This window comes from Diplotaxodon limnothrissa, linkage group LG3 (assembly GCF_057381915.1).
Source record: "Diplotaxodon limnothrissa isolate DT_005_m linkage group LG3, D_limnothrissa_male_GT1.1, whole genome shotgun sequence".
NCBI lineage: Eukaryota > Metazoa > Chordata > Actinopteri > Cichliformes > Cichlidae > Diplotaxodon > Diplotaxodon limnothrissa.
This window is the reverse complement of record NC_140598.1, coordinates 26,005,352-26,146,329: the sequence shown is the minus strand read 5'-3', so window position 1 is coordinate 26,146,329 and position 140,978 is coordinate 26,005,352. Positions and strand designations below refer to the sequence as shown.

The following is a 140,978-nucleotide window of genomic DNA, read 5'->3' as shown; positions in this document are numbered from 1 at the left end:
GCACTAGGTGCGGTGACTCCCAAGCTAGGCGAGTGGCTCCAGCAGATCCCGGGAATAACATCGGAGATCTCTGTCCAGAAGAGCGCAGTCCTGGGAACAGCTAAGATACTGCACAGGACCCTCAAGCTCCCAGGCCTCTGGTAGAGGACCCGAGCTTGAAGGATAAACCGCCCGCAGGGGCATGCTGGCTGTTTTTTATATATATTTTTGTGCACATAAGATTTTCTGGAGGACAGACATTTGTTTAGAACTCTTATAGATGTTGAAGAAGCAATTACTGTAAGCAATTACTTTGGTGTTCCTCCACCGCAGAAGAAATGTCAGAAGGGGTCCGAACCACAAAAGAAGCACGTATTCTCGGAAAAGTGGTTGCAGGAGGTGAGCTGGCTTCAAACAAATGATGAACGCACAGAGATGTGTTGCAGAATGTGCCGTGAAAATCCCACACTAGCGGACAAAAACAGTGCCTTTTATATGGACGCAAACGCGCGTTGCAACTTCTTATCTGGTGCACGTCTTTTATTTTGACAGCGATGCGCACATGCGGACCACTTATGTGCACCCGTGTAAATAATATAATGTTCTGCCGGGTGTGTTGTTGGTTTTCCCTTGATTTCTGAGTCGACAAGCGCCTTTTTTTGCTGGGACCAGTAATTTTAAGAAAGGCCCCCATTAGAACCCATGAGAAATGAAAGAAATGCATTATTGCTCAGTCTGCAATATCTTTCCCAGAACAAACACCAATTGCAAATAACATACTAAAAATAAACCTGAAAAATCTGTTTAGAACAGCCTACTATGTTGCAAAGAGTGAACTACCACTGGCACGATTTAGCAGTCTTTGCAAACTTCAAAAAAGCAAATGGCCTAGATCTTGGTTCCACTTGCCTCTTACCCGTGACTTCAGTGGAAATTTTAAATTCAGGATCTGACACAGACTGATTCATGTTCTACAGTTCTTACAAGTTCATAGAAATTTCTGTTCAAGTAGAACCAAGTATTTGAGTTGATGATTGTAATTTTTAAACAATGTTGTAATTTGTGTTTCAAAGATTTTTTGATTAATGTTTCTGTTACAATATTATACTTTAATGTATAATATTGTAAAGGAAACAAAACAGGAAACAAAACATCAATCAAAAAATTGCTCTCTTTTTTATTTGGGCTACTTAAATTTGTTTTGGGCTACCAAATACCCTTCCCTGCCCGAAGGGTTACCAGGGATTTTGAGATTTTGCGAGCCCTGCACTGAGGAGTGTAGTAATGTTTATTTGCTCTGCTTCTTTTTGTCAGGGATAAAATATGTCTATATACTTTTTGTGTCCCAGCTGAGTAACAGGAGGAGAAGAGTCTGGTGGAGCAGCAGAAGGACAATTTCAGCCAGTTGGACTCAGCTCAGCCACTACAGAGGAAACAATGACTTCAACACAGAAGGTGAGAAAAACATCACAGTTACACTGTTATTGAAACTGTGTGCAACTGGTTGGTCTTTAAAACACAATTAATTATACAGAATCTACATTCACAACCAAAAACCACAGAAGTTAGAAGAAAATACAAAGATCATATTTTATCAGCACATATTGAAACAACAATATCATCAGTTGAACTCAAAATATTTTATGAAGTAAAATATTTTCTCCACTTATATATTTCTTCAATAAGGTAATTTTCATTACACCTCTCATTGTGTCACATCATTGTAATGTGATACTATCACCAGAAGGTGGTGGAAACACACCAACAATGTGTTTGTTGACATGTTTGTTTCCACTGACGGAGGGAGTTTCAGTTTGTTCCACGACTGCATTTCACTCACTGCCTGTGTTTGTATCTCTGTCACTGCAGGACCAACATGGAGCAAGAAGTCAGCGCTCTCAGGAGGCCGACAAACGTCAAAGAAGAAAGGGAGAGAAATCCTACAGCTGTGATGAGTGTGGGAAGGATTTTACCCGGAGTGACAGCCTAAAAACACACCAACTCATCCACAGTGGAGTTAAACCTTACAGCTGTGAGTTGTGTGGAAAGTCTTTTACCCTGGCTCGAATCTTAAAAAAACACCAACTCGTCCACAGTGTAGTTAAACCTTACAGCTGTGACTTGTGTGGAAAGTCTTTTACCGAGGCTGGAAAATTAAAAAAACACCAAGTCCTCCACAGTGGAGTTAAAGCTTACAGCTGTGACTTGTGTGGGAAGGATTTTGCCTGGGCTAGAGGCTTAAAAATACACCAAGTCATCCACAGTGGAGTTAAAGCGTACAGCTGTGACTTGTGTGGGAAGGATTTTGCCCGGGCTGAAAGCTTAAAATCACACAAACTTATCCACAGTGGAGTTAAAGCGTACAACTGTCACTTGTGTGGAAAGTCTTTTACCCACGCTCAACCCTTTAAAACACACCAACACGTCCACAGTGGAGTTAAACCTTACAGCTGCAAATTGTGTGGAAAGTCTTTTACCCACGCTGGAAACTTAAAAACACACCAACTCATCCACAGTGGAGTTAAAGCACACAGCTGTGACTTGTGTGGTAAAGCTTTTGCTCAAAAGCACGACTTACAGAGGCATCTAGTTACCCACTCTGGAATTAAGGCGTATAGCTGCAACTTTTGTGGAAAAAGTTTCAGCGACAAACACTACCGAAATAGACACCTACGGATTCACACTGGAAATGATGTTTCCCGCTGTGATCAGTGTGGGAAACTGTTTATAACAGACGCACAGTTACAACAACACATGTTTAGCCACACTGAGGAGAGACCTTATAAATGTGACCTGTGTGAGAAGACTTTTAAATCTCCACATCACGTGAGAAACCACCGACGGATCCACACCAGAAAGTAACTCTACAAGTGCAGTTACTGTGAGGAAGTATTGATTTTTTTTATCTTGTAATTGTAACCTGAGTGTTTGGAACAAATCTGATCAGTAAACTTATGGAGTTATACTGAATGAATTGTTTGGAAAATTGAAGAGTCATTTTTGTTCAGTAAGCTCAGTCTTATAATGTAAATGGTAAAATGTAATTGGACGTTGGCAGAGATGCTCTTTGTTTCAGGCGACATTCAGGATAAAAATAAATAAAGCAGAGCAACACAGATGGATCCAGTTCTCAACTCTGTCGTCACTGTGGTGGTGGGAAAGAGTTTCTTTGTGACCTTTGTAAAAAAAACTTCCAATCATCAATGGGACCTAAAACCACATCAACGTAGACACACTGGAGACGAAATGAACTACTGCAAAGAATGTGGGAGAGGCTTCCACACACAAGTACATTAAAAATACATGAACTCTTCCACAGTGGGGTCAAAAAGCACTGTGACCAGTGTGGGTCATCCTTCACCACTGAACATGAGCTCAATGAAAAAGCATAAGCGAATCCACACAGGAGAGACACCATACAAGTGCAGACAATGTGACAAAAGCTTCTCACAATCAGGTCATCGTAACAAACATGAACGTACACACATGGAAGTGAACTTCAGCTGTGACCAGTGTGACAAGAGCTTCAGGAATCTCAGTTCATACTCCGAACACAAACGATCCCACGCTGTAAATAAACTGTTTCACTGTTACCAATGTGCAAAAACATTCACTTCATTATCTGCTCTGTGCAAACATCAGCCTGATCATGCAGGACTGAAATCACTGGATCACAATGAATCTGAAGAGAGAGAAAGATCCTCTTCTGGTTTCAGGCTCAGACTTAAAAACCTTGAGATCAGGCTCCACAGAGTTCAGATGGAATCTCCTGTAAAGAGTGTCAGCTGATGTCACACTTGGATCTGATGAGGTAGCTCTGATTTCTGGAGCTGCAGTGAATAATCCTGAATGTTACATTTAGGAAGCTGCATGTATAGATATGCATAACAAGTTTGTTTTTTCCTTTGAGGGATTTTAATTCTCTAAAATGTTATCCCTGTTACATTTTAACCTTTGTTCCCTTAGGACACAGTAGTGTTTAGTAGTTGTACTATTAAAGTTATAGGAATGTCTTTTTTACCAAACAGACTTTTTATCAAAATTGCAGATATGGATATATATTTCAATTTCTTTCATTTGAACTTAGTGTTTCCAAAATTAACTTCTTTTTTTAAATGTATTCATTTAATGTGTTACCTCAGTTAAATTTCAATTCTTCATTCATATTTAAACTTTTGCTTCTTCTTCTTTTGAACCTTTTCTCCCAAAATTGCAAATAATTTCACAGCAGTTGCTCTTAAAACTTCCAAAATGAACTAAATCTGTCCACCAGCTTTGAAATGACACCTGCTGTGACTTTATGTCCAGAAAAAAGAAACTCAAGTTAAACTGGTTTTGGGCTGTACTTCCATGTAATACCAGTTTGTACCAGAAGATGAACCAGTGAGTCAGTGTAACCTTTATTCAATTAGGCAAAGACCACATTCATATTCACAGTGGCAGCAAAGAACTGTTACAAGATCAAAAATTCAAATTCTACTAAACCTCTATTTTTGGCTCCTCCTTTCACTTTAGTGTGTTTACTGTGTTCTTGAAGTCCACATGTTGTTTTTTTAATGAATTCATTTCATTTCCACATGTTCTGCAGCTGTTTTCTTGTTGATTTGAAGTTTGTATTATGAAATCGTGATTTGATTTGATCCTATATTTGATGAACTTTGAAAAATAAAGAAATGGTCTCACAGCAAGTAGTTTGAGCCCTGATTTCAGATTCAAAGTAATTTAACTGTTTTCAGTCGTACATATGGAGGTTTATCACAGGAGGAGACTTGGCTGTTCTCCACTCACAGCACAGGGTTCCTGCAGCTCATTAAAAACTCTGAAATGATCTTCAAGGACAAAGATGTTTGATTTTTCTTAAAAACAAGATTGTAATGAACATCTCACACAAGGCAAATGTTCCTGCATTGCAACAGCGGTTTGCAGATGTGTTCTCCCCCCTGCCCGGCTGCATGACTCTCATGCAGCACCAATTTGAAACGCAGCCTGGCGTGAAAGTGCGTTCATGACCTAACATATTGTCTGAGCACAAGAGACCAATTGTGCAAAAGGAATTGGCTGAAATGGTGAAAATGCTGTTATCATAGGATGAAACGAGGATTTGTTCCTCAGTGTTTGGTGTCCTATGTTTACCTTTTCTCCAGATGATTTGTCGCAGCTGTTGAGAGGGGCCGGTTGTCTTTAAGGTGCTTCCAGGTAATTAAGAAGTGAGTGCAGGGTTTTATACGGTTCTGTGATGATTATCACAAAGTGAACAAGGTTTCATGGATTGATGCTTATCCCATGCCCCAGGTTGACCTGGACTGGTTAAGCACTGCTTATTTTTTATCATGTTGGATTTAACCAATGCCTACGGGCAGATTCCCTTGTCTGCAGAGTCCAAAGACAAAAACGAGCTTCTGCACTCTGTATGGTTTGTACCATTCGTCACTCTTCTGTTTGGCTTCTTTGGAACCGCGGCCATTTTTCAGCACGTGCTGGAGCGATAGCTGCGTCCTCACACTGCATATGTTAATTCCTACCTGGATGATGTTGTCATTCATAGTGATACCTCGGTGGATCATGTGCAGTGGTTGGTCACGGAGTCCGTGAGGCAGGCAGGGCTGATGGCAAACCCAAAGAAGTGTGTGGTTGGATGGAGGGAGGTACAGTATGATAAAACTGGCACAGAGCTTCCCCCATGTATTACCAAAGATTCACATCAAACTTATCCCATTCTTGGTTGGTTTAATGAACATTTTTTATTGTCACAGTTTGATACTGATGATTTCTTGTGAACACTCCTTCAGTTTGAACCCAGTGACAGTATCAAGTTATTATGTTTATGTCTTCTCTCACCCCCATTCTCTGCGGCCCGCTGGAGCGGGGGGGCTAGGAGGAGTTGGCCGTCCGACTGCAGTCTGGAGTGTGGGGCCTCCCTGCTGCTGCGGAGTCGGGGCGGTCTGCCTCTCCCCACCGCAGGGAAAAGGGTAACACCACCTGGGTCTGGGTGCAGTTCCCCCCTCCAGGGGCAAGGGTACCTAGACCCGGTTTGTAGAGTATGCTTGGGGAGTGTGATCGTGTGTACAGCGTCTCTTTATGTCTGTCTCCACGTTGGTTGAGTGTGGAGTAAGTGCATATGAGAGCATGAGGGTGGGAATGGATGTTTGTATCTGTGTGTGCCTGTATGTCTGTGTCTATATGTCAGGTTGGGTGTCAGGCGCCACCTCTCTGGGGACATCTCAGGCCCTCCAAGGTTTGGAGGCCTATCTCCCCCCACCACCACTTCCCCTGCCAGTGGCGGACTCCCTCAGACATCGGTGCGTTGGTGGTTCTTTGTGTCTGGGGGTGGGCGTCCAGGTACACACCGGCTCACTCCTTGGCAGCCGCTTGTCGGGGCCTGGAGCCTGGGGCTCGCTCGGGCCACTTCGGGGTGGGGTGGGGTGCCCCCGGCCTCTCGGCCTGGGGCTCGGTCACTCAGGCACAGCTGGCTGCCGGCGGAGCTCACGGGCGCGTCACTGCAACTCCCCCTGGCTTCTGCTCCGCTGCTGAATGACCCCTCATCTGTGACTCTCCTCAGCTCTTTCCGGGACAGTGGCACAGCTGCCCCTCTGTTGGTCTTCCTTGGTCTCTTGTGTTCTGGGCGCCTCTGGATGTCTGGAGTTTTGATCTCCTCCATACCTGCTTCATGCCCTGGAGGACGGGGCTGTGGCCCCCCCACACCCTCTAGCAGATTATTACATGAAGGAACCTTTTAAAAAAACTAAAAACAAGCGCGTCCATGCTCACAGGTGTACACACGGGTGATCACACCCACAAACTACACCCTTTTTGGCTCCTACCTCAAAGCACACTGTGTTCTGTTGATCTTATGTGCTGCACAATAATGTTTAACATTTAGTATTTACTGTCATATTCCCATATATCATTGTGATGTTGTTTATTCTATTACTCTTGTTCTCTTCTGCTTGTTTTCTTTTTTCTTTCTCAGCAGGTGATCCAGGTGATTGATATATGCATTTTTTTTCTCTGCTCATTCTGTTGGTTTTTGTCTTTTGCCCTTCTCCCCCGTCCCTCTTCTCAGCTGTTTCTCTTTCCCTCTTTCTTTCTCCCCTTCTTTCCCCCAGTCAAGTCTGTCCCATATTCAGTAAGTGAAAATAAAATAAACAATAAAAGGTGAATCAAATGGACCATAATGGCAAGGCTGGGATGGTCAATTTGGTAAAGTAAATCCGTTGGGCATCTTTCTTTACCTTTAGACAATAATTCTGATGGCAAAAGAGCCAAACGGGACAGGCAAAAAAAAAAAAAAGTTATTATGTTTATTTTCATGTTAGTGTTTTCATTTCCAGCCTTAAAGTATCTCCACGTGATGTTCCTCTTTCACGTTTTCTGAAAATAACTGTTCCAATTCAGGATCTGCATCCTTCACGACCCAATTTGAAGGCTGATTACATCACGGCAACATGATGCAGCCTGTCCCAATTCGAAATGCAGCCGAAAATGCGCCCTTCATTTCCCCAGATTTGAAGAATGGGTTGGGTGTATCATTTGTGGCCCAACATATCCCAGAATTCATAGCGCAGTGGCTGTGGCCAATTTTTTCTAATAAAAACGGTGGATGGCAGAACTGTGGTGAAGAAACTTTTCAAAAAAAGCATAAAATATTATCTCACTTATTTATGTGCAAATGTTAAATATGGAAGAACATTACAATATTACTGTTGGCCAGTGATGGCCAAATAAAGCTTTCTATCTGGCGACCAAAAATATGAAGCACAGTTTGAATTTTCAAATGAAAGTGTACTGCTTCATTATGACTGCCCACTCTACAGAGTGACGTTCACAATTTTGTTTGACATTGGCCCACTGTTGTGTTGCTTTGAACAGCTTTGAAAATTGTTATGTTTATTTTTTAAATATTTTTTATCAATACTTTCCTTTTTAAAGATTTACCATGGTGTGGTCTTTCTTTGCTTGTGACTTCTTGATGTTGGTAAATGCAATAGATGAAAAATACATTTAATATACATATAATAATGTACAACACACTGTGACGTGCTGTGAGGTCTGGACAGGTATGTTTAATAATATTATATTAGGTCAATTTTCTTGCACATAATTTTGACCTGGGGTTAGAATTGATCATAAACTGAAAATGGAGAATGCTTATGAACTTGTTAAGTAAAAGCATGGTGCATTTAAGGTAATCCTGTTTCAAATCTATTTTTATTTAAGAAGAGGATTTGTTCCATTCTGTTTCTTTTCTTGGAGATAATTTCTTCTGCCTCAGAAAATCATCTCACATGGAACAGAAGAGGCTGGAGTGCACAGAAACTGCAATGTAAGTTGATACAGACTCTTCCTGGGTACCACAGACTATCAGCTCAAAAATATTAAACAAATTTAATTGCTGCTAATTTTGTAGAATAACATTTTAAGTTCATTTTAAAAATACATATCTTTTGATTAGATTAAATTCAAAGAGTCTAAGTATTTCTAAAGTTAATAAATGATATTCATATTATGAATATTATGATTTGTTTTGTTCAGACATTTTAAGTTTCTTAAGCAAACAACAAGAACAGAAAGCTGGCAAACCCGCCCGATGTACCAAAATCAAAATACTCCCACACAACAAAACCTCCTGTCTTCCTTGCTGGCTCCATGTCTCTTTATAGAATAATCAGTGGTTTGCTGTCTCTCACCATCAAAACACTCCATAAATCCCACATTTGACTTCCTTATAAATCACTGAATCAGTTACTTTCTAAATGAAGCTTCGGACATCACTGATCATGTGACTGTGGCCAAACAAATTAAGCCTCGACACAGTGCTTCTGAAACAGTGTGTTCTTTTTTTTCTGACACACACACCGGAGCCTCAGGTTCAAGTGGGCCATCACTACTGTTAGCCACATGTCGGCAAAGTTAGGTGACATTAGTGATGTTTGTACTTTCAGCTTTAACTTGGTTTTAAAGCCTTGACTTTAAAATATACACCGTTAAAAGTTGACCTTAATCTTACAGAGAATGTGATGATTTTATGGATAATTAAAGTCAGTCATATCACCGCACAAGCAGGGTTCACTGCACTGTTAATGTTAGCTACTGTATGTTATATTGTTGCCTCTGTTCGGTGGTGTTGAGCCAAACAAACTTTAACGTGTGTGTTACATCCCCCAGGAGGATGTCTCTTCTCCCTATTAACCCTTTGTTTTGTCCATGCTCCACCTCCTCTGTTCTGATTGGATGTTGCGCAGAGTCCGGCTAATTGGTAATCAGCAGAGCACTATTTAAGGCCTGTGGAGCTGTGCTTCTCTGCCCTATGGCCGTTTTGGTTGCCATACTTGTGCAGGCTTGCATGCCTTTGTAGTTTGTGTGAGCATTGTTGTTTCATGTTCAGACTGCTTGTAGGGGAGAGCTGCCTTTGCAGAGACAACAACACAGTATAAACAGTGTTCTCACGGGTACTGATAAAAATAAATAAATAAATAAATAATATATATATATATATATATATGTATATATATATATATATATATATATATATATATATATATGTGTGTGTATATATATATATATATATATGTGTATATATATATATATATATATATGTATATATGTGTATATATATATAGGGACGAAAACAGGGCGTTGTTGGAATGCTACTACGCAAGTAACCCCGGCGGAAGGGGCTACATGAATAGGATGAGGGACCTATGGATTCTTCGATACCCAACATCCACAATGACGGCGAAACAACTAGTAACTCAGTGTTCCAACATTCGAAAGAAGGGACTGCTCTCACAGCTAGAGATTGACGAGGTACAACACAAATGCTACGGCAAGGAGGAGTCAGGACGCCAGGTCAGGGGGGAGATATCATCACCCCCACCCGAGATTGGGTACATAGCCCCAAGTGCGATAGGAGAAGGATCGTTGAGTGCGAGAGGAACTGACCTGAAAAATAGGATCATGGCCAAGCTTGAAACCTGGATCCCCCGTAGCCGGTTACCAAGATTACGTGAAGTACCCTCAGAAGGTCTGCTAGATGATGTTAATGCAGCACTACGGGCAATACCTACAACCACGATTACCGACACTAACAAGCTGATCTACAATACGGCAGCAGTGATCAGTGAGATGCTTGGCTACAAGTTGAACAGCCACAAGGGGCAGTACCCTCCATGGAGAAGGAGGCTAGAGGGCAAGATCAAAGTAGCACGGAGGGAGGTTAGCCAACTAACGGAGTTGCAGAAAGGTGCGACAAAGAAGGTGCCTAAGAAATACAGCAAGTTGTCCACACCTGAGGCCTTGGAAACTGCCAAGCAAAGACTCACAGCCTTGGCCAGCCGCTTGAGGAGGTACACCAGAGAGATAGAAGGCAGGAGAATAAACCAGCTGTTCTCCACAGAACCAGCAAAGGTGTACTCTCAGTGGCAAGGGAACAATAAGAGAACAGCACCACCAAGGCTGGAGACGGAGCAATACTGGAAGAGCATATGGGAGAAGGATGCAACCCATAACGGCAATGCTCAGTGGCTAGAGGATCTGAGGGCAGACCACAGCGACCTCCCTGAACAGGGTCCAGTAACCATCACAGTGGCAGATATCCAAGAAAGGGTCTCCAGTATGAAGAGTTGGACAGCACCAGGGCCCGACATGGTTCACGCCTACTGGCTGAAGAAGCTGACTGCACTCCACGAGCGTCTGGCAGCACAAATGAACCAGCTGCTAGTTAACGAAAGACACCCGGAATGGCTAACTGAAGGCCGGACGGTCCTGATCCCCAAGGACCCCAAGAAGGGACCGGTCCCCTCCAACTACCGACCAATAACCTGCCTCAGTACTACATGGAAGCTCCTGTCAGGCATCATATCGGCTAAGATGAACAGGCACATGGGTCAATACATGAGCGGGACACAGAAAGGAATTGGCAAGAATACCAGAGGTGCAAAACACCAGCTACTGGTAGACAGAACAATCAGCCGAGACTGCAAGACCAGACTGACCAACCTGTGCACTGCCTGGATTGATTACAAGAAGGCCTATGACTCAATGCCCCACAGCTGGATACTGGAATGCCTAGAATTGTACAAGATCAATGGGACCCTAAGAGCCTTCATCAGGAACTCAATGGGGATGTGGCGTACAACACTAGAGGCCAACTCCAAGCCCATAGCACAAGTTACCATCAAGTGCGGGATCTACCAAGGAGATGCTCTGTCCCCACTGCTGTTCTGCATAGGCCTGAACCCCCTCAGTGAGATCATTAACAAGACTGGCTACGGATACCGACTACGGAACGGAGCAGTTGTCAGCCACCTCCTGTACATGGATGACATCAAGCTGTATGCCAAGAGTGAACGAGACATCAATTCACTGATCCACACTACCAGGCTATACAGCAATGACATTGGAATGTCGTTCGGACTGGAGAAGTGTAGTCGGATGGTAACAAAGAGAGGGAAGGTAGTCAGAACTGAGGGGATTGAACTACCAGAAGGCAACATTGCAGACATAGAGGACAGTTACAAGTACCTGGGGATCCCGCAGGCAAATGGGAACCATGAAGAGGCCGCTAGAAAGGCTGCAACCACCAAGTACCTGCAGAGGGTCAGGCAAGTCCTGAGGAGTCAGCTGAATGGTAAGAACAAGATCCGGGCCATCAACACATACGCCCTGCCCGTGATCAGGTACCCTGCTGGGGTAATAAGCTGGCCAAAGGAGGAGATAGAAGCCACTGACATAAAGACAAGAAAGCTCCTGACCATGCATGGAGGGTTTCACCCCAAGTCCAGCACCCTGAGGCTGTACGCTAAGCGGAAGGAAGGGGGCCGGGGACTGGTGAGTGTCAGCACCACAGTCCAGGATGAGACAAGGAACATCCAAGAATACATTGGGAAGATGGCCCCAACTGACCGAGTGCTCAGTGAATACCTCAGGCAGCAGAAACCCAAGAAAGAGGAGGGAGACGAGGAACCATCATGGAAGGACAGGCCCCTGCACGGTATGTACCACCGGCAGATAGAGGAGGTGGCTGATATCCAGAAATCCTACCAGTGGCTGGACAAAGCTGGACTGAAAGACAGCACAGAGGCACTAATCATGGCAGCACAAGAACAAGCTCTGAGTACAAGATCCATAGAGGCTGGGGTCTATCACACCAGGCAAGACCCCAGGTGCAGGCTGTGTAAAGATGCCCCAGAGACTATCCAGCACATAACAGCAGGGTGCAAGATGCTAGCAGGCAAGGCATACATGGAACGCCATAACCAAGTGGCCGGCATAGTGTACAGGAACATCTGTGCCGAGTATAACCTAGAAGTCCCGAGGTCAAAATGGGAGATGCCCCCAAGGGTGGTGGAGAATGACCGAGCTAAGATCCTGTGGGACTTCCAGATACAGACGGACAAAATGGTGGTGGCTAACCAACCGGACATAGTGGTGGTAGACAAACAGAAGAAGACGGCCGTAGTGATCGATGTAGCGGTTCCGAATGACAGCAATATCAGGAAGAAGGAACACGAGAAGCTGGAGAAATACCAAGGGCTCAGAGAAGAGCTCGAGAGGATGTGGAGGGTGAAGGTAACGGTGGTCCCCGTGGTAATCGGAGCACTAGGTGCGGTGACTCCCAAGCTAGGCGAGTGGCTCCAGCAGATCCCGGGAACAACATCGGAGATCTCTGTCCAGAAGAGCGCAGTCCTGGGAACAGCTAAGATACTGCGCAGGACCCTCAAGCTCCCAGGCCTCTGGTAGAGGACCCGAGCTTGAAGGATAAACCGCCCGCAGGGGCGTGCTGGGTGTTTATGTATATATATATATATATATATATATATATACGTCAGAGCTGAGCTCGTGAAAAGAGGCGAACAGAGAGCTAGCTCACATGATTAAAAGGTAAGCACGACCTGTTTATTTTCGAACCGTGCATATTGTTTAAAGCCTAAATTATCTGTTCGCTAAGTTGAACGTATCCCAGTGTAAATTCACTCAGTAGAAAAAAAGGCGGCTAGCGTCCGTCTCAGTGCGTTAAAGCAAGAGACTTTTGTAAGAACTCCAAGTTGATGTTTAGCGCCCCGTAAGAAAATCTCAGTGCGTTAAAGCAGGAGATGTTTGTTACGGATTAATAGAATCGGTGTTTCATCCGCGGCGGTGTTTGATCCGTCTTAGTTATTAGAAAAAAGTGGCGGTGATCTGTCCTCGTGCGTTAAAGCAGGAAATTTGTGTTACTATTAGTTAGAAAGCGGGGCCGAAAGGCTTTGTCGCCGGCTAAGGGCCGTGTGCGCTCCGAGTTTGGCAACTCCACCCTTGGTTGGACGCGTCCTTGGGATTTGCCAGGTTGGTAACCTGGGCACTGAGGGCGCCCTAAATAACTAAAGCTAGGTGTTGGATCCTAGTCGTGGTTGATAATGTGCATGAGAGTGGGGGCAAGTTGCTTTGTTAGTGAGAGAACGACTGCTTGGCTCAGCCCACTGACTGCAGTGTGTGTAGATTGCGTGTGTGTGTGAAAGCGCCGTTAGAGTCGGCGTCTCGTCTGAAGTACGGGAGTCAATTGAAGTAACAAAAAGAATTCGTGTCTAAAAGTGTGTGTTTGTGGTGTGCAGAAATCGCGGTAGGAGGCCGTGTCGCGAATTGTTGGAAACTGAAGTCAATTGGGGGGTTTAATTTGGTTTTATATTTTTTAGGGGAAGAGAAACCGCGGTATCGAGTCCGTGGCGCAGTTTGAATAATTTGTGAGGTGCACGAGCGGACGGCATCCGCTTTGTGTGCCGCTTAGGGTGTTGTCCGGAATAAGCAGAGGAAGAAGTGTCTCGCAGAAAGTTTGAATGGGACTGCGAGAAGCATGAAGTGTGTGTGAGCCAGCCTCGAGGGGCGGGGTTCACAGGTGGAACGAACGAAGAGCAAAATGTGCGTGTGTGAGAGAGAAAGAAAAGGTGGGGGCGAGTGACCAGCCCGTGAGTGTGTGTGAATTCCTTGATGACAAAGAGGGAGATAAAGTAGATTAGTTGATTTTCTGTGAAATAATAAGAGTCAAGAAATCGTAGTGATCAAAGAGGAGAAAATGAATTAAAAGTAAATAAAGCAAATTAAAGAGTGGATTAGTGCTAGAGTAATGATAAATAAGTTCAAAATAATTAACAACAACATCAAGAAGATTTTTGTGTTTGCGGTTAAGAATAAATAAAATTTCATTTTTGGGGTTTAAAGTCAGTAGAGTTCAAAACAAAATAAGCAGAGATGTGTTGCTTTAGGAGTGATGAAAACATATGCAGTCACAGTGAATAATGAAAGTCTCTCAGTCTGTCGATTACAGGTGGGGAACGGACCTGGATCAATTCTCCACGGGCAGCAGTCGGAAGAAAATTATAGGTTGAAATCATTAGAAAAAATAGAAACGCCCAGCCAGAATTTTTTGGCTGAATTGTTTTGCAGTTTCCCGTCCTCATCCTGAACAAGCAAGCTCCAAGGAAACGAATCTCTCCCTGAAGACACAGAGTGCAGTTCCAGAAGCACGAGCATGAACATCAACAGTGGACAGAAGTCCAAGAGACAATACCAGAGTTCTGAGCAGAGAGGTCCAGCAGCGCTGTGGGCAAACGGCATCAGAAAGAGAAGAACCACCATCTAGATTGGATGGATGGAGATGCGTTTCCAGCAAGCTGCAACCTCACTGTGTGTGAAGGACTTTTGAGAAGACTGTCTGAGTTTGACATTTGCCATGTTTGGAGTGAGATGGCAATGAAAGAGACAGTGGGACAAAGAGAGACACGGGACAAAGCTGAAGAAAACTGACTGCCATTGGACTGAAAAGTGGGAGAGAAGGAAAGGAGCAGAAGAGGGCTGAGGCGGGTGTTTTAGTGTGGGCAATGAAATTGGGTTAAGGAATCCGGGGAGACAAGCGACTGCCTGGAAGTGGAGGATTGACACAGTGTCCAGACCACCACAAAAGGGGGAGGAAGACAAGCACTGAGGTGTGCAAGTGTACTGTTAGAAAGATGGAAAGGTGACACCACACATGCAGCTAATATGCACCAGAGATAAAAAAAAAAATGATACACAAAGTGTTACACATTAAAAGAGGGCATTTGTGGAAGGGGTTAACAACACACAGTGTGGTTGCCGATGGTAACCTGCAAGCATTTGGGTTTAGCTGTGCCTGACTATGACAGAGTTTTTCATTTAGATGTTTCTGAAACAAAATTTGGAGTGAACGGAGTCTTGTTTCAGAAAAAAGGGGGAAGGTACATGAAAGGATACATAAAAACAAAATGTATTAACCCGACACACACATGTAATGAAGATCAAACACAATTTTAAGTAGGTAATACTGTCACCATCATCCTGTCTGGTTTATTGAGTGGGTTGAGAACTGATACATAGACGACTGAATTAGTATTATTTTGGGGAACATGATAGCAGGGTGAACAGAATCCTGCAGCCAGAGTTTAAATGAGAGAAACTAAATGAGTGAAACTAGCAGATTTTTTTGTTTTGTTTTGTTTTTTGTTTTGTTTTGTTACTGAAGTATGGGTGTTTTCTCACCTATAAGAGAAAGAATATCCTGTGACAAGTCCTAAGACCGGGCTTCTGTATTTTTTCTTTTTATTTTGTTTTTCAGTTTTATTTGTCATTTTTCATTTTATTTTTATTTTTTGAACAGTGCACTGATTTTTGTTTGTGAATTTCTTTTCTTTAAGCAGATCTGCACGTCGGGAATTAAAAGTGCTACACGTCGTAAAGAAAATTGTTATAAGTGAGCTTCTCCACATTAAAATGGGCTCTGGAGAAAGCCACTTATTTGGGACAATTAGAAAATGAGAGTCTCTGCCTAAAAAAGATTCAGCGAGGTAATCCGATCTAAAGTTCTTCTTTTTCTTTTTGAAATGACGTCATTTTGCTGAAAGTGGAAACTAAATGCGACGATAGGTTCCACTATCAGCAAAGAAAGAAAGAATGGATGAATGAATGAATGGAAATAAAAACAAACTGACTGACTGGTAAAAGCTGACAAGACTTAACCACGACTCAAGGTTAAGCTCCACCTAGACAGGACAAAAGGGTGGATGAATTTATGTGTTTCCTTTTACAGGAGCAGAAAGATGACAGCAACATCTGAGGTTGCGTGATGGTTTCACCTTTTAAATGCCATTTTCTGTGTTTGTGAATCTACCAGGGGTGTGTTATTCATGTTGCTCACAGAAGTTACTGTGAGAAAGTGTGTACACACCTGCGCAGCGCTAACATTTGCATTCTTTTCTACAGCATTACAGTTCTTCATGTGATTTGATGATGTGATTTCTAACAGAACAATTGGTGGATGTTTGTTTCTCTACTACAGGTTATGAGTTGGTGATGCTGTTACACTGTGTTTTTGGGAAAATGTGAAGGCTACTTTGATGATGTGAATAACATGTGAGAAATTTCCTGTGTTGAAACTAGTGTCACTTCTTTCCACAGCTATGGATGGCTAACTTTATGGTCTTTTTATGGCACCTCTGGAATGTGGATGGCCGACGCCTGCCCACCACACAATCCATGTGTGCTGCTAATGTTTGTTTTCTTTAAGAGTGCATGTGGAGGATTCAGCAGACGTGGACAAGTGACATGAGAAAAACAAATAAGGGATGCAGTGTTTATGGAATAGTTGAATATGGGCTCATTAGCCTGCCACTATTGAACTCAAAGTGATAAAATGGGTAGTGTGACATTGTTTAAGGAAAGTCGCAGATTAAATTGTGGAATAAATTGGGATGATTCATGATTTGGGACAAATTATGGTAATAATAGTGATTTAATGATTGAAGAAACCTGCACATGATACTTGTCTGTTATGCTGAGTACTTTATCACTCTCATGATCTATAGTTGGTTGCAAATGTGAAGTTTGATTTAACAGATTTGTCTTCCAGGTTACAGGCTCCAGGTGGAGCTGGGAGTTAAACAAGCTTAACATGTGACTGCTGATTAATGTTTTTACACAGGGGTACAGGTTGGAGTATGGCTGCTCCAAGTGGGAAACCCTGGAGATTGCTTTAGAGAGAATGTGCAACATTCTTGTGCATGTCTCATTGGGGAGTTGACACATGGCGAAAGCCGTGTGACGAGAGGAGTGTTAATTTTTCAATTTGTAGATGTCGTGAGGTGCCATGATGAGAAGGAGTGGCTGAGAGGATCGTCCACAAGATGGGAGCTGAGGCCAGGAGAGAGGCTTCAGGAGGATCAGAGATCATCTTCAGCACAGCGGACATCACACAGAGAGCTGTGCTACTGAGCTTCCAGGAGATCAAGAGGAGACTTCCCACAGCAAAATCTTAAATAAAATGAAAGATTCAATGTTGACGCTGAGGAAGACAACTAAGGTGTACGACGTGCTCTGCCTTAAACCTTCAGCAGCGTTGGAACATGAGAACCTGAGGGATGGAGAGAGCGTGCCAAGCTCTAAAAGTGACGGTGCAGAGGAAGTCCAGCGATGGAATTGTGTTTCTGTGTGAGGCACAAATACCAGGAGACTGGGAAATAGTTGACACCACTTTTCCCAAGGATGAAGATCACCTAAAGTGTGTCACTTTGCCATGCAGATTTGATGCTCTGCAGAGAAGCCTTCTGTGAGGGAGAGATGTAAATAGACGAGCCTTTTATTTACATTTAAATCATGTTAACTTCTCTAGGCTGGTTGAGGGGGAATTGGAGAGAAACGGTAGTGTTAGGTGTGACTTTTTGAATCAGTTGTTCTGTTAAAACATTTTTGTGGGTGGATGTTAACCAAACTGTAACCATTACAAATGAACTTTTTGCTTTTTACATAAAAAGGCTGAAAATGATTTTTAAAAAGACAGCTAACACTTACTTTTAGTTATTCTTAAGAAATTCTTAAATCCTCAAACACTCTTCTGATCATCAGGATGGAACAAAAATCCATAAAGATAAAAAGTGAGAGTTTCTCTGTCGGTTAAAAGGGGCCCGATTAAGGTTTGTTCAACACAAGCAATTTCTTTTTTGTAAAAGTAATCTGTGGGTGAACTGACCTTTGTACTAAAAAGCTGAACGAACTGATTCCTGTTCCTCTTCAACACCACTGTGTGTGACATCAAAGCTCACATCCTCATTTTTTGACAAAGATCTACTGTATATGCAAAGCAAGTGTCACAGTTACAGCAATTGGATTTGTTTCCAAGGAAACAGGTAGATATGTAAAGACAAAATCTGTCTGTCTCTCAGTGAACTGCAATATACTTGTTCTAATGAATAAAACCACAGCTGTTCTGGAGAACTTTGTCCACCTTTGATTGTCTTTAAGTTGTGTTGGAGCCACAGAGAGCAAATCTTTGTTCTTCATGGAGAACCAGTGAGGCTGTTTGGACTTTCCTATGAAACATCAGTGCAGGAGTCTCTCAGTACATCTGTCCTTGTGCAGTTTTTGTGTGGGTGACTGGCACTCCTGCACTTGGCATGGGGAGCTCCATCTGGGCCCTCCCTCTTTCCCCTGCTGGGATGGACGAACAGTTGTGATTGAGATGTGTGACTCTAGGTCTTCAGCACTCTCGGGGGTCCATGAACAGCCTCAACCTCATTTCCAAGTTCATTTTCATGACAAATGCTCAACACAGACACTCACATTCTCTCTGTCACTTCTAATATCTTAGCGTTCTTCTCCTGTCTTCTCCCAAAGTGGCTTTCATCCACTTTTTTGCTCTGGAAGTGATAATGAATTAAATAGTAATAAAATAAATAAATAAAACAAAAAGATAAAAAAGAGAGGAGCCTACAGAGAGTCCATAATGCATCTCTTTGTGTTTGGCACAACAAAGCATTCAGACGATGATTCTGCTTCTAAAACTGCCAGACAAAAAAAATATGCTCATCCACAGACTGTATGGGAGCATCACACAGACTCAGATACCTGCTAATTAGTGCTCAGTAACATTTAAATCAAATCCCAGGATTTCTCTCACCAAAACTGGGGAATTTTTTTAAGTGATAGAAAGCAGCTCTGATACCCTTAACAAAACAAAACCGTGACTGACTTCCTCACTGTGACTCAGAGACAGAGATAAATATGACCACATTTTGTGTCTCAGACTTTTGGACCAATCACAAATATGTCTGTCTCGTCTCTTTTCAGTTCCATTTCTTTCAGACAACCAGCTCATTGGTTTGTTATATTATCAGAGGACAATGGTGAGTAAAACTGCATAAGTGTGGTAAAATACATGAAAATTATTTATGATAATAATAATAATAATAATATCAAGCAAATGTATGTAAAGGTTGAACAGTTAGAACCTTTTTCCCACTTGTACCTAATTGAATCCACTCAGTTTTGTCCATTTTCCATTAGAATTCATACCTCCTAATATGTGGGGTTGTTAGAAATGTTGCCCAAAGTCCATTTACGTATGTGACACAAACACAACACAAAAATAGAGGACCCCTGATTGCCTCCGATTGCTTTGAACCCTGTCCAGTATAAAAAAATTACCTGTTATTAGTTACTACCCCCTAATGGAAAACCTTAAAAACAAAGTCAATCTGACCCGAGTAGATACTCGTGAAGCAGGGCTAATAAGAACGAAGGACTAAACTTTGCAGAAGACCTGATTGAATTTCTCTTTGAGCAGATCTAAAACTAATTACAAATGCTAATTCAAACATAATGTCTTTAATTTGGCCTTCAGTGCTACTTTCAGGAACTATCGTTTTTTTTGGCTGATTTTTTACTGGTTTTTGCTTTCTGCTTCTTCAGCCAGGTCTCTGCAGCAGGTCAGAGAGTATTCCTCGTGCTCTTTACCAGAGCAACTTTTATCCAGCCAGCCTGTTAGTGGATCGGGTTAAGCTCACAGATGGTTTGTAAGGAATGAAACCATCATTTAGCATGTGTTTAAAATGCAAACAAATCCTAACCTTACCTCTAGGGTCACCAGGTGGGCACTGAAAGCTCAAGCTATAAATGACTGCTGTCATTTAGAAAGAAGCTGCTATGCTGTAACACCCAGTATTACCAGTAGATGGCAGCAGATTTCAAATGTTATTCCTGGGATCACTGTTAGTAAGAGGAGCTCTGAGCTGAATCACGAGTCACATGTTCATGAGTCTACTTTCTCTCTTCAGCTCTCCGTTTTCATGTTATGATATTTTTTATTCTCCTGTATCACTAAATAAGTAAAATATTTCCTAAGAATAAATACACAGTGTACTGTTTTCCCCTTTTTTGTCAGCCAGTTAATAAAGAACCTGTGATACATTTATTGGTTAGTTGACCTCGAACAAGTCAAATTTTCCATCTGGCACCTTTTTGAAACTGCAGACAAGCAACAGACAAACCAGGTCCCCAAATGTAGTATCCAACAAAGATAAAGAAAATATAGAAAACAGTAAAACTCCAGAGGACGCAGCATTATAATAACAAATGACTTTTTTAATGTAAGACTTTTAAAATGGTGCTTTTACCAAAAGGCAAAAGTAGAAAATCCAAAGGGTTTAATAGAGAAATTAATGAAAGACTGAAGGCTGGTAGAGAAAAGACAACTAATCAACTGAAAGTCGGTGTTAGATTCTATTCAATGGAAACATATTCAATTATATTTTATCTGATTCAGATTTATTTCTAATGTCATGGATTATATGTGGATGTCCTCTGGTCTGAAGTGCTGGGGGGACCAGTTAGAGACCAGCAGCTGGACATCAGTGGTTGGACTGGTGGACTACTTCAGTGAAGAGTAGACGACGTCTGGCTCTGGTTTAAAGTCTGAACACAAACACACACAGTTCAAACAACAGGAAACATGATTACAAGCTTTGTAGTTCAATCAAGACCTTCAATCTCCACCTCTCTGCATCACACACAGTCCCAGTTCAGACTTTACTGGGAACCAGCTCAGGTACAAATCACAGAGCTTCCATACTGCTCACATGTTAACTGCTTCTTCAAATTCAAAATCTCAAATGTGGAGCTCACAAATCTGTAACCGTTAGCTGAAGAAATGCATGAAAAGTCATTTTTTCCTGCTTCCACCTTCTCTCTCTCTTCTTTCTCACAGTCAGAACAATGTGACTTAAATGTGACTTAAAACAGGAACCATTATTTAGTTTTTATTAAAATCGTTAACAAATGGAAACTGTTACACTGGAAATGATACATTTGTCTTGTGGATTATTTACATAACTCATATTTTGGGTTACAAGCATCAACAAGGAGATATTTTAAATAAACATCAATGTAGAGACCAGGCCCTGCTGACAGGTACATGAGTCAGGTGTTACATGTTATTATTATTTGCAATGTTGCATCACAATGCCAGTAAGTTTATTTTAAAAGAGCAGCTGGTTTTCTGACAACAGAGAGATGTTGTAACAAACACACACAGCCTCTGTTGTGATCAGAAGCTTCCACTGTGGTTAAAATGTGTTAAATGTTCACTGTGTTGCAGATGTTGAGAAATTAGAGTAGTGTGACAGACACACACTGTGTTTCCACGGCGTAGTTGTTATGTTGTGAAGGTGTTATGCACCATGTTGGTGTTTGACACATTAGCATGAAGGTACTTCACCACAGCTGTGTCACAGCTGTGGTGAAGTACCTTGTGTTTTTCCCAGCTGTCAGCACTTCTGCTGTGAACCAATGAATGACGGACAGAACGGCGAGGTGTTTGTGTGAACAGGAAGGTAGCGTCCACAAAGCTGCCATCTTCTTTCAGTGCAGAGTGAGACGCCTCACCACAAGCTGGAAAAACAGTGAGAACTCTCACCAGCATCAGACTAACTGCGGTCGTCAGCAGGATGTTGCTGCTGTTTAACATGCAGAACTTTAGAAATGATGCTGTAACCAAAGGACCGTTTGAGAGGCTGAAAACACACATTTGATGATCTTGGGTCTCTTTATGTGTCTCAGGCCCAGATCTCGTTCACACTTGTTTGTGAACGACATCTGGGCCTCATATGTGCCGCTACTGTACTTCCAAATACTCTGTGATCCAGATGTGGCCCAAAAATCATGATATTAAAGGTTAATAATTTCAAGTCTATATGACAGCTAGCAAACTACATGCAACAGCTGCCATCCGGCATCACAGATGCTAACAGAGTAGGAAACAAGCTGAAGTTGTCTAGAATGGTTCATAAAAGGTGAATTTCCATCATTGTTCACGACCACATGTGGTTCTAAGAAAATGCAGATGGGCCTCACTTAAATCGAACAATTCTGAGATATTTTACTCCTGCTACAGCAAGTCAGCGAGCTGCACTGTTGAACTGACTCCTTCATCAGCATCAACACAGACCCGTTAATGATGACGTGTGAGTCTCACCTTAAGGTTTCCTGTCAACATCTTATCTCACCAGAAGAACCAATAACACCAGTAGACTGATCCAACAGATGACAACACAGAGAGAACAGGAGGAGAGAATGATGGAGGAGAGATGGATGTAGGTGTGGTGGTGTGTTTGTCTAAAATAAAGCAAACACACTCATTAAGTTCTCGTCACATTGTGAATGTTGAAACCTCTTGATACATGCTCAATCATTCAGGTAAGTAAATCTCCAAATATTGATTCTGTTCATCGGCACGTAGCATTTTTAGTGGGAGAAACGTCATGAGACCGATTGTCTGTATGATCAACTCAGTCACCTATAACATCTCCAAGTCTCTTCACTTGTATCCTAGTCACAGAAGCGTTGGAGGTAGTCCGTAAGAGATTACAGGATGACCCCAACCTCAGCAACAGGACCACTCTCAGCATCAACCAAGTGTGTTTGCTTCTGGAACTGTGTCTTCATTCCACCTACTTCACATACAAGGGTCAGTTCTACAGGCAGAAACGTGGGTGTGCCATGGGCTCCCCAGTTTCACCCATCGTGGCCAATTTGTACATGGAAGAAGTGGAAAAGAGGGCTTTGCTATCCTACCCTGGAACACCACCAAGCCATTGGTTCAGATATGTGGATGACACCTGGGTGAAAATCAAATCTCAGGATGTACCACAATTCACGGATCACATTAACTCGGTGGACCGACACATCAAATTCACCAGGGAGGATATGAAAAGTGTCAGGTTAGCCTTCTTAGACTGTGAGATTTCCATCAGTAATGGGGGACATCTAAAAGCTGACGTGTACCATAAACCTATGCATACGGATCAGTATCTAATGTTTGACTCATCATCCACTGGAGCACAAACTGGTTGTCATCAGGACGCTACAACACAGAGCGAACACCATCCCCACTGACACAGCGGCCAGGGAGGCAGAAGAACATCACATCAAGAAGGCCCTGAGTAAATGTGGTTATCCCAGCTGGACGTTTGTCAAAGCTGGAAAGGCACCTAAAGAAAGTTCCAGCTGATCCAGGAGAGAAGAACAACCGCTGCCTAAGCGAAAACCTGTAGTGATCCCATATATGTCCGGAGTATCGGAGCAGTTGAGACACATTTTTTCTAAACACCGTGTCTCTGTGGCTTTTAAACCCCAAAACACGCTGCGCCAAAAATTGGTCCACCCCAAGGATCGGGTCCCCCGACACAAACAGAGTAACATAGTGTACGCTGTTAAGTGCAGGATCGCCAGGATTTATACATCGGGGGAAAACAAACAACCTCTGGCGAAGTGGATGGTACAACACAGAAGAACTACCTCGTCAGACCAGGACTCTGCAGTCTATTTACACCTACAGGCCAGTGGACACTCTGTCAAGGATGAGGATGTAACATCCTGGACAGGGAGGAACGCTGGTTTGAGCGCGGAGTCAAGGAGGCCATTTACGTGAAAAGGGAAAGACCATCTCTGAATTGAGGAGGGGGCCTAAGGGGACATCTTTCATCATCTTACAATGCTGTGATTGCAGCCATTCCCCAACTCTCTGTGAATGGTACTCATGGCCATTGATCAGTGGGTTTTGATCAATGGGTTTTGGTCAGTGGTCATGTGAATTTGCATAATTATGATCAAGGAACTGACCTCCCAGCCCATTGTTCCTTCAGTGGGCTGGTTTCATTCATTATGCAAATGTACTGTTTATAAGTTTGGGGAAACCTGCCGTCAGCTGAGACTGAAGAAGTCACTTGGATGAGTGACGAAACGTTTCTCCCACAAAACGCTACGTCCAGATGAACAGAATCAACTTTTGGAGAATGTTGAAAGCTGCAGAAACACAGACAGGTGAGTGTGTCACCTGTGACAGTGATCCAGCTGGATGGAGACTCTCCATGACCGCTGATGTCACACTTGTAGAGGCCTTCATCAGACCTGGAAACATGCTGGATGGTCATGTGACCTGTAGGCTGCTTCCTGATGAGGGAGCCATCTTTATAGAAAGCAGCTGGGAGGTTGGAGGGAGTGGTCTTTGTTTTACAGAGCAGAGTGACGTCATCTCCCTCCATCACAGGGAGGACAGGACTCTGCAGGATCACTGATCCACCTCAACACAGAGACAAACTACAGCATTTCATCCATTTACACACAGCTTCATCAACACTAACTCCACACACTCAGCTTACCAGTGACTGTCAGGTTAACCATGTTACTGATGGGACCCTCTCTGGACTCACACCAGTAAACTCCACTGTCATGAGGCACCATCATAGTCATGTTACAGGAAGAACCAGCTGGTTTCCCCCACCCATCTCTTCCACACTGAGCCCTCTGTCGTTTGCTTGTGTTTCTCCTCAGAGTCCATCCAGCAGAGCTGTCGTCCTCCTCACAGCTCAGAGACACAAAGTCATCTTCAAAGAACTGAGAGCTGCTGGGACTCACAGTCAGACGAGCTGTGAGGGTTAAAATGAAAAACTGATGATCACGTCTTTGAGATCTTTACTGAAAGCTTTAATCCAAATGTGTGAAACCTGTCAAAGTTTATCAGGTTTAAGCTGTGACAGAAGAAGGTTACTGACCTTGGTTTGTTGTGCAGCTCAGCAGTGAGATCAGAACTAAAGAGAAATGACACTCAGGTTGATTTGACATAAACACACAAAGGTGATCACTCAGAACAACTTTGTATTATTTGATGTTTCCCTCTAAGACAGAAACAAACTCTTCATGTTGTGTCGCCTACAGCCCAGTTTGATCTTCCTGTCAGAGGAAACGTGGATCTAAACCAGGTCAGCAAAAAGCTGCTCGTACTAAACCAGAGACTCCAGGATTTCACTTTTCAACTTCTCGATGATCAGAATTATTAAATAAAACTGATCACATCATTTCATGCTTCATGAGCTGCTTCTGGAGTTACTGTAGAACAAGGAAGTACTTCAAGTTACATTATAGTTACACTGAATACATACAAACAACTAGTACTGAACTAAGGTCTGTCCTCTGCTCTGTTCACACAAACACCAACATTTTATTTCAGCTTTTCACTCATAAATTCATCAGTAACTCTGTTTCAGTTTCTATCTCAAAAGCAGCTCTTAATGTTATCACAGTAATTATGTGCCCTGATAACACCCATAGTATATAAAAAATATCCACAGCATTTAAATAACCCAGTAAAGTCATATGTCCACTGTGCAGCTGTGTTGATATAATGAGTGAATGATTTGATTTTTTCACTGCCTGCTGTGTTTCCTCGACTCCTGAGCAAAGATAAAGAGTCAGTTCAGACCTGCAGTTGGTCCTCGTGGTGTTTGAAATTGAATTCAGCCTGATTTGTTTTTCATGTCTTCTCCTCCATCATCAGTTATCAGGAGAGCAGACAGTCAAAGTACAAGAATTCAAACAAACACAGAGATTCTACTTACAGAGCAGACACAGCACAGATGTTTCCTTCATCGTCCTTCTCACTCATTTGAGCTTCTTTTCATTTCTGTCACTGACACCAAGTAAAGCCCGCCCTCTTCCTCTGAGTAGGAGCTGTTCTGTTGGTTCAAACACAGAGGTGAGAAGTATTTCCTTTCCATGTAGTTACGTCCCCTCAGTGAGAGAGGCAGATATGAGCTGAAACACAGGAATCAAACCAGGGACGCTGCTGTTATGGAGCTGAACTGGAACCATTCAGACACTGAGGCCCTCTGAACACACTGAACACATGCAGAGAAGTGTAGAGGGAGTAGAGCAGTGGCGAGAGGACACATCCCTGAGGTGCTCCTGTGTTGATGGTGATGCTGTTGGAGAAGCACCTGCCCACCCTCACCACCTGAGTTCTGCCAGTGAGGAAGTCCAACACCCATGCACACAGACGGCTGTTAAGTCCCAGATCCCTCAGCTTTGTGAACAGTCTGCAGGGCACTATTGTGTTAAACGCTGAACTGTAATCAACAAACAGCATTCGCACATAGTTACCCTGTTTCTTGTCCACATGGCTGAGAGTGGTGTGTAGGACGTGGGCGATGGCATCCTCTGTGGATCTGTTGGATCTGTAGGCGAACTGCAGCGGATCTGTGGTGTCTGGGATGGAGGAGGAGATGATGTTCTTCAGCAGCCTCTCAAACACCTTCATTACTACCGAGGTCAGTGCAACTGGCCGGTAATCGTTCAGGGATGAGGGTTTGCTGTTCTTGGGCACAGGGATGATGGTGGATCTTTTGAAGCATGTGGGGACCACAGACTTCGCCAGGGACTCGTTGAAGATGTAAGTGAACACACCTGCTAGCTGGTCAGCACAGCAGCGCAGCAGACGGCCGGTGATGCCGTCTGGCCCCGCCGCTTTCCTTGTGTGTGTGTGTGTGTGTGTGTGTGTGTGTGTGTGTGTGTGTGTGTGTGTGTGTGTGTGTGTGTGTGTGTGTGTGTGTGTGTGTGTGTGTGTGACCCCATAAACGACTTCCGTAAACCTGCTGGTCTGGAAGTCCAGCAGTTCATCTAAACAAAAGGCACTTAGACTAAAACTGACATAACTACGTTTATCCTACCACAAAACAATAGGAGAAGGTACGACCTGTCGCATGCTCCCAGGATGTGGGTGTGAATGCTGGAGCACTCTGAAATGCACACGAAGTCTTTGCAGACTATTAGGGATCAAACCTCTACCAACATGACATTGATTATACACTCTAAGCATATATGAGTAGATATTTCTAAGCATAAATGACAATCAACAATACAAATCTAACAGGATGTGAGTGAAAATTTTCTACTTAAAAGCTCGTTAAAAAATCACCTTGCTGCATTTACATATAAAGGATCTTCACATACTTTGCCTCCCCATGTAAAATTTCCTAGATCTTCCGCCAGTCAAATGGTATACCTGGGGTATCATACTGTTGCTATTTGTGTAGCTGTTCCCTCGCTGCCTTGGTTTCATAAATGACAGTGTTAATTTTTGTGAAGGAGATAATAATAATAATAATAATGGATTGCATTTATGTGACCCGTGGTAGGTATAGTAGGCCACTCACACTGAACCCCAGCTGGGCAAAACACAGGCAAATCTTCAGTGGTGTCTTCACTCAGGCGGTGCATGCAAAAAGCGGCAAGACCAAAGAAAAAAGGATTTGTATTTCACGCAGCGTCTTCACTGTCTGCAACGATATGTATATATATATATATATAGATATATATATATATATATATATAGATATATATATATATATATATATATATATATATATATATATATATAAAGGTGTTTTCATGTAAAAAACTAAAAGACAATCAATATCTGCTGTGTCTACTGATACAGAAAAATATATATAAAGGTGTTTTCATGTAAAAAACTAAAAGACAATCAATATCTGCTGTGTCTACTGATACAGAAAAATAAAACAAGAAGCAAACACAATCGACAGCCGCAGCAGTCACAGTCCATCGATTTACACCACGTTAAAACAAATTAAAACACACTGATGTGTCGGGTCCTTTGCCCGCAGCCAGAAATCCACTTGGCAAAGCAGCAGCTCGGTACTCTGTAAATGAAAGCAGGAGATGACTTACGCTGGACAGTAAAACACAGGAATATCCCTCCAACTGTATTGTTTTCCTTACCTGTCCACAAGTTCCCGTCACACCCTAATAAATATTGGTCAGTGGCGGTGGAGTCCACTACACATTTCTCACAAGAACGCAATGTTTCCCACCTACAAGGGTGCAAATAACTTTAAATCTCTGCTAAACGGCCAGAACTCATCTCATGACTCATGAGATGCCACTGACAGCCAGTTGGTGGAAAATAGTCTGCTCATGTCACATTTTCAGATTGCTTAGAGCCCCAACAAAGTAGGTACTACAGAAGTACCCGGTGCCAGGAACTACCACCTAATGAAAAACTTAATTGGAACTTCAGTGGAGCAAAGTTTCAGGTCAGACTCAGTGACACTCAGTGACACATCACAGCACTTCCACACTCCACAAACATTAGCTGTGAGACATGGATGAAATAAACAAAACCCAAACCTTTAACCCACAGAGACCATCAGCTTGTGTCTCTCTTGTCTCCCCCTCAACAGGCCGAGCTGTGAGACTTAAACACAGGAACCACCAGCAGAGTCTGCAGCCTCTCTGTCCAGAGCAGCTTTGCAGAATTCATAGTTCACAATAATTTAATCTGATATTGGTGCAGCTCCTCAGTCCATCCTCAGTCTGACAGAAGCAGCTTTAGCTGTGTGGAAACTTCTCATCTGGGTTTTATCTTAAATATTTTGCATTCAGACGAAGAAGAAGATGTCTTGTTCACACATTTTTATACACTAACTGCATGTTACAGCTGTGTTTAAACAGTATTTATAATGATGCATCGGTGGGTGAGTGCAGATATTTTTCCAAAGAGCCAGTGGTTCCACCTCTGGGCGGAGTCACCGCAATCCAGCGTGCAGTCCACACCTGTTGGGAATCAAGCTGTTGGTACTTAAAACCAGCGATGGTCCTTTGCCAGATCTTCCTCTAACCTCTGTTAGTGTGGGCCGCCACAGCGCTCGTGAAACTTTGCTCATCTTGTGCTCTCTCTGTTTACAGTAATCCACCTGGTCACCTCGCTGAAACATGACTCACCTTCAACACTCACCTTCAGTAGGATGCTGGTCTTCTTGGCAGCTTCTTGGTCACTCCTTATGCTCACTTCACTCACCTAACTCGACTACTTGATTCCTCTAGATTTATCTCTGCTCACCTGGTTCACTTACCCTCTCCACGCCATCAATCCACCTGCAATAAGTGAGACATTTCACGACCTCGTTTTCACTCACCTGAACTGCATCCAAACACCTTTTGAACCTCGTCTCCTCTCATTACTGTAACTCTGAGCCTCCTGGTCCAACCCCTCAGTCTAACTACCCCTTTGCCCCAAAGTCACAGTGTTCAAGTGAAAACTGCTTCATAGTATTTCCTGTTTATTTCATAGCTCACGTTTGCATCATAATTCACAGTTCATGGTTTGAGTCTCAAGTTGTATATTTTGTTATCATGTTTATCAGTGCCTCCATCTGTGTCTGTGAGTCCGTTCTCCTGGTTTGGCCTCCCAGCTGTGACGCCATCTTCTTTCAGTGCAGACCGACACACTAACCACAAGGAAGAAAGCCGACACGTTCTCGTCAGTGTCCTCAGATTCAGTCTGACTGCAGCCAACAACAGGAAGCTTCTGCTGTCGTTTCACTGAACTCAGTTTGCAGAAGTTAAAAGAAGTAAAAGGTTTTAAAATGATTCACTGCGTTATTGGACAGTTCGGGAGGCTGAGAACACTTTGTTTTGTTCAGCCTTCTTCTTCTTCATATAACTCATATTAACAACTAACTCATCTTTTTTAGAACTTATGTGTGAGCTGAAGTTGTGCGACATCTGAAGCACACTCGAACACAGACGGATAAAAACCACATGAACATCCTCAGGACCTTTTTATGCAGAAGTGAAGAAGAGCAGCTTTACCTCTTATCTGTGATCGTTTGTTCTTGTCTGTGATGATTTTTCCATAAGTGACGTCTTCAGTTCTCACTGCTGAGTAAACTGCAGCTGGATCAGTGTCTGCACAGTAAAACACACACAGAGGACGTCACTGCAGACAAAACAGCTGATAACAGACATGAAACTGCTGCCACTCACAAATCTTTTTATAAAACAGAGTGTTTTCAGTTACTGCTCAGGTTATTTTAGAAATTTAAAATAGTTTAACATGAAGTCAAATGTGAGATAAACACACCTGATAAAGGACGAACTGAATGATCTGCATTCAGTTCCTCACAAAAGCTGAATGTTGGTTATTTGCACTAACAGGATATTAAAGTCAGCTCACACGTTAGCCAATCAGACTAACAGGCTGTCACTATTAAAATATTAACTTTACCAGAGGTAGGCTCAGAATTTAGATACTGAGACAGAAGGAATGTAAGATGCTGGTGTCATAAATATGAAAGACTAAATGTTAAAAGGAAAACTGTGAATAATACGGCAGGAAATGTGCTTAATTTACACAAATAATAAAATATATTTTCATGTTTAGTAAATATGATAACAGTGTCTGACCTGTGTGAGTTTACAGAAATGCTCTTACAAATAACTCACGTGTTTCTTCCTCTATTTAAAATTCACACCTCTGTGTTGAAGCACACGTAGATGAAGCTTTTTTTCCTCAGAAACAGTCGCAGACTCGTTAGTGTTAACCACAGACGACAAACACACAGAACTTAACATGGTGTGAAAATCTACAGACAGACTGATATATATTTGACTGATACCATCATGCTGTTAAATGTAAAATCATTTACTCATAATCCAAACTGGGTTTATTTTACACATCGTCACAGGCTTCCAGTTTCTTAAATTCAGCTACTTTTGCTTCTATGACATAATTAATCTTAATCTAATTTCATGTTAACCTAATTTAACATTAAATCTTAATTCCGTCCAGCTCTGTGTCTCTGACTCCTCCCACTACAACACTGAACAAACCAAGAGCACCAAATGCTGCAGTTCCTCTAATGTCCACTTGAGATTTGTAAAGTCAGTCACTCTCCATAGACACTCATGTGAACATGTTCAACTTTACAGCAGAAATAAAAATGTATAGAACCTGCTATTAAAAATATATTTGGTCTCTATAGCTAACCCTCTCCTTCATACGAAGTATGCATGAGTTGAATGCCTTCATAACGCAGCTGTTCAAATGTTAATGAGCCTGAAAGTTTGCATTATTAGGGGCGTGGCCTCTTTGAGAGGTCGATGGACACAGGCTGCTGTAACTGCCAACTGTCTGTTAGGCTTCACCTCAGCCAATTGGACCTCTGGACCATGTTTGTGCTTTGGGGGTATTTTTAATGCAAATGTGTAACCAATACTATGTGGCTTATTGCATAAACAAACATTACTAGTTCTGGTAAGTTTAAATCTAGGATCTTGTTTTTATGTTACAAAGCTCTATTTAGCAGCTATCAGTGCCTTTCTGTTGACTCCTTACAGTCTATGCACTCAAAAAAGTCAACTAAGGCAGTTGTTTGATTAATTCAATAGACATTTGTCTATTTAACATGAACATATTGAGTTTAGGTTTTTAAATCATTATCAGTTGTTGGTTTAACATAAAATAACAAAAAGTTTAATGAACTAGATTTGCATTCTTCAGTTCAATTAAATGTAATTATTTTAAATCAACAACTCTAAAACCGATGCCTAGTGCGCATGCTCAAACTTCCCAGAAGTGAAAAGGCACCGATGCCTAGTGCGCATGCTCAAACTTCCCAGAAGTGAAAAGGCGGGAACGCGGAGAAAGTTATGTGTTCAGTGAACTGCCATTTCCCCCTGCGGAATCTTCCACAATACAGGTAAGTAATAAATAACTCAAAATATCTTAGTCAAACGAAGTTGTTCTGTCCGTTAATTGTTTAACAATGTTTTTAATTCCAAATGTGTAAGTTGTCATTAGACAGCGGGAGTGGAGCAAATGCAGTGAAAATCTGGTATTAGACGGTGCCAATCGGTACCGTCTAATACCTGATTTCTAATCCGCTCTGGGTATATTTATACTATTATTAGCATTTCCACTTCATTGTTTTTCTTTTTTTTTTTTTTTTTTTACCTGTTTTTGCAGTTAGTCTTATAGTGTTTTTAGCGGTTATTGATATGTTTAATTCAATATTTAACACGTTTGTAATTCACTTTCAAAGTAAATGAAGTTAGCTAAAGCTAGTATGGTTGTCTCATTGAACTTTTACCTAGCTCTGTTAGCATTCACTTTGGTTTTAAATGACGGTTATTGCAAGACATGGTCTTTGTTCACTTTTTTTATTATTATTTGTATTTTTTCTTTCTTTCTTTCTCCTTTTATTTTAAGCATTCGGCCTCTCACAGTAATGCAAGTTAAACTAGCATGCGCGAGTTGCTAAATATTAGCTGTGTCCAAATTCAGGGGCTGCATCCTTCGAATTGACTTGATCGCTAGTGCATGGGAAAAAGAGCATAAACACGAGGTCAGAGGAAAAGGCAATGGCGGATAGTTATGAAAATTGCCTGTCGGACCTTTACCGCAACTACCAGCATCTTTATTGCATAGTGTGAAACACTGCTATTACATTTGGCAACAGATTGGATATTTATCTGTGAATTTTATATTGCAAGAGGTATTTATATGTATTTGTATTTTTTTTTATACATTTGCAACAAAGTAAAAAAAAATCCACTGGAATTTTTATAAAATAATTGTCTGTTTTCTTTACCATAGTAACACCACAAAGAAAGCTGACCCCTTTTTCTGATTGTTTGTGCCTCCTCTTTAATACATGGTAAGCCTTTTACCATCATATATTTATTATGATAGTTTTATGATTTAATCAAAGTGGAAAAAAAGGTGCCAATAAAACCATCCTTAAAACTGCTTTTCTTTTTTTCTTTCAGTGACTTGTATGTGGCAGTGCAAGCGTTGTTCCATCAGGGAGAGTAGTAGGTACAAATTATTGAAACGCTGTACAGGGCTCGCAAAATCGCTAGCCCGACGTCCCGGGGCTAGCGATTTTTCCAGTCGGGCTACCAAAATCTATCTCTGCCCTGCCCGTCCGGCTTTTGTAGGAAGGAAAAAAATATGTCAATGCTTTTGCATTCTTTCGGAAATGTAGCTGGGTAATTATATCATTGGCATCGGTGAGCCACTGTCAATATGTGACATATTGAAATCGCGTTTGAATTTGCGCTTGTTTTTTGCTTTCACTTTGCAATCGTGCGAACTGTGTATAGAGAGCGACAGGACTGATCTGTGAGTGAGGATAATTTGCGCACCAATTCCTCTGACATCGTCTTATCAATCGTTAGCTTACTATGCAAGCATGACAAGTGAAATCTCCCGCAGCTTAAACATGTGAGAGGTTGATCGCGCAGAGAATCGCTGAGCTTATGTGAGTGCGTGTGTAAAAGCAGGAAGATATATATTTCAGTTCTGCTGAGCCAAATAAGACAGGTCAGGGTGAAGAAGTGACAGCCAAAGAAAAGCTTACCACAAAACGGAGAAGTTATGACAAATCAGACTATAAGGCAAAAAGAAAGTGCAGCTTTATGGTTTCATGGACAAAAGGATTTCTGTGGCTGCAATATGACGAGCTAAATAACCAGGGCTGCACATAAGTGGTCCGCAGGTGCGCATTCGCTGTCAAAATAAAAAAACACGCACAAGAGAAGAAGTTGCAACGCGTGCTTGCGTACATAAGATTTTCAGGAGGAGGACAGACATTTGTTTAGAACTCTTAAAGATGTCAAGAAGCTCCTTTAAGCAATTACTTTGGTGTTCCTCCACCTCCAAAGAAATGTCAGAAGGAGTCCGAACCACAAAAGAAGCGCGTATTCTCAGAAAAGTGGTTGAAGGAGGTGAGCTGGCTTCAAACAAATGATGAACGCACAGATGTGGTGCAGAATGTGCCGTGAAAATCCCACTCTAGCGGACAAAAACAGTGCTTTTTATATGGATGCAAACGCGCGTTGCAACTTCTTATCTGGTGCGCGTCTTTTATTTTGACAGCGAATGCGCACATGCGGACCACTTATGTGCACCCGTGTAAATAACATAATGTTCTGCCGGGTGTGTTGTTGGTTTTCCCTCGATTCCTGAGTCGACAAGCGCCTTTGTTACTGGGACCAGTAATTTTAAGAAAGGCCCCCATTAGAAATGGATTATTGCTCAGTCTGCAATATCTTTCCCAGAACAAACACCAATTGCAAATAATATACTAAAAATAAACCTGAAAAATCTGTTTAGAACAGCATACTATGTTGCAAAGAGTGAACTACCACTGGTGCAATTTAGCAGTCTTTGCAAACTTCAAAAAGCAAATGGCCCAGATCTTGGTTCCACTTGCCTCTTACTTGTGACTTTAGTGGAAATTTCAAATTCAGGATCTGACACAGACTGATTCATGTTCTACACAGACAGCACTGATGTCTGCATGGTCTTCTAAAAGCAGCTTTAGTCAGCTTAGATGTGAAGTGAGTGAAATATACAGTTGAGTTTTTAATCAATGTATTTGTTCTCTATTGCAGATTGACAAGGAGTTTCTGCGAATCACCACAAAGCCTCTGCTATCTACTTTCTTTGCCGAGCTTGACCAATACGCGCCACGCTTAATGGAAATCTTTCTGACCAAAGGAGGGACACGTGGAAAGAAAATAAGAGGTCTCATGCTTGCCATCTCCAAGGTTTGTATTAGGATTGAGTAGACTTTGTCATAGGCAGCAAAAATAACTTTTATTTGGAGATGAAGTTGTCAATTTTGTTTCAGCTTAACAAATGGTACATGCCAGGTTCTAACCTAAAGAATAATTATGCAAGTTAACTGATTACCATAGCTTTAAGAAAAACAGCCTGGTTTTGGCTCATATTATCTCCTCCTCCTCTCCAGCATGACAACATCCATACCAGACGAGCATGCATCTTGAAGTCTTTGTGCATCTACCTAAACGAAGACTATGAGAAGTTAATAAAGGAGTACTTGGTGAGTCACTGTGACAGCATGTTGACCGTAACATTCTCATACAAATTGTGACGTTGCCTCAAATGCAAATCGTTAAAATTAAAATTTTGAGATTAGCAACAAGACACCTGGTATTGGGGAAAGGATGTCTTGAATACCAAACAGTATTAAGCGTTGCAATAAAGAATTTCTGGGATTTGGTATTGGAAGGAAAGAAATTTATGCCTACTTAAACTTGATACACAAACATACAATGCATTTAACATGCATCAAGACAATATTGCTTTTGAATCTGTACTTGGATTAAAACAAGTCCTGTTGTTTTTTCATTGCTATGGTCATCAGTATTTGTAAATAGAAATGTCTATGAACTTTGAGCTGTTTAGTACTAACACTTCTATACCTGCTTTATTTTAGCAGCTGAGTTAGCCTTTTCTCGAGTCCTGTCCCCCTAAGTTACTCTTGCTACGTCCGACAAACAAATGGTTTCCTCTGCGCACCAATGGGTACCCGAATGTGCAAGCAGACATGCTTCATAATGTTCGGTACAGTTACCTGGGAATGGGGCCATACACACTGTTTAATCCATTCACGTTGTTTTTGACTTTGTGAATGGAAAGAACACAACTCCTCCAGACACAATCTCTCGGCGTATCGGTGGGCACACCGCTTCTCCATCTTGCTTGAGGTTAATGTTTGTCAGACACAGTAACGGTTGCTATAATGTGTAATTGGACAATGGCCCTTTCGGGGGAGGGGCCGGTGAGAGGTCAATTATGCCACCTCTTTTGACATGAGAGGTGTATTTTATAATTTATGTATTGGAGTAATTACTAACAACTACTTTAGTGGTGTGTAATTTTCTGTTTATTACTTTAACTACAGTACTTGGATTTTATGAACAGCATAGAAACAGTTGTTTAAACAATCTCTTAAATTTTACTTTGTTGTCTTATATTTTTTCATGTAGGATACGGACAGCGAGGCAAAAAGCTGCATGGAGCAAACTGTGATGGGGGTGTACGTCATCCAGAAGGAGGGTGCTGAACCTGAAGATGACCCAGAGGACGTTGGTGTCCTGATTGAGGGTGTGGAGGCTAACACTGATTTGGGTAACATTGCACAAGCATGTGCTCTGTTGTTTGGACTCGTATACTGTTTGAACCTGAGCTACCCACCAGAACTTAAATGCACCTTTGAAGTCCTCCAGAAGATACTTTTAAATCTTGATGGACAAAAGCTGTCTTCAAAGGCACAGTTTCTGAAAAACAAGCTTATGGGGTGAGGGCACTTGAAAATGACTGATAGGTCTTGAATGGTTCATTGGTGCAATGGTGATTTCCAATATATAATGGTAATATTTGAGTTGTTTATATTTTTTTCTTTCATTTAAAATTTTTTTTTTTAAGTTTTTGGATTCTCTCTGTTGGGCAATTCACCTTTTATACAGCACTGCAGATGATTTTTGTTTGTCCTTATATAGATGGCTCAAAATGGATCAGAAGTACTGACAGAAGTACTATGTTGTGTTTATGTGTCAAGGTCCTGTAAAGTTTAAGACCACTGCCACCTGTTAAGTTCACTGTATTATTGTTTCCATTTTGCTTGCTAGCATGTTTTAAAACACAGCAAAACTATATTGCTAGCTGTGGAGGACTGCAACCAAAATTAAAAAAATAAATACAGAAATGTAAAAATTGGTCAAACTAATAATTATTTCAATGAGATACACCAAACAAATATAGATTTTCATCACCTATGGATTGTTTTGTTGTTGTACTGCCCCCAAATTATTTCTAATTATTTTATTTTTCCAAATTCACACAATAGTAATTCTATTTTGTCACATGTTTTAACTTGCCAAGTGGGAGATGTATTTTTTATCTTTTAGTTTAATTTTTTTAAAATGCAGTCGATATATTGAGCAAATTTTGCATCTGTTTTTAGTTGTGGAAGCTTTGGTTCCAACATATTACCTATGTAAATAAGTATTCTAACGTTTTACCTTTTGAAGTGGCATAATGCTTGCAGGTGTACAAAAATGGTAAGCTTTTATATTGTCCACTAAATCCAGTTAATAAAGATAATGTTATCATAATCTGATTGTGACTTTTTTTGTAAAGTAGTGGGTTTCTAAATGTGTAACAAATGTAAACAAATCTAATTGAAATAATTTGGTTGAAATGAGTGAAATCATTGACTTGATTAACAAAGTAGTTGTTGAAACAACAAGATTTAATTCTGTTTTCCTAAACTTTTTAAATTGTGTAGAATGAATTAAAACAAATTTCACTCTACATACTTAAATAAATCACTTCAAATCAATGTAAGTATAGTATGTTGATCCAACGTAATCTGATTACATTAAACCACCAAATGCTAAATGTGTTGGTTTGACATGATCGAAAAGGGTTTATTGTACTTGGTTAAATTGTGTGCAAAAAGGGTGCCATGATTAAATTGTGTTCATCCAACAACAGATTTTTTTGAGTGTGGAAGCAGCTTGATAACCAAGCTATCTGACACTAGCTAATAAATTAGCACTGCACCCTTTCATCAAAGCTAAATCGCTCTTGGCAATAAAGACAAACATGATGTTGGTAAAAATGTTAAGGCTGGAAAAAGCAGTGGAGATTTAAAACAGAGAGATTCAAATCTCCATGTTTGAATGAAGTGAACATACAGTTCACACCTCACCCTGGGCCCCCCAAATTACTTCTGCTTTGTTTGACTGTCTGCTGTTGGTATGTGATACTTTGATATCAGTGTATGTGAATCATCTTCAGCAGCTTTGTCTGAATATGCTGAAATTCCACAGTGATATAATCATAATTAAATCATAATGAAATCAGATATATCAGGAAGCATCAATGTTTAAAACAAATGAGAACAAACCCTCAGAAGCAAGGCGTTTGCCATGGGAATAAGTGCTAAGAAATCAAAAAAAGAAATACAAATCACATTTTTATTTTCTTACTGCAGATTTGCTGCAAAATGCATTTTTTTTTATTCCAGTTAAAATGTGTTGTATGTAATTTTTTTTGAGTTGTTTAACTCATTTCACTTCTACAAAAGAGGCACATAAAAAACACATAAAAAGCATAATTTTTAAGACATGAAACATTTTTATAGAACCATGAAGCTGTGATTCCTTATTAAAGGACACTTTAAAAAATCCATGATGCAATTTTTGAGTCCTATGGGTCTATGGGTTTTCTCAGTGAGAAAAAAAAGACTTAAGACATCTAAAAATCTGTGGATGTCCTCTGGTCTGAAGTGCTCGGGAGACCAGTTAGAGACCAGCAACTGGACGTCAGTGGTTGGACTGGTGGACTACTTCAGTGAAGAGTAGACGACGCCTGGCTCTGGTTTAAAGTCTGAACACAAACACACACAGTTCAAACAACAGGAAACATAATTACAAGCTTTGTAGTTCAATCAAGACCTCCAGTCTCCACCTCTCTGCATCACACACAGTCCCAGTTCAGACATTACTGGGAACCAGCTCAGATACACATCACAGAGCTTCCATATGAATAACATTGTAGTCTAATTCAGATGTTGGTTGAGGTTGACGTTCTGATATAAGATATTCACAGCAATTGACCTTATTTTTATCAACTCAGAGACCTTGTTGTACGACCTTCTCTACTCCGTTAGTACATTTCCCCCAGAAAAGGCCAAGAAAGTCATTTATGTCATTTATGGAGGCTTTTGGCTCTTGTGCAGGTTGTCTTCAGACTGTTGATGGCCTACCTCACTCGTACTGATTCCTAAACAATGAATGCAATAGTAAAGTTGAAAGTTTGCACTTCAATCACATCTTGATTAATTGATTTTAAACCTGCTGTGTTGGTGCACCGATGCAAAATTACAAAATTATATCCAATAAATTTTGAACATCACTGTAAGTTAGGGTATCTTTAATCTGATATTACATAACAGATGCTGTATTTTACATTTGAGGTGGACATTTTCTGCCAATTTCCAGCTCCATGTTTTTCTTTTCTACTACAGTAGCTTTGTATGATTCACAGTTCAGTATAATCCTTCTTTACATGGGGCCTTTGTGCAGCCTCTGTCTGATGCCAGCTGTGTTCCCTCCTGTCCCTTTAATCAAAACTCTCTTCTGATTGGTTGATTAAACAGCACGTGGGTGGGGCTTGACTGGTTGAGATGGACATATTGATACCCTGCCTCTGTGACATCATTCACACACAACAACAAATAAAAATAGACTGTGGTAGAGTGTTTGGAGCACTCTGCTTTCTGAGCTTTTGGCTCACAGAGATGATGATTATTATTATTATTATTATTAATATCATTATTATTATTATCATTATTATTATTATTATCATTATTATTATTATTATCATTATTATTATCATTATCATTATCATTATCATTATCATTATTATTATTATTAATATCATTATTATTAATATCATTATTATTATTATTATCATTATTATTATTATTATCATTATTATTATCATTATTATTATCATTATCATTATCATTATTATTATTATTATTATTAATATCATTATTATTAATATCATTATTATTATTATTATTATCATTATTATTATTATTATCATTATTATTATTATTATCATTATTATTATCATTATCATTATCATTATTATTATTATTATTATTAATATCATTATTATTAATATCATTATTATTATTATTATCATTATCATTATCATTATCATTATTATTATTATTATTATTACTGTGATGATATTTGTTGTATAAAAATGTATTAAAGCTTAAAACGTAATATCATAGTTATTGTTCAGCATTGTTTCAAGACCAACAGGGGTGAATTTAATGAAGCTCACATCTTGCTGCTCATGTTTCTTTAAATGAACTAGACAACTTAACAGGAAATCATTTGTCACGGAGAGCTCACAAGTCTGAGCTCGAAGACTGAGCAATGATGTGGTTAGCTTAGCTTAGCATGATGTGTGGAAACAGGTTGTGCGGTTGGGTTTTCTCTGTTAGAGAGCAGTTGTACCTTGGACTCCTCTTTCTGATGGTTTTGTCTCCAATACTGACGTCTTCAGCTCTCACTGCTGAGTAAACCACAGTTGTATAAATCTCTGCAAAATAAAACACATTTAAATTACAGCAGGAATGAAATCTGCACATTTTCTTTATTATTTGTCTAAAAAAAATCACACCTTTTTTACAGAGAGCAGCAGGTTTTTGCTTTTTCCTCATTTTAACACCTCTGAATAACAGAAACCGCCGGCTTTTGTGTGAAAAAAGAACCTGGTGTCCACAAAGCTGCCATCTTCTTTCAATACAATCAGACACACTTCATCATGAAGCAAATATGTTGTCCCAACATGAAAACTGTTATTAGACAAAGTAGCACACGCGGCAGTGACAAATCTAACCAGAACAACAAAACTCTCTCTGAGACTGGAAACCACCTAAGATCCCAGATAAAGTGTTTCCAGTTAATCTATGTTACATTTTTTCCTGTGTTGCAAGTGTCACTCTGCATTTAACTTTCAGCAACAGGAAGTTGCTGCTGTGGTTTTACACGCATGAGGTAATAAAAAAATATTTAATGAAGACAAATCATCACATTAAGACCCAGTCTGAGAGAATGAAAGAAAAACACATAAGGATATTTTTTCTCTCCATACCTTTGACATTACAATTTCTTGACAACTTGTGTGTCACCAAAACCAAAATCAAACACATCTGAGCAGTTACAGCTTCGACACCTGTTGTCTGGGCCAGTTAAAATACAGACGAGCCACATTTGAATCAAACTATTCAAATGAGCTTTTTTTAATTTAAAACAACTGGCTGCCATCTCAATGCAGTGCAGGTAATACAAACTGACAACAACCCACCTTCAGGTTTCAGGTCAACATCTCTTCTCACCAGTAGAGCCAGTAACACCAGTAGAACCACAACACAGACTGACCCAACAGAGATTACCACAGGAAGAACAAGATGCGGAGGAGAGGCTGATGTAGGGATAGAGGTGGATGTATATATAGGTGTGGGAGTAGATGGAGATGTGGTTGTAGGTTTCCCTTAAACATACAACATGTAATCATTAGTTTACTGTGAATATTGAAAGCTGCAGAAACACAGACAGGTGAGTGTGTCACCTGTGACAGTGATCCAGCTGGATGGAGACTCTCCATGACCGCTGATGTCACACTTGTAGAGGCCTTCATCAGACCTGGAAACATGCTGGATGGTCATGTGACCTGTAGGCTGCTTCCTGATGAGGGAGCCATCTTTATAGAAAGCAGCTGGGAGGTTGGAGGGAGTGGTCTTTGTTTTACAGAGCAGAGTGACGTCATCTCCCTCCATCACAGGGAGGACAGGACTCTGCAGGATCACTGATCCACCTCAACACAGAGACAAACTACAGCATTTCATCCATTTACACACAGCTTCATCAACACTAACTCCACACACTCAGCTTACCAGTGACTGTCAGGTTAACCATGTTACTGATGGGACCCTCTCTGGACTCACACCAGTAAACTCCACTGTCATGAGGCACCATCAAAGTGATGTTACAGGAAGAACCAGCTGGTTTTCCCCACACATCTCCACACTGAGTCCTCTGTCGTTTGCTTCTGTTTCTCCTCAGAGTCCATCCAGCAGAGCTGTCGTCCTCCTCACAGCTCAGAGACACAAAGTCTCCTTCAAAGAACTGAGAGCTGCTGGGACTCACAGTCAGACGAGCTGTGAGGGTTACAATGAAAAACCGATGATCACGTCTTTGAGATCTTTACTGAAAGTTTTAATCCAAATGTGTAAAACTTGTCAGAGTTTATCAGGTTTAAACTGTGACAGAAGAAGGTTACTGACCTTGGTTTGTTGTGCAGCTCAGCAGTGAGATCAGAACTAAAGAGAAATGACACTCAGGTTGATTTGAGGTGAATGTAAAGAACAACTTCGTAATATTTGATAATAATGAATTCTAAAATAAAACTGATCACATCATTTCATATTTCATGCTCTAATGTAGTTACTGTTACACAAGGAATCACATACAGTTATGTTATAATAATATGTAACTGTATGTATTAGTAAATACAAAAGACTAGCACTAAACTGAGGTCCACGTAAGGTTCAACGGTCTGCTCTGTTCACACAAACACCAACATTTTATTTCAGCTTTTCACTCATAAATTCATCAGTAACTCTGTGAAACTTCAGACCTGCAGTTGGTCCTCGTGGTGTTTGAACTTGAATTCAGCCTGATTTGTTTTTCATGTCTTCTCCTCCATCATCAGTTATCAGGAGAGCAGACAGTCAAAGTACAAGAATTCAAACAAACACAGAGATTCTACTTACAGAGCAGACACAGCACAGATGTTTCCTTCATCGTCCTTCTCACTCATTTGAGCTTTTTTTCATTTCTGTCACTGACACCAAGTAAAGCCCGCCCTCTTCCTCTGAGCACGTATTCTTCCTCTATTTGAGAGTTATTGGTGGATTTCTAACCTCTTAATGATTCATGTGATAAATTTATTCCAGAATATGAACTTAGACACTCTGCAGTTCCTCTTTTGTTGCAAAACTAAAATTAAGTTGTTTTTTTTAAGTGTAACACACAGAAACACATAAAACCTTTTGTGCTTTCAAAAGTTAAGAAACCAGCAACGTTGTTTTGACATAATTTCAGGTTAACTGAGATGATTACATGATATTTGAGTTTCTCTGTGATAATCGATAAAGCACATCCTGACATTATGACTTCATTCACAACAAATCAATTAAAAATATCATTTAAAACGTCGACTGTACTTCAGTCTGCTGTCAGTGTTGCAGCTTAGTTAATGAAACAAACTACAACCATTATAACCATTTAGTGGACGTCCCCCTGAGGCAGCATGGTGATGCTGTTGTCTGAGTGGAAGAAGGTGCTGGGTTTGAATCCAGCCTCCATCTTTCTGTGTGAGCCAATCACATTCTCTCACAGTTTCTCCTCTCAGCACCTTTGCTGTGAGCCAATCGGTGAAAGGATAGAACTGTGACGCCTTTGTGCTAAAAGCAAAGCCGCCATCTTCTCTCAGTGCAGACTGACACACTAACCACAAGCAAGAAAGCCGACATGTTCTCATCAGTGTTGTCAGACTCATACCATAACACCTTTACTGATAAAGCACTTTAACATAAACCAGGGTTCACAAATGTATGTTGTTCATATATAAATAACATAAACAGAAAATAAAATCATATAAAATAGAGTCACCCTCTTAAAAGAGTGCCAAAGGCATCAGCACATAAACGTGCTTTAAGAAGCGTTTTAAATTCAGAAAGCAATGAGGCCAACATGGCTAACATGGAAGGATCATTGCACAACTTCGGAGCAGCTACAGCAAAAACGTGGTCACCTCTAAATTTGTGCTTAGTTTTTGGCACCATAGGCAGAGTTTCAGGCTGAGAGCAGCCAACAACAGGAAGTTTCTGCTGCGGTTTTACTGAATTCTGTTTGCAGAAATTAAAATAAAAGGTTTTAAAATTGTGTTAAAGAACAGTTTGAGAGGCTGAAAACACTGTTTGGTCTGTTCAGCCTTCTTTATACGACGCATTAACAACAAATTCATCCTTTTAGTTGTGCAACCTTTAAGGCACAAATAAAAGAGAAAGAGCTGCTCCAGTGTTACAGATCACATGACCATCCTCGGGATGCTTTAATCCAGAAGTGAAGAAGAGCAGCTTTACCTCTTATCTGTGATCATTTGTTCTTGTCTGTGATGATTTTTCCATAAGTGACGTCTTCAGTTCTCACTGCTGAGTAAACTGCAGCTGGATCAGTGTCTGCACAGTAAAACACACACAGAGGACGTCACTGCAGACAGAACAGCTGATAACAGACCTGAAACTGCTGCCACTCACAAATCTTTATATGAAACACTCCGAGTGTTTTCAGTTACTGCTCAGGTTATTCTAACTTCATGTTAAAATAGTTTAACATGAAGTCAAATGTGAGATAAAGGAGAAACTGAATGGTTAACATTCAGTTCCTCAGAGCAGCTGAATGAAGCTGTGAGGAACTGAATGTTAGTTAATTGCACAGAATATTAAAGAAGTGAGTTATTAAGTATATTTTCATATTTAGTAAATATAGCAGTCTTTGATCTGTCAGAGTTTAAAGAAATGCTCTTGATGATAATAACAGATTGCATGTATATAGCGCTTTCTAGGCACCCAAAGCGCTTTACAATTCGTTCACTCTAACATTCACACACTGGTGAAGGCAAGTTACAGTGGTAGTCACAGCTGGAGCAGACTGACAGAAGCGAGGCTGCCATATCGCACCATCGGCCCCTATGGCCAACACCAGTAGGGTGCTGCAGCCACTGAAGGAGCTGCTCAGGGATGACAGCTTAGCCACCATTCTCCCTCACTCACCACACTGGAAGTCTACCACCAGCTCCTTGGTTTTATTAGTGCTGATCTGGAGGTAGTTCCGCTGGCACCAGTCCACAAAGTCTCTGTACTCCTTGTCGTCCCCATCAGTGACGAGGCCGACTATTGCAGAGTCATCAGAGAACTTCTGCAGGAAGCACTGGGTGGAGTTGTGGGAGAAGTCTGCAGTGTAGATGGTGAAGAAGAACGGAGCCAGAACCGTTCCCTGTGGGGCCCCCGTACTGCAGACGACCCTGTCTGACACACAGCCCTGAGTCCTCACATACTGTGGTCGGTCGGTGAGGTAGTCCAGAATCGAGGTAGTGCGCTGATGGTCCACTCCTGCTTGTCCTTCAGGACTGTGGGAAGAATGGTGTTGAAGGCACTGGAGAAATCAAAGACCATGATTCTCACAGTGCTCCCAGCGGTCTCCAAGTGAGAGAGGGAACCATGTAGGAGGTGAATGACGGCATCATCCAGTCCAGTGCCAAGTGAAGCCGTCTTCCTCTGAGCACCAGCTTTTCTATTGGTTCAAACACAGAGGTGGAGGGCTACGTTTTTTCTTTGTGAAAAGACAACTTAAAAAAAACATTCAAACATGAAGCTTTTTTTTTATAGACAGTGGCAGAGAAAAGGACATTAAAGAAACTGATGGACATTATGAACAATGCCAGGCATCCTCTGCACACGGCCATTAACAACCAGAAGAGTCTGTTCAGTGACAGGTTGCTTCTCCCCAAGACAAGAACTAACAGACTTAAAAACTCCTTTGTCCCACACGCCATCAGACTGTTTAACTCCTCTCTGGAGGGGAGAGGGAGGGGAAACAGGAGGACAAAGGAGGGGGGAGCAACTAAGCTGTAGTGCCTCTTCACCTCACTGTGCAATACTTTTGTTAATAGTCAACAGTGCAATAGACCTCAATACTTGAAATGTGCAATTCACTTGTATTTTTATTTTTATTCCTATTTATTCTATTTATTTATTATTTATTTATTATATCTATTTATTTATTTCTATATCCCCTTTGTATATTTTATTTATATTTGTCTCTGTATTTATATATGTGTGTGTATGTGTGTGTGTGTGTATATATATATATATATATATAATATTCTGTAACTCTGTAACTTCTGTCGGTGCTGTGCTTTTTTTGGAAATCGAATTTCCCAGAGGATTCCCCGAGGGATTAATAAAGTTCTATCTTATCTCTTATCTTATCTTTTATCTAGAAAAGCTAAAAAATGTATCATTGAGTAGTTTTTCAACATAATTTGAGTTTTTGTGGTAAATTTTTATATGTACTTATATGCCACAATTTTACTCTCTTAAGTGCTTTCTGTCTAACATTCAAACTGATGGATGCATCAGACAAAAAGTTTTTATGGTAAATGGCCTGTATTTATATAGCGCTTTACTAGTCCCTAAGGACCCCAAAGCGCTTTACATATCCGGTCATCCACCCATTCACACACACATTCACACACTGGTGATGGCAAGCTACATGTTGTCCAAGGATATTTGGCATGCAGACTGGAGCATCAAGGGATCAGTTCACAAGCTTTATAATTAGTGGGTGATCTGCTCTACCTCCTGAGATGAAGCCACTCCAGGAATGCCAACAATTATCCATCTGTTTAATGGAGACATCAATTGCCCCCTTGTGTCAACATCTTGTAGTTTGGTTAATGAATAAATGTATTTGCTCCCACATGGTTTATTTATGGCCACTAGAGGGAGATGTTGGACTTTAAAGACTAACATGGATATAAACAGATCATCAACATGTCGTTAATATTTTGTCAATAATAAAATGACAGTAATGTGATTACAGTAACAGTAATGTGATTACACTCACCAGTGTTAGTAATGAACAAAATCACATTAAAAAAAAATTAACCACCATCTGGACACTTATTTATTTGATGGACTTTATTGTTACCAAACAGAACTGTTCTGGACTCACACGTCCAAGTTAATAGCACCAACATGTACAGATAAAGAGCAACAAATCAGAAGTTCATCTACTGCACTGATTCTTTTATGTGCAGCAGGTTTTAAGCATGACAGAGATTCTCTGCTTTGTTAAGCCGCACACTAGACAACACTATATACCACTAAACAAAGCTCCAACTGTGGGTCTTAATGTTATGGACATGTGCATATGTTATTTGGAGAATGTATAAATATTGTTGTACTTGATTCTAATCTGCTGTCAAGTCTCATATGCACAAAAAATGCAGTTACCAGAACACAGAACAAACACCAGGTAAAGCTGTTCAATCAATAAAACTAATTTCACCTGAGACAGACTGAAGTGATTTACACATCTCTGTTATCAGGCTGTGGGACATAAAGTTTAATGTTTAAAGGGGTCCAGTGTAAAGATCCACAGCTCTAATGTGCAGCCGTCACCTTAGAAATAAACAGCAGCACCGAGAGTGTGCTAAGTGGTTAAAATATTTCTCATCACCATCTGATAACAACTGTTGTTGTGTGGAGGAAGGGTCACATGACTTGCAAAACACTCCTTTTAATGTGAATGCAGGCAGGAGTGTGAGCAGAAAGCCCAGCTGAACAGACATCGATAACCACATTTCTGAAACCAGTTATCTGCAGCCAGCTAATGATTGACTGTGTGTTGAACTACACCCACAGTGTACACTGCAGGTTTCTCTAAGTTTCATCTCTGTGAGACTTGAATGTGTTTTAATATGAGTTATATAGGAATATATAAAGGAACTCACAAACTGAATATTTTGTGTTCCCAGGCTGAAGTTACTTTTTTTTATCTCTATCAACAGAAAAAAAATGTTTGAAAATACAAATCCTGTAATTTCCAAATGCAGGACATAAATAGGAAAACCTATGCTACAGAAAAGTACAATAAGATGAGCAGCTGGAAGCCAAAAAAAATTCCCATCAACAAATCGCATGAAAACTGTGAAGATGAACAAACACTGTAGTTCACAGAGTCTCTGACAGACAGCACAGAGACACACTGACACAGTCTGAACAGGTTTGATGATAATCAGGAAAATTTAACGTCAAACCAACTCTGGACATGTTTGATGTCTGTCTGCTGGATGATCAGAACATCTGTCTGTATCTGAATGTTCACTGACAACACTGAGAGTCTGAACAGCAGCAGGAGAAAAACTCTGAGACATTTCAAACAGGCTGCAATTCAACAGGAGGCTGGTCTGAATCCTGATTCTGCTTCTTTTTATGTTTTCTGTAGATCAGAAAAACAACAAAATCAGTAACAAGAAGCACAGCAAAAATTGACAGACCAACAATTAGTACTAGAGATCCATTCTCTGTGTGTCCTCCGTGGTGAGCCGTGGTGGGTTTCTGATCTAAAAGACAAAACAACACAGAGCAGAGAGGTTAAAGGTTGGAGACTAGGAGATGGTGAACTACAGAGACCACAGAGCTTTATTTATTTGTAAAACAAACTTCCTGAAATTCTTAGGTTTTAATATCAACACTTTTGACTACTGCAAGTCATTATCATCAGGATTATTAAATCTTATGATTTAATAAAGAAATTTGCAGACTTGCACAGAGATGGTAAAATTATGATGACGGACAATGGAGATGAAGACAACAGACGACGAGGACAGAGAGGAACAGGGGTTTACACCAAGGAGGCAGTCAGAGGGAACTCGGGACAACTGGAGACATTTAAGGATGCAGGGACTGACAGAGACAGGGAAGACGTCTCATTGGGACGAGTAAAGTTTACCTTGACTGGATGGGCAGCTCTCTGGGTGCTCAGCAACCCCAAATCTAATCTAATCTAATCTAAGATGTGATATTGATGAGCCCGTTAACTTTCCAGGCTTCAAACAGGTTAAACTTTATTGATATAGCAGCTCTTCTCCCATCTTACTGGCATAAACATTTAAAGCACTCACAGCTGATCTGTCTACAGCAGGGGTTTTAGTTTCAGTCTTCATTGTGTGTTTAACCTCTTCATATTTTTCTGATATTGTAATTTTATCTTCCTTTGTAACATCTGCCGCCATGGCTGTGGTTGGTCAGATGTTGCCATCAACGGGGAAAATCCAGGATTAACTTAGCGAGTTGCTAATCAGGTTCGTGTGATTGTTTTTCTCCTGACTGATGATGTTAGTGTGAATCCAGATAACAGAAAGATCCTTTAGCCCTACAGAGACAGAAAAACGCCACATTAAACCTCCCCGAGTGGGTTTAGGACCAACAGTGAAACATGACAGACTGCTGTGGTTGACCTCTGACCTCTAACTGATCCTGTTTGATCTGTGAAAGGATGAGCTCAGATGAAATCAGGTGTGTGAGGCAGAGAAATAAGAACAAGGACTTTGGCTACGTCCACACTAATGCATTTTCGTTTGAAAACACCGTTTTCTCTCTGTTTTGGCTCTCGAAAACGCATACATTTGAAAACGGTGCTTTCACATCGCAGTGTGCACAGCTAAAATGGAGACTTTTTGAAAACAATGACACATTTTAGTCATGTGATGCAGTCAAGTGACCTATTAAACTTAGAGAGCAGAGGGCATCATACAGCAGTTGTTTTGTTTGCTCTCAATTTTGACAGCCCTATCAGTTTGTGCATGCTTCAGATAGATTTTCTTCCAATTCTCTAATTCTCACTCGCTTTTGCCACTTTGTACTGTTGTGTTACTCGCAGCAACAACTCCATCTCATTGTTAGTCCATTTAAAAACCTCGGTGCTTTTCCTCAACATTTTCCCGCAACGTTTCAAAGAGCCGAGGCAGCTGAGGCAGGCCTTGCATTTCATACTTGTGCTCAATGTGGATGCACAACTCTGTTAAAATGAAACCGATGGTGGAGACGCCGAGGATTTTCAGACGAAAACGCTGTTTTCAGATCTCTCCGGGGTAGTGTGGACGTAGCCTTAGTTTAGGTGTGGTTTCTATTAAGGAAGGGTCTTAAGTAAGCATGCAAATTGTGACTATTTTTTAACATTTGACACATTTATAATTCTGTGTATTGCTTTTGTCCTTCAGCTCCGGGACTGTTCATTGTTTTGGGATGTTTATCTTCCTGACCGGGTTGGAAGGATGGACAAATTTTATTGCTCTGAGTCATTTTGTAGGCCACACTTAAGTTATAGTATGTTAATTCCCAGATTGAATAGAATTTTTTTATAATTTTGTCACAGATCGTAAAACAACCTGTAGCTGTGATCCATGCAGAGAAGGGCGAGGACCATGGTTGGTTGGTTCAAGGATCTGCTTCCTTTGGTCGGCTGTCAGTCTGAGAACTGCCTTGTTTTAAACGTAGGTCAGGTTTTATAGAGGTCCGACTGTCTGACTTATCTGAACATGTAGAGAGCGTCGCTGCAGCTTCCTGTTTGGCCCCTGATGAAAACACCAGAACAAACGTGCTTATCACAGGAAAAAAAATCTGTACGAGAGCTTTTCCTCTTTGATAAAGTTTTTGTGAGAGCTGGACCGGAGGGGTTTGAGGTTTACAATCAAGAATCAAAAGTATGTTCATTGAAATAAAAGGAGAATAAAAGCAGTGTGACCGTTGTCTGTTAACTCCCAGTTCTCATCAATGGGACCAATGACAGGAAGGTAAAAAGATAAGATTACAGCCAAACATCCAAGTGCTTGATGATAGTTTGGAAAACTTATGAACAATGTGAGTCCTGAGCCTCTCCTCCTGTCTTTATATTTTGTGGAAAATGAGAAATAAAAGCAGTGACGGAAACGTGTCCAAACATTAATGAAAAAGCATAAAAGGCAAAACCAGAGTCAGGTTAAGAGTCCATATTTGGTGTGCCCACCTTTGTTCTACAGCACAACCTGAACTCTCTTAATCAGATCTCTTGTCATTTCTTTAAGTCGTCTTTAGGAATAGTTCTCCAGGTGTTTTGAGTGCTTTTTGCTTTTTGTTCTGTTCTCTGTGAAGATGATCCCACACTGCTTCAATAAAGCTGAGGTCTGCGTTCCGGGGAGGCCAGTCCATGACCGATAGTGTCCAGGTATTTTATTGCATTGTTAGTATGTTTAGGTTCATTGTCATGCTGAAAAATAAAGCTGTTTCTTTGCAGAAGGTATTACATGGTGGCTCAAACAACGCCCGTATGTTTATTCATTTATAATTCTATCAATTTTAACACGGCCTCCAACCCCTCTGGCTAAAATGCAACCATGCAAACCATGACGGAGCCTCTACCATGTTTTACTTGTGTAGTTTGGCGTGCCTCAGCCTTTTCCTTGACAACTTCTTGGCAGACATTTTTCTACTGAGACCATTTCTGATGAGGCTTCAGTATACAGTCAGGTCCTGTGTCAGCTGTTTGCTGGATCTTTGCCTACTTCCTTATAACGTGACTTTCAGACACTCCTCAGCACTGGTTCATTGCTTGTGTTCGGAGCTGTTTTTATGCTTTAATGATTCATGGGACTGGATTCTAGGATTTAAGGACTAGACAGGAAATGAAACAAAAAGCAGCCAATGTAAAAAAAATAAAACAAATCAAATAACACTACTGCTCAGAATAAAGGCAAGAAAGAAATTTACAAGAAAGCCTCCAAAGAGATTTCAGGCTTTGCTGAAGAATAAAATACTGACATTGTAGCTTGTTATAACTGTACAAACTCTCTTTTTGCCGTACAAGCTGTATTCCCACATGTTTCAATGAATCAGTGCACCTTTTTTCCATTTTCCTAATGAAATATAAAAACATGAGGGGAGGTTTGAGACTTTGGGGCATCTCTGTAATTACACAGAATGTTCTCCGGCCCATTTTCTTTTTCTCACTTCCTTTTCCATTCTTTATTAAGCCCTCATCCCAACTTTTGTTTTAGATGTGTGGCTGCCATCAAACTTAAAATTAAGTTTGTGCATTTTATGTTCAATATAGGTATTTGTTGTGCCTGGAAATGAACAAATAAATGAATGAATGAATGAATGAATGAAGTAATACGTTTCCTAAAATGATACTGTTCTCAGTTTGTACGTTTGATATTGTCAAGTCCGGCAGGAGCAGGACAAAAAGCTAAACTAAGTGCAGCAGCTTTATTGCTGTAGCTTGAAAACTCAAGTCAGGCAAGGGGGGAAAAGCCTGAGTGAACGACACAACAAGGAATCGAGGGAAACTGAGGACATAAATGCACACAGGCTCAGGAGAGGATGGCCAACAAGTGGGACTCATTACAGAGTAAAGTGACACAGGAAGCAAAACTGAAGATGATGCCGGATGAGAGATTATCAAAATGAAATGAATGAATGAAACTGGAATTAACAAACACAGAGACGAGGACAAAGACATGTGAACTTGACCCTGGGGCTAAGGATAGACAGACAGAAGACAAGTGGGATGACAATGGGACAAGAAGGGAGAAAACACAGGGAATACAAACATAAACCTAACCTGAGACAGGAAATGCAGAAAGACACTAACATTATGAGGAACCAAAGGACTAGAAGCAAAGATAAACTCAGAAGCACAAAGAAAAAAATATTATACTAAATAATACAAACTGAACATAAATCATCACTTTAATCCAGAAAAAGTCAAAACAAAAAACTAATTACTGGGTCAGACGACCATGACAACAAAGCTTTTATATGTTTTTATTTATATGTTAGTCAGCATGCCAACTAGTTATTCTTCATAACTACTTCCCTGAATCGGCAGTGGGTGATTTATGCACCTGCAGCTTTCCTCGCATGTGGTAGTCATTACACAGATTCTGTATTTTTTTTAACTAAATTAGAAGAAATATTTTTTTCTACCAATTTAAATATATTTGGTATTCATTCAGGTGTTGGGGGTTTTTTTCCGGGAGAAATATCACACTGTGGATGTGGAGGTGAGGATGACTGAGTTGTGTGACGTTTTTCTCTAAGATGCCTTCAGTTACAGGTAATTTTCAGAGTGGATTTCTGGTTAATCCTTCACTCGGTCATGTAAACAGTTTGGTGCTTTCCCCTAACTAAAATGCATTTCCACTTTTAGAATTGGATTTCAGTTAAAAACTGGACCCACACAGGTGGGGAGCTGTAAACAGGAAGCAGCTTTAAATGTAAGTGAGTCTATATTTGTCGGCAGATTCATAAGAAGTCATGAAAATAAGAGTGTGTTGGCTCTCTGCCCAGACTGTAAATGTGTGTGTGTGTGTGTGTGTGTGTGTGTGTGTGTGTGTGTGTGTGTGTGTGTGTGTGTGTGTGTACACGCCTACTTCCAACTAAAACCACACGACACACCCACAAACTCAGTGACTTGGAGAGCGGTACAGTGCAGCTGTGAACACACACTACAGGACAGACGGGTAAACGGATGAGCCTGTGACGAGATGAGCGGTGAGTGAAAATGTTCAGTTAATTAATGGAGAAAATAAAAAGCTGGAAGCAGCGAAGGGTTAAAGAAACTCTTTACCCAACAGGCTCAGATTGTGCTTTCCTTCACAGCCTTACATGGACTGCAGTAGCGTTAGAAACTGACGGCTCTGTGTTCTGTTTACTGACACATCAGCTGCTGTCTTTGAACTTCTGCCTTTAATTTTAACTGGATCAGGTGGAAACCTGTGTCATCTCTGTGTCTTAAGTTTGTACTTTATGTTTTTAAGACATTAAAGAAATGACAGAAAAATGTAAACTGGAGCTCAAAGATGTAAAATAAGAAGAAGAAGAAGAAGGAAAATAACTGTGAAAAAAACTTTTCTATAAGAAGAAACCTTTGAAATGTAGTAAGTCTCTGTGATTTGAAAACCTCCTTTCTCCTTGTCATTACGGTTAAACAGAGCTTAAGCTTTTGAACAATGAGTGATGCTGAGGTAGGTGAACCTGATCTGAAATCCTCAGGTGCAGCTATGTGAAACTTGATGCGACAGAGAATAAACGGGAAATAAAGCAACATCAAACATAGAGTGCTTCCAGATGGGCTCTTTCATAACATTGAAAAAGTGGCATCCTGGATCCATTAGAGGGGCCGTAAAGGTGGGCAAGGTTTAAAAAAGCATTTTATAGTCTAAAAAAAATAACTCAGCCCCTACAGACAAGCAAACAGAAGAGCCAAAGGACTTCAGGGAGATGCTAAATAACCTGAAGGAGACACAAAACGACCACATGAAATACTACAACGAGGTTTTATGTGACTGCAAACTCAAAGTGACGACAGTGAGAAACACAACAGGTTGAAAGCAGCCAGGAGACAATAAAATCATAACATGGCGGGATCACAGAGCTGTGTTCTTAATCACAAATCACTGCTTTTTTACTATTGAATAAGGTTTGCTAAAAAGGGTAAAAATACGCTATAAAAATAAGACACAATAAAACATGTTTGCCTAAAAACGTCTTCATTATTAAACAAGTTGTAATGAAAATATTTACTCCACTGCTCTCCAACCTGGTTGTGAAAACAAGTCTGGGTGTATGGGAACCTGTGGGTGCGGTTGAATATTCAGTCTTGCTTGGGAAGTTTCCCAGCTAAGACAAGTGGCCTGTTATTAGTTGGGTGGCAGCCATAATGAGACCTGTTTGAATTGTCCCAATACCACAGAAAGGTGCTTCAGTGCTTATGTCATCCTTCAGCAGAGGAAACACTGCTTCATCCTTTTTGACGGAACAGGAGGCAACTGCATCCTATGATTCATAGCTGTGCACCATTTTTTTTAATGATTGCATGTATATTAGTAATAAGTTTTGTGCTGTAACCTGTAGATCAGTTTAGAATTTTTGACAACAACTGAAAATCATACTGCATGAAGAATGTAGATCGTATATAAGCTCTCTAAATTATTACGACTTTAATAAAGTGAAAAAAAATTAAAATTGATTCATGTTTACTTCAGGTATGCTGGGATAAGTGATGGATGGTGAGAATTTTTCATCAGCCATAAAAACCTCAAACAAAGAGCAGCAAAAAAATCAATAATTTAACGGTTATTTGTTTCTTTGTTTCTAAAACTCCAGCCTTTATAATGAACTGATCTTTTTCACTGGTTTTACTCATTTATACAACCCAATTAAAACAGCTGGGGTGAGATGAACATTTTGTACTCCATGTGGAAGAGAGCTGGAGATTAATAATAAGTAATATAAAAGTATATAATAATATATAATAATAATAATTAAATACACAGTGAGTGAAAAAGAAACACTGACTGTATCATATCACAGTGTGAGAGCGAAGTGCTCTAATAGGGTGATATGGTACTACAAGGTCATTGAGATAAGATGGGGCCTGATTATTTAAGACCTTGTATGTGAGGAGCAGGATTTTGAATTCAATTCTGGATTTAACAGGAAGCCAATGAAGGGAAGCCAAAACAGGAGAAATCTGCTCTCTCTTTCTAGTCCCTGTCAGCACTCTTGCTGCAGCATTTTGGATCAGCTGAAGGCTTTTCAGCGAGTTTTTAGGACATCCTGATAATAATGAATTACAGTCGTCCAGCCTGGAAGTAATAAATGCATGAACTAGTTTTTAGCGTCACTCTTTTTTTCTTTTTTTTTCTTTTTTTTTTTAAATGACATCAGAAACAGCAGTATGCGACATTACGTGATGGCAGAGCTTCAGTTCATCCTTTGTCATTTTTTTTTTTTTTTTTTTTTTTTTTTTTTTAATAAATAGGACAGGGGGAATGAATGAGAAACCAAAGGGGAGAAGAGACGGTGAGAAGGGGGGGGAAGAGAGAGAAAAAAAAAAAAGAACTCCTGGGTCACCTGTATGGAGAAAAAAAAAAAACAAACAAAAAAAACAAACAGAGGAGACAGCAAACAACAAAGAGCAACATAATAATAGAGAAAACAAAGCACCATCACAATAAACTAGCTAGTCATAGATATCAATATTTACTAAATAATAAACGATATTGTGCAGCACGCAAGATAGACAGCGCACAGTGTGCTTTGAGGTAGCAGCCAAGAAAGCTTTAGTCCGCGTCTGTGAATACCCATGTGTGCATACCTGTGTGGATCAGCATGCTTGCATTCCAAAGGTTTCTCCATGTAATGATCTGCTAGGGAGTGTGGGGGGGCCACAGCCCCGTCCTCCAGGGTGTGAAGCGGGTATGGAGGAGATCAAAACTCCAGACATTCAGAGGCCCCCAGTTTTTAGCGTCACTCTGAGATATTCACAAAAAGTTAAGTCAGTGTCTTATATATAAATTATATAAAAATATACTGTTCAGCTGAGACTGGAGAAATAACTTGGATGAGTGGCAAAGCATTTCTCCCACTGAAAAACCTACATCCAGATGAACAAAATCTCTTTACCTATATGATTGAGCATGCATCAATGCATCTGAGACAGGATGTTTCTAATTTTAGAGACACAAGAAAGCAGTCATCCATTTCTGTTTAAAACCAGTTAAGCCTCAAATGGCTTGCTGAGCTTCCTGCTTGAAAATGACATGCACAAAATGAATAGAGTATTTCTCTGCAACAACAAACTCTGTGTAAACAGTCTTGGCATAAAAATGAAGCTAACACTTGTGAAATTTCATCAGAAGTGTAAATATTAAGATGAGATGAAATTTTACTTTGTTACTGAACTTAGAATACAAAAAAAGTAAGTACATTTTTTCCTTGGCTAAACTTTTTTTTTTTAGCATATAATATTAGCCTACATTATTGGTACATGCTTTAGTTCACATTTTAATACAAGAATTCAATAATCAACATAGAAACATAATCTGTCCAAAGATTTATGCTAGCAGAAAGTTAGCGGCCATCCAGGTCTTTATGTCTTTAAGACATTCCTGCAGTTTAACTAATTGGTGTGTGTTATCTGGCTTCATGGACAGATAGAGCTGGGTGTCATCAGCATAGCAGTGAAAATGTATGCTATGTCTTCTAATGATGCTGCCTAAGGGAAGCATGTATAATGTAAACAGAATTGGTCCTAGCACTGAACCCTGTGGAACTCCATAATTAACCTCAGTGTGTGAAGAGGACTCTCCATTTACATGCACAAACTGGAGTCTATTAGATAGATATGATACAAACCACTGCAGTGCAGTACCTGTAATACCTACTGCATGTTCTAATCGCTCTAATAGGATATTATGGTCGACAGTATCGAAAGCTGCACTGAGGTCTAGCAGGACAAGCACAGAGATGAGTCCACTGTCAGAGGCCATAAGAAGATCATTTGTAACCTTCACTAAAACTGTTTCTGTGCTGTGATGAGCTCTGAAACCTGACTGAAACTCTTCAAATAAACCATTCCTCTGCAGATGATCTGTTAGCTGTTTGACAACTACTCTTATCTTTCTTGGATAGTTTGATCATAGTGTCATAATGACCAGAGAGATCTCTATCATACACAGATGGAGCTACGCCTTTAGCCCTAATGTTTCCTCAGTTGAGATTATCATCAGATACAGAATGACCACACAACAAAATCATTTGAGGGAGCAACTGCAGAGCTTTACAAGTAACAGAGATAATTTTACTGTTGTTTTGTTGTTGTTGTTGTTCTTCTTCTTTTTTTGTTTTTTAGCAGAGTGCAAATGAAAGCAACTGTAAGACCTTCTATCTGTAGCCAGTCACTGTGGGCCAAATGCAGTAAACTATTTTCCAAAGAGTCAAAGTTTGCAGCAGCCAGGCCGAGCAGTGCTCCAGTATTTGTATTCAGTGGATTAAATATATATGGGGAGATCAAAAGTAAACAATGTTCAGAGTTGATGCTGAGAAGAGAAAAGTCAGAGGACAAACTGTTTCATTGTTTAGGTGCTAAATGATGCTGAAGTAATGAAAACTAAACTGTATGTAAATTATAGATATTTCACAGACACAGAGAACAGAGTGAGTGGGAAACACCAACGCTTACTTTAGCGGAGGTTTTTTTTATTCAAACCAATGCTATGTGCATGCTTTGGAAAGGATTGCTGGCTTTTAACCTTTATTATAAATGTGTCAGTTTATATTTAATGGTTTTTTGCAAAGCTCATATAAAAACGATGTACTTGTCTTTTGATGAAAGGTCATAAGTACGTTAGCTGCCAGCTCTGTTAGCATGTTCACTTAGAATGTTACATCCATAAAGTCTGCAGATAATATGGATGTGAGGTTGAAATTTTAATGATAAATTCCATCTAAATACAACAGGCGAGGGAATACTTCTCTGTTGACTTTCATTGAAGTTATAAAATAAGATCACAGCTTTTAAATCCTGAGGTCTCTACATTGGCCTTAATTTCTTCTCATTCATTCTCGCATTTAACATCAAAACACTTGATTGGAATTATTAATCTTTTTAAAGACTTTATATTGACTCTCATCCATTTTCAGCCCCAAAACACAAAACCACTCATTTTCATTCAACATAACCTCTTAGCACCAAAATTATCAATGAAATCTCTATTTGTATGAGATCTCTGCATGAGTTTTAAGGTATAACATCTGAAGCTTTCTGAAACTATGCGTGTTTAGCATGTGGCTAAAGGGCAATTGTTGGGTTTCAGTTTTATTTGAGATGAATAAAATCTTTAGTTTTTTACTGATAGAATAATTACTTAGAAAGCTGTAGACATATCAGTAAAAAAGAATTTGTGGGGGCAGCTGGAGACACGATAACTGGCGCCTGATAACGGTCATAGCCACCTCTTAGCTCAGTACCTGCAAAACAAGCAGCTTGTCCCCTCCAGTTTTAACTGATTAGATAGATGCACATTCTCTACCTGCTACTTTCATTTTTAAAAAAGCATAACTCAAACTGTTGTTGTTCATCTTTTTATATATATTGTCAAAGCTGCTGGCTTTTACTCTAAAAGCATACTAAAGTTCACCAAGACACAGGTCTGTCTTAGCCAAGTAGAGCTTTTCTGTTTTGTCCAAACCTCAAAAGGGATTAACTGTTTTTTTTAGTGGACATTGTAGGCTTTCTCGCACAGTTAACCCTGCTTGTGTAAGTCAGCTATTCTCCACCTCAACACATGTTAGCCTACAACATTCTTCTTTTCCATTGGTATTTTCTTGAATGTAGTCACTGATCGTTAAAGTGCTGCTTGTTTCTGTTTTTGTGGACACACCTTAAAAGGCTGGTATAAATGCAGTGCAAAATGCAAAGGTTATATTGCAGTAGGGAAATGCTCTGGGAAACCTTCATCTTTTTTACTTTTCATGAGAGAGGTTTTATTATAAACTCCAGAACATGTTTCAGCTCTATAAGGCTACAAAGTCACACATTCACCCCATCATAAGCAGATCTCTGCCAAACTTTGAGTTAAATTTAAAAGGATGAAATATAATCGTTTATGCCGCCTCCTCACAAACAGTGGATTTCATAAGCTATTTAAGTCCATGATTATCATTTTGCATTCAACAATTTACATTTCATGAGATAAGCATCCAGCTGGACAGCCTGAATTCAAATATAGAGTGCAGGAACAAACAGCGCTTTTCTCACCTGCTGGACCTATTAATAAAAACAGCTTTATTTAAAACAGGCTGGCTGTTTTGGTTTTGTATACCTCATATAGATGCACAAGAGTGAACAGTTTCCTGGTTGTGCCTTTTTTGTTTAGGCTCATTCAGACATCTCAGCTCTTATCACAAAATTATCTTCAGTTGATTGGCATCTGCAGTCTGACCCAAACTTCACCCATGTGCTTTAGCCCTGAGATAACAGCTGCACGAGGAGGAAATAAAGCAGTATTTTCCTTTTAGCTGAATTTTAATAGAAGCAAACATTAGACTAAAAAGTCCCTCTTCTGTGACCTGAAACTTAAAGGTAAAAGAAATGCATAATGTCCCCATCACCAAAGTGTTACTAACTAATTGTTTCTATTAACCAAAGCTTTTGCTCTGAGGGCTGCTGACTAAAAGCGAACCAAATATTGTTTTCGTTCATTTACAGAGCCACTAAATATTTATCCTGCATAAAAGGAGACTGTACATAAGCCCCCTCCTTCTGAATTTTTGGAGTCTCATTATTAGCATTTTGCCACAACAATATTAGTGTTGTGAAGCTGGATTTGAACCTATTTCGATAAGATATTACATACCAGCTAAAACAAACTAGCTTAGTTAGCTAAAAATGGGTATTCCAGTATTTAGCCACATCCTGTCCATTACCATCAAGCTTGACAACAATACTAATTTAAATAGCGTTTCCAAGGAAAAAAAAACTTTATTCAGTTCTACAATCTTTTAAAGACACTTAGCTGGGCCTCAGTCATGCTGAGCTTTGCCCTGTTATTTTAATACACTAATGGTATGTATAACACTTCTGATATATTTTGCATTAAATGGTGCGTTAAAAATTTAATTCTATTGAGATTACAGATGATTGTAATCTCAACATTCACATTTCTGACACAAAAAATCATCTTCTACTAAAAATATTTGTGTGTTTCACCAGCACGACAGATGAGCATGACTGTTGCCACGAACAACAACACTGCAAAGTCCCACTTGGAATGCTTCCACGAAGATGATGCCTTCAAGTACAGCGCGTACAGATACACATATCTGCTCGTGTTCCCTGTGGCGTTTATCTGCAACACCGGGGCGCTGGCGGTGTTCTTCAGGCAGAGCAGCCGCAGGTCAGGACACGCAAACACAGAAACATGTGCCTCTCTTTTCTTGGTTCTATGCATTGACTTATATTCAATTTACTTTATTCATATATGTTTTAATGTATTTCATATATATATATATATATATATATATATATATATATATTACATAATTGTTACTATGCAAACCCACAAACACACATCAAGTTTCTCCTGTTCTCATTGTTTACCATTACAATAGGCAATTAGCAAACAAAAAGCATGTCTCTATCTCCTGAGCACTCTGAGATTATTGTAATTTGTTCTCATTATATAAAACTACTATGAACATCCCTGTGGTGAGGTGTGCGCACACCCAAATACAAATCCCAGAGGCCAACTTAAACATAAAAAAATCCCTTTACTGAGGTGTTACAGGCCATCTGGAAGGCAGTAAATAATCATACATCTAGGGGGGGCTCATACTAGGGAGCGCAACAAGTATGCAAAAAAAATAGATGCAAATTGAGGCTCTAATAGACACACAAGTTAAACAGGGAAAGAACAGCTAGGTGGGGAGGTGGATAGGACCATCGTCTCACAGCAGAAGACCAGGATTTGAATCTAGTGTGGGGCCTTCCTGGCATGTTTTCTATCTGGTTATGTTCCCCAGTCCAATTGCATGCATGGGGTTAGTTTAACTGGTTATTGTCTCGGTGTCTTAGCCCTGCAGTAGATTGACAACCAGTCCAGGCTGTAACAGGTCTGATGCACTATGACAGCAGGGATAGGCTCCAGCCCAACCACAACCCTTAGTCTGACAAGTGGAAGAAAATGGATGAATGAGTAATCAGGGACAGTGAAAATACCAAGTTGACAGCTCAAACTAAGAAATTAACAAAAGAAGTAAAAGTAATAAGCACCAAAAGACAAACGGCTCTAAGAAAATAAACAAAAATCAACATAAAGAGGATCATTTCAAAGATGAAGACATCCAATGAGATCCGAGAAAACATTAAGGAGGTTAGGCTAACTGGTAGTCTCAGCACTAAAGAAAACCACACTGTAGCAGAACCAGTTCTTGCTAGAAAAGTAGCAATGACTAATAGTCTGGACCGTAAACAGAAACTGGAAATGATAAGTGCAACCATAATACGTTTACATTAAATATAAACTTAGAAGTTCCCACAGAAAACTGAAAATAACCCCACAGATCCCCACAGGCTGCGACACTATGACTTACAGCCATCGTCAGAGCGTTGTGTCAAAGGGGGTAAACAAGAATCAAAGGTTCTTCTCCACTGACATCCATCCAACTCCAGTCTTCATATTCAAAACACACAAACATGTGTCTGTAACTGAGATCTAAGCATCGGCTGTAATCCGCTGAGGCCATTGTTGCTGTTTATCATTAAAAGAAGTAAATATTTCTGTTATCTGCACTTTTGCTCTGAGTTCAACTTTTTTTCACCCAGCAACATCAGAAAACTCAAGCATGCTTATCTTTGAGGACTTCAGTGACTTTCATCAACTGCTAAAATTTTAAAACATGAGAATTTTACTGTTTAGTATTAAAATATTTTGTATTTATTCAGAGCAGAGTATAGAGGTCTGATACTGGCATTGGGAGACGGTTGCAGTTCCAGCCAATCCCAGAGGAGCACTTTGGTGTCGTACAGTGAACCATTGTCTAAAAACCCCAAGAATCTGAACCAGAAAGACGTCCTTTTTTATCTAATGATTCATTTCAGGAGCTTGAAGTTCTTTTTCCTCGATGTTGGCGGAGGACTTTCTGTTTACTCCTGCTGCTGTTTAACTGATGGGCTTTCATTTTTTTTATGGATGTGGAAGAATGTCGTTGAACTTTCACGGCTGATGGTATGTGGGTGGTTCTTTGTCTCGTACTGCTCAGCAGTGCGTTGAAGAAAAACACGTTTTTTTGTCAACAGGTTTATTCCTATTTCACAGTACTGAAATATTTCACACAGCAGCTTTTGCTTTTTAAACAAAGATACACCAGTAATAAAGTAAGCTTAAACCTGTAGTTCCTGTTTCATTACATCAGAATTCCAAGTGCAGAAAACAAACTGGTGGCTTTAATAACAACGACATACTGGAACTGGCATTTTTCCATTATTTTATGGGCAAACGTGATGAGTTTGTTTTTCCAGCTCACATCAGGTTTACTGTAAGGTAACCAACCTGCTGCTCTTCTTCTAACAACTCACTGCATGTGCTTTTTCACATCCCTCAATTTCTCATGCAGATCCTCTCTCGACAAAGGGTCCAAGCAAGACAGATATTTACATATTTTCATATTATATTGTTACAGCTCTGCTCACAAGCTGCAGCAAGTAAAGGGACCTTCTTTATTTGAAAATAATTAATCATTCAGATTTAAAACAAAACAGCAGATGGCAGAGAGCAAGAAGTGTTGCCTTCATCCACACTTGATATATTATGTAGACAGTTAACAATTAAACCCAGGCAACACCCGGAGAAACTTGCACTGCCACTGCATGACCAACTTCTAGAGCAGAGCTGTGCATGCTAGTGTAACAGAGAAACACCAATAAGTTCCTATAAATACTTCATCATAAAATAAAATAATGAATGAAATGAACAAACGAAGCCCATATGTTGCAACGCTGCAATACTTCATCGGTAACATCATGTTGGACCTTGATAGACTTTTATTGAATCCTTGTGTGGTGTTCAGGTCTGTTGGACCTGTTTTCATAGTTTATCAAAAGAAAAGTATCCAATTATTTATTATTTGAAACTCTGATTTCTTTCTTTTGAATTATTTCTTACATAAATAACACATTCATGTTATACTTCAGGTGCTTGGGTCTTTGTGTATATGTGTGCTGTGTCTTTCTACTCCAGCCTTTCCTACACACAGTTGCAGTACCGTTACATTTCCTTGCATTAAATTTATTGCTCCCACATCCATACACATTTCTTCTGGTACACAACGGACAAGAATTCCTTGTGTGGATGTGCAGGGGCGTAATTTCCAGGGTGGTATATATATAACCCCCCCCCCCCCCCCCCCCCAATAAAATTATGAACTATCTTGCATAAATAGGCTCTTGATTGTCTTTACTGATTTCAGGTATTACCAGCAAAATAGCATGTTTTACCCAGATTTATTTATTTATTTATACAGTGATCTTGACACCCCCCCCCAATTTTCAGCACAAAGTTACGCCGGTGTAGTTGTGTATCGCTCAAGATGGGGTAAAGATTCCCCGCTCAAGAGGGAAGATGATGAAGAGCTTCAGAGCATGAGACCTTTTGACTTCACCAGAAAAGATCTAAATCTCTAAAAAGTTAAAGAGTTATTAATATCTAACAGTCTGTGATTGGGCTTCCCTGACCCGTGTCAGCGTGCATGCTGTACTGAAGGCCGACCTCATACGACTGCGTGAAATGTCTGTTTACTTTTTGTTCATTTCGTGCTCGTGGGGTTAATTTGCTTATCAAATTGCATACAAATTAGGGGCAATATTATGGCTACCAGCTTGTTTATGCACCATGCAAACTTGATCTCATGATAAGATCCAAACTTGGGATAACCGTCACGCTCTGTAATTATGTGCAGGTGCGTTCACAATAAGAGTTCTATGTAGTTAACAGTGACCTCCATGCAGCCTTGCTGTGCCTGTGACTGACACCTGACATATGTGAGTGATGAAGCCCACATAAAGGCTCAGATCTCACCAACAAGGTCATTATGCAATGTGTGAAACTTTACAGAGTCACAATAAACACAAAGATATCAGTAAAATACATGTGTCTGCTGGTGAGATCAGCCTGGAGTCTCAGTGGATTATGATGTTTGTGAGCAATGCTGTGATCTGTAAGGAGTAGGGAACAGGTGGAGGAGAGCCTGGAGAGGTGGAGGCATGCTTCAGAGAGAAAATGACTGAAGGTCAGACAGAATACATGTGAGTGAATGAGACAGGTGGAAATGTGAAGATGCAAGGAGTAAAGATACCAAATCAACCAAAGCAACAGCAAGAGTGCAGTCAGGGTGGAGGGGGTGGAGATGAGTGTCAGGGGTGACATGTGACAGAAGGACAGCAGCAAGAGTGAAAGGGAAGGTTTATGAGATGGTAATGACCTACTGTCAGGGTTGGTTTGGAGACAGTGGCACTGACAGAAAGAAAGGAGGTAGCAAAGCGGAAGATGTTCACCTCTTCATTGGAAGAGAGCAGGATGGACAAGTTAGAAATAATGCATCAGACGAACAGCTGATTTACTCATTTCCCCTTAGAGAGCCCCTCTCCTGTTCTCTGTTAATCTACTGGCCTACAAAGCTGTGAGGTAACACACGCCTAGTTGCCTAAAACTGAACCTCTTATTAAAATCCACATTCGGTTGCTCTTCAGCTGTAAGTTCTTCAATAATTAAGTGAAAATGTCAAAAAACAAAACAAAAAATGACTTTTTTTGTCCCTTTAAGAGACTATAAATCATCCATCTTTTTCCTTGTCCCCTCAGGAGGTCGGCCTCCTGTGTGATCATGATGAACCTCGCCATATCAGACGGCAGCTTCTCCCTGACCCTCCCGCTGCGATTGGCTTATTACTTTAATGAAGGGAAGTGGTTCTTCCCAGACTGGATGTGCCGACTGTGCGTCTTTGGCTTCTACGTCAACCTGTACACCAGGTAATTCACATTCACTGATCATCACATCCCTTTAGGGAGCATAATTAAGTTTATTTGTAGTCCCCCAAAATATGTGTGAAATCATTATGTTCAGAATATGAGTATATATAAAAGTAATAAAGTAAAATAAAAGTAAAAAACAATCAGTTAGTGACATCAAACAAACAAACAAAAGCAAGTATTGGAATTAAGCATTTGCATTATGGGGACGTTACGTCCTCAAACAGGATGAGTCCATGTGTAAGACCTCACATCACCAGCTATACCAGTAGACAAGCACACATACACACACTTAAAACAAACGACAGACATTTACTAAAATAACCCTCTTCCGCCCATCAGCATCCTCTTCCTCACTCTGCTGAGCGTGCTGCGCTGGTTGGCTGTTGCTCAGCCGCTCCGTCACCGCTCTTTAGCTACGCCTGCTCGAACCTTATGGATCTGCCTGGGAGTTTGGGTGTTTGTGGGCGGATCCTCTGTGCCCTTCCTGTCCAATGGGGTTGTACATAGGTGAGACATCCCGCAGCATGTTTTGTTTTCTTCTTTGTTTGTTTTCTTTTTTACGAGACAGAATCTAATAGTTTAACAAATACTTTATTTCATGATAATATCTATTAATTGTTTTTTTCATAAATTTTTTTAAATTGGATTTAAAAAAAAATGTTTAGTGAAGGTTCATTTCAAATGTTTGGATTTGATATTATGACTTTTTTTTTTTTAATTTTACATATGTAGATCCTTTTCAGGTTTTAAATTAAGGGCTCAGGGCTGAAAAATGTTTATTGTGATAAAGCCAGTTGAAGGTGTTTTTCCTTTTTTGCATGTCGTTGTTCATTGGATTCACTGGACGTTTTAGAGAGATATAAAAAGTTGCGTCCATGTGGTTTTATCCTTGATTTGGCTTTAATGCTTTCGCACAAACTCAGGAGGAACCTTGTTGGAGTGTAATCAGATTAGCTGCTGACTGATCCCGTGCTTCCTGCTTTGTCTCATTTTTTTCAATGACAAAATTAACTCACTCTTGAACAAGTTGTACAAGGTCTGAAAACCTTTCCCTGACAAATGAAACCCCCCCAGGTGTTTTCATGTGTTACAGTTCTCTCTCACATGTGAAATGAATAAGAGAGCAGATTTAAGCACATCCCAAGGCCTTAAAACCATTAAACTGGTTTCCGTGTGGTTTATTAGTAGACATTGTGTCTTGTGTTTGGATTTCCAGTTAAATTAACAGTGATTTCACGCCTGTGATCAGTTTGTGTATACTTATCATGATAAATTTCGCCTGATATTGTCACGGTTACTGGAAGAACTTAAACAAACAAGGAGGCAATGTTTAGCATTAACAACAGTACAGCAAACCTTCCTCACATATTTTCCAACTGAAAAAAACAACATTGTCATTAGTTACTATCTCTCCTCTGCACAGCCTTTTCATAGACTCTGGAAAAGACAGACTAAGCTTTCCTATCTGACAAGGGCTGAATATACAGAAGTGTTTTAAAATGCCTGCATTGTGCTGTCTGATAGCATCAGAGACTCAGAGCAAAAGAGCCTCACTCCATCTTCTTTTTATAATATGAATGCAAATAAATACAGATTCTTTTTGGATCATTAATCACATAAAACTGCTTTAGTAGAGCCCTAAATTATAAGTGTATAACTGGAAATGAACAAAATCGGCCCACTTTCCCTGACAGTGGTCTTTGTAAAATTGGTCCGAGGAGCAGGAAATGTATGTCTTCCTGTGTACAGGAAAACTAACAACTCTGTCCTGATGTTGAGGGGAGATGATAAAAGCATCAGGGAAATGTCTCCTCTGGGAGGTGATGATAGAACCGAGTCTTGCATGTTTTGGCCTACTGAGCAGAATTAAAGTTGTTTTTTGGCTCCATTTGTTATGGAGTTCTTGTCCACCTGAAGATGCAAGATTCCCAAATAAAACAACAGTCTCTTTAGACAAATGCCCCCCAAAAACTGACTGAAGATCTTTTTTATCTTTACAGTATTGTAGTATGTCATAAATTTCTAATCTGTAAAGTAAATTTGCCTTTGAAAAATAACTGAAAAAAGTATGAAGAAAAATTATTTAATCAGCATATTTACCAACTGTTGGTTCTCATCACTTGTCAGGCAGTCAGACCATTTCCCCAATACTGGAAACCTTAAGTCTTAGCACTATTTAAACGAGTGAAAATGTAAAAAAAAATACTTCTTTTTTTACCATCAGTGACGGCTGATGGCAAAAATTCTTTCTGGGGTGGGGGCACCATTGGGTCTGTCGACTTTTCATTCTTGTCTTTGACTGAGTGCCTTAAATATGTTGCAGTAAATAAACAATCAAATTTTACTTTTACCGTTTCAGCGCTTGAAGTTGCCATCCTCAGTCAAAAACTAGCTAATGAGTTAGTCCTTGTTCTTCTCCAGGACAAGAGTCCCTGTGCTGTGGCGATGTGTGAATGTGTGAATGATGCTAAATTGTCCAATCAAATTCTTAAACAAGGCAGATTTTTAAGGCAAGTGATCAAGGACACATAAACCAACTCCAGACTTCCATTTTGCGGCTTCCATGGAAGGAAGTCGATATATATGAACTTAATGCATAATCTACTGAAGTTTGACCACTACACACACAGTCAGCTTCAAATAGACACCTGAGCTATGGCTTTTTTTTCAGCCACTGCACACATGGTGTCAAATCAAATCAAATCAAATCAAATCACTTTTATTGTCACATCACATGTGCAGGTACATTGGTACAGCACATGTGAGTGAAATTCTTGTGTGCGAGCTTCACAAGCAACAGAGTTGTGCAAAATACAAGAATGGCTACATCTGGAACTAATAAATATATGTACAATATATAATAGTATATGCTAGTATATGTCACAGCTCTAAAAAGCTAGCTTAAGTGTCTAAGCAGTTTAACATTAAACAGCATCACAACACCAATATGCTTATTATTATTTTTAATGAGCAGAGTTGTAATACTTTATTTATTCATTGTCAAGCTTCCCTGCAGGACTCTTAACTTAACAGTTGAATGTTTCTAGTTCAATGGATGGTGGCTTATGTTGGAAATCTTTGTGCCAGTTTATAATTTTCTAACCATTTGTGAGGTGGTTCTGTTGGATTTCAACACATTAGCTTTATCTGGTAATTCTGAAATATATAAAAAAATATTGATATGCACTAACGCCTATAACACTGCACTGCCGTAGAGTGATTGAATAAATAAAGTTCAAAAAGGTGGCGGCTGGGCTGTGGGGTTTTTATTTATGCCTTTCCTCCTGTCCTCTTGATTGTATTTGGAAACAGTCGGACATGCTGCAACATGCTCAAAGAAAACATGTTCAATACTCATGCCAATGTTAAAAGTCTGTGAAGGTTCTCAGTCATCCAGGTCATCGTAGTCAAAGGAGCTTGCAAAGAAATGTTAAAACAACAAAAACAAATATAGGTTATGGTGCTTCTAAAAGGTGCTTCCTTAAACCATAACATATGTCAAGCTAATCCAAAGTTAATAATCTACAAATTTAATAAAATGTCACAGAAACACAGCTGAATCTATTTAATTAATTTAATCAAACAGTTATGTAGGTATGATGGATAAAACATCATTTCTTTGCTTGTCTCGCTCTCTCTCAGGAACAATGCAACTCGCTGCTTTGAGCCAGAAACCCCAAAGTCCTGGTCGATTATCCTGGTGTTAAACTACGTGGCGGTGACTTTTGGTTTCCTCATACCTTTCCTCACCATCATCATCTGCTACAGCAAAATCATTCGACAGCTAACGGCCGACTCGAGCCCTAGCGGCACCAACCTGGCCAGCAAGAATCGCACTCGCAACCGGAGGCGCTCGGTGCATTTGGTCAGCATGGTGACAGCGACCTTCCTGCTCTGCTTTCTGCCCTATCACCTGGTCCGCTCGCTCCACCTGCACGCTGTGTGCAACCGCTGGAACTGCAACATCTTGCTGGCCCTGCAGCGAGGGGTGGTGGTGACCCTGTGTCTGGCAGCGTCGAACAGCATGGTCAACCCGCTGCTGTATTACTACTCTACAAGGACGTTCAGGGAAAACATGAGGGAAGCCCACTCCTCACTGCGGTCCAGCAGAGGAGGGTCCATCAAAGCATCAAGCATGAAACGGAGGAACACCAGCTGAGGAGGCTGTCAAAGTGAGGCTGCTAACAATGTTCCTCATAAAAGCTTTGAGTTAGACTTTGTTTTATCTACTCCAGTGGAAATATAGATGACATTCCACTAAAGCTCTTCTTTCCTAATATGGAGTGAAAAGCCGGTGGAACTACATGACTGAACTTTTCACTAGGACTAAGAGTCCCTAAAGGGACAAACAGACCAAAAAGCTACCAGGAAGGACCTGAAGGACTGTGAGGAGTTGAGAATGGTTCATGAGTTTTAATGGACTCCTAAACCCTTCTCAAATGACTTTAATGGGTGGTTCTGAAGCGTTCTGGGGTCTTTGAGTTCAAGGGTTACCCAAGAGTCTGAGAGGTTGTGAAGTTTCAGGAGTTGTTGAGAAATTCATATCAGATTGATAAGAATAATTCTGTTCAAATGTTGCTTTTGCCAAACTGTAAAGTACTTCTAGACGCAAATCTTGCCACTCTTCACATTCCTCTGAGCACTTATTTCACCAGTTATTTTGAAGCAAATTCCGTTTTAATTTTAGTAAAGGTGGGTCCATAAAAACTGCATGTAAAACTCACCTGTCAGATCAGGTAAAATTCAGCTTCTTTCTTTTGATTTTCCTGTCATGTGTTTGGTATAAAAACCAGAACATGGAAAAGTTGCAGAGTAAAAGCAGCCCCATTTCTTGCAGAGTAACAGCGCCCTCTTCAGGCTTTAGTGAAGTGTTTGGAGAAGTTACTGAGTCCTTTTCTTAATTATATGCAGCAGGAGACTGCAGACCATAATAAGCAACTCTGAGCAATTTTGACTTAGGGAGAGGCAATTAATTCGATTTTGATTTAAATTACGAGTTTGGGTTCATTTGATCATTTTCATTGGAACATTATTAGAATAAGATAACTGGCATGAATGCATTTATTTTTTCTTTGCGATATAAATCAAGTGGACCATTTTGCTTTCCAGTGGTGCATTTTTGTTCCCTGCTAAGCTCAGTCGCTTTTTAGTTCAGCTCTACAAATATCTCGTCTAGGGGTCTTGAACCCACAACTATTTTGGCAACGAGTAAACTCGATCAATTACAAAATTATCTTATACATTTTTCATGGAGAAAAATAGATAAGTTTATGAAGTCCATCACAGGCAACCAAAAGTCTGAAAATCTTTTTAATTACAGCAGCAGGTGAAATGTCAAGTTAAACACCACAAATGTAGCTTAAAAACAGGATATTATCATAGCAAGACTTGTTTGTGGCTATTTTGTGGGATTCCTTTGGTCTAGAATTGCTTAAAATATATTTTTTGATAATGAAGGTGAACCAGTGGAAAGACATATATATATATATATATGGAGAGAGAGGGTTAAAAATGCACTTTTCATAAGTTTAATGAAAATCTATGGAAGGTTTCAAACTGTGAAACAGCTTATACTGAAACACTGTTGTTGATTACTTCTTCCACCTCTGACTTCATCTTTTTGAGGACTTTGGATGACATGATATGTACTAACACTGCGCTTTGTTCCCGAGTGTGAGATATTTGTGTCCGTGTGTCATTATTGTTGAAACATATGATGCTGTTTCCAGTGAAGAGTTGTTGTTTACATGTTTATTTATTTGCAAATAAAAACTTCAGGGACATTTCACATGAAATGGAAACATCTCCGTTCCCTCCTTTCCCCCAAATTCATCTTCCTGTTTATTTTCCACAGAACAGAATTTTTTTTCTTTGGATTTACTACATTATATATTTATTTATTATTGAAGGTCAAATATGATTGTCTCATCCCTGTAGGGGTCGCAGTGGGACCCTGTGTGCACTGAGCAGCAGTGAATGATGATGTGTTTATTTGATGAAAATACACTGGCCCTGAAGTTAAACAATAACGATAACGCACAATAAAATGTGTGCTCGCTTTCAGTTTTAAGGTTTTAGATATCAGAACATAATGCAAAGTCTGTTCATCACCTCAGATTAATAAAAACATCCATATTCCCCCATGTCCTTGTTTATTTAACACGAATTAAGCCAAAGCAGTGAAAACCTAAGCTTATGTAGGAATTGAGAAAAAAAAGAGCTGCTAATCAAATGCAGTTAATTAACTGATGATCAGTAAGATGATGATCAGATAACCACCTGCATACAACCAGAGTCACAATATTTATTGTCATTGTACAAAAGCTAAAACCTAATTGTATCAAGTCCCACTGAGTGCAAAGAGAGCTGGGTGGGATGCGTCCTTTGGGAGACTGTGGGCTTTACTGTGGCAACTGTGATGATCTTCTGTGCATTCAAAAGAGCATTTGTAGAAGAACAAGCAGCACCTCAGCTAGGGTGTTGTTTTACCTTCTTGACTAGTGATGTGATTTTAGTTTTCCAGAATAGATCATCATCCAGGTGCAGGCCCAGAAATCTGAAGTCAGAGACCCTCTCCACAAAACTGCTATTCATGTATATAGGCTGAGCGTCACATCTGTTTCTCCTGAAGTATTTCCATAGTTTTTTGTGGCATTGAGGACCAAGTTGGTATTACTAAAGAGTGTACAGTAAGGATTCAGCATCTGTGGGGAGCCAATGTGTAAGCTGAGTGTTGGGATGAGGTAGGGCCCTACTCTGACACTCTGGGTGGTCGCTGAGGACCTCGTCAATTCAGAAGCAGATGTGTAGCCAAGGTTCATCATTTTTGTAGGCAGTTTGTTATGGCTGCGTTAAACATCTGGCTAGAGTCAGTGTAAAGAAACTCAGTATAATTGTATTCCAGATGGGTAAAAGCAGTTTTGGGTTGATGAACCTTTCAGTGTGTTAACACAACGCCAAAAGGAAAGATATAATCTCGAGAGAAGCAGCTATTGTTGCCCGTCAGTCTCAGAATAGTTATAAGGCCATTTCCAAATAATCTACGGTCCATCATCTTGCAGTGAGATAGATTATTCTCATGTGGAAAACATCCAGAAAAGTTATCAGGACTCCCAGGAGTGGACATTCCAGGATTTAATCCCATGGTCATAGCGTGCAATGCTCAGAGAACATGCAAAAGCCCAAGAGCTACAACTCAGACTCTGCTGACCTTGATTAGCATGATAGAGGTTAAAGTTCATGACAACACAATTAGAACAACGCTGAATACGTTTGGGTTGTTTGGAAGGGTTGCTAGGAGATTGGCTCTCCAAGAAAATTGGTTCTGTTCATATGGACGTAGCGTTTCGTGGGAGAAACTTTTCGTCGCTCATCCAAGTGACTTCTTCAGTCTCAGCTGACTGCAGGTTTCCCCAACCTCATAAACAGTCATGTGCATGGCTGTGCCGTGGTGGCAGTTTGATGATTTAGCTTGTTCAGCAGTCACAAGACCTGGACACCTTCAAGCCATTCAGTGGACCATGAACTCCTCTGTATGCAAAGGAGTTCATGGTCTAGAGTCAAACATGAAGCCATTTGTACAACACCTATTGGCTCATGCTACAGGACAATGATCCCAAATGCAGCAGCAAATCTACAATTTGATGGCAGAAAAAGAAAAGGATCAAGGTGCTGCAACGAGCCAAATTCCAGACCTCAGTCTGATTGAAGTCCTGTGCCAGGACCTTCAGAGCTGTGCATAAACAGATGACTGCAAACTGCAATAAACTGAAGCAAAGTTGTAAAAGTGAGAGGGCAAAGATTCCTGCATCATGATGTAGTGACTGCTAAATTCATCCTGGACAAACTTTATGTTGCTGCTGCTAAAGGTGGTTCTACAAGCTAATGAATCATGAGCTATTCTCAGATTTTCCACACACACTTCTTCATTTTGTCTTAATTTTAGAACCTTTTAAAGAGCAGAATGTTTTTCTAATATGTCCTAAAACACCGAAACCTTTTCCACTGCTGTATTGTTGACTGGATGATTGAAACAGCTCAGTTAGTTTGAAGCATTACTTCAATTAATATTACTTTCAGAGATCATAGGGAAATGAAAACTGTGTGTAAACAATCAGCTGTCAGGGCTGGTGAAGTTCAGTGCTTACTGCCGTGTGGCTACGACATGGAGCAGATGAGACGCTGCAGGGTGAAAGCTGCTCTTTTTCCTGCAGAGTAAGAGCGCCCTCTTCAGGCACTACACTCAAAAACAAACAGTCTGATTTCCTTTGCTGCCTGTTAATCTGGTTTTATTTGAGGCTTTTAGCTTTATGAAAAAATGCCAACATCAAGAAAATATTAAAAACACCTCTGTCAGTACTTTATTATTATTATGAATATTATCATTGTTGTTGTTGCTTTTGAACTGTTTGATCCTATACTTGTATGGATATGTTGTGTCTTAAAAGCAGAACCAGGGGCAAGACCTACAAATTAGCTTTGGCTAGAAATCCTGTATGCACTGCATCAGCTGTATACGTGTTTAAATGCTGCAATGTTAATATGTGCCATCAAATAAACACAAATACAAAGCTATATGAGTCTCTGTGGTGGCTCTGAGGTTGGAAAACAGCAACAAAAATGAGGGGAAAAACAGTAAAACCTTTTAAAACATAGTTTAAAGTTTGTGTAATGATAATATTTCACTTTGTGAAAATGTTAGGGGCCAGGTTTTGTTTTTGTTTTGGGCAAATGCATGATTTTTTCACATAAAGAATAGTTGAAGCAGGACTCTAAGGAGCAATTCTGAAATACCTGTACTGAGGAAGTGGCCATGAAATGGATTTGGATTTAAGCCATTTGAGTCTCCCTGTGATCATTAAAACAAGATAATTAGGATTTTTAATAAAAAGTATTTTTGCTCTGGTTCCTTTTGTCTTGTGTTAAATGAAGAGCACTTATTTACTTTCCAAAGATGCATTTTCGTGCCATCCTAAAAATTCACTCACTGTTTAGTTCAGCTGCAGCCACAAACATCTAGAACATCTCAAACCTCCAGGTCCATGTGTTTTTTATATCGATAAGAACAAAATTTAATATGTCATATCTGAGGCCATTTTTAAATAATGTAATTATATAATGTAATTATATAATTTAACGAATAATTTAATTCAAATAATTGTAACCCCTCATTATAAAACATGAAATCCAGAGAGTAGGAGTTCTATAAAGTTTCATGTTTTGATTTTGACTGCCTATCAGTAGTGATGCAGACACTGTGCTGTAATGTTCAGTGGTGTCCAGCAGAGGGCGCAGCAGCTGTGGGGATTTTCCCTTTAACTCGGCAAAGTGTTGACCTTTGACCTCTGAGCTCCACCTCAAATTTATGACATCACAGGACAATCCCAGGCCTTCCTGAAGGAGGCAAAATGTGGACCAATCCACTTTCAACTATGCTATGAGTCACAAGGAGGTCAAAGGTCAGGCACAATCAGCAGCATGTTGACAGAAACTCTGTAATGTATATGTGTGTGTGTGTGTGTGTGTGTGTGTGTGTGTGTGTGTGTGTGTGTGTGTTTCCTGACTTCCAGGTGTTTCCTGACTCCACCTTCTCTTGTTTTATAGACACACACACACACACACTCAAGCTCGTACTTTGTGAGGACCCTCCCTGAGATAATAGAGTCACATGTCCTTGAAAACCAGAACTGACCCCTCCAGCAGTCCTTTAAAGGTCCCAAAGGAGGACTGCCCACAGTCCTCACAAAGACAGAGAAACAATAGACACACAAAGTAGGTTTTTTTTTTTTTTTTTTTTTCAGAGGACGTCACACAACTTCCAACCTTTCCCGGGACTCCCACCCTAAAGTCCTCACCCAGAAACGGAATAACCTGTCTTATGGGGATGTGCTTTTTGTCCGTTAAATGAAGTCAAGTCGCCACAGCATGACTGTGTAAACAGCATAAAACACACACAGGCACACTTGTGATGTTTTACCTTAAACACGCATACAGAAAGACACAAGATAAGAACGTGTTTACTCATCAAACAGAGAAGTTAATTTACTTTAATCACACTGTGGTGCTGTTCAGTTTTAAGCATTACACAGAGATGTATTTCTTATATTTCGCTCTGCCCATTAACACAAATACAGTCGTGTATTTTTCAGATTTTTCCAGTTGTTAAGAATAGCTAAATTAACTATCAGTAGCTCCTGTGTGCAGTAAACCCATGAATGTGCACACAGCTCCCACTACTATACTCTGAACCTGAAAACTGACAGATTCTTAATGAAGTTCTGCAACATCTGCTGAATCTAATGTAATTTATGAATTTTTATTATAGTGGACATCAAAAGCGATGGTTTCTGTAAAAAATGAAGATCACATCGATCTTATCTTTGCCGGAGGCATGATGCTGCACGTTTCCCACAAAACACTAATATTTGACATGACTCTGTTCAAGTATGGCTGGAATTTACTATCTTGATTAAAATGATAAGACAGCAGTTTTCCTACAGTCTCTGGAGCGTTGCTCAGAAGTCCATCTTAGATTGAATCACTCAGTTTGGATTGCATCAGTTACAACAGCTGATCAACCCTCAGGGTGACTGTGGTCTGGGAAACAGACGGACTGCTCCTTTAACTCCTCCACCATCAGGGACGACATGGCGCCAGAGATCGTCTCGGAGTGAGATGATTCACTCCACCAGGCCTTCAGTTAGCGATCCTGTAGACTCAGAGTTCATTAGCGGCTCATGCCTGTACGTTCCCCACTGATCCCAGAGCAAGTGACCACTGTCACGGCAGCACTGGACGATTTTCAGTTTTTAATTAAATTATGTATGTATTCTGAATTATGTGCGTTATTTATTAAACATAAAGGTTTTTAGTTGAGCACAAAGAGAAGCATGTTTAAAATGTAATGCACTTATTTATAGAGAAGCTCAGATCAGCTTCATTTCAACGTGGAAACACTGGCATGACGTGTTCAACCATAATGTAGCTCCTTGTTCCGGTTGTCATGTTGCTTATGAGCATCTTTAATGATGAACGCTTTTACTAGTTTTTTCATCAGTGGTGGTAAAAGTAACACTTTGTTACGTTTTTGTTACAAAGTCCCGCGCGGACAACTACAATGTAACTAAAAGTATCATAAGTCACGTGTGCGAGCAGAGTGAGACCTCTGTCCGTCTGTCTGTCTGTGAGCGTCCCAGCTCCGTCACGGGGACGCGCCCGCACACACACGCACTCACCCGCCGCGCGGCCAGGCCACCGGCCAGCCTCTCCGCCTCTCTCCCCTTCTCTTCTCTCTCCTTTTCCTCCATTTTTCCGTTCAAACTCTCCGCTCACTCCCGGCTCGCCGCTCGAGGCCCGCTCCACGCGGACAGGAGCGCGAGGAGGCGGACTGACCACCGGATTAGCAACTTTTTCCAGCGACGGGCTGTCCCGGAGCTGCCGTGATTCACCGCCCCAGCAGCCAGCGGCGGGCCTCAACTTTCCCCAGCCTGGGCTCACCGGACGGTGACGTCAGCCCGGAGAAAAGTTGAGCTCGAGGCGCCGGTGCTGCCGTTATTCCCGGGAGCAGCTCCGGTTAGTGTACGCTGGAACTTTTCTGTGAGGCAGCAGCGCCCCCACCCAAATCCCTCCACCCCCACCCTCTCTGCCCGGCTGTCCCGGTACCGACAGGCCCGCACCGGGACCGGAACCAAGAGAGGCTGCTGCCCCGCGTGCCTTTGTTTGTTTATTTGTTTGATTTGACTGAAGGTGGACATGGAGAGAGAGTGAGCGGGGCATCGTGTGGCTTCCACGAGACTCACGGTTTCCTCCGGTCCTGTACAGGTGAGTCATCTCCGGTAACGGGATCCAATCAGAGCGGAGCACACATAGTTATTAATGCTGTTATTATGACTGAGGTACTTTTACTGCACTTTTCCACCTTTATGTGTTATTAATCCATTTAAGTGTTAATTCTTCTTTTCATGTATTCATATTTTCAGTCATTTGTCGTTTTTATTCATTTGGAAAACAGATTCGGTTAGTTTAGAAGTTCAACTTTACAGTAAATAAAAGTTTAGAAACTTAAGAACAGTAAATACAAATAAACAACCTGTGGATTTAGTTCATTTCAACTCATTTTTATTCATAATTTAAAGTGTGAGGGGTTTCTTGCCCCGCATGTTAAATGTCTTAGTTGTTCTAAATGTATTTTTCATTATTTTGAGCACAAATGTCACCATTTGTTTCAAGCACAATCCTGTAAAGAATGCAAATCTCTGCGGATTTATGCATCTGAAAAGGAAGACCTGCTGATTTATTTCCTCTTGTTTTATTATAAAGTGAATAATGGGGCTGGAGTTAAGACTAAATGAGATGCATCACCTTGAAAGCGGCACCGTGTCTCAGAGTTAAAGCTGCCCGCTGATAATGAAAATGATAATCGTTTGCAGCAGTGCTCTGTGAAGGTCAGGCTGTGATAATCAGTGTCATGTTTTTTGGTATTCTTGGTTTTCTCAGGTAATCTGCAGTTTTATTGCTAAATGGTAGTTGGAGCTCAATCTGTGCTAGAGAACATTTTCATTATTGATTAATCTGCAGATTATTTTCTCGGTTAGCTGTCTTGTCTGAATCAGATAAAGATTATCAGAAGACAAAGTCTGTGATGTCAGCAGGGATTGATGCAAAATATTAAACATTACATCATCAAATTATAACAAAAACTAAACTAAATCTACTTTAAACACATTTTCATTCATCAGAACGGAAGCCTGTATATAAAAGATGGACACAGCTACTGCGACATCGCCCACTGGTTTCTGGATCCAGAAGTGATGTCTGTCACTAGAACATATGCACCAACTTTTTCTAAACATTGGCAAAGCGGGTTTCTTCCTGTTCCTGCATTTCACAATAAAAGCCCTCAGATGCATTCCAGCACTTTTACACTCACCTAATTGGTCGCTTTGTGCACAGTGATGTAACAACAGCTTTATACCAGCTGTTGTTGAATAAGTGCTGCATAATCTGTAATTTGTATTTGTGTTAGAACTAGGGCTGTGCGATATGACCAAAATCTCATATCCCGATATAAGAATTCTATCGTCCGATAACGATATAAATCATAAAAATGTAACATTTTCTGTAAATTCTGTGAATCTCGGGCAGCTCGACTTGCGTGAAGTGTTTCCAGCTGGGCGTCGCGTACCTGGAGTCGAGTTTTTAACAGATGCATGAAACTACACATTTTTAGACATAAGTTGTAACGGCCGCCGTTTTTTTGTGAGTATTTATTACACGGCGTGCTGCGGGGAAAAGCCTGTTCTAAGGTTTGAGTCTAAGATTTATTTTTTAGCACCTGGTGGCTCTTTTTTGCTTCTCATCCGTAAATAGTCTGCATCTTTCACGTGATGCAGTTTATTTTGAAAAGACTCAACAGGATCTTGAGCTTTATTGTGAAAGGTTTATGTGGAAAATAAACAAGCGGACACGCGATGGTTTTACCGTCGTTGCTAACGTACAACGCATAAAAACAGGCGCTTGTCCGTCCATAGTGTGGTTATATAAAATATAAGAGAAAGAGAGAACTTTAAGAAATGAATATAGCCACTACAGTGACCATCAGAAATATCAAAATAATGAAAAAATATTGCCGTGAACAGTTTATTTTGCGACACCACGAAACAAACGATAGCGTAAAATGAAACGATAGATGTTTTTATATCGTCATCCGATATATATCGTTATATCGAACAGCCCTAGTTAGAACATATTAAAATAATAATAATTTACACATTTAGACCAAGCTGAATAAAAAACAGATCTTTACACTGGTCATTGTGCATTATGTGAGTTTACATTAAGGTAATTTACATTAGCACAATGCTTCTGTGCATGCATGTGCATCAACACAAACATACAGATGATAGCTTATTTCATCCGTTCGCTTCTCAGAAACAAGGAAAGCTTGATAACTCCGAACTGAGATCCTGAACTGGTCGTTTGCTACAAGTCACTAAAGATACAGCTCATGTGACTCACTCTGTTCAGGTATTTACTTTGTATACACGGATTAAAATTGTCTAATGTTCATCATACAGTGTAAAGCAGTTTCTCTGGGAATACATCTTTGTTTTAACGTGTTTTATTAACACAAAATAACAATGTTAACATTTGTCAGGCCTTTGTTTACTGTATCTACATCAGCCTGAGGGGGAAAAACGTTGCCCTCATCTGCTTTTGTCAGTCCTTCATTTTCATTTGTGATTAGTCAGTTACTGAGTCAGTTTCCAAACAGCCGCTAATATAATGTTTCTGCATTGAGAAATCACAGCTGAGGCTCGTGTTTCCAGTTTCTCCGTGCCGCTCAGTCCTGCGCCGAGATGATCCAGGTGATCAGTCGGGGCTGTCTGCGTGCTTTCAAGTGCATTTCTCAGCTTTTATTTTGAAACTTGTGTTTACTAAACTGCCAACAAACCGGCTCTTTCAAAGAACTGCCTTTTATCTCAGCCTCAGGTTGTTTACTCACCGTTACATCAATGTCATAGCTGTTCATGTGACCATAAGTATGTGGACGAATGGACTTACTTCATCCCAGAAGCGGGAGCGTTAATCTGCTCATTGTTTACAGATGTAGTCGGCTTAAATCCTGCTATTACCTGCTGAACTTTGCCCTCAGCATGAGCACAGGTGTGTCCACATACTTCTGGCCCCGCAGAGTTCAGCATATTGAGACTCTCCTCTGCCGCTGCTCATGTCGGCCTTGCTAAAGTTAGCCCAGGAGGCTAAAGCATTTCTCAGCTGGCATCTGAGCTATCTGTGTGTGTGTGTGTGTGTGTGTGTGTGTGTGTGTGTGTGTGTGTGTGTGTGTGTGTGTGTGTGTGTGTGTGTGTGTGTGTGTGTGTGTGTGTGTGTGTATTTTTAGCTGCATGCTGTTTGAATTCTGCTCTGACGTTATTGGGTAACGCCACAAAACCTTAAACAAACCGTCTCCTCGTCATGTCAGAGTGTGGATATCTATCTTTGTTTGTGGTTTAGATGAGGGAAATGAGGACTATTTCGCTGGTCCTCACTGTCTGAGAGAGGAAGTATACACATGTCAGAGGCTGGGTGGTGCTTCTCAACCATAGACTGTAGATAAAAGATGGATGTAGTTGTATGTATTCAACCTAATAGGTCAAATGTAGATTTTTGAGGACTTCATCTGAGCTTTTTATCCTTTGCTGTCTTGGTGTTTGATGACTGAGGGGAGGACCTGATGGAGAAACTGGTGACTTGTCAGATCCTCCACCCTAAATCTTCACTCCTTTCCTTCACACCTCTGTCATCCTGTTTGGCTCAAACCAACGACTAAGACCATAAACTCATCAGAAATGTTCATGGAGCTCAGAGTTCCCTCACTTTATATATTTAAAGGTAATTTAATTAAAAATAATCTGTCTTTCCAAAAAAAAAAAAGTTTTTCCAAAGTCTGTGGGTAGTAGAGGTGGGAATCACCATACATCCCACGATACGATATTCCTACAATACTTAACGCATGATACGATATTATTGCAATTTTTAAAAATATTTTGCGATATTCAGATTCTGTACATAAAGGTAAACTTTATCAATATTCATTTATCTAATATCAAACACTCCGTCTTTCTCTCATTTCAGTTTTATTGTTGACAAACTGAACGGTTTGTATTACAGTCTAGTCCAACTTAACTGAATGCAACCATCTGGTACAATTATAGCTATTTATGAAAACTATGCAGCCCCTTCAGCAACTGAAGAATTTGAAAGTAAATTAAAACAAAATAGAATTTTACATTAAATAAAAAAGTTTTAAACTTAATTAAAATAAAACATGTCTTAAATTAAAATAAGTAAACCGTCATGTTTATTGATGCCAAAAAAAAGTTAAACACATTTGGACAGTAAAGGAATGTCAGGGTTCTTGCTCAGAAAAAGGATCAACGTGCTCTGAAGTCAGAGCACAAAAACCTTTTTTTGTAACAAAATATCGATTTCTGCTGTCCCTGTATAGATACATTATTAGCAAGCGAAATATCACGATACTACGCAGTATCGATTTTTTCCCCCACCCCTAGTGGGTAGTTGTGTAAAATAATCGTGACCGAAAATGTTGTTTATGATTTTGGCCTCCACAGACTGTATATAAAAGATGGATGCATTGTTTTGATCAGGCGACTATTTTCAAAATAAATAGGTTATTTTCAAAATAAAAGCTCCAGGACATTGCAATTGAACAGAAGTGGTTCTTTACAACTCTTTAAACTCCAATCATCAAACACTACTGGGATGCTATAATGCTGTGAAATTTCAAAATAAAAGCCCTCTGGTAGTTTAACGAGTTAATGGGTATGTTTTAAGAGACAAATCTTAAAAACTCAAAAGCATGTTGTTTAGGTCTTTTCATCATTTCATGTTTTTTGATTAACTTCTCAACCACCGTCTCCATTCAGGTTTTGTAACCAAACTATTCACCTCCAGCTTTTCAGCTGAAAGCTGCAGACCGAGTCTGCCATAACAACAGTCTCACTGCAATTTCTCCACAATTTATAAAGTAAAGTTTGGGTTTTTTTCCCCAGACCAAGAACAGCACATTTCAGTATTTCCTAACAAAGAAAGAAGAAAGCAAAATTAAACTAGCTTTTGAAAAAAGTTTTTGTGACCCCAAGCGTTCCCTCGCTGAGTTGTCTTACTGTTAACCGTTCCCTGGAAACAGCAGGATGCTTACAGGGAACATTTGATAATTCTTCTTTGTCGGTTTGCGGTCAGAAAGTTGAAATGGTTCCTGAAAGCTTCAGATCACAGTCAGAGTCAAGCTCATTAGTCACCACATATACGATACACATAGAAACTGGGAGGAGTGACTGGGAAACCGGAGACTGCAGGTGGATGCTGGGGCGGAGGAGGGGTTAAAAAAAGCAGTAGGATCTGCCTAACCTGCAGATCCTGCAGGTTACACCAACACTGGGAGGGTGTTTGGTGGAGAGGCAGGAGCTGTCTGTGCAAACAGCTGTTTGTAATGTAGTGAAAGAAATGAGCTGCAGCACTGACGATGAGCACATGCAGAGTTTATTTAATGCAGTCTTCTAGGAAACGTGCTGGATTGCCAAATAGAGTCGTTCCATGCATGTATGAGTGTTGTGTTGCAAGAGTTGAAACATCACTGGTGTTTTCAGAACTCTGGTCCTCAATATGAGGCCTGCAGACCAATGGTGGCCCCGCCAAACATCCACATTATGTAAAGCAGCACAACATGAGACTGAAGGAGTCTCTCTCTTCAGGTAAAGTTCTTCTGTTTGAGCCGTCACCAGTCTAAACCTTCCTAGCATAAACAAATTCATGTGGCGTTAAGAAATACCGCCTCACTCATGGTGACACCATCAATCAGTACAAAGCTGACAGCCACCAGCCTGAGCCAGCATTATTGTCTGAGCAGACATTAATCATACGCACATGGCATCCTAAAACTGGCACTCATTCAACATTTTTGCAGCAGAGCGTCACTGCTGCTGGTTTCTGATGGAAACAAATATGGCTGCAGCGGATTGTGGAGGTGATTGGAGATCAAGCATGAGCCTGACTGCAAAGCGGTAAAGTTCAGCCTCCTCCTGCCCACCTGTGTTTACAGGTTTCCTGCTTCTTCTCTTAAATCTCTAAACTTGTTAACCAGCAGCTGTTCCCAGGTAATCCGATTACTGATAAGGACCACAGAGAAGAGAAAAGCTCTTTTATGAAGACTGAACACTGAAACACCATTTAGATGTTTCCTTATTCATATGGAGAAGAGAAAGTTTGAGGAAAAGAAAGAAAACTAATGATTGCCGAAGCTTAATTTGTGTTGATGACTTTTAGTCTGATCGGATAGAAAAAAATGATGCTTCAGTTATGATGTTTGGACTTGTTTTTCCTCTGAACAGACATCAAACTGCAACCTGACAAACAGGACAGGATGTTTGCTGCAATTAGTTAATGACTTTATTTGGTTTGTCCCATTTCCTGTTTTGTCTTCTTCTGTCTGAGGCTGTTGAAAGCTGGAGTCTTAAACTACAAATGTTGTTGTGTACATATCAGGCTGGGCTGCTCCGCTGCTCCATTTTAAACTTAAAGTGAAACTCATGTTGCTCTGTGGAAGAAACTTTGAAACCAAACTGTTCCCAGATGGCTGAACTGGTTTCAGCTTCATCTTTCTGTCAATCCGGCTCAAACTGACCTGCCACAACCTGTCGGGGAGTGAGTCTGGGGCTTTTAGAGAGAGGGCTGGTTTTATAACATAAGACCAAAGGAGAAAAGTTTGCAAAAAAGGAATGCAAGCATTAAAAGCTTTCTTTGGATCGTCTTGTTTTTATAGTCATTAGAAGCCAGTGGTTCTATATTTAGATTCGTTGCACAGCTGTAATGTCAGAGTAAAAGGACCTGTTGTTTTGATTCAACTCCTCAAACATCAGGACTCAGTGCTGTTCTCTCTCATCTGCAGGATTTATGCCTATGTTGGACCAACAAATAAAGCCATGTAAATAGAAGCCCTTTAGCTTAGTGCAGCTTTTTGAAAGTGTTTGAGGCCTGATGGAAGATGGAAGTCATTGACTAGTACTGACTGTAAACTGATGTATTCATGACCAACTAAAATCATAGACAGTTATGAAAGATGCCAAAGCTACCATGTTGGATTGTTGGAGTCGGAGCTGATTGTATTTGGTTGAGAAGGTGGTCATCAGCCATCTTTGTTATCAGTCAGGATCACAGCTGCTACTTAGTGTTAACTAGCATCCATCCATCCATCCATCCATCCATCCATCCATCCATCCAGTTCAGGGGTCAGGGGAGCATTGTAGCCTCTCCCAGCAGTCATAAGGGAGAGGCAGGCTGTGTTGAGGCAATTTCACCTAACAATACCGGAGCTCAGAGTCTTGGACAGCTTGTGCAAAGGTCATTGTTTATTCTGTAAAGTTGGAAATCACAACGTGGAAGCCTATGGGGACTGAATCACTTTTTGGAGACTGCCTCAAGTGGCCACTAAAGAAACTGCAACTTTGTTTTCCTGCTCTTGGGGAGTTTGATGAGTCTGACTGTGTGTAAGTGTGAGGCTTTCATTATCCACGCTGAGTCTGCACTGTTAATATCTCCCACTGCACTGAAAGCAGCACGGGGTTCCAGGTCATGTGACCAGGATGCAAAGCCAGCTCTGATCAAACAGTGTAAAAAGTTTTGTGCAAACTGGGCGTCGAGTGCAGCCGATGGCTATCTTTAGCTTTCTGTGTGTATATGTTACCATAGGACGTGTGTGTGTGCGGTATGAAGACCATTCATTATCACATTCCTCCACAGAGGCCGGCACATGGGAGCGGAGCTGTGGGAGTCTGAACACATGACTGTCAGATGGTGATGATGTCTTTACAGCAGATCAATAATCAACCCGTGAGATGTTTTTCTCTGCAGGATGATCCCACAGAAAACTGAACGGTGTCCTTTAATCTGTGAAGTTTTTTATGGAAACAGTGTTTATGAATAAACTTCAGTAGAGTGAAGAAATCCACACGTTTCCAATTTACTCAGGGTTTAATGTCTGAAGTTAATCGAGCATAGATGAAAACAGCCACTCGTTGCATGTGCAGAAGTCACCTGAGAATCTGTCAGTTTTTAAGTTTTCTTCAGTATCACATTAATAAAGTGAACGGTGTCCTTACATTTATGACTTCACTGCATAGAGGTGCTGTTCAGGCCTCATTCGGCTTTGTTTAAAGTGGTTTTTTGGATCATTTCTGTCCTGCTTTACATGAAGACGTGTTTAGTTACTGGCTAAAGTTTGCATTTGTCCTTCACTCAGTGATCTGAGGAGACTGTGCACGGTGGAAGGAGTTTGTTTCCTGTATGCTGAGCTGTCATGTTGTTGTTTCAGGGTGTCACAGCGATATTGCAGCTGTGACAAACACAGAGATGCGTTTGTGCAGGTCCTCGTTTAAAGGACTACAGAGTCTGAATCAGGATGTTGGAGGGGTCAAAGTGTATTGACAGCAAGGTTTACCTGAGATGTGACGTCGGGGGAGAGCTGGCCTCCTGCTGCTGTTACCACTGTGACTCCCAGCATCCATCACTCTTGGTTGGCCTGAGCTCCACTCCTGCGAGTCCATACCTATCAAGTTTTTGATAAATGTTTAAGAAAACCCCTGCAGTCATTCTTTAGATGTTTTTTGAGGGAACTGATGACAGCAGGGACCTGAAATTTTGCATGTTTCCCACTAAAAACTGATTTTTTTCTTCTGGAAGATTTCTTGAACCCCTGTGAAGGTTATGTTGGAGGCTTCTGATCCAAATATTATTCTGGAGTTCAGATTGAGATCAGATTTGACTTTTTAAACTAAAAAGTTGTATGTCTTGAACTTGTTCACCAAAGGCTCACTTTTACTCACCTTCAAGTCCCACTCACACTGACCTCATAGTAACCACCTGTTGCTAGGGGAAAATGTGCATGCCCCAGCTGTGTGTGTGTGTTGCTGACTGTCTCCAGGCTTGTGTGACTTTGGCCTTACTCGACCTACAGCACACAGCGAGTTTACTGACTGTGTTTACAGACGACTGCTCCTTTTATTGATTTCTCTTGCTGAGCGTCCTTTCCCTTACGTTCTTGCTGTTGTTCAGAAAGCCGAGTCTCTCTAAGGTTACCTGGGAGCGCGCAGGTAGCGTGAGCAGGTAAACACAAGCGAGCGCGGGACTTTTCCATTTTCCCGTCAGTCACTTGAACTCTTGTTATTGGTGAAGTTTCCCAGGTCGTGTTTATATCTGCAGATGCAGTTTCGTGTTTCAGGCTGAGATGGTTATCGTCACATGACGCCATCAGAGAGGCATCCGATCGCCTCACGGTCGTCCTCCTTTCTTTACCACCTTTGTGTGAAAACTTGTCTTTGAGTCTGAGCTGCTGCTTCAGTGCAGAGAGAGACAGATGTTGAGCCTGAGACGGATTCTCTGCAACACTGCGGCTGCCTCTGTTTCCAGACTCCTGCTCATGTGGTGTGACTCTGTGTGTGTTGTGTAATTTCTGTCTGAGTTCGCTCTGTCTCTGTCTGAGAGGTAGCTGATTGGCTGGCAGACGATCCAGCTGGTTTAGCTGTGAGATTAAAGGCGAGAGCTGCAACAACGAGCACGGCTGGATGTTTTTTCCCGTGAAGCTGGAAACCTCTTTGTTTCCCTGCATGTTTAAACAGCTGGTTAGTCTGTCCAACAGCAGCTCGACCAACCGGGCCTGTTCCACCGCAACACTCTGAATCACTCCCTGTGTGTGTGTGTGTGTGTGTGTGTGTGTGTGTGTGTGTGTGTGTGTGTGTGTGTGTGTGTGTGTGCTGGGATGCCTGTGGCGTGAAGTCAGCGTTTCTGCCGGGCTCTATGGTATGAAGGCTGCTTGCTCACCTAGAGACACACACACACACAATCCAGTATCTGTGTCCACCATCTTGTCTGTTAGCAGAGTAAACACACACACACACTGTAGTTGCTGGTCTGTGTGCATGCTGCATTCACTGTCCCCTTACAGCAAAGGACATTTACAATCATTTGGAGTTCAGTTTAAGTCATTAAAGTTTAAAATAACTCACATCTGTTCACATCTGTCTGTGATCAGCTGTTGGTAAAGGAGAAACCACGAGAGATCAACAATAATCTTTAAATGAGTTAATTAATTATAATAATTAATTAATGGTGTTGACAGGCACAAAATATGTACATTAAAAATGTCAAACAAATATTATCACTGGAAATTTTAAATAATGAAGAATGAAATAAAGTATTAGGAAAGTAATACCAGATATTACTGTTTAAAAATTGTAATTGAAACTGGAACTCGTTTATTTAAAAGGGCAAAAAAATGTATGTGAAAAACCAAAAATTATTACAAATATTGAAAAATATCTTGAAAATGAATAATTTAATGTCACAAGAAATGTCAGAGCAGTCTATGAAATGTTAAGAAAATGTAAATAACGTGTCTTACACAGGAAATAAAGGATGTTTTAACAAAGTAACAAAGTAAAAGGAAATTTTCTATAAATAAAAGATAATATAAAAAATGTAGTTTTTTAATTGTGAAAATTGGAAATCCCTTAGAATTTCTTATATTATTTTTTAAATTAAAATGAAAATTTTTATTGTAATATTGATAATAATAATAATAATATTACAATTTCAATACATTTAAAAATAGAAAATAAAAAAGCTTTATATAAAAGGTCATAAAACATTAAAAACGTTTGCAAAAACAGAAAAATCGTAAAGTATAACATAAAATCATTTAAATGTAGGGTTGCATGTAGGGTTAAAAAGTATTTAAAGAATTAATACAAAGTCAGAAGCAGAGGTGCTGCAGATGCTGCAGATGTTGATGTAGCTGTGTGGAAATGTGCAGCGAGACTGACGGTGCTGATCAGAGCGATGATGTCACAGTGTGTGTGAAGAGCTGACCACGATTTGAGGACCATTGCCTGCGTTTGTAAATGGCGTCTGGATTTGTGATGCTTGAGGAAACTCGTGATGTTTCATATTAATAATGATCACATTACTCAAACAGAAAAACCTGTAAAACCTGATCACAGAGTTAAATAAAACTGGCTTCAGACTGAGCCTGAATAAAAACAGTCCAGCCTGAAAGGAGCTTGTTTGAGGTTTATTAGTTGTTTTCCTGCCGCGTGTGTTTAAATAAATGACACAACTGTAGCTTTCATAATGTTGAGCTGCTCTGTGTTTAGTGTTAAACATTCCTACGTGTTTGCAGGTTCCACCATTTGAAATAACAGTTTCTTAAATATGTTTTTAGATATTTTTTTTAATCATTTTCATCGCTTCATATTTCCTCTCTTATTCAGGACTGATTACATCATTTCTGAGCATTTAACCAGTGCAGGTAGCAGATAAATATCAGCCACAGACGTCAGTGGATGTTATCGCTGGCATTTCTAATAACTGACGAGCATTAAAGTTTGTGAAATATGAAAGGGGACAAATGTGTGGGGGTTTCCATGGTTTAAAATTCGTGTCAGCAGAAAGAATAACAAACGCGGTCGTAGTGACGACTGATTTGTTGTTTGCTATATTTCACACAAGGAGAGAGAAGAAAAAGTGAAACGATGTTTTTGTTGCTCTTTAATGCCGTCCTGTTGTCCCTGTGAAGAACTTGCTGCCAGCTTTGCTTCAGTATCTCCGGGTTTGATCTGAGAAGCGTCACCTCTGTGCTATGAGATTAAAGGCTGAGATGGAAATGAAATCAAAACCGCAGCAGATCAAATTTACAGCAGGAATGTCAAACAAACTTGAAGTAAAACCGTCCGTTGGTCCTCGGAGTCGCGCTCTGGTTTCATCAGTCTCACTTCACTGAGACGACACACAAAGATGATTCGCTGCTGCTTTGGTTTAAACATGTGTGATGCTTCAGTGCAGTCAGCAAAGGCAGAAGTTGGGCGCCGCTTCATTTGTTTCTCTTTGCATGAGCATCCCCATACTGACATCTCACTCAACCACAGAGGAAACAAACCAACCTGATCTGAGACAGGACGTCACAGAGACCCAACAATCGATCCCCCGATTCCTGCGCTACACACTCCAACAAAGTCTTATCGTCATTAATGTCGCTCTTATAGTTTTTTATTTAATGTTGAGGAGTTTACGCGTAAGCAGGGGGAAAGGTGTGTATATCAGGGACTAGTTTTAGTGGCGGATTAATCCGTGTTTGTTTCTAAACCTGCAAACGAAGCTGTAGTGTTATGTTTCACTATTTTCCTGAATCAAAAAGGGAACAAGATACAGACAGAGTTAGGTTTACTCGATAGTGAGGCCAGGATTGTACTCAGTTAAATGTACTTCCGAGGGTGGTTTCGTTTTTTTATTTGAATAAATTGTTCAGTAAAATCAGGAATTCATTCACACACAAGCGTCTCCAAAGATGGAATAAATGCACTGATGTTTATATAGCGTGCCTTTCAACTTCATTTAAGCACTCGAGGCTCGTACTTACTACAAGATTCAGTCACTTATTCATACAGACATACAAACATTTTTCTGTTTTATTCTAACATTCACACACTCGGGTGGATGACTCTGAGACAGCTCTGGGTTCAGAAAATTGACCATGGAGGATTTGACATGTAGGTTGGAGGAGCTGCTCCACCACCTGAGCCACACCTGTTTGGCTGATGTCCATTGATGTTCACTAGTTCACTCATTTGCTATTGTGAACGGTGCTGTTGGAGCTACCACACAGTTAGTCCTTATATATTTTGTAGGTGGGTGGTGAAGGGGCCTAAAATGCTCTGGTTGAAGCTGGAGTCTGATTGGAGGACAGGGTGGAGGTAGAGCAGATCGTCCACTAGTTGAAAGGTTGGTGGTTCGATCCCTGGCTACTCCAGCGTGTGTGCCAAAGTGTCCTTGGGCAAAAAACCGAAGCATTAGTTGCTCTGTGTGTTTATCGAAGTGTTAATGTGAGGTTAAAAGTGCTTAGAGAAAAGCACCTGTGTGGAAGACACTGGTACTCAGGCACTGGATTAGAAAGCACTGTGAAACACATACTCAGAGAAACTGAACATTTTTCAGCAGACACTCTCCTTAAGCCTCAGAACGAACTAAAATGCGCTTGCTGTGGATTCATGTGAACTCTGAGCTGAACCAAAGGTTGTTTTTTCAGAGGAGATGTCCACGCTGTAGCATCACGGTGCAGTCGTGTCGCGTTTCCGTGGTTAATCAGTGAGACGACTCCTCTACCAGAGGATCACACACTTTTCATCCACGTCAGATAGTTTTCTCTATAAAACAGTGAAGCGATGGAAACATTAAGTGCTCAGGACTTCCCCGAGTCGCCGCTCAGTGAGCTTATGTTGGAATGTCAGTCATGTGATTATTACAGACCGCCGAGGACGAAATTATAGAGCAGCCGCACACACGTGCTAACACATCAACACCAGCAGACCAATCGCAAACAGGCTGATGATCATCCCACTCTGATAGATGATTGACTGTCAGATCAATAACCTGCTCACTGTTTAACAGACCTCACGCACACACACGCACATGCACGCGCACACGCACGCACACACACGCACGCGCACACACACGCACGCACACACACACACACGCACGCACACACACACGCACGCACACACACACACGCACACACACACACACACGCACACACACACACACACGCACACACACACACACGCACACACACACGCACACACGCACACACACACACACACACACACACACACACACACACTGACTGTAACAGTATCTGATGAGGTTCCTTCCCACGAGAACCCGACTGGAGTGTAAAAATGCCCGAGGCGAGGGAGATCGGCATACACTGGCACACAAAGAGACATAAAGGTTTGGGAAAAAGAGGAACAATAAAAAGGAAAAAAGTAGGAAAACGGGTGAAAAAGAGCCTCGTGGAGACGAGGAAGAACAGGAATGTCAAGAGAGGGGAAAGAATGAAGGGAGGAGCTTAGGAGACGCTAATGAAAGGGGGAGAGAGGAGGAAACATTGTTTGAATGCTTCGGATGAGTTAGAGGTAAGAAAGACGAATAAAAGCACGAGAGAAGCTGGGAAACAAAAGCATAACGAGAAAGGGAAGAGGAGAAAAGCAGAAAGATGAATAGAGGAAGTAAGAGTGCATTAACAAGAAAAGGAGGAAGAAAAGGAAAGATGGAGATGAATGGGAGAAGATAAGAAAGGCAGAAACCGTAAAACAGAAAAGAGAAGAAAGAAAAGAAAAGGCAGTTTAGAGAGTCGAGGAAAACTTAAGGACGAGGGGAAAAATAAGCGGTGAGGACTATATGAAAACTGTATGGAAGAGGACAGAGAAGAGAAGGAAAGGAAAAAAGGATGACGGGGGAATGGAAAACTGAGGACTGGAAAAAGAAGAGGAGGGAAAGAAAAGAGCGGGAATGAGGAAAAACCCGGCTCGTAAAATGAAGGGAGGAGTGCTGGGAAAGAGGAGGAAAAGTGGTCTGAGCAGCCTGGAGGTCCATGGAAAAAATAGATATTAAAACCACAATAAAAACAGTAGAAACACGACTAAAGGATCAGCAGAAAGACACTAAAATTGACAAAAGTAGTGAAGAAACCCTCTGTGCTGTGTGATTTGGATTTTGTTCTGTATGTTTATGACGATTTTTTTAAACCGTGCTTTCTCATTGGCTGTCCTCAGGTGGTGGGCGGAGCTGAAAAATGGCGGGTGCATCAGTGAAGGTGGCGGTGCGAGTCCGCCCGTTCAACTCCAGAGAGATAGGACGCAACGCAAAGTGTGTGATCCAGATGCAGGGAAACACCACCTGTAAGAATGACACACACACGTTCTGTCCTTTATGATTTGTGGGGCCCCTCGCTGAGACACTAACCTGAAGACGTCCTCACAGGATCTGAAACATACAGACGTCCTCAAAAAGATAAAGAAAGAAGAACAAATAAATTAGAAACCATAGAAATATATCACAAAGGTTTTTAGATAACGAGAGGCCTGTCACTGTTCTCATAATAAGACACAGCATGATGAGGACACACCACTGGCTAAGAGAACAGAGTTTTTATGATCACCATCTCATTATGATGTAATGAGGATTTTTATTGTGACCTTGAATCATAAGCTGTGTATAACATGGATATAGCCTCTACACATATTAAAGCCTCAGGTGTAGCATTGTGGCAGCACCCATGTTGGTGTTTTGGAGGTTAATCTTCTGTCACGAGCGTTAATGAAGTTAAAACTGACCTTCAATTTAAATGCTGTGAACCTGCTCGTCGCAGATTAGCCATGACATCACTGTGACATCACTTTAATGTGACTAAAGAATAAAAAAGTCCCTGAACTGGAATAGAAATAACAGCATTTAGCTTGAAGCTAACAGTCACTATTGATTTTAATAAATAATGCTGATGCTCTCCTTACCTAACCCTTCTGTGGGTTAGGGGCTTTTATGGCCTCAACGTTCCCATGGGAACGTCATGTGAAGTCTGATCCGATTGCTGCATAAACTGACAGACACACACAGGCTGTTTATTAATAGACTTTGCTGCAGCAGGGCTGTTATTAGCAGCTGTGTGTCCATCTGACAAATACTTATATGCAGAGCCCGTCATATATTCTGTGAATGCTGGGAGTGGTCACATGCGGTTATCCCCACTTCAGTAGTGACACTTTGTTGCCTCCACATTTGAAAGTGAGGAGAAAAGAAATAAAACTGGAGTGTGTCCACAGACTTCTCGTCATGCAGTGAAGGTTGTTTCTTTTATGATTCTTTCCAGGCATCTCCAATCCCAAACAGCCCAAAGATGGAGCCAAGAACTTCACCTTTGACTACTCTTACTGGTCACACACAACGGTGATAACACACTCTCTCTGTCTCACACACACACATACACACACACACACACACACACACACACACACACACACACACACACACACACAGAAAACATCAATAGTATAACCCAAAATCAGTGATAACAGTGTGTTTGTGTCCCTGCAGCCCGATGACCCCGGCTTCACCTCTCAGACACAGGTGTATAAGGACATTGGAGAGGAGATGCTGCTGCATGCCTTCGAAGGTAAGCCTGAACGCCCTCTCAGAGGTCAAAGAAGAGCCCAACCTCTATTTGCTATAATGGAAATATTTTTTTTATTAAATTCTAAATTATTTTGGCGGTTTCAGTCCTCCACAGTCCAGCTCCAACTATGTAGCTAATGAGACTAATGGTGACCAGTAACAACGCTGATACTTGTTACTCTACTGATACTGATGTGTAAAATGATACTGTTGTTGCTGATGATGATGCTGATCATGACAGCACGATTATATTCTACATAGGCTGGCTGATGGTCTTAATGTCTAATACAGGAATGAGTTATTTATAATTTTACAATAACTTGTAATGTTGTGGTTGTTGTTTTCCAGGATACAATGTGTGTATATTTGCTTATGGACAGACGGGTGCAGGGAAGAGCTACACTATGATGGGCAAACAGGAGCCTGGTCAGGAAGGGATCATACCACAGGTCATATCACATCATTGCTGCATTAAAATGCTGCTGTCGCTTTAATGTTTGCTGATTCAAAGGGATAACTGATGAAGAATTATATTAACGTGTGTCTGTCTGTGTGTTCAGCTGTGTGAGGACTTGTTTCAGAGAACAGGAGAAAACACAGATCCTGACCTGACCTACTCCGTCGAGGTAAGCCCTCATCTAACCTAGATCAGTTTTAGTTAAATCGATTTCCCTGATTAAACATCATCTTCTCCATCACAGGTGTCCTACATGGAGATCTACTGCGAGCGGGTTCGGGACCTGTTGAACCCAAAGTCCCAGGGCACCCTTCGGGTCCGGGAGCATCCCATCCTGGGGCCCTACGTGGAGGATCTGTCCAAACTGGCTGTGACTGGATTCACGGACATCCGGGACCTGATGGACGCCGGCAACAAAGCTCGGTCAGTTTTCTTCCAGATAATTTCAGAGGTCGAAGTTTTAAAGAAAGTGCAAAAGGCTGCAGATGTCTGTAAAGTTTGAAAAACATAAACGGTTTCCTACTGGTAACCAATCCACCACATAATACAGCAGCTCTGTAGACTTGTTGTCTATCTTTTGAGCCAAGATCAGATTGATACCCAGTCAGTCCATCACTGGTGATATGTTATTTGCCCATTAGCCGATGTTTCTTATTCTAGTTAGGCCTGGTTAAAACATGCAGATTTGTTATAAATATAATTTTTTTATTATTATTATAAAGAATGAATTGCAGTAACATCAAAATAATCAAGTTCATTTCTGATTGCAGGACGGTTGCAGCTACAAACATGAATGAGACGTCATCCAGGTCCCACGCCGTCTTCACCATCGTCTTCACCCAAAAACGACGAGATCAGATGACCAGCCTGGACACTGAGAAAGTGTGTCTGCTTCTCTATTTTGTCCCCGCGGGGCATTTTCTTCCAAATGTCAGGTCTTTATTTTGATTCTTGAACTTTTCTCTTCAGGTCAGTAAGATCAGTCTGGTCGACCTGGCTGGAAGTGAACGAGCAGACTCCTCTGGGGCAAAGGGCACGCGGCTCAAGGTTGGAGATAATGTGGAGCAATCACATTATGTATCTACTCATGTGCTGCTCATTTTCATGCATCCAGTGCCAGATTCATCATGTATTCACTGTATGTTTGCATGCAGGAAGGAGCAAACATCAACAAATCTCTGACCACATTAGGAAAAGTGATTTCAGCTTTGGCTGAAATGGTAATTCAACACTGTCCATATTTACAAGTCAAATAATATCAGATGTGTGCAATGTGGGAGATGATTGCTGACTGCTTCTTGTCTCTGATCTGCAGCAGAGCAGTAAAAAGAGGAAAAGTGATTTTATTCCCTACAGAGACTCTGTTCTCACCTGGCTACTGAAGGAAAACCTGGGTAAGTAGAGCATTGGTAGGTCCAGTGTTAAAGGAGAACAGTAGAAAGAGTCATTTAAGGCTAACAGCCATTAGTAATATTGTCAATACTAGGACCAACGGCATGTTTCTTTGACCAAACTATTAATAAGACTTGTTGTATCAGGACTTATAGTACATCTTAACCTGTCAGGGCTAATAGTACACTTAACCACACAGACATGTATGGAGTTGCCGAGTTAATATCAGACTTAGTTTAAGTACCTTAAAGGTTTGATGTGTGCTTCTTTCAGGAGGAAACTCTCGCACAGCAATGATTGCTGCGCTAAGTCCTGCTGACATCAACTACGAAGAAACACTGAGCACTCTGAGGTCAGTTACTGGGTGTCATCTGTCTATGAGGCTTTTTATGGATCAGTTAATGTGTTTTTAGGCAGCAGATGATTTAGTCAGATCAATATAATCTTAATTCTCTCTGGTTCGGTTCCAGGTATGCTGACCGTGCCAAACAGATTCGCTGTAACGCTGTGATCAATGAAGATCCAAACGCCAAACTGATCCGAGAGCTGAAGGCTGAAGTGGAGCGACTGAGAAATCTGCTGTTTTCTCAGGGCCTGCAGGAGCTGCTGGACAATGCTGGTATGCACACATTTTATACAGAATAATGAACCTTATCTGCTGTTCAGTCTGACGCCCGGGTCCAAATCCTACTTCTTCCAGGTCTTACAGTAAAAGTTTAACATCAAAGTAAGCATGAGAAAAAGAATGAATGAGGCGATTTTCTGACTGAAATATTTGTAAAACTGAATCTTTTCAGCTCTGCTGTTACTTTGGATGTAAAGAAACATTTATTTTGGTGAAGTTGGGCTAGTTGGCTAATGATGGTGGGAAGCTACACAGCTATGGTGATTCTAACACTTCATTCACACAGGCCTGAAAACCTGTGAAAACCTGAGAAATGTCACAAAGAAGGTCCCGACACCCAAACTTTGCTTGCGATTGCTTTGGGTGCTGACAGATTACCTTTGTCGCCAATAGCTTTTATGGAAGATGCAGATTGGTCAGCATTTATTCACAGTTTACTCTCTCTGCTGTTGTGGAACTTGAACTACATTATAACAGCCTCACTACTGAAACCAGCACATTTCAAAAGATGCAGATTTTTCAAGGCAAACGATCTCTGCTCATGGTTTGTGCCACACATTTCACTGCATCTTCCAAACAAACTGCTGGAGACCAAGGCAATCTCTTAAAGAGCAAAGCAGTTGCAGGGCTTTGGTGCAGCACTGTAAATTTCTCTGTAACAAGTTTTTGTGCCAACAGCAATCATTTGGGGAATACAAGTTTTTCAGTTGCAACAGGTGGTTGTCAACGGGTCTCCAGCCCCGTGTGACTAGAGCCTAATACAAATGCATTAGCAGAGGGAAGGAGCAGGGCTATAGCTCATAATCTTTAACTTCAACCAAGAGAAAATGTGATGTTATCTGTTATCTGTCCACAACATGAGGTTAATCATTATCTTGCTGCTGCATGATTTTGATCTCTCCATGTCAAAAAGTGCATGTGCTTTTCTATTGTGAACACTATGCATTGCTAAACACAGAAACGCTGTGCATGTGATACTCAGACTGCACTTCATATAAACATGGAATGTAGTCTGTTTACAGCCTAATAAACTGTACACATCACATGCTGTTGTTCTTTCATTTGGACCTGGTATGAACGGCATGTCTATGTGCAGCAGGCTGTAGAGACGGTTATTTACAGACAACAGCAACTGTGTGTGTGTGTGTGTGTGTGTGTGTGAGTGTGTGTGTGTGTGTGTGTGTGAGTGTGTGTGTGTGTGTGTGTCTGTGTGTGTGTCTGTGTGTGTGTGTCTGTGTGTCTGTGTGTCTGTGTGTGTGTGTGTGTGTGTGTGTCTGTGTGTGTGTGTGTGTGTCTGTGAGTGTGTGTGTGTGTCTGTGTGTGTGTGTGTGTGTGTGTGTGTGTGTGTGTCTGTGAGTGTGTGTGTGTGTGTGTGTGTGTGTGTGTGTGTGTGTGTGTGTGTCTGTGTGTGTGAGTGTGTGTGTGTGTCAGTGAGGATATTTACAAGCTGTCGTTACATAAGCAGGATTGCTGAGATGCCAGCATGTTAGAAATTAAACCTCCTCCTTTTCACTTTTTTCTTCCCTGCTCTCTTTCTGCATTTCAGTCAACAACAACAACAACATCAACAACGGCCCCGGTGGTGTCGCAGGTGCGTCCCCCTCCCCTCTTCAGCTGGCTCTCACATCCAATGGGATCACGCCTGAGAATGGCCCCGCCCCTCCAGGTCACCCTATGTGTTTATGTGGATTATTGGGAATCTAATAAGACCGTGCATTTGTGTTTAATCACTTAAATAAAAAAAATACAAAAGTGGTCCATTATGTTTTTGTAATAAATGTTTTATTTCCTGTGCAGGCGCTGAGCCGGTATCTGAAGGGGACACACCCGCTGACCCTGATCAGCTGATCGAGGATGGAGAGGAAAGGGAGGAGGGAGAGTCCACAGAGAACATCAGCAAAGAGGAAGCAGCTGAGAGACTGATGGTAGGGCGAGACGTTTTATCACCTCGCACGTTTCCGGGTCATAATTCCATCATATCTAAATTTGTGAAACATGTGGCTTCCACTGTCAGAAAGATATATTATTTTTTGTATAGTTTTCTGGAAATCCAATGAAAAAACTGACTTACAACTTCAGAACGTGTCTGGGAAGCCTCAACTTTTTAGATTTTCTCAGTTTAAAAGAAATCCACGAACAGTTTTCTGTACATCTATGATTAAACTGCAAACAGGAGCTGCTATTTCACCTTTTTTGAGTGAGAATGAAGACGTTTTATAGTCATGCGTTTATAGTACAATACGTTTGTGTGTTTTTGCTTTAAGGAAACAGAGAAAATCATCGCTGAGCTGAACGAGACATGGGAGGAGAAACTGAGAAAAACAGAATCTATTCGTCTGGAGAGGTTCGTTTTATTTGACTCTGAGCTTTTTACATGTCTTCAGTTAATTTAGTCAATGTGTTTTGTTGTCACTTGTAAAAGTGCTAACGCTACCGTGAGCATCAGCGTTCGTACTGGTGCCGTGGGCTCTTTTTCTCCTGCGCTTATCAGACAAAACCTCAGGGCAGGTGTAGGAGTAGAAAAAGTCTCATCTCAGCTGCTGCATCTTCGTCTGCATTAGCAGGAAGTCTTGGAGCGTCTGCACTGACATGGAGTCAAAAACTCTTGTCTGTAACCCGGCAACAGCAACCACGCAAGGTTTAAAAGTCTAGAAACCCACCGAAGCGCGGTTTATGTCAGTCGAGTGATGCGACTTTTGGTATTTCACACGGTTCATAAAGGCAACAACAGGCTTAACGACCCTTTATTCACCATGGCACACGAGGCTCATGGGAACTGTAGTGTTTAGAGTGTTTAGGTGGAAAAGCTGAGTGTGTTTGTTCAGTAACTCACAGGGGAAAACATTTGGAAACATGAACAAAGAGAAGAAACATGGATGGTGACTGATGTCTCTGTTTCTCATTCACTCCCTCAGAGAGTCCCTGCTGGTGGAGATGGGCGTGTCCATAAAGGAAGATGGAGGAACACTGGGCGTCTTCTCTCCTAAAGGAGTGAGTGTATATTTAACCTTTCTCTCTGGTTTAGTAATACTTTAAGTTTAGGATTGTGTGATCACCTGCTGACGCACAATAATGCAGCTGTAGTTCCTGCTGGTACTTCAAACTGTGTATTTATTGTTTGAATTCACCTTTATGTCAGGTTAAATCTACCCTTTGAGTTAGTTGGAGATTTGTTTTGTTAGAACAGCTGATAAATGGGTTTTACTTCATGCCTGGGAGTGTTCGTCAAAGTCAGAGCCGAGTGTCTGCTGCTCATAAGCACCTGTGTCGAGTCACACTCAGCTTTGGAAGTGATGATGTCACTGTTTGCTTTTAAGTCTCTCTGGTCTTTGAGGTAAAATCGGTCTGCTGAGCAGATGTTTGAAATCCAGATTAAAACTCAGAGATGATCGATCACGCAGCAGCTTTTCTTTCCGTACCACGACCTCACCAACACTTTTAAATCTTTGCCTCATAAAGACGACATCTGACAGCCTCCACTCTGCCCTTAATGACCAGTTTTGACAGCTCAGCTCAGTAAAAACAACCTCGACTCAATGTCAGCATTCACTTTAATTGTGTTGTCTTCATTCATGCTTCACTTTGGTAAATTACGCTGTTTATAAAAGTGTTTATAAAAGGATCTGACTGAACACAGTCGTGGCTCCAGTCCTGTGTTCAGTGCTAGTTAAAAGTCAACAGCATCTAATCGTGTTTAGTGTTTTCACTAATAATAATAGTTTTCACTTTCACTGTGGGGATCTGCCCCACTTTTAAAGGGAAAAAAAAGATGTCCCCATCAAGTAAAACTCAATTTTGTGTGTATGTGTTACAGACGCCTCACCTGGTCAACCTGAATGAAGACCCTCTGATGTCTGAGTGCCTCCTGTATTACATCAAGGAGGGCGTGACCAGGTCAGCTGTGATTTCATCAGTTAATCGATCGCTTTGCTGGTCTTTGCTCAGAAAATCTGATAAATTGAGTCTAAAGTTAGAAATAGTTTTAGTCGTCCTGTGAAGAGACCAGAGGTCAGAGACGCCTCAGCTCACCTCCGTGTGAAAGCAACAAATTACATACAGACACAAGTCTATCACTAGTTTAGCTGCTTTACTTCAGTAGTAGTAGTAGAAGTAACGACACTGTTTACATGTAGTGCATGCAGAAATCTGCTCGTGCAGAGGTTACCACATCAATAATGATCCACAGAGTCCTTGTTGAGAACAATGACAATGAGTCTCGTTACCGTATTTTCACGACCATAAGACGCACTGTGCTAAAAGGCGCAGTCTCAGTTATGTGTGCCATTACTGTATTTAACACACACATAAGGCGCACTGGATCATAGGGCGCATACAAGTACCGTATGCGTATTTAAAAATAAAGCGGGAGCAAACCTGAGTTCGGTACCTTACTCACATTTTTATTACCAGTAATCGTCATCATCAACAACACACAAGCATACAAGTGTGCGTATTTAAAAATAAAGCAGGAGCAAAACAAAGTTTGGTACTCACATTTTTATCATCAATCAAACCCATCGAAGTCCTCATCCTCTGTGTCTGAATTGAACAGCTGCGCTAAATCTTCATCAAACATGCCAGGTTCACTTTCTTCACTGTCAGAGTCACTTTCCGTGCCGTGCGGCTCCTCGGAAATGATGCCGGCTTTTGCGAAAGCTCGAACAACAGTGCCAGCAGACATGTTAGCCCAAGCATCTACAATCCATTGGCAAATTGTGGCGTAACTCGCCCGGCGCTGGTTTCCACTCTTGGTTAAACTGTGGTCTCCATCGGTCATCCATCGCTGGATGTGTTTGTCGCCGATAAGTTTGCTGCAGTAGGAGCGGAAGATGGCCAGCTTTTCCTTATAATCCGCTGGAAGTTGCTGCGCTACCGTAGTCCTGGTCCGGATGGAAAAATGGCACCGTTTCATAAAAAGTGAAAGTGAAACTGCTTTTAGCCGAATGGTGACCGTCGAAACGCTTCTCCCGCTCGTTCTTTGCTCGATGATCGCCTTATGTCCGCGGAAACTCAGCTGCGTCTTCTTGACCTGCCGGAGCTTGTTTTCCAGCTTCCTCCACTTGCGAACCATCGATTCGTTAATCTTAAATTCTCTCGCCGCTGCTCGATTTCCATGTTCCTCCGCGTAGCTGATGGCCTTCAGTTTAAACTGTGCTTCGTAAGCGTGTCTCTTTGCCATTTTCAGGGTTGTTAAAACAACGATGTCCTGCATAACGCACATACCTGTTCTTTTATACAGGTATGTGCAATAAAGTCAACGCACACACTTCACCCTTTAGCGTTCTCATGGTGTTCTCTACTACGTCCTCCTTACAACACACAGGGCGCACTGCGCTATAGGGCACGCCGTACTTTTTGAAGAAAATCTAAGACTTTTAAGTGCGCCTTATGGTTGTGAAAATACGGTACATATCATCTTATCAGACACGAGACTCGCAGTTATCTAACAACAACACGCAACAGCTTTATGATTTTGGACATCAGAAGCTCCTCCGTTAGTTTTATTGCAGGAGAAGTTGCACCTTCATCTTTAATCCTGGTGGAGTTGTATAACTAACTTGGCAGGTGTTTACATTAAAGTTTTTTCCTCTGTGTGTGTGTGTGTGTGTGTGTGTGTGTGTGTGTGTGTGTGTGTGTGTGTGTGTGTGTGTGTGTGTGTGTGCCAGGGTCGGGCAGCAGGACGTGGACATTAAACTGTCGGGTCAGTTCATAAAGGAGATTCACTGCGTTTTTGTCAGTGAGACCAACGAGCAGGGAGAAGGTGAGATTTTTACTCCTTGTATAAACCTGGTCACATGTCTGACACTCTGTTCCCTGATTGGCTGACTCTGCTCTGCTACACTGGTGTTCTGTGTTCAAACAGCTTCATTGTGCAGAGTTTAAGTAGCCTCGGTCCTGTGCTTTGAGCGCCCTCTGCTGGTATAAACTGATCAGCTCCTGAAGTTCACTGCGTGATAACCTGGCCTGAACCACGAGCCGTTCAGTACTTTACAGACACCAGAGAAACATATTCTACTCTTTACCTGGAACTGTTTAACATCTGAAGTTATAAAAGAATAAAAGTACAAACTACAGTTGTAATTATTATTTATTAAAATCCGCTTCATTATTACCACCTGTTGCGTCATAGTTGGCCTATTCTACAGTCTGCTGTCATGGATCTCCTGTACAGTGCTGGAAGTTTTTCTTATTATCAAACGTGGTGTGAGGTTGTAATAATGATGTAGTGAACATATCTGTCAGCAGCCTGCCCTGCTCACTGTGCACAGTTTTTGTTTCTATTATAGGATCTGTATGATGTCATAAAGAGGTCATATCAGTAATATAGCCAGCTGTGAGCACACCTGCAGTCTGTCCTTCAAAGAAAGGAGCTCCAGCAGCTTGTTTCAGACAGAGGGGCTGCTCCCAGGGTGACATAGATAAAGATGATTTTGAACGGTTAGTCATGCCGTGCTGCTGTGGCAGTGTGAGCATAACAGAAATAAAAACATGGATTTGAAAATGCATTTTTAATCAGGTTTGGTTTCCATCACTCCTCAAAATAAGCTCTCTGACATGTTTGAGCAGCAGCTGGGTTTAAAGTCAGACCTGCAGACGGCTGAGTTGATCATTAACATGACTAATGACTCGACTAAGTCACCATGGCAGACAAATGTGCTCTTGAGTTCTGTCACATTACACCTCCTGATTTCACTGGCTTATGTTCATCTTCAAAGACTGAGAGCACACTCAAACCTGTCTGTGAAAGTTTCTTCACAGTTTAAGACAAGAAGGAATAAAAAGGTCCTGCAGTACTTTTCTTTAACACATGATGGCGCCACATGCGCGACGTGTATGATGTGTGGATTTAGAAACCTTGCAGCCAGGACATGTTGATTAGAAAAGTTTGAGTGTGTGTTTCTATATATATTAGCTTCAATTGCGTACTGACACTAAAATATATTATACAAATGTGGTATCACATGGGGCTAATTTGCATAAATGTACAGTAGATTATGAGGGGGAAGGTTCCTGTCTCACCTTAGAAGTCTGGTCTGTGTGTCGGCATTAGATCTTTGTTCTAGGAGTGTGTGTGGAGTCTGAAGCTGTGAAACCTGCAGCTCTGTTTCTGTTTTCATTGAAAGCTTGAAAAACAGCCGTGTGTGTGCTCAGTGAGTGACTCTCTTTCTTCTTCTCTTTCTGTGAAAGCTGCCAGGAAATCTGTCAGGTATTAGTCCCTGTTACTTGTTGTCATGGTGACATCATCCTCATGTTCACGCCCATGTTTCCTGTGCCCACCCTCCAACCTCCCCCCAACCCCAACCTCCCTACACCTGCCCTGCTCACCCTCTGTGTGTGTGTGTGTGTGTGTGTCTGCTGCTGTTACCCTGAGCGCTGTAGCACAATCCCTGGTTTCGGTGCATGTCTCTATGTGAGACCTCGAGGCCTCTGCAGTTGTGGCCACACCACTTTCAGATCCAGGTCTCTGTCTCTGGATTTTGGATCAACCTTTCTGCTAATGTTACAGGAGGAAGCCCAGATATTAAAGTCTTTGATGAAGCCCCCATAAAACATCCATCACTGCTGCTGATTCCTGCCTTCAGACTGTTTCATGCTCATGAGTCATATCCTCGTGTTTCACAGTTCTGTCTTTCAGTTCTCCTGATGAGTTTTTCTTCCTTTGCTTGGACTCTCTGTGTCTCCCTCTGCAGTGGTGGTCACTCTGGAGCCGTTAGTCGGAGCAGAGACCTACGTTAATGGGAAGCAGATCACAGACGCCGTCATATTAAAACAAGGTACAGAAACACACCCGGCAGCTTTAAACAAACAGGAAGCACCTGCCGTTACACGGCTGCTGCAGCTGTTACATCAGGTTTCCCTTTAGTTTACAGCTTATTATGCATCACGTGAAAAACAAAGAAGGTTTGATCGATGGAGTAAATACACCACCCAAAACCTGCAGCCGGCCTCAGACTCTGCTTCCTGTCTGTTTCCGTCTCTAGGTAACCGCATCGTCATGGGGAAGAACCACGTGTTTCGATTCAACCACCCGGAACAGGCGAGGCTGGAGAGGGAGCGCAGCGCCACGATGGAGCAGCAGGAGGAGCCGGAGGACTGGAACTATGCCCAGAAAGAGCTGCTGGAGAAACAAGGCATCGACATCAAGCTGGAGATGGAGAAGAGGTAGACGTACCTTTACTACACCCTGAAGTTTGGGTTTCAGATAGCATCTCTAGACACACTGTAAACCACGTCAGATATCAGAGCTGTTGCCTGATTACTGATCATCTCATTGGTTGTTTGGTGTGTGTGTGTGTGTGTGTGTGTGTGTGTGTGTGTGTGTGTGTGTGTGTGTGTGTGTGCTGCAGACTGCAGGACGTGGAGACTCAGTACCGTAAAGAGAAGGAGGAGGCTGACTTGCTGCTGGAGCAACACCGACTGGTGAGTTTCTCCTCCACGTGAGCTCGTGTGGTGACCGCTTCTGGTGTTTAACCTTCTCTGTGTGTGCAGTACGCAGACAGCGACAGCGGGGACGACTCGGACAAACGATCCTGTGAGGAAAGCTGGAGGCTCATCTCCTCCCTGAGAGAGAAGCTGCCAGCTAATAAGGTACCAGCTCCTCGAGCTGCTCCTTCATAGCTCCTCATGTAGCTGTGACTTCACATAAAGACCTTAGTGGCTGTTCCCCGGCTCACCTGTGTGTCTGTGTCCAGGTGCAGTCCATAGTAAAGCGCTGCGGTCTGCCCAGCAGCGGTAAGAGGAGGGAGCCTCTGCGAGTCTATCAGATCCCTCAGAGGAGGAGGATCAGCAAAGACCCCAAACGGGTGACCATGGAGGACCTCCGCATGCAGGCCGTCAAAGAGATCTGCTACGAGGTCTCACAAACACACACACGTGATATCAGTGTTTTCTGTCTGGTTTCAGAGGGACAGATAAACATTTTTGAACGTTTTCTAATAGATGCTCCCATATCTGTGCATTCAGGGGCAAAGAATTAAACCTTTACCTTGAAAAATACACTGGACGTGTCCTTTAAACCATTAAACCCTCCTGGAGACGGCTCCAGGTGGGCACTTTAGACTGCTCTGTAGTGTTGGACGTTTTGGTTTAATCCAAGATGCAGTTTACCAAAGATTAAGGACTTACTTAGACAGACTCCCAATTAGTTAGACTCCATCGCTCCAGTCAAACACAACATATGAGTGGTAAATCATGAGAATCATATATGATGCATTTCCCATTAAAGCCAGCATAAGTAGATTGTTACAGACTTTGCTGCGTTACCATAAACTCTGTATAACAGATAATCGTAGCTAATGCCACATTTCCTTTTCCTTTCCACATTTTGAAGCCTCGGCTGTAGCATTTTGCCTGCCACTGTGTTGAGTTCTCAATCCATAGACTGTACGGAGCGTCACACTGACACTGGTATCAGCTAATTAGTGTAAAAAATAAGTCCACTAGAGCTCAGAGTTCTTGGATGGTCTGTAGTACAACTAGTACATACCCATGATACAGTGTGGATTGGTCTGTTCAGCCTGTGTGTGATAAATTATGTGACTGTCTGAAGATATCAAACCAAAACATAGAGAGGCAAATTACAAACCTAAGTGGGTCCAGATTTGCCCATTTTTGTGGGTTCTGTGCAACGCTCAGGCCCTGCTTTACTGTGTAAATACCATTGAAGTCCATTGCTAGGTGGCTGTCAGGCAACCTGACACGTCATAATATATTGTGCACTGTACATTTAATGAGGTGTTTCCGGAGCCTTGATACTAAAAAAGGGTTATTGTAGCCCATTGATATGTGGTTCCAAGGCCATGTGATGATGTCATTGTATCTGATGTAGATAATAACCTGCAGGAACAAGAATCTGTGGACAAATTTGGTGGATTAACAGTAAATCCAGCAAATCCAGGGGCAGGGATTGCTCAGTAGGTCGAGTGGTGGCCCCATGATCGGAGGTCGGGGGTTTGAATCCACTAAACGGGGTACTCTTAGGTATCCCTGAGCAAGGTACCGTCCCTGTCCACTGCTTCACTGAATGAATGGGTTAAATGCAGAGAGGAATTTCCCTATAGAGATCAATAAACTATATATTATTATTACTATTAAATTAACCAGCACAAACAGTCCAGAGGACATTAGAGGAGGAGCATTTTGATGTTTTCTTTTTTCTTCTTCTTTAAACTGTTCCTCTGTGTGTGGCGCCCCCTCAGGTGGCTCTGGGAGACTTCCGTCACTCCCGTCAGGAGATCGAGGCGCTCTCCATCGTCAAAATGAAGGAGCTGTGCCGCATGTACGCCAAGAAGGACACCAACGAGAGGGAGAGCTGGAGGGCCGTGGCCCAGGACGTCTGCGACACTGTGGGCATCGGAGAGGAGAGGAGCCCTGCCGCTGAAGAGGGAGGAGGTGGAGGTGGAGGAGGAGGAAGTGGTGGTAGTGGAGGAGGAGAGACAATGGAAGGTGGAGAGAAGAGAGGCGTGTACGATTTGAAGGCTCACATCGATAAGCTGACAGATATTTTGGAGGTGAGTTATGCTAAGCTTGTTTTGTTCACAACCTGAGGATGGTGCTAGTGGAGCAGAGCTAAACGTGCGCGACTTCTGCAGGAGGTGAAGCTGCAGAACAACATGAAGGACGAGGAGATCAAAGCTCTGAGAGATAGAATGATCAAGATGGAGAGCATCATACCTGTTCAGGTAAGTTCGCACCTCCCGTCAAACCATTGTTGCCTCCTCCAGTGTTAATTTTTGTTTGACTTGTTTCCAGGACGACGACATGAATGGTGAGGGAGGAGAATCCCCTCAGAGAGAGAGAGACGGGGACGTGGACGAAGACGACGACTGCCCCAACCACCCAGAGGTCAGAGTTCAGCGTCTGATGGATGAGGACCCGGCATTCAGGAGAGGGCGGCTCCGCTGGATGAAAAAGGAGCAGCAGCGGCTCCTGAACCTGCAGCAGCAGAACATCACCAAGAAGCTGCGAGGACAGAACCAAAGCCAAGGTGAGCACGGGGGTGTGGCTGTACCGTTATGGCGAAAGTTCCATTAGAAGTCCCCACTATTGATCGTCATCGATAAACCTATCAAATGATCTGGAATTAGTTGAGTCGGTTGCTTGTACTGTGTCCATCTTTTATTTACAGTCTGTGCCCTGACCCCAGCCCTTGCTCCTCCAACTCTTCCAGGTCAGAACACCCCCACTGTCCCGATCCACCTCCCGGGAACCGGTCGCTTCATCCCTCCCCAGGAGTGCAAGCTCAAGTTCCCCTTTAAGAGTAACCCTGCCCACCGGCTGTCCTGGGGACCCGCTAGCGCTGCCCTGCAAGCTCTGGGTCTGGGCGAGGGAGGAGGAGCAGGAACTGATGCTGGTGAGCAGAAGGAGAACAGGGGAGGAGAAGCTACAGGTTCTCCCTCACCTCCGCCTCCCCCACAAGGTCAACTCCCTGGTCTCTTGCCCCTCCCCTTCCCAGCTCAGCCTCCTCGCATGCGCACCCCCAGCCCTCATCGTGCCTGGCAGCAGCGTAACCAGGGCAACCAGGGTGGCTACCACTACAACAACCAGGGCAACAACCAAAACCAGCAACGTCGTTACCGCCGAAACTCCCTGGACAGCTCGCCACAGGGCAACGGGAGCTACGACAATGACCAGCACTTCAGCGGCGGTGGCAACGGTGGTCACCAGGGGCGACCAAGACAGAGGAGGGGGTTTTCCCCTGGGCCAGGGGGGGAGAGAGGAGGAGGAGGCAGAGGAGGAGGAGGAGGAAGCAGAGACGGGGACAGAGACGGAGGCTTCCCTTATAATCAACGCCAGCACCATCAGTACCACCACCACCATCCCTACTACAACCCCCACAATGCACCATTCCAACCTGGACCTCACCCTCACCCCCATTACCACAGCCTGCCGCGGTCAGGGGCCCCGGCCCTTCCTGCTGACATGCTACTGGGCATTGTGCCGCCGCCAGGGGTGTGGGCTTTCAACACTCCGCCCAGGATGAGGCGGCAGTTCAGCGCACCGGACCTCAAAAACAACAACAACAATAACAACAAGGAGACACCGATCTGACCTCTGACCTCCTGAACATGGAGGCTCCTGATTGACTGCGGGACATGGGGGTGATCCTGATGCTGTAGAGAATCGGCTGAGAGTGTGGTTGTGTGTGCACGTGTGTGCATTTGAGCACTTTTACACACCCTGTATCCTCTGTCCTGCTGTGCGTGTGTTTGTGAAGCTTTTAGCTTAGCACAGGTGAGCTGTTAGCAATGCTGACGTGCAAAAATTGAATTTCAATTTGTTTTATTCGATTTTATGGAGTTTGTCGTTCTGTCAGACTTTGATCACGTAATGATTTAGCTTTTTTTTTCTTTTTTAAATTTCACCGATGGCTGATGTTCGGGCGTTGATCACTGTGTTAACGAGGTGCCTTAAAGCCGACATGTCTGCTGGTGAAGCTAATTTTGTTTTAAAGATAAAGGACGTCAGTTAGCAGGGTGGTGTTTTTGTGTTTGATGAGGGGTTTTTTTAGCTTTTAGTGCTAGCAGGTGAAGAATAGGTGAAATTGTGAGCTTCGCCTAGCCTACGCTGCATTCAAGTTCCATGGGAATTACAGATTGTACAGCTTGTTAAACTCACTTCAACCCTCAAACTGATGATTAGGAATTTAATCAGAAACAGTAAACTTGTATTTACATCTTCTCCCATGTGATTTGAATGCAGCATCGCTGAGTGCTACAAACCAAAGAAAGCGGCTGTGCGGCACTTGCTAGTCAGGGTAAAAGCGTCAGTGCAGGAATAATAAGTGCCAATGGGGCATTTGCAAAAACAGCAAAACAAAAATGGAGAAGTTGAGGGTGAGAACGGCGAGTGTAAATGGGCCCCTGAGGAAGAAGAGGTGCAGAGAGGAGTAGTAGTAGGTGCTGCGCTTGTCTTACCTGTCAGATGTTTGTTTTTAAGAGCTGTGTGTGTATATTTGAAATGTTAAATCTGATTTTTAAACACGTGAAATGTCCTGACGGTAGGTTCACCGTCTCTGGCAATCGTGGGAAATGCAAGTGATGCGTAACACATGATGATGTCCCAAGGTGGGAGTTGATGTTGGAGCTCAGAGACATAATCATGAAGGGATGGATTTGTTTATGTAGGGCTAGATAAGCAAGGAATTCTGGGAGATGTATTGAGAAGGAGAAGGTTTTGAGGGAGAGAAGAAGCTGATATACAGTAAGCATTTTGTTTTTGAAGAAGTAACAGACACTACAGCATGTCAGGTGTGATACAAGATTCCTGCTGTAAGGATGTGACACTTTTTACATTATATCCAATTCAAGAAGGATGGGAAAATTCACTGCTGCCTTCCTGGCACGTAGGGATCCTGGAAATTGTGGCCTCCACCTGTTTCAGGTTGCTTTTAATTTCTTCTCTTTTTCAAACATGACATTTACACACACATATTTTTGCTGGTGTTGTGTTCACTTCACATCTTTAAGATAGGAAACAAATTTCCAGCTTCCTGCGTCACAGCGAACGCAGCGTTTTATGTGCGTTTTATTCGCACTGAATTAATGAAGACAAGTTTACTGCCAAGAGGGGCTGGGAGAGTTGGCGATACTGCGCACACTCCACCCACTCAAAGCAGAGGATTCTGGGAGTTAACAAGTGGAGCAACTATGAGCTCTGTGGCTTTTAAGGCTTTTTTCATAAAAAGGTTAGAACCAACCAATGGCAGCGCTCCTTCCTGCTGCAAGAGGGAGTCAGTGCCATGACGATGACGATAATTATGATGAAAATGAAAGTGATTGCAGTTGGCCTGAGAAGCATGATGTCAGCAGAATCTCTGGAATTGACCAATCACAGGACAATCTCTAAACCTGCTTCCACTGCCGGGCCTGATGGGAAAATTAGTTTTTTAATTATTATTTTTATTTTTTAGATTTTTTTCCAGCTTGGGCCTCCGATTGGCTGTTTGTTTTTCATTTGTGTATCACATCATGTACTGCGTATTTTAACCAACCTCCATGTTTGACCTTTGGTTTATGATGTCATCAGTCATCATCACTTATTAATATAATTATCCTAAAGTTATACGTGTCATTAATATTTGGTTATTGTGGATGCTGCTAAAGGGAGTTTCTTTGCCCTCACGCAAACCGTTGAGTTAGTGTATGTGTTTGTGTATGTTGAGTGTGTGTGTGTTGGGCATCTGTTTGTGTGTTTGTGGGTTAACTTAGAATCAAACAGTAAAGTTTGTTTTACTTCATAAAGCTGATTTTAGTCATTATTCTTTTTCTTTGGTTAGTTTTGTTGTTTTTTGAGGTGGAATGGGGGAGGGACTTGGAGGGGGTGGGGTGTTGCCATAGCAGCCATGACTCGGCAGAATTCCAGAACATTCTAGAACTCCCCTCACTGACAGGCTGTGCCCATTCCCTGCACCTCTGCTCTAATCATGACCTCAGAATCTGTGACATTACGGCGTGTTATCGCTTCAGAACTCGAAACACGGATATGGATATGATGACATCATGGTGTAGCCCTCTTCCTGTTGGCCCAGACCCCCTCAGTTGCTTTTTTGTTATTGTTGTTGTTTTCTCTCTGTATGTGTTGGGTTGTCTTTTGTTGTTGTTTTGGTTGTATCAGGAACCAATCTCAGGCTCTACCTGCAGACAACATGATGGCAATAAACTGTCTCCAAGATTCAAAATAAGACTCACTTCTTGTGTTTTTATTGGGTCTTCATCCATGAAGGATGGCTATGGAAGCTGAGAGGTGTCAGTGCATTCAAACACCCCCCTGCCCAAAACAAAACAAAACATTAATGTGGGTGTAGTTTCCAGGGGCCCGTTCTTCGTACCTCGCTAAGTAAGTTAGCTGGATTAGATTGTTGACGATTTCGCGTGATCCTGGATCGTTCGGTTCCCCGAAGCTCATCCGGGACTTGCTGTCATAGCAACAGAGCCGTAAGCGTAAACCTGCTCGGGAGCAGGCTTACTTTATGTAAACAGGATTAGATCGCGGCCACGCAGGTATGTCCGCTTCATTTATACGGAAGCAACAGCGATATTCCACCACTGTTTCACCATAAATAAATAACATCAATGTAACTAAAGATAATGCAGCACCTGATCCTTTTATTGATGTCACACAGATACATACAGGTCATTTCCTAAAAAAGGGAAATGTACTATTAACATTCTATTACATGTATGTGATTATTACAGATGTAATTCATATTTCAGAGTAGTAATTGTAAATCACTTCATGTAATCAAGATGAGAGACCATGGCTATAAAAGCGAAGGTGGATTTGGGAAGCCTGTCGCAGCCATGTCCTGTCCGTATACGCGACCAACCCATTGCGGAAGGTGCAAGATTGATAAGGAGAGTCCTCAGAATTCAGCGTATATTGCGGGATAGACAGGATCCTTTAGCTCAGCGCGACAGTGTGCTCATTGAGAGATATCGATTTTCCCGTGAGGGTATTATTTACTTAACCAACTTGTTGACGAGGGGGTGCAGGACCACCACCTGTCTTTTTTTTGCTGTTGTTAAATGATTTCCATGACAAAAATGAGCCTGCTGTTTACTGGTCCAGATCCACTGCCTGTTTGAGAAAATAACTTTTCCTATTAGTTTGTTGTAGTAAGTGAAAATTGTTAAGTAATAACCCAGAAGTTTAATTTATGGATGGCAACAATGTGTTTTTCCAGGGTGCAAACAAGTTTCCCCATTTAAGAGTTGCTTTAAATGAGTCCTAGAATAGAAATGATAACTCAGATAGAATAGAAACGACAAAGCGGAAAGTATTTTTCGTTGCAAAGATCACAAGCAAAAAGAGCTGTACATTTATGCATTTTTTGTGTGCGTAATGTGACGTAGAATTCATCTGTATGTTAATTATTTTCCCTTTAAGGCAATGTCACAGTGGCAGTGGACTAAACACAGTCGCTCTTAGGGGATTCCCAAGAGGGGTTTCAGACCAGATGGCATATAGAAATTTTCCATTGAATTCTGGATTTACATCAGGGTCTCTTCCCAGGTAGCACTTAATGCATTTATATGAATTTAAAAAAAATGCAACCTAATATAAAAACATGATAACGGAACAGCAGCTGCCAGTCAGAAGCAGGAACCTTTACCTGGAAACAAAACACTAGTTTAGATCAATGCATCTTTGTATTCTCTTGTAAAACAAGCTTTTTCAGGTGTATCTTCCAATCTGCAGTAGTGTTTATCATGTTGGCTGATGGCTGCTTTGTTAGAAGTCAAATCCATGTGCTTTAAATTTGAGTCCCAAACTCACAAATTCTATTTTTTTTTTCAGTGTAACACTGTTTTTCATTTTAACTAAATTGAAGTCAATTCTATCAACCACTCCAGCTTTTCCTGTAGCTCCAGAAACTACCTGAGAATCTCTGTTCTCTGTTGTGAAACCAAAGGTTCCTCGGTTTACCCTGGGGTCTCTTCCTTTCCTGTCTGGAAAATCACCAATTGGAGGTGCCCAGGAGGCAACCGAACCACTTGGCCAAATCACCTCAACCTCACCTGCACCTCCGTGCAGTATCCTGGCTGTTTTCTTTCAATGGACCAGGGAGGTGGACCCCATCCAGAAACGTTGGCGTTATGGATGCAGATCCAGCTTAGAAAGTTACAGGGTCAAGCTTGATGAAGAGGCCAGGTGAACAATGTTCATGTTCTTTAGCTCCCTGCAAAACTATGTTACATTTGGGCCTGATACAGCTACTGAAGTGAGTGTATGAATGTGTTTGTGAATGGGTGAATAAGGCCTGTATTAGTCAATTTGCCTTTTAGTAGACACAGGCCTCATAGCCATAAATGCTGACAGCATTTTTACCTATTTAATACTGCAGAATGGCCTCTTCAGTTTTCTACAGCTTCAACTATTCATAGATTCACATAAATGAAGCGTAGTGTTAAGCATACTGGTAAGGTTGGGTTGCCTCTATTTTAAAAACTCAATTTTCTTTGTTGCCAGGTTGACATGTCTTTGTTAAAGTATGTTAACAGCGGTCACAAAGTATCCTTCTATCCATTGAGCCATCATCTTTTCCTTGTCCAGTGTTGGGTATTCACAATGTCCTGACAACCTAAAATGGCACAATTTGACACTCAGGAGGAGCAGCTCTACTCCGAGGCTACATCAGTACTGCCTTTGGGATAGATGTGGAGAAGACTTTCTCCTTTGCTTACATGGAGGAGACGTTGTTCATTGCAGCCATACACTGTGTTTATTCACTGTGTTTATTCACTTTAGCAGATCCAACTTTATTTCAGCGAAGTTTCAAATGTAACACGCCTTATTTTTTCACGCCGCATCAGTTGGATTTAACTGAAACAGAGACCGCTTGACTCAACAGATTTCCTGCAGTAACCCACACATCAGTGCTGGCAGCTCTGCTGTCAGAATGCTTCAGAACATCCTTATCGACTCTGGTTCACAACAGCAGGAAGTTTGAACATGCAAGTAAACATTATGTGAAACACTCAAAGAGGAAGCTGTCGAGAAGACATGAAAAAATCGAAACACACATGCCGTGAGGCTGGAGAGTCAAACATACACAATCTGTCAACTGAACAGTTATCACACTTCCTGCTTCAGTAGCTGTCAGTCAAAACACACACACACGTACACAGGAAGTGCTCACTTCCTGTTCTACCAGGCATCTCCTCCTTCACTTTCTCCATCTCTTCTCTAAGACTGAGACATACCGACAGTCTCTGAGAGTCTCAGTGAAGATGCGGCACCTCGTCCTCCTTCTCATCCTCCTGTCCTGTGTTCCCATGGGAGTAGCAGTGGCCGGTTGCCGCAGTGACCGGGACAAGGACCACCGGCCCAGGGAGAACTGCACAGCAGCCGGCTTCAGCGACATCGCAGTGGGGCTTGAACCCACGACAATGGTAATGCCACAAACCACAGGAAGTCAAGTGTGAAGGAAATAACTCCGTTTAATTAAAAAAAAAAAACTGTGAGTGTGAAATTATATTTATAGTTTAATTCTGTAATTAGATTAAACCATTTTAAGACATCAAATTTAATTTAAACAAATTAGAATGATGATGAATGAGTTAAAAACATGTGACTAATAAATAAACATGTTTATTATGACAAACATAAATCCTTCGAGGAGCTTTTTTATTTTTATTATTATTTTTTATTGTAATTGGCTTGAAGTTTATCTTTAAAACAGAAATTTCAGAATGAGCAGAGTTTAATTAATTTCTGCAGAGAAATGTCTTTCTTACAACTGCTTAAACTAGTAATATACTAATGATGACGAATTAACATTTAGTGAATAGAAAAGATACACCTGTAAATATTAATATTAATTTGATAAAGTAGAAAAACTGACAAAGGACATGAATGAAAATTTAGGAAGTTGAACAGACTTTAAAAACCAGCAGCATTCTGAGAATTTACAGTAATAAGCAGCACAGTAAGCAACCTTATAACACATTTTAGGTTCCGTTATCCATATCCATGAACCTGGCATCCATTTTTTGTAATTTGTTACACCAGTACATTATAAGTAGGTATTTTATTCGGTGAGCATATTTTACTTTCCCAATAAATACACAGGATTTACTAAAATGTAAAACTTGACTTAGTTTCTCGTAATTACAATATTTATGAAGAAATTCTTGTCTTGCTCTTTACTTTTTAATATCTTTGTTTTGACAAACTGACCATTTTGGATCTTTGTCAAGAACTAAATGATTATCTGGGATTTGCAGACTTTCCGCTGTGACAACTGCAGCTAAGACTGACAGCCAATATCAAAAACGTTTAGCTAATCTCTCCATGCAGCTAGACAATTACCATACACTTACACAGCTAAACACTCTTTATTTTAACACATGCAGTGAGGAAAATGAGAAAATTTTGTTTAAAGTGTTGAAAAAAAAGTTTAAATCCCATAATGGATCAAGTGTTTGACTGACAGGAGGAGACCAAAGCAGAGACACAAATTTCCTGTTTAAGAGATGACACTTTACAGGAAACCACCACAGCTCTAAAGGCTTCCACATTTTCTGTCTATCTTTAGATCCTGTTGTTTCCCAGTAACCTGTTCTCCAGTCTGTCCTGGTCCTCCTTCCAGGTCTTCCCAGAGATCTATGAGATCGACCTCACAGGAAACAAGGTTTCTGTCTGCCTGTACAGTGGCCACAAAGTCAACAGTGGTTGTAAATGAATCTTAGAAAACATGAAGTTAGTCAGCTTCTAATACAAAGGGATGTTTTGTTGTCCAGGTTCCAGAGGTAATCCCGACTGCTAGTCCCATTCTCCCCACACTTAGTGTCCTCAGGCTGGGATCAAACCGTCTGACCTCCCTCCCTGACGGCTCCTTCTCTGCCTGCCCAGGTCTGACTGAACTCTACCTGGAAAACAACGCTATCAACTCTCTGAGTGATCACACCTTTTCTGGACTCACTAAGCTGGAGGTCAGTATGTGCAAAATCATAAAGGAGGTTTAGAAAATACAGACAGTCAGTGTCATGTCATCAACACTTGAGAATTGAAGGTAGTGAGAAACATAGCTGATAAGATTCAAGAAGTAAGAGTGTAGCAAAGTGGTCCTTGGCTCCCTTTCATTATGGCCAAAACTTGATTGGACTTGAAGTCATTCATTTCCACTCACCAGCTAATGTGTTAAATACACACATTCAACTGCTTGTTAATACAATTATAGAATCAGCCAATCACATGGCAGAAACTTGATCCATTTAGATCTGTATGGTCAGAATCGGCAAAATCAGCAGGATAACATGCCATGTCTCAAGTCTCAGATCATCTCAAGCTGGTTCCTTGAACATGTGAATGAGTTCACTCTACTCATATGGTCCCCACTGTCATCATATGTAATGCCAGTAGAGACTCTTTGGGATGTATTGGAACTGGAGAGTCACCTCATGGATAAACAGCTGAGAAATCTGCAGCAACTGTGTGATGCTCTCTTTTTAATTGGACCAAAATCTCTGAGGAATGTTTCCAGAACCTTGTTGAATCCATGCCATGAAGAATTAAAGCAACTCTGAAGGCAAAACGTGATATAAGAGGGGTACAAAGTATAAAATTGATTTCTGGTGTGAGTGTCCACGTGTGGATTATTTTCTTTTAAATAAACTTTTTGTGTATTTAGACTCAAACCAGTAGAAAGAGCATTCATGTAAATTAATATACAGAAGAAAATTGAGCAAGTTGATTTTTTTGTGGTTCAGGTGCATCAATCAGCTGATTTTTTGATTTTTTTTTTTTGTATTTCAGTAGCTTCAATGTCACATTTTTTTTTTCTTTATTTCCCTCTAGATCCTGGACCTGTCATCTAATCACATCAAGGTGCTTCCTCAAAGTATGCTTCACCCCCTCCCAGCCATAGAAACTCTCTACCTGGAGAAAAACAAGGTGGGAAATACACACCAAGGAGTATGTGAATACAAGTTTAAACCTTCTCTCAGCTGCAGCCACTCATGGCACAGCAGTTATTTGTCTCTAAAATTGTTAAAGTTTCTGTTCCATTACAGATCAGCATGATGCCCGATGAATGGTTCAGCCAAAAGGAGGAGGTACCTTATCTCTACCTCTCAGCCAATCCCTGGTCATGCACCTGCTCCCTTGGTTATTTGCGCAGGTACCTTGATGACTATGAACACAACGTCTATGTGCGGGATGGTCCTGATATCAAGATTGATGTAGAAAGCGTGGTATGTACTACAAACAGAAAAATTAAACAAATACAGACACATCTAAAAGAACACAAAGACTGTGGGCATTTTTGGTTCTGCACAGTTGCTATTAACTTTTTAAAATCCAACAAGTCACTGGTAAACCACTTAGGGTTTAGGTTATAGAAGCTACTAAACATAGTTTCTGAAACTTACCTTTCAAATCAAGCTGCTCACATTTTGGCCTTACAGTTTTTTCTGTTTGGACATTTCTATATAAAGATGTGTTTGAGTGTGGTGGGGTCATCGGTAATGGTGGAGATTATATATATTAAAACTATACCTGAAGTATTTTTAAATGGTCGCTGTCTTTTTAGGTGTGTGACTCTCCCCAGCGGCACAAAGGTACACCTGTAACAAGTCTGGAAGAATCCGATCTGTGTTCAGCATCTGGTCCACGAGGAGATTTCTACCAGCCAACTACTCAGTACTCTTTTTATCCATCAACTTCTCCTCCAGACACAGCTCCTTCTACTTCTTCTCCTCTCGATTCCACAACATTTGTAGATTTATACACAATGCACACAACAATCAGAAGGTCCTGGCATGAAGCTATCACCAGCCTTATTGAATGGTCAGAGTATTCACACAAAGAGACAACAACAGAAACAACAGTTGGGTTTCATGACTTGACCACTCATTCTACTACTTCTACTGCCAGACATTTGACTAAAACTCAAACAACACCTGTTGAAACAACCACAACTATTGCTGTAACTACAACACTGCCAACAACAACAATGAACATAGTCACAACCACCACCATTGAGGCTACCACAGCCTCTGAGGCACTCACCACCACCACTAAATCCAGCCCCGATGAAAAACAGGAACGTGAAAAATCTATTTCTTCCAGGCCTGCAGGGGTGTTCTGCATTTGGCTGTTTGCGGGCTGCCTGGTGCTCTGTGTGGCATCAGCTGCATGTATATTGGCAACTTTAGCTAGTATGGCCATCTGGTACAGGAGAGTGTATAAGCCTCTATGTTTGCGGTTAGCGAGGAGAAGAGGAGGAAGTGAAGGACTGATGCTTTTAACATACAACAGGGTGGAAGGGAAGGGAGTGGGAGGTGAAGGAGTAATGGCGCTTTATCGCTCTGTTCTTTTGGTCCACAGAGAGGCAGGAGAAGGTATGCAAAGTGAAGATGTAGGTGAAGGAGGGGAAGGAGACAGGAAACAAGGACAGCTTGTCATTCTAAAACCTGCAGGTGGAGAAGCAACAAGGGAGGAAGAAGGAGAAAGAAATGGGAAGGAGGAGCGAGCAGTATATAAGAAGACTTTGTACCGTCTGTTAAGCAAAGAGGAGGAGATAGAGGGATGGAGGGATGTGGTGGAGGAGTGCAGAGTGTCTGAAGAAGATGGAGGTCAAAAAGGATATCGGGGGATAGAAAGAGAGAGGAGCAGAGGTGGAGAAGGAGTGTCCAAAAAGTGCTACAGTGTGATTCTGAGGGAGGAGAGACAGGATGTGGGGGGCGGTAAAGAAGAGCTGGACTGGGTGGTGGGAGGGTGGGAAGTGAAACGAGGAGGGGCGGAGACAGAAGAAGAGCCAAGGAGCAGCTGGGGGGAGTGGCTGGCACACTATTTACCCAGCATGCCGTGGGGAGTTACCACACCTCCTGAGGCCGAGGCAGCCCTCTGATGTCATCAGTGGAAAAGAACCTCTAGTGCTTTGAAAAACTTGTATGCTAAATCAACTGATACTTGAAATATTCAAGTTTTTATTTACTTTAAGTCCCCTTCTCCACTCCTGTAGCTCAGTCCAATTCTTACGTTCATTTTTCAGGTCTTCAGTGTGCATTTTTATGCTGATGACATCATCTTTTTTTGCCATCTGACTAAAAATACTAAAAGAAGGCTGGAGCCTATCCCAGATGTCATGGCAGCACGGTGGCACGGTGGTTAGCACTGTTGCCGCACAGCAAGAAGGTCCTGAGTTCAATTCCACCATCAGGCCGGGGTCTTTCTGTGTAGAGTTTGCATGTTCTCCCCGTGTCTGCGTGGGTTCCCTCCGGGTACTCCGGCTTCCTCCCACCATCCAAAGACATGCAGCTTGTGGGGATAGGTTAGATTGGATAATCCAAATTTCCACGAGGTGTGAATGGTTGTCTGTCCCTGTGTATCGGCCCTCTGGGCCTTCTTATTTGGCTAGCATGCAAAAAGACCTACAGATCTTTAACATTAACCTCACCTTGCTTAAAAAGAACAGCTTGATTCATCTTTAAACCATTATTATACAATTCACTGTACTGTTGCCAAAATGAGAAATTAATTAGAGATGTCAAACATACAATGAAAAGGGTCAAATGAGGTTCAAAAGTGAAAGCTCAGTAGATGAAAAGCACTTTGACGTTATTTGAATGTCATTTTAATGAATATGTATTTGTACAACTGCAACTTGAGCCATAACATACATACAGTACAGTAATATACTGTTGAACAAATCACCATACCATTTATCTTCGTGGTAAAATTGTTAGACTCTATAACCTCCAGGCCAATAAAGATAAGCTCACCATGTGCCACAAGATGGAATAAAAGTCCTTTAACGTGTGAACATTGCATCGCCGTCTGACCACAGGAACTATCAAATATTGATGTAATCTACTGAAAAGAATGAAAATAATTCATAAATAAAAATACATAAAAATGTTTATTAATGTTATGCAATTATTATGTATACACGACTCCAGAATTGTTTATTTGTCTTAAAGTCATGTAATAAAGACATCATGTTATGGTTTAAAAGTGATCTTTATTTAGTCTGAGATCTTATGGCTGTATGAGAGCTACAGCAAACGTAGCTTTGAAACTGGGTCAACTACTCAGCGGTATCGGTGATTTCCAGTTTGTTGTTGCTGCTGTTTAAAAGCATTACAAAATGTAATTGCACAAGACCACCAGATTCAGCCCTATAATTTTTGTAAAGGGATAATATTGTCATTAATGTCATCCAGAATGTATCAGCAGTCCTGTTTGGTCTTTTATGAAGCCTTATTTGTTTAGGTTATCAAGATCTTTATCATCTTTAGTGAAGTCAGAGCTGAAACATATGAAATCAGACATTAGTGGAGAATATATATAAAGCGCCTTGAGGCGACTGCTGTTGTGCTGTTGGCGTTGCAGATTTTATATAAATAAAATTGAAAAAACAAAAAGAAAGAAGAATAGTTTCTCTCCACAGTGAACATTCAGAGTATGTTGGATGTGTGGAAAGCTTCCTCACATTGGTCTCAGCTGTAGGGTTTGAACACAGAGTTCATTAGTTCTCTTTGCATTCAGAACATGTGATCACACTGCTGGTGTTTCTGGGGTTTCTCTGCAGTGTAATGTTTTCAGTAGCCGCCTGTGACTTTTTCATGGTGCAGATGTAAGTAAAGCAGTACCGTTTTTGAGCAACGTTTTATAGTTTGTCTGCTACCTAATGCACAGTTACCATCCCAGAGAGAGACAGAGGAAAAACTCATCAATGTGGGAGATCTAGAAAGATGTAAGAAGGACAGGACAAGAGTGGAAGACGAGAGTTTATTTTTAGAATGAACTACTCAGTGACATCTGATGAAGTGGATTCTTTTTTTTTAGTTTTTGTGCAGTATCTTGTAAAATAAATTCTTCCAAGTTTTGGCGATCATGGAACAAAGTAAAATAAGAAACTAGTCGGATTTCTTCACTTGCAGAAAAGATCTGCAAGTAAAGAAAAGATTGTTGTTTCGGGTTCCAGTTTCAAGTGAGGATGCCTGAGCTTTGACAAAATAGCAATATCTGATACCTCGATTTATAAAGACATATTTTACATTTGTATTGTTCTTTTTTTAAAGTTTAATCTTATAAATTAATTACTTAAATAATATAAAAATATGAGATTAATAATGAACAGATAGCAGTTATGTTTTGTAACAGTAAATTAATATTTACTAAAATCTAAGTCAGAGTCAGTTTTTTAGCACTGGTTATGGCCAGGAGGAGTGAAGGCAGCTTATTGATGGGGCCGCCCAAACTTTAGGATTACCCCTGGTGACAGATTGCCCACAGAGGGGGTGAGAGAGTGGGGGGGAAGAGCAAACGAAAGCCTAATCTGTTCCACCAACTCATGTCTAACGCAAAGATCTCGACACTAAAGTGTGGGTGAGTAAGAGCAGACGACAGGAAAGACTCTACAGCCACATCTTTAAGCTCACACTCTCACTGAGAGAAACTTTTTTTTGATATTTGCCTATTACCTGATGATCAGTCAGACACGTTAGAGTCTTAGTTAGTTAGTTTCCGTCTCTGTTTGAGTGTGCAGCGATGGAGGAAGTCCGGAGAAATTTTTTTTTTTCAACGGCTGATTTTAAGAAGAAAAAGCCTGAATTATCTCAGTAAAACCCGTGTCCGGTAATATGTAATAAACATGCAATCACACAATGTTTTTATCTCATTTTCTTCACATTAGCATGTACCCATGTGCCAACTACTTTAAGGCTAACGAGAGATGAGGTCACGTGACTGGATTTTGATAATAAGATTAGAACAGAGTATTTTATTTAAACAATATGTTATCAGGATCATAGTATCACACCAGAAAACACCGTAAAAGAAAACAAACATGATTTATGCTTGGCATAAGTTACTGACCTCTACACTGCTTTATTTGGATTTTTATTTGAAAATCTGCAAAATAAGAAGTGCGAAAAGCTTTAAAATTAATGTTTTGGAGTACACCCACCCAATGTTTAGAAAGCAGCAGAACATAGAAGTACTTTGATCGAAGTACAAGTACATTAAAGGTGTACTTTAGTAGTAGAGTAAATAAGCTACATTCTACCTCTAACAGTCAGAAAACCTACCTTTGCTGACTTTTTTCATACATACTCAGGGTGATCTGTGAGGAAGTCAGATGGTGTTCAGTTCATGAAAATAAGTCAGGAAGTCAGAGGCCCCGATTATGAAGCCTGATAATGGGTTTAATATTTACTGCCCAGAGAATCCCTACAAACTTCAACAAGACTTCAGAACTAGATATTTCAAGGATCTTTAAAAATCTGATCTGGTAGTTTTCATTTTTGTTAGTTTTCATGTGTAAACAGGCTGTTTCAAAATTTAGGCAAAACTAAAAATGGCAGCAAAAATGATAAAAACCTTCACAGTCAGCATCCTGATCCACGGGCAGCTTTTTAAGAAGCCGCCGAAGACCAGCAGACTGCATCAGCATTGAAACTCAGGGAGCCAAATAAGAGAGAGCAGCAGATCCTCTGCTTTTACACGAGCCCCAAAGTCCCAGAAATGTCGCTGCTCGCTGTCACACGCATTCCTGACTGTCTGCAAAGCTTCTTATTTCAGCTTGTCGAATGGGCTGAAACTGCTGTGACAAAAATAAGGAGCAGCCAAAAGATCAGCCGACCCCCCCCCCCCTTCTCTGAATGAATCAGAGGTTTGAGCATGTTACACAGGCAGTGAGTCATTTTCTCATATTCACTGAGTCTCAGAGCCTCCTGTTGATCAGCTTTGGCTGCAGAGATGAAGCTTAAAGAGAAGTGATGTGCTGCAAACAGGAAACTGAACAGGAAATGGAAAAAAAAAAACTCAGATGGTTTCCTGAGTCTGACATTTATAAAGATGCTCTGTTGTACTGCTGCACTTTGAGACGATTTCTTATTAAATAACAAGAAGAAATCGAGAAAATTGTTGTGTGAGAGCAACAAAAGGTTAAAATCAAATCTCAGAAAGGTAAGAAATTACACTAAAAAGGAGCTCAGTTAAAGGAAAAATAGAGAAATATGAAAATGAAGAAAAAGCCAACGATTGTGTGGTTTCGGTCCATAAGAGGAGAACACGAGACTGAGAATAGCACACAAATAATTCAGTTGTTTTGCTTCTAAATAAAGAGATTTAAAGGTAAATGTGGTGGTGATATCTTTAATTTCTCATTTTTTTGTAATCAAAGTTCACACTTATTCTCAGCAGTGATATTAAATACACTATAGGCCCAGTTTGGTTCCAACCCCCCATAATTTTTTTCTTAAATCGCCCGTTTTCGATTGCAGAAGGATTTCTACAAGTTTGCCTGTTACAGACTTTTCATTCTTACCAAACGAGGAACGAAGACTCATGAATCGAGATCCGGTCGACTGAATCCCTCGTCTGAAAACTGGCTGACTTCTTCCTAAAGGTGGAACAGAAGCAGCCTCAAACTCTGAGATGGCTTTTTCCTCGTCTCTCAGCAGCCTCAGAGACTCCAGGCAAGCGTCTGAGTCGATCTTCGTGGTACTGAAAACTCAAACACCTCGCTGTTTGAGGTTTGGTTCAGGTCGCTGCAACTTCCTGTTGTCAGACTCGGTCTTAACGTACAGGAAGCCGAATGAGAAAAAAACACGTGAACAGCAGGCTCAGCTTGTCGTTCTCAGTGGGCTGTTCATCGGAAAGGAATGAGCATAGTGTTCACACGCTGGTGGGTGTTTCTTCAAAGTCTTCAGGCGTGGAGGTTTTCACAGCTTCTTTTGAATTTCCAACGAATGCTTCGACCAGAACTTTGGGACGTACAAATATGCATCACCATCACACCACAAACCTTCATTTGTGTTATTTTTTAGTTTAAAGATGAGCAGGAAGGAAAAGCCGCAGGTTGATCTCCCTCACTTTGTCTCTCAGAGCCACAAATACCTCCTTCCTGCTTTCTCTTTTTCTGTCTCATAAAGAAAGTGGATTTTTCATCAGTTTCATGCAGCAGATTTCCGGTCGCATCACCCGACAAACCCACTGGCACTCTCTCAGTTTCACCCAGAGAGTCACACAGACACACTTTATTCACATACTCTAATTTAGCTGTAAATACACGTCTCACACATGGTTCATGCGTCATCAGCCAGACATTAAAGTGAAAACGAGGCTGGTTTAAAACTTGGGGCTGCGCGTTTTACACGTGGACCACTCACATCTCCTTTTTCTTATCATCGCTGTCTTGCGTTCATGCATGTAGATACCAATAAAGTTGTAAAACGTATTCTCAGAATCCAGCCCACTGAGAAAAAACAAAGTTACGTATTTAACTTCTGATTATGATGTTGAACCTGTTTTTTTCATGTCAGTGCCAGAACCAGACAGTTTAACCCAGTGCACACTAATCTGTCAGTTTGTATGTGGTGAAGTTGGAGATAATAATGAAGTGAAGGACTCGAAGGAGCTCGGTGCTTGGAAAATCAGCCTGCTTTCACACTCCTCTGGTTCATTATGTGATGGTGGATGTTGGTTATGTGGGTCTGTGACAAGAAAAGCTTAGATACTTCACAGGAGAACCATGAAAAACATTGTTTCAGTTCAGAGGCTGTGATTTTAAAGGAAGGAGTAAGAAGAAAGATGTTTGTCACATCAGGTGCTCATTTGTCCTCCTGCTGCAGAGATGATCCAGTGTAACTCTGGACACAGCGTTTTTAGCTGGAGAAACGTTTCGTCATCATCAAAGTGACTTCTTCTGCCTTAAAGAAGTAAAACTCCAAAATAAAACAGGAAACATACCAAAGACAAATTTTTACAACAAAAATAATCAATTCAAAATACCATGTCAGGGCTTACCAGAGCACCTATGATGCACGATGTAGAGGTGTAGCATTTGTGACATCTGTCTGTGTTGTGAATTTAATTCAAAGTGTCCCTAAATATAAAACGTGCCATGAGCACTTTTACATCTGAAAACTTGAAATAAAGCTCTAGTTGTGTTTTAACACAACTAATTATGATGAAGCTGTGTCAAAAGTCATATTTAATTGATATCAAAACATTATTAGTAATCTGGCAATCCAGTCATGGGCAGGAGGATGGAGGAGACGAGGAGAAGAGCTCAGTAGGGAAATCAATGATATGCACAACAGGAAATAAGAAAGGGGGAAAGAAGAAACAAGCAGAGAGGGAGGAGTCATCACACTGAGGAAGCATCACTGATGATCTGCTTGTATCCATGTTAGTGTTTAAAGTCCAACATCTCCCTCTAGTGGCCATATGTAAACCATGTGTGAGGATGGTGTTAATGTAAAATGTGAATCATACTGTTCCAGTCAGTCATCAGCAGAGATGGGCAGTAATGCGTTATAAGTAATGTGTAACTGTAATCGGATTACTTTTTTCAAGTAACGAGTTAAGTAAGGGATTAGTATTGCAAAAAAGTAATTAGATTACTGTTACTTTCAGAATCAGAATCAAAATCAGAAAGGGTTTTATTGCCAAATGTTGAGCAGGTTTACAACATTAGGAAATTGCTGCGGTGCTTCAGTGCAAACATAGTGTCATAAATTACGCTTAAATAGACATGAAAATAAAAATGAGAATAAGAATTAAAAGTGCTAAGTAGATAGATATATACATGATATATACATGAGTGCAGGTGGTGAGTGCAGGTGGTGATCAGTGCCAAACATGGAATGATGCAGTGAACACAGCGTAGGGTCATGTGTTAGTGGTGGGAACAGTCATACGGTTAATGTTCATGTGTCCGACAGCAGAGGGAAGAAACTGTTCTTATGGCGAGAGGTTCTGGTGCGAATGGACCGGAGCCTCCTGCCTGAGGGGAGCAGGTCAAACAGACTGTGTCCAGGGTGAGAAGGGTCAGCTGAGATCCGAGCTGCACGCCGCAGTGTCCTGGAGGTGTACAGGTCCTGCAAAGATGGGAGTCTGCAGCCAATCACCTTCTCAGCAGAGCGCACAACACGCTGCAGTCTCTGTTTGTCCCTGATAGTGGCTCCAGCGTACCACACGGTGATGGAGGAGGTGAGGATGGACTCGATGATTGCAGTGTAGAACTGCATCATCGTCCGTGTTGGCAGGTTGAGTTTCTTCAGCTGCCTCAGGAAGTACATCCTCTGCTGGGCTTTCTTAATGACGGAGGTGATGGTGGGCTCCCACTTCAGGTCCTGGGTGATGGTGGTACCCAGGAAGCGGAATGAGTCCACAGAGGTGATGGGGGTGTCAGTCAGGATGATGGGGGGGAGTGGGGCTGTGTGCTTCCTGAAGTCCACAATAATCTCCACTGTCTTCTGGGCATTCAGCACCAGGTTGTTGTGGCTGCACCAGGACACCAGACGTTCAACCTCCCTCCTGTAGGCAGACTCATCCCCGTCCGAGATGAGTCCAATAACGGTGGTGTCATCTGCAAACTTGATTAGCTTGACAGACTGGTGGGTGGAGGTGCAGCAGTTAGTATACAGGGAGAAGAGCAGAGGAGAAAGAACACAGCCCTGAGGGGAGCCGGTGCTGATGGTCCGGGAGTCCGAGACATTCTTTCCCAGCCTCACATGCTGCTTCCTGTCCGTCAGGAAGTCAGTGATCCACCGGCAGATGGGATCAGGCACATTCATCTGGGAAAGCTTGCCTCGGAGATGGTCTGGAAGGATGGTGTTGAAGGCAGAGCTGAAGTCCACAAACAGGATCCTGGCGTAGGTTCCTGGGGAGTCCAGATGCTGCAGGATGAAGTGTAGGGCCATGTTGATGGCGTCATCTACAGACCAGTTGGCTCTGTATGCAAACTACAGGGGGTCCAGGAGGGGGGCCGTGAGGGTCTTGAGATAGGAGAGAACCAGGCGGTCAAATGACTTCATGACCACAGATGTCAGAGCCACGGGTCTGTAGTCATTTAGTCCAGTGATCCTAGGTTTCTTGGGGACAGGGATTATGGTAGAGGACTTGAAGCAGGCAGGCACATGACATGCCTGCAGTGAGGAGTTGAAAATGCCAGAAAACACTGGGGCCAGCTCGTTTGCACAGTGTCTGAGGGTGGCAGGAGACACACCGTCTGGGCCGGGAGCTTTTCGAGCATTCAGACTCTTAAACTGCTTCCTCACATCTGCTTCATGAATATGAAGAGTTGTGGTGGGAGGGGGTGGTGTGAAATCCTCTTTTGTGTGGGGTGAGGAGGGGGGTGTTGTAGGTGAAGTGTTTGAAGGTGGTGATGGCTCTATGGAGGGGGGAGAGGTGGGGGAATGAGTGTCCAAAGTGCCTCTATTGTTGGGGCCGTTGGAGGTGTGAAGGCTGCCTGATGGCTCGTCAAAACGGCAGTAAAAGTCGTTGAGGGTGTTGGCCAAGAGCAAGTCATCAGTGGAGTGGGGGGTTTTAGGCTTGTAGTTTGTGATATTCCTAAAACCTTTCCACACAGAGGCCGAGTCATTCTCTGAGATCTGCTGCTGCATCTTCTCAGAGTGCTGATGTTTAGCAACGTCCACTTCTTTAGTGAACCTGTACTTGGCCTCTCTGTAGCAGTCTCTGTCTCCGCTTCTGAACGCCTTTCTCTTTTCCAGCCACAGCTTTTTGAGTTTAGGAGTAAACCAGGGTTTGTCATTGTTATAACTCACCCTGGTGCGTGATGGCACAATGCTGTCCTCACAGAAGTGGATATAGGAGGTGACAGTGTCCGTAAACTCGTCCAAGCTGTTAGAAGCAGCCTTCATTGTGTCCCAGTCTGTAGACTCCAAACACGTGCGAAGCTCCTCCACAGCCTCGTTGCTCCACAGTTTTTTGGTCCTCACGACAGGTTTGGAGAGCTTCAGCCTCTGTCTGTACGCGGGGATTAGGTGGATCATGACGTGGTCAGAAAGTCCGAGTGAAGCGCGGGGTACCACGCGATAGGCCCTGCTGATCGTGCTGTAACAGTGGTCTAATGTCCTCTCCTCTCTGGTCGGGCATTTAATATACTGCTTGTATTTGGGAAGCTCATGGCTCAGATTGGCTTTGTTAAAGTCCCCAAGAGCAATGATGAGAGAGTCCGGGAATGTCCGCTCCGTGTGCAGTATCTGCTCCGCGAGGGCGCACTGAGCTGCCTGCGCATCCGCATCTGGCGGGATGTAAACAGCGGCCAGGATGAATGAAGCAAACTCCCGCGGAGAATAAAACGGTTTGCAGTGAATAAAAAGGTATTCCAGAGAGGGAGAGCAGTGCTGAGCAATCACTGTTACATCTGTGCACCAGCCACTATTAATGTAGAAGCAGACACCTCCAGCTTTGGTCTTACCAGAGAGAGAGCGGCCTGCCGGTCCGCACGCAGCAGATGAAAACCATCCAGCTTTAGTGCGCTGTCCGGGATGTCCTCACAGAGCCACGTCTCCGTAAAACATAACATACAGGAGGAGGCAAAGTCTCTGTTCATGCTTCTCATCAGGGCCAGTTCGTCTGTCTTATTCCTGAGTGATCGTACATTGGAAAGGAAGATCCCAGGAAGAGCATTTCCCATAAGCATGCTGCCTTACTGTGTTACTAAACCGTGATTTTGTTTGTGAGAGTGTCTCGTGACAATGACGTATGAGCATGCGACGTTCGTGGCAGCAGCAGACGTATGCAGATCAACAACGGATAATATGGAGTGCAGGATAATATGGAGTGCAGGAGAAAGTAGGACCATGCAGCGTTTAAAGCGTGGAAGTGCTTACAGTGGGGCAAAAAAGTATTTAGTCAGCCACCGATTGTGCAAGTTCCCCCACCTAAAATGATGACAGAGGTCAGTAATTTGCACCAGAGGTACACTTCAACTGTGAGAGACAGAATGTGAAAAAAATATCCATGAATCCACATGGTAGGATTTGTAAAGAATTTATTCATAAATCAGGGTGGCAAATAAGTATTTGGTCACCTCAAACAAGGAAAATCTCTGGCTCTCACAGACCTGTAACGTCTTCTGTAAGACACTTTTCTGTCCCCCACTCGTTACCTGTATGAATGGCACCTGTTTGAACTCATCATCTGTAACATGCAAACTCCACACAGAAAGACCCCGGCCTGATGGTGGAATTGAACTCAGGACCTTCTTGCTGTGCGGCAACAGTGCTAACCACCGTGCCACCGTGCTGCCTATGAAAGGGTTTAAAACCAAATTTGAAAACGTGTAAAACATTTTGCTTTTTCAGGAAGGTCATTCATTGACTGTCAACTCTCTTTTCAAGAATTTTGGAAAGAAAAGGTAGTTAGAAGAAAGGCCTGTAATTTGCAAGAATCGTAAGATCAAGAACAGGTTTTTTTTAAACAGGTGTTTGACTACAGTATGTAAAAATTTTGGGGCTACATCTGAATATGTGCTCAGCTCGACGGCACTCGTGTCTTACAGCTCGGGTCGTGTCGTTCAGCCAGGGCTCAGATTTAGTTTTAGAATGGCTGGATTTTAATTAAGCCATGTGCAAAGCAGTCCAAAGCAGTCTGGCAGGTGGAATAAAATCATGAGCTCAGTTCTGGCTGCATTAAAAATCTGGGATTTTGCAGTTCTGGTTAAAACTGATGAAAACTGCTCAGCAAGGGAGGAGTTAAAAACTCGTCAGCGCCGAGCAGCAGCGTGAGGTTTAACTGAGGTACAGGCAAGAGGAACTTCAAACATCACAGGACTGTGGTCAGAAAACACAGCATCACAAATCTCTACATTAAAAACAAAACAAAAAAACCCAAAACAAAACATGAGATAAAACAAGATCAAGTGTGTGTCCACATTCATGTGTGGGACAGGTCACACATTGCACCACATTAAAAGAATCAGTAAGGCCTTAAAAGCCCTTTGCAATGGGCATATCAGGACAACACACATGAATATCAAAGCCCCCAACAATAGAAACACAATCATATTTTGGCATGTATTCAGCCAAGATGTCAGCAAAGTCCTTCACAAAGTACTTATTGTATTATATATTTAATTTTATATGTTATAGAAGTTACAGATTTGTAAAGTGAGGCAAATTATTGTGATGTCACAATTACAGGATGATCTACTAACAGTGTGCTTTAATCTCTCTATGAAGAAGCCACTTCAGTTCAGTAAAAATCAGCTGGAGAGCATCTGTGAACAGCTGACTCTTTGCTGTGCTATAAATAAGTAAAAATAAGTGGGGCTCACCTCAAAACACAGCTTGAGGACTGACTGGAGAGTTTTAGGACAGTCTCTTCAGTAAACCTAGCAGCTCTTTAACATCAAAAGACGTGTTTGACCTGCTGCAGATGTTAGTAAATCTGACCCTAACTGTTTGTTCTTCTTTAAAATTCAAACTCAATAATGAAGCAATATTTTTAACAGGCTGTTCCTGTTTATATAACCTCCATAAAACAACAGGGTTAGAACACATTGTGATGAAGTAAGATGTTTTGTAGTCCATCTTCTGCACAATGTAGTTTCAACAGGCGGACATCCGGTGTCACGTAAGGCTGTTCCAATTCTCAGCACCGCTCCTCTCTTTCCCTGACATCTCAGCAGTTGTCCTCCCCACGATGACGTTTTCATCGAGGCCAAGGAAAAGAGTTTAGGAAAAGGAGATTGGCGCTACTTTTGAAATAACACTCCACTGGGTTACGTTGTGCAGCTGAGTCACGTGACCGCACAGCAACAAATCACAGCGGAGCCGGGTAAAGGGGGAGGAGCAAAGTGTGTGTGTAGGAGAGGAGTCGAGCAGACAGAGCTGCTTTTTCATGAAACGGGAGTAAAGTAGTAAACTTACAGGAACAACGTGGGTCTCTGCTCCCTGATCTGTTTCCTGTGTTTGGAAAGAGTTCCAGCTTCATCACGGAGTTTCTCTCGGTTTGTGGGCTCGTCTAAAGGTAAGCATCGAGCTAACTTTAATGTGGGTTCAGTTTATGCTGAGTTTAGCTCTGTTGAGAATAATAGATTGCTTGGTAGACATTGGAGTTAGACAGACTGTAGAGTTTGTGATTGCTTGCAACATCATAATATGGCGGTTGCTGGGGGGAAAGAATACATAAAGAAAAATAGTCTTGGAATATGAACAAAAGGATGGGGTGCAGGGCAGGAGAACAACCAACCCCCACCCCAGGACATGAAGCCACAGGTACAAGCGTGGGGGAGCGCAACTCCAGGGTGAGAGTAGTGGAAGCTTGCTGAGAAGGAGGCTTTGGAGCGTGATGTCACAAGGGTGGGCGTGGAAAGGATTTTGGCCTGACGCGCTATTTTCTGGCAAAGCTCAAGTATGGGCTCAAAATGTGATCATAAATATTTTGTACTTGTAAATCAGGATTTGTATGTGTATGTGTTTACGACTGTGCGTAAATCCCCCCTAATATTGGTATGATCTGAGCTCAGGCACTAAGCAGGACGGGGCAGCTACTGCCTGCGAGTTAGTGAATGGTAAATGGCCTGTATTTAGAGAAACTGTTTTTATTCATCTGTTTATTTTTTTATGAGCTTTGTTTGAATTTTTGAGTATCTGCAAGTGGGACCGCAAAAACATGATTGTTGGCCTGTATTTATATAGCGCTTTACTAGTCCCTAAGGACCCCAAAGCGCTTTACATATCCAGTCATTCACACACTGGTGATGGCAGCTACATTGTAGCCACAGCCACCCTGGGGCGCACTGACAGAGGCGAGGCTGCCGACACTGGCCCTCTGACCACCACCAGTAGGCAACGGGTGAAGTGTCTTGCCCAAGGACACAATGACCGAGACTGTCCAAGCCGGGGCTCGAACCGGCAACCTTCCGATTACAAGGCGAACTCCCAACTCTTGAGCCACAATCGCCCCGCAGTGACGATGTGATGGGATTTCCGGCTCTTTCAGCTCGGCTCACTAAAAAGAGCCGGCTCTTTCGGCTCCGAACCGGCTCTTCAGGTTGTTTTGTTGCTTTAATTAATTTATTATTAACAATAATATAAAATTATGCACAAAAGGAATTACTAATGTAAAAAAAGAAGTGGTTTTATTTATATATGTTTATATATAAATATATGCGGTGGCCCCTAGAGACAAAACATGTACAAACTCCAAAACACATTTCTAGCGTTAACTGAACTTTCAAAACAGCTACCTAGATCACTTAAATTACACAATTGAAAGCATGTGTGTATTGTTTGTGTATTTATACACAAGCACTCATATATATTCAAATAATTTAAAAAAAAGTTCATTTACCTGTTACTACCACACACCAAATCCGGTCGTTGGTACTTGCTGGCTTGTGTAGCCACTAGGTAACAAAAGCTCAACACTGCGCCCGAGCATCCTGGAGCACTTCTGTTGTGTTTTGTACGTGTTTTGGAGTTTTTACGTGCTTTGTCTCTTGGGGCCACTGTAAATATACTTTTATTTATTCACTCCACACAAAATGTAATAAATAAATAATTTAATACAAAAACCAACTATTTCCATTTCAACTTTTAACTACGTAAATTTTCAGCTTTTTTCCTTTTAAACAAATTTAAAGTGAAAGAACACAAAACACTGCAAACCACAACACAATTAAATATAAATTAAAATATGAAAACAAAAAGAACATGCATATTCTCTGCCATTTGGGCCTGCATGAATAAACTTTCTGAATCCTTTATCATCCGCAACTGAATATAGTTTTGGATGATTACTATACCTTTCTAATGTGACGTTGATGTCCCTGGCTGTTTCCCTCCGGCTCTGTTCCTGTGGTACTGCCAGTGTAACTACTGCCCCTCCCCCCTCTTTCCAGCGCAAAGCACAAGGCTCGCGTGCGGAGTGACGCTGAAAAAAAGTGAGAGAGAGAGAGAAAAAAACCGGCTCCCAATAAGGAGCCGGCTCGCGTCGTTCACTCCAAAGAGCCGGCTCTAAGAGCCATTTCGTTCGCGACCGACACATCACTACTGCAAGTGCGCTGTTGGAGAAACTGAGCTAGGCAGACAGAGGAGAACTGAAGATTGACCAGGTACCAAAGTAAATCATTCATACTGTACAAAAAATGTAAATATGACGGTGTATCACGAAAGATTGATATCAAACTGATCACTTGACCAGTATTACGTTACTTGCTCTTCAAGTTAATCAACAAATGGCGAAATGAAAAGCCGAACAACAACAATGCTGTTTCTTTAGAGAGTCTTAGCTTATGTGTGTTTATTTCATATTTTCAGTCGTTTCCCTCCACGGCTAAATAAATCTGTTTCAGTAATGCACTGATATACAAGAATGGACATAAGGAGCTTCTTTCAAAGAAAAAACTCAGGTAGATATTATTTTATATATTATGCTTTGTATGTTGTTCAGTATATCTATGCAAAACAAGAGGACTTTCAATACACAGCAGTATATTCACAGTTGAAACCAGATATTTACATACAATTTATGGAAAACACAAGAACATTTTTTTTTACTGTACAACATCAATTTAGAGTAAACTTGTTTTGTTTTAGATAAATAAATATTGAAATATCTTTTGAATTAGTTAAATGTAGAATAAAGAGAGACAGAGCTGTCTATTTTAATCACTTTCATCAAATTTAGGAGTACATATACACTAAGTTTATTGTTAATTAATAAAAAAACTCCAGACGATTCCATTCTGCGCTGAAGAAGCTTCTGATAGGCTAGTAGAGTCCATGTGAGTAAATTGGTGGGACAGCTGTGGATGCATATAAGACAAAACACAGAGCCTGTTTCTTTGAAATGGAAAATTTCAACCAAAACACCAGGAAAAGGATTGTGGAGCTCCATAAGTGTGGCTCAATTTTGAATACAATTTGGTGCCATTTAAAATGAAGAAATACAGATAGTTTCTCTCTTTACTCTTAAAGTTAACAAATATGTTTTTTATATTTATCAATCTAAAAAAATAAACATTTACCGTATTTCCCGGACTATAAAAGCGCACCTGAATATTAGCCGCACAAGCTAAAATCAGGAGAAAATCCTGTTTTGTACATACATTAGCCGCACCTGACTAAAAGCCGCAGGTGTTTCAATGTTGACTTATCATATGTAAGAGAATATGCACAAAGCAAATTGTCAGGAAAGAGATGGCTGTTTGGAGAAACACCCCTTTTATTAATATTTTGAAAAACAAGTTATGGGTACATATTTGCATAACTTTTTAGGTATATGTACCAGAGGCGGAGCCAGACATTTGAAACACCCGGGGCTTAGCCCTAAAGGGTAGTATGCATGTGGGATTGTTTTTTTTTTTTTGTTTTTGTTTTTGAGGGGGGGGGGGGGGGGTGTAGAAATGACTGAAAGATTAATAGGCTCTGTTTTGACTTTTGTTCAAAAAAGAATGACTTCATATAGGGAAAAATATATATCACATGTGCAGGACACCTTAAACTAGTTTTTTTAATTAAGCAGCAAGGCAGAACAAGGTCAGGCCTGTATCAAGACACGAGGACTAAACCCCAATTCAACCAGACCCAGAACTGATCCGGAATTAAAACAGGACTACAACAGTTCAAAATCAGGACTACTGAGGACTTAACCAAGACAGAACCAGAATCAGAACTAGATGATAGTAGCACTAAAAATCATCATAGACCTGCACTACACTTATTTTTTAATTCTACCAAAGTACAATATTTAGATTGAGAAAAGTTTATATAATTATTTAGCCTTGTTGTGCAAACAAGCCTGCAGAACTTAATAAATATAGAATTTGAAAAATAACAAACCTAAAAAGAAACACTAGGTATGAGATACATGAGTACCTATGATACGGTGATACTTTTAGTAAGCAACCATTTGAGTAACATGTGTGTCTCACCTGCTCTTGTTCCATCTCTGTTCTGTCCTCATTCTCCATCTCCCTCTCTGTTCCTCTCTCTCCCTCTTTGTGCTGAGAATCATCAAATATACAGTTGAAACCACATATTTATGTACTCTTCAGATCAAAACACAAACACTTTTTTAATTGTAAGATCAAATCAGACTAAATGTTTTTTTTTTTAGATTGATAAATATAAAAAACATATTTGTTAACTTTAAGAATAAAGAGAGAAACTATCTGTATTTCTTAATTGCAAATGGCACCAAATTGTATTCAAAACTGAGCCACACTTATGGAGCTCCACAGTTCTTTTCCTGGTGTTTTGGTTGACATCTCTTGATTTTCCCATGTCAAAGAAACAGGCTCTGTGTTTTGCCTTATATGCATCCACAGCTGTGCCACCAATTTACTCACATGGACTCTACTAACCTATCAAAAGCTTCTTCAGCTCAGAATGGAATCGTCTGGAGTTTTCTTATTAATTAACAATAAACTTAGTGTACATGTACTCCTAAATATGATGAAAGTGATAAAAAACAGACAGCTCTGTCTCTCTTTATTCTGACATTTAACTAATTCAAAATATATTTCAATATTTATCTAAAACAAAAGTTTACTCTAAATTGAGGTTGTACAGTAAAAATGTTTTATGTTTTCTCCCTAAAGTGTAAATATCTGGTTACAAATGTGAATATCCTGCTGTGTACTGAAATCCCTCTTGTTTTGCATAGAAATATACTGAACAACATACAAAGCATAATATACAAAATAACATTTACCTGAGTTTTTTCTTTGAAAGAACCCTCTAATGTCCATTCTTATATTTCAGTGCATTACTGAAACCGATTTAGTCGGGGAGGGTAAGAACTGAAAATATGAAATAAACACACGTAAGATAAGACTCTCTAAAAAAAAATAGCATTTGTTCGGCTTTTCATTTCGCCATTTGTTGATTCACTTGAAGAGCAAGTAACGTAATATTGGTCAAGTGATCAGTTTGATATCAATCTTTCGTGATGCACCGTCATATTTACATTATTTGTACGGTATGAATGATTTGCTTTGGTACCTGGTCAAACTTAAGCTCTCCTTAGTATGGCTGGCTCCGTTTCTCCAACAGCGCACTCACTGCTGGCAGCAGCTGCCCCGCCCCCTCGCTCAGTCGCTTAGTGCCTGAGCTCGGATCATACCAATATCAGGGGGGATTCACGCACAGTCGTAAATTCCCACAGTGTGCACTATGTGCTTCGAATATTGTGTGTACTTTTTGTTTTATACAGTTGTCAGCCAGACATCTAACTATGAAAAAATTACACTCCAAAAGACCCCGGGCTTCTGACAAAACAACCCGGGCTTAAGCCCAGTAAGCCACCCCCACGCTCCGCCCCTGATATGTACAAGTAGCGGTAATTACAAGTACGAAACATGTACTGTGCTTCATGAATGAGTAACAAATGTAGTACATAACAATAACCTACAGCACACCAGAAAAATAGATTCAGACTACCTTTTAGGCTCAGGTGCAGTGACACGGCTTTAACAAGAAGAAAAGTCAGTCATTCACCACCATCTTCCTGCGCACTAAAACCACCAAAGTCCTCTCCTCCAGTGTCAGATACGAACAGGCTCAGGATGGCTACGTCATCCACTCTCAGCTTCTTTCCTTCGTTGTCACTTACAAAACCAAAGAAATCCTCGTTGTCAGTGTCGGAGTCGAACACCCTCAGAAAGGCCGTGGTGTCCTCCTCTCCATCATGCAGCAGTCCAGCCCTTCGACATCCGTTGGTGATCATGGATGTTTTCACACTTTTCCACGCTGTCAGATTCCACCGGTGGAATTGAGCATAACTTGCTTTTCGCAAGTTTATTGCCGCACACCATACACGACTCCCGCAGAACACGTAGCGTTAATTTGAAGTTTGTTTTTCGTGCTACTTGTACGGCACTATGTTGCCTGGCGGATGGACACGTGACCAACATACCACTCTTGAACCCCGATACTGTGTGTCTGATCACATGCCCTTCCGCCAGGCAACGTAGTGCCGTACAACAGCGGAACAAACAAAACAAATTGTCTTATGATATGATAAAAATCATGGACAATCCATAGAAAAGCCGCACCTGACTAAAAGCCGCAGGGTTCAAAGCTTGTGCAAAAAGTAGCGGCTTATAGCCCGACAATTACGGTAGTCTGATTTGATGTTACAATTAAAAAAGTGTATTTGTTTTGATCTGAAGAGTATGTAAATATCTGGTTTCAACTGTATATTTGATGATTGTCAGCACAAAGAGGGAGAGAGAGGGAGAGAGAGGAGAATGAGGACAGAACAGTAAGGGAACAAGAGCAGGTGAGAAACACATGTTAGTCAAATGGTTGTTTACCAAAATCTGTATCATAGGTACTTGTGTATCTCGTACCTAGTGTTTCTTTTCAGGTTTGTTACTTTTCAAGTTATATATTTATTAAGTTATGCAGGCTTATGAAGGTTAAATAATTATATGAACTTTTCTGAATGTAAATAGTGTACTTTTGGTAGAATTTAAAAAATAAGTGTAGTGCGGGTCTATGATGATTTTTAGTGCTACTATCATCTAGTTCTGATTCTGGTTCTGTCTTGGTTAAGTCCTAAGTGGTCCTGATTTTGAACTGTTGTAGTCCTGTTTTAATTCCGGATCAGTTCTGGGTCTGGTTGAATTGGGGTTTAGCCCTCGTGTCTTGATGCAGCCCCAACTTTGTTCTGCCTTGCCGCTTAATTAAAATACTAGTTTAAGGTGTCCTGCATATGTGATATATATTTTTTCCTATATGAAGTCTGTCTTTTTTGAACAAAATCTCACACAGTGGCTCAGTTATGCTCCAATTAATCTTTCAGTAATGTCTACCCCCCCCCCCAAAAAAAAACAAAAGAAAAAAAAAAGAATCCCACATCCATACTACCCTTTAGGGCTAAGCCCCGGGTGTTTCAGATGTCTGCTTCCGTCTCTGGTGTGGACTATGAAATACGGCAGTGGAGTAAAGACCCAGAGTACTTACCGCCACTGTCCTACCTCGATATCTTCACGTATCTTGTTAACCCTGACCCTAACCCTCACGTTCAGATTTCGGAGTGCCCTATGTTTAACGTTGGTAACCAGTTTGGATTTGTTTGATTCATTTCATAGGCAGGCTTCCCTACAGTTGTGCGAAAGAGTTAGCAATTCGTTACATAGCACGTATGTCTGTCTCCACAGTCACTCAATTCTATGTTTGTTTGCAATTTCTATAACCTCCAAGAACCCCAACGATAATATTATTAAGCTATAAAGAGTGATATGAACGTACAGAACTTGCCGGAGTAAAAATGTCTGGAGCACACCAACAGATATCTGGAGATGGAAGCAAACTGGATATCAAGCCGTCTCATGGCTGCTATCCAGTAGAGCAGGGCGATATGGCCAAAAATATTTATCACGATATATATTTGAAAATTTGCGATAACGATATAACTGACGATATAATTGATGCGAGACAAAATACAACTCCACAACATTACTAGCGCAAAAAGACAACCTTCCATTTAGTTTCACTTAAACAAGAAGCTGGTTTTTATGTACATTAAAGCTTTATAAAAATGTAACAGTGCAAATGCAAATTCTTTGCTGAAAGTTTAAACAAAAGTCATTTCCACTAGAAATGGGCTGACATATCCTGAGCATAACCATGTATAATATCCACTGAAGTTAAAAAGAGGTGCTTTGCAACATTAAACTGCAGTGTGCAGTACGCATTTTTCGGACCATAAGGTGCACGGGATTATAACGCACATTAAGCGAAACAAAGCAGTCAGATAAATCAAACTTTTTTAAACTCATTCTTCTTGCTTCCTTCTGTACCATTGATTCATTAATGTTGAATTCTCTGGCAGCTGCTCTATTCCCATGTTGTTGCAATATATTAACCCTTTAGAGCTGATCGGAGCGGGCACGCTCTGTTTTGCGTAACTATTTTTAAATCCCGGTAGCACTGCAACCACGTAAGCTAGCGCAAAAATTTTTTTTGCATATGAAACCGGAGGAGTTGTACTTACATCTTATGCCATCAGCTTGTCCTAGGTCACGGTTTCCTTCCACATAAAGCTTTGCAAAAACTGCATAAAAAGCGCTTGCAGGAGCAAAAACATAATATTCCAGAAACACGCTTTGCCGATCCGATCAGCTGTTCATAACACTTCCTACGTTGGAATAGACGTCAGCGCGAACTTTTGCATTTCCGCCATTACCTGCCCGAAACCGGAAGTGACGTCATTTTCGCGGAAATGTAGTCTTTTTTACCATCAGGGCCTCAGGGCATATACTGGTCTTTTTAAAAGTTATCTTTGACTTTATGACTTTCTGTGTTGTTTCTGGGATGCTTAGGACTCATATTGCACTGCTGGAAATAGTTTATTTTGATGCATATGCTGCTTTTTTGCAAATTTGCAGTATAATATTTATTTTCGTTTTTCCTGCAGTGTATAAAAATTGGTGTATTTCAAAAATAAAACTATGAAGACACTCAAAATAAATTTCCTGTGGTGGGAAACTATTTTGTGCAACTTTTTTGTATTTACAGTTTTGAGGGATAAGCCTCTTCAATTTCTCTAACTACAAATATATGTTAAAAAATCAAAAATGATTTTCAATTTTTTTGTAGTTTATTGCACTTTTTTGCAATTTATGTAATTACTATGCACTTAATGAATACATATTATTAAAATCTGGGCTATAATGGTTGTATTGATGTATAGCAACTTGAAATGCTCCCAAAAATGACTCCACAGCATGTAAAAATATAATATAAGCTCTGGCGGACTTGGTTCTATGGTAGGTCTTAAAGGGTTAATGACTAACCTTGTATTGTGGATGGATTATCTCAGTTGTTCTCCTGACTGAAGTTCGGTCCGTTTACAGCATCCTGCCATGCGATTGCATTTGTCTCTAACTATCAGGAACCTTAGTGTTCGTCCTCCAGCTTCACTGTTTATGATATGCTAACATAGCTGTGTCGCTAGCGATCACGTAGCACATCATTATATACCAGCTAGTCTAACTTCAGTAACCCTACAAACGTCACTGCTGTTTAGTTTCCTGTCTTCATTTATGTTGGAAGTGATAGCAGAGCTGTACGTTTGATTTTTTCAGAAATCTCTCAGTCAGAACATGCTATATCATGTTTAGGTAACTAGCGAAACTAGCGAGCTAACTTCCGCTAGCTTCCTGCTAACTTCTAACACCGTTAAATGTAATAAATTTTGTTTTCATGGATGCCTGGAAGTTAAACTTCATAGTTTCACCTGGTTAAGCAGCAATGCTGATCGTATTATTAAAGATGAAAGAATTGAGACAGTTTTTAACTCTCAGTGATGCTGCAGTGTTCGTTTGACCTGAAAATACGGAGTTTAGGACCCAGATTACTCCCAGATTTAAGAGCATCTTAGTCCGACAAATACGACAATAACGACGGCCGTTTGCATGTTCTGCAAAAAAATGTGCTTTGTTGTGTATCTGACGGACAAACACAAAACCAGTTCCACATCACTGAAGTTGCACCATTTTTACAAACCAATACTGGTTCATCTGTTTCATTCAACATCGGCCATGTGCGTATGAAAACAAAGGCACTGCGCATGCGCGTTTTACTCATATTCTATCGCGATATTTCATTTTCCTACCGTTGCCTAACATTATACCGGTATTACTGTGAACGGTATAATATGGCCCAGCCCTAATATCCAGGCTAGACGCCTTCGTTTTGTAAGGTCCGCCATATAAGCTCCCTCATGATGCTTCCAGGTTGGGAAAGAATAAAAAAGACAAACCCTTTTAAGCTTATTCCACAGTCGGCAACACAGCAAATACGAACCATGGCTGTTGTGTGTGCCTTCGCTCCTTTTTCGCTTGCACTTTGTTTGGACCCGGAAAATGGCCCATCAGGCCAAAATCCTTTCCACGCCCACCCCCGTGACATCACGCTCCAAAGTCCAATGGCGGTGACAACTCTTCCACAGTAGCAGGTAGGATTTTTCTTTTTTTGTTGACGGCTAGTTTTACCTTTCCATACGGATGGTCTGTTTATGTTTTGATCAAGAGCCTTTTTTGGGCAGCTGAAGAGGAGAAGTCCATCTTATGGCCAACCTCTGACTGTATCTTGGTCATATTACCCAACAAAACCCAGTATCCAAGTTCATCTGTAACAGTCCTTTTATATACTACAGGAAAAATGAAAATAAATAGTTTATTTTGATGCATTATAATATTTCCAATGGTGTAATTTCAGTTCTAAGGATCCCAGAAACAATACGGAAAAGCATGAAGTCAATCATCATCATCATCATCATCATCATCATCATCATCATCATCATCATCATCATTTATTTATATAGCACTTTAAAAACACACCTGGTTGACCAAAGTGTTGTACAATAGTAATATGCACATGACTTTTATGAACATCAACATAGGCTTATAAGGCCCACAAAAATGACGTCACTTCCGGTTTCGGGCAGGTAATGGCGGACATGCAATAATTTGCACTGATGTATATGCCAACGTAAGAAGTGTTATGAACATCGGCAAAGCGTGTTTCTGGAATATTATGTTTTTGTTGCTGCAAGTTTGGAATATTATGTTTTTGTTGCTGCAAGTGCTTCTTATGCAAATTTTTCTAAAGCTATACAGGGAGTGCAGAATTATTAGGCAAATGAGTATTTTGTCCACATCATGCTCTTCATGCATGTTGTCTTACTCCAAGCTGTACAGGCTCGAAAGCCTACTACCAATTAAGCATATTAGGTGATGTGCATCTCTGTAATGAGACGGGGTGTGGTCTAATGACATCAACAGTCATTTTAAGATTAGCTAGTAAATAACAATTAGCTAATGTTGTTCATGAGACTAAAGTAATCTCATGTTGGTGATGTAAATATTATACTGCCAATATTACAGTTATTATTATATTAATCATTATTAGTTATTACAGCATTGAACTTGAACTCTGTGTCAAATACTGAGCTTCAGTAAAGATTCAAGTTGCATTTATTTATGTCCTATCACCTTAAATCTTCACTCAAAGACAAGTATCTTTGACAGTGTATATATAGATGTATCTGAATCGGAATAGTGTTTATTGGCCAAGTATATGTGCAGACACATACAGGGAATTTGGTTCCAGTAGATGGTGGCTCTCAAGCACAGCAATGTAAATCACACACACACACACACACACACACACGTGTCTATATATACACATACATACACAAAGCTGTGTAAACCAACTATAAATAACGAACCTAAACTTATATACATAAAATACAGAAATGAATGAGGTGGAATGAATACTACAAAATGTACATAAGGTGCAGTTGCAGTCTGGCAGTGGGAGCAGTGTGACAGGTCAACTGTTAAGAAGGGAGATGGCGAGGGGAAAGAAACTGTTCCTGTGTCGGGTGGTCCTGGTCTGCAGGCTTCTGTACTGTCTGCCAGAGGGCAGCAGATCAAAAAGTCTGTGTGCAGGGTGTGAGGGGTCTGTGATGATTTTCCCTGCCCGTTTCCTGGTTCTTGAGAGGTACAGATCCTGGATGGAGGGCAGGGGGGTGCCGATGATCCTTTCTGCTGCCCGTACAGTCCGCTGCAGTCTGCTCCTGTCCTGTTTAGTGGCTGCTCCATACCAGACTGTGATGGAGGAGCACAGGACAGACTCAATGACCGCAGTGTAGAACTGGATCAGCAGCTCCTGTGGAAGAATGTATCATATATAAGATACAAATATTGTTATTTCATTTTGTTGGCATTACTAAATTTGGCTCAGTTCTTACATATATTTGTAACAATATATGTAGATTAATGTTGTTCGTGTGTAATTTACGTTGAGTAGGCTAACCACGTTATTACATTAATGCATGTAAGGTGAACTAGCAAACACCGTCATAGTTACATGGCTTTCTTCTTGTCTGATGGCAGATACTCCCTTCACCCTGGCCAAAAAAGCTAAAATGACCAAAGAAAAAATGGAAAACGGCTAAACATGAGAGGGTTTTGGACAAAGTTTGTGTTTTTTCCATTGTTTAAGCACTGCTTCCATCCAAGAGTGATACCATATATGCCCTATGGCTGCAGAAAAGGCTAACATTGTTATCTTTCTACAAAAAAAACAGCTGAACATGAGAGGGTTTTGGACCAATTTTGTGTTCTCCATTCTTTAAGCACCAGTTTGAGTACCGTTTAAGCACTGGTACAGTTTCAAAAGTACCAGTTTGGTACTGGTATCGGATAGGGCTGCACGATTTTGCATAAAATGAGAATCACGATTTTTTTTCCTTAGAATTGAGATCACGATTCTCTCACGATTTTCTTTTCCAATATAAATATTTATTGCACTTATTAACTGCACATCAACTTCGTAACAGTTGAGACTGAACATAAAAACAATAAATAAACATAAAAACAACAAA

The 140,978-nt window shown here is 41.2% G+C and overlaps 5 protein-coding genes across 7 annotated transcripts; 4 read left to right on the top strand and 1 right to left on the bottom strand.

The window, feature by feature from the left end:
* The first annotated feature begins 1,416 nt into the window (after positions 1–1,416).
* LOC146635106 (uncharacterized) lies at positions 1,417–2,841 on the top strand. Its single transcript, XM_085345507.1, has 2 exons — positions 1,417–1,434; positions 1,849–2,841. The coding sequence occupies exons 1-2, from the start codon at positions 1,417–1,419 to the stop codon at positions 2,839–2,841; spliced, it is 1,011 nt and encodes a 336-aa protein (XP_085201633.1).
* A 35,249-nt stretch (positions 2,842–38,090) lies between these two features.
* LOC146635105 (low affinity immunoglobulin gamma Fc region receptor III-like) lies at positions 38,091–48,196 on the bottom strand. Its single transcript, XM_085350027.1, has 6 exons — positions 48,061–48,196; positions 47,459–47,524; positions 41,226–41,489; positions 40,901–41,146; positions 40,637–40,822; positions 38,091–38,134 (listed from the first exon to the last, which is right to left on the bottom strand). The coding sequence occupies exons 1-6, from the start codon at positions 48,194–48,196 to the stop codon at positions 38,091–38,093; spliced, it is 942 nt and encodes a 313-aa protein (XP_085206153.1).
* A 4,254-nt stretch (positions 48,197–52,450) lies between these two features.
* Positions 52,451–68,473, top strand: cysltr3 (cysteinyl leukotriene receptor 3). The gene is made up of 5 exons (XM_085350505.1): positions 52,451–52,493; positions 59,500–59,683; positions 64,144–64,311; positions 64,654–64,821; positions 67,957–68,473. Exons 1-5 carry the CDS (start codon positions 52,487–52,489, stop codon positions 68,471–68,473), a joined length of 1,044 nt encoding a protein of 347 aa, XP_085206631.1. The 5' UTR covers positions 52,451–52,486.
* A 7,078-nt stretch (positions 68,474–75,551) lies between these two features.
* LOC146635103 (kinesin-like protein KIF1C) lies at positions 75,552–109,027 on the top strand. Of its 3 annotated transcripts, none has more exons than XM_085345244.1 (28): positions 75,552–76,134; positions 90,492–90,617; positions 91,586–91,662; positions 91,810–91,888; positions 92,236–92,336; positions 92,448–92,513; positions 92,589–92,767; positions 93,115–93,226; positions 93,314–93,391; positions 93,499–93,564; positions 93,660–93,738; positions 94,010–94,088; positions 94,207–94,355; positions 95,908–96,027; positions 96,159–96,286; positions 96,626–96,705; positions 97,277–97,352; positions 98,176–98,255; positions 100,028–100,122; positions 102,053–102,136; positions 102,344–102,524; positions 102,710–102,782; positions 102,852–102,950; positions 103,055–103,216; positions 104,561–104,872; positions 104,954–105,043; positions 105,114–105,348; positions 105,532–109,027. In XM_085345244.1, exons 2-28 carry the CDS (start codon positions 90,512–90,514, stop codon positions 106,410–106,412), a joined length of 3,867 nt encoding a protein of 1,288 aa, XP_085201370.1. In that variant the 5' UTR covers positions 75,552–76,134; positions 90,492–90,511; the 3' UTR covers positions 106,413–109,027. The 3 variants fall into 3 exon arrangements, with proteins under 3 accessions (XP_085201370.1, XP_085201362.1, XP_085201354.1); XM_085345236.1 differs by having other exon boundaries at positions 105,508–109,027; XM_085345228.1 differs by having other exon boundaries at positions 105,490–109,027.
* Positions 109,028–112,093: 3,066 nt separating this feature from the next.
* Positions 112,094–116,715, top strand: gp1ba (glycoprotein Ib platelet subunit alpha). The gene is made up of 6 exons (XM_085350504.1): positions 112,094–112,255; positions 113,401–113,496; positions 113,606–113,797; positions 114,663–114,758; positions 114,878–115,057; positions 115,396–116,715. The coding sequence occupies exons 1-6, from the start codon at positions 112,094–112,096 to the stop codon at positions 116,713–116,715; spliced, it is 2,046 nt and encodes a 681-aa protein (XP_085206630.1).
* Positions 116,716–140,978: the final 24,263 nt, after the last annotated feature.

Coding starts and splice junctions, on each gene's coding strand:
- LOC146635105 (XM_085350027.1), bottom strand. CDS start 48,196: ATGGCGGCAGATGTTACAAAGGAAGATAAAATTACAATATCAGAAAAA. Junction 41,490..47,458: donor ATCTCTAGTACTAATTGTTG/GTCTGTCAATTT, acceptor TAACCCTCACAG/CTCGTCTGACTGTGAGTCCC. Junction 40,823..40,900: donor CAGCTGGATCACTGTCACAG/GTGACACACTCA, acceptor TGTATGTTTAAG/GGAAACCTACAACCACATCT.
- cysltr3 (XM_085350505.1), top strand. Junction 64,312..64,653: donor TACGTCAACCTGTACACCAG/GTAATTCACATT, acceptor TCCGCCCATCAG/CATCCTCTTCCTCACTCTGC. Junction 64,822..67,956: donor TCCAATGGGGTTGTACATAG/GTGAGACATCCC, acceptor GCTCTCTCTCAG/GAACAATGCAACTCGCTGCT.
- LOC146635103 (XM_085345228.1), top strand. CDS start 90,512: ATGGCGGGTGCATCAGTGAAGGTGGCGGTGCGAGTCCGCCCGTTCAAC. Junction 93,739..94,009: donor GCTACTGAAGGAAAACCTGG/GTAAGTAGAGCA, acceptor TGCTTCTTTCAG/GAGGAAACTCTCGCACAGCA. Junction 102,783..102,851: donor TGCTGGAGCAACACCGACTG/GTGAGTTTCTCC, acceptor CTGTGTGTGCAG/TACGCAGACAGCGACAGCGG.
- gp1ba (XM_085350504.1), top strand. CDS start 112,094: ATGCGGCACCTCGTCCTCCTTCTCATCCTCCTGTCCTGTGTTCCCATG. Junction 113,798..114,662: donor CTGGACTCACTAAGCTGGAG/GTCAGTATGTGC, acceptor ATTTCCCTCTAG/ATCCTGGACCTGTCATCTAA. Junction 115,058..115,395: donor AGATTGATGTAGAAAGCGTG/GTATGTACTACA, acceptor CTGTCTTTTTAG/GTGTGTGACTCTCCCCAGCG.